The sequence below is a fragment of the Leuciscus leuciscus genome (assembly GCF_965113295.1).
Source record: "Leuciscus leuciscus genome assembly, chromosome: 20".
Classification (NCBI taxonomy): Eukaryota; Metazoa; Chordata; class Actinopteri; order Cypriniformes; family Leuciscidae; genus Leuciscus; species Leuciscus leuciscus.
The window spans coordinates 27,865,016-28,009,194 of NC_138744.1; the positions used below are offsets into that span (position 1 = coordinate 27,865,016).

Consider the following 144,179-nt stretch of genomic DNA (forward strand, 5'->3'; position numbering starts at 1 on the left):
ATTCAAGGTACATCTGCGACTGTGGTGGAGGAAAGTTCAACATTGTGGCACCCAACTGTCGATCTCAGTCATCTGAGTGAGGATCAGCAAACAGGGGTTAAGCAAATGCTATACGAGGAGTCTGCATCCTTTGCCCGGGACGGGAACAATGTCGGCTGCATCCCGAACCTCCAAATGTCTATCAACCTCAAAGATGACATACCAGTACAACGTGCCTATTCCTCCATACCTAAGCCTTTGTTCAAAGAAGTCAAGGACTATATCCAAGACCTTCTAGCAAAAGGATGGATTGTGAAATCGAAATCCCCTTACTCCGCTCCAGTAGTTTGCGTTCGTAAGAAGGATGGTTCACTGTGCTTATGTGTAGATTATCGGCTCCTCAATAAGAAGACAGTACCAGACAGACACCCTTTGCCGAGGATTCAAGACTTGATTGATACCCTGGGGGGGTATTCTTGTTTAGCATCCTCGACCAGGGAAAAGCGTACCATCAGGGTTTCATAGCCGAGGGTTCTAGACACATGACTGCCTTCATTTGAATTTATTTATTAAAGGATAGCCTCTTGAGATGCAACATCTCATTTTCAAGAGGGTCCTACTCTTCTCCTACTTTATCACTCCGTGGGGGTTATATGAGTGGGTGAGGATTCCATTCGGTCTGTCAAATGCACCGGCGGCATTCCAGCGTAGTATGGAGGAGATGCTGGATGATCTCAGTGATGAGTGCTGCGCTCCATACCTGGACGATGTGTTGTGTTATGCCCGGTCATTTGAAGAACATGTGGGAGTAATTCGAAAAGTCCTCCAGACTCTTAGGAGTAAAAATGTTGAAATCGAAATTGTGAAAAAATAAAGGCAGATAAAAATAAATTCAAATAAAGGCAGTCATGTGTCTAGAACCCTCGATTTTTACATGGAGTAAAACTTCGGCCTGAAAAGTGTGAACTCTTCCGCCAGGAAGTCCGGTGCGTAGGTCGCTTAGTATCGGCCAAAGGAGTGAGAATAGATCCTCGCGATCTCGAAGCAGTGGTGTCGCTCAAGAGTAACCGACCACAGACAGTAGGGGAGTTACGGAAACTCCTTGGATTCCTTGGATACTATCGCCCTTACATACAAGATTTTTCACGTGTGGCAAAACCAATTTATAAACTACTTCAGACTCAGCCAGGAGTAACATCATGTCAGTACAGTCAAAGGAAGAAAAAGGGTCCCCAGATGCCCTCTCGAATGCCAGTGGAATGGACCAGTGAGCACCAGAAAACACTCGACCTGCTGATTGACATGCTGGTAAATCCCCCTGTCTTGGCATACCCGGACTTCAATCTCCCATTCGTGCTACACACTGATGCATCAGAAAGGGGTCTCGGGGCTATCCTCTATCAGCACCAGGATGGAAGGTTGCGGGTCATTGCATTTGGTTCCAGGACCCTGTCTCCAGCTGAACGGAATTACCGACTTCATAGCGGGAAGCTGAAGTTTCTTGCATTAAAGTGGGCGGTATGTGAAAAGTTTAGAGACTATTTGTTTTACGCACCTCACTTTACCATTTACACCGACAATAATCCCCTAACTTATGTTATGAGCACTGCAAAATTGAATTCAGTAGGCCATCGTTGGGTGGGAGGACTGTCAGATTTTCGCTTTGATATCAAACATCGACCTGGCAAAGCGAACATCGATGCCGACACACTGTCACGCCTCCCTCTTGATATGGAGAAAATATGTCACAGAATGCACAGAAGACCTGTCGCCAGAAGTGGTACGAGCGGTTTGGGATGGAACTCATGCTGCCAGGAAGAAGGATGTGGCTTGGGTTGCAGCACTCGGAATGACTCACGAAGATCCAGATTGATTATTCCCTGCCCAGCTGCTGCCGTCTGTAAGCAAGGTCGAAATCGCTAAAGCTCAAAGGGATGATCCAGTGATCTCCGGGGTAATGGAGATGAAAGAGACAGATGAGGTGCCGGACAATGACAGGAGAAAACAGGTGATTGGTCCAGCTAGGAAACTCTTACGAGAGTGGAGCAAGCTGTCATTGGAAGATGGGTGCCTGTACAGACACGTGACTGGAAGAAAACAGCTTGTGCTGCCAACCAAATACAGACAACTTGCCCTGGAGTACTTACATGAGAGGATGGGACATGTCAGCCAAGAAAGAGTTATACACTTAACCCTCTGAGGTCTGAGCTGTTTTCTGGCCCTGGAGGTGTTCTGACATGCTCTGACATTTGTGCTTATTTCTGTTACTTGTGACATTGTCATGGCTAAAGTCTTATTACACTGTATTTAGCACAAATTCTGCTACAATAATATATCAGCAGCATGTATGTAAAAGTTTGTAGTTTTGAGATAATGACATTTATGCGTGGTTTGTGAAAATACCCAAAAAAATTGTCACTGAAATAAGGCCATGAAACCCATACTGATTATTTCTTCACAAGACTTTTGAAAATTGTATCACGTAGCCTAGAATATTTGCTCCAAAACTATGTGAAAATCACCCTGACTGCTCATTCAGATAAGACAATATATTGATTTAAAATTTCTAAGACGTGTTTTGTGTGAGAAAGCCATATGCGAAGAGGCGTGATCATCTCATGAATATGTAAGCCTTCAACACCTGAGAAAGACAAAGACACTCCCCTAACTGCCCTATTAGGAGCTATCAGGTCCTGTCATTCAGAGCAACCTTGCACAAAGAATGAGGAGATTTAAAAAAGAATGGCTTTTAGATTGTTTGGATTTATTTACAACACAACATAATCCAAAAATACACAACAAATGACAAAAGAGCACATTGAAAACAATGATCCAAAGACAGAGACCTTTGTGCCATTCCTAAAAACATTGTACATACCTTTCATTTCCAAGGTGTATATACTAGTGGTCATAGACCATTTCACACGATTCTCTGAAGCCTACCCACGAGAAGCAAGTCAGGAAGGACAGCGGCGGAGCGGTTGTTTAACCCTCTGGGGACCAAAAACGCGCCCGCGCGTTTTGCCCGTTTTTTTTTTTAGCAATGAAAAATAAACACAAAATGCTCTGTTAATTTTGATCTTTCATTTTCGTGTAATACATCAATCGATCCTGTTCAGTTTCTATTTTTTTTCTGTATACTCACAATACAAATAAAGTGTTTTGCTTTTTGACAAATAAAGAAAAACTAACATGATGCTATTTCTGCCTTCTCTCTGTCAGTAAACTCCCATTTGAAACGCGTTCGAAAATTATCTATAACTCCGCGAAAATTCAGTCAAACAGGCAAACAGACCCACGGGCATAAAGCTTGAGATCGCAGCTTTTAAATGAAGTAATTTATATAAAAAACAAATATTATCAGCTTCTGTAATCTGTATAAAAAGAGAGCGACTCCAGTCGAGCTCATTAGGAGCCATTCAAAAGTAATTTGACCACGCCCCGGAGAGCGCGTGCTATTCAAACGCAAATTCTGAGAACCATTTCAGTCTGTGAAACGCCCCCACATCAGCTGTAAACAAAGAGGCATAATATAGCCTACCTTATGGAGAAAATTTTCCGTGCTGATATGAGGAGCAGATCCCGCTGAGGAGTGAGGTAGGCTAAGTTATCCTTTCTCAAGTGTTAATGTGGAATAACGTTATGGAATAACGTTGTAGGCTTATGTAAACAAAAAGATGAATCGCGTTTCTATAATATGAATAGCGTTTCTGTGAGATGAATGAAGGGTACATATTTGTAAAGACTGTTTAGCCTAAATATGAATCGCGCGTCTGTGTGTGAAAGAATAAACTGCTTTTACAGTTACAGTTACTGCGTTACAGTCAGGCGAAGTATGAAAGACAACATTTTGTTGACTAGATTTGGGTACAGTTTTTACTGTAGAATATACTGTCACATCAAATAAGCTTTTCTGCTCATATATATAAAATACTATTTTGTCAAAAATAAAGTCATAGACTAAGATGTTCCAATGTTGGCTATATTCAAACTAATGAATACATATGATAAAATGTAGGCCTATAATCTTTTTTTTTTTTTTTTACAAAGAAAGAGTACTTTTTTTGCAGAAATATTGCTGAAATTGTAATTATTGTTGTAATTGTAACCTTTTTAATAAAATAGCAAAACATATTTACAAGATAGATGTAAGCAAAATCTTAAATGGTCAATATAAGTCTTCTTCTAAATATATAGGCTATTTTGTCCTTGCATTGTGGCTCAGTCAGTGTCACACCTGAATGAATGGCTAATTATGCAGAGTCATTATGCAGAGTGGGTGGGACTGGGTAATCTAAGGTGTAAACTACTCCTCCCCCTCGCATATTGGCTTTCCAAGCAAAACCTGTTTTACACCATTTAAATCAATGTATTTTTTTTTTGTGAACGATAAAGCAAGACTATTTTCACATAATTTTGAAGCTAGAACTCCAAGAGAAAACATCCATTAGTCAAAAGTCTTGTGGGCACATATTTTGTATGAGTTTTGTGGTCTTATTTCAGCAACTTTCATTTTTATTTTTTTAAATAACCACGCATAAACATTATTCTCTTAAAAATACAAACATCTACATACATGTTGCTCGCATATTATGGTAGGCCTGTTTGTGCTATATAGAGTGAATTTACACCTTTGCCATTAACATGTTTATAAATAACTGAAAAAAGCACAAATGTCAGAGCATGTCAGAACATCTCAAGGGCCCCAAAAACCGCTTGGTCCCCAGAGGGTTAATGATTACAGTTCGGTTACCCAGGGAAGTTACATCATGATCAGGGCAGAGAGTTCGAAAATGAGCTGTTCCGAAATCTCCGACAACTGGCTGGGGTACGTCACTCGAGAACATCTCCCTATCATCCTCAAGGGAACCCGGCTGAGAGATTCAACCGTACTCTCCTGCAAATGCTCTGAACGATGGCGGAGAAAGAAAAGGCAAAGTGGAAAGATCACCTACCCCAGATGGTACATGCCTACAACTGCACTCGTCATGAGTCAACAGGATACTCTCCATTCTACCTGCTGTATGGACGGCATTCTCGCTCTCGGCCGTAATGGAGGCACAAGTGCAAAAATGATTGCAAATAAATCACCACAGTATTTTTGGTTGCTGCTTTTTATGTAATTTTTTTTATTTAAATTAACTATTTACAGGGTTAATAGTAATAGTAATAGTATTACAAATAAATTACTAAATGTTTTAAAATGAATAAAAGTAAATGAACAAAAAAAATTTGCGTTATATATTTAAACTCGTGAACACCATTAACACCAGAACACCTTTCAAAAATCTTGTGTCCGTTGTTCTCTGAACGCCCCCGTTGAGAACCACTATATTAATATATTGACATTTAATATTATTTTAATATAGGCCTGTTTTCTGTCAAATTTTTGTGTTAAGACTGATTTATACTTCTGCGTCGGACCTACGCTGGAGCCTCTACGCTGTAGGCAACTATACTTCTGCGTCGTTGTCCGCGATGACGCGCAATTACACTTGCAGAGGGAGCATGTGAAACCCGAGGGAGCGGTCCCAGCAGACCAATCACAGCGCTTGCGTCCGCGTACAGTTGACGCGTTGTTACATTTTTGGAGAGGTGCACGTCAGGGTACGCCGAAGGGTACGCGCGCTACACACAGCCTACGACGTAGCTACGGCGTAAGTTCGACGCAGAAGTATAAATTGGGCTTTACTTGAATTAAAAGTGTGGTTATTTTATTGTATTGGCTTAATTGTTTTTAATTCAGATTCATTAAATTATTGAATTTAATTAAAAAAGTTTAATAATAATACAATTATACAAAAATAATCTTAAACGAGTAATTAATCATTTTTAACAAAAAAAAAGTAATTTCCATGCATCCAGAATTTTCGGTTTCGGCCCAGAATTTTCGGTATACCCCTAGAATCAAGTCAAAATGAAGAATTTTTATATAATTTGCTGCATGTTATATTTATTGAGTTCCTTTCTCAGATAGACACCATGTCTGGAACTAAAAACAACTTTTGCACCACTTCTGGCCACAGTACCTCTTGCGGTCTGGGCAATGTGATTCAAACCCACGACCAGAATGGTTCAGGATTCATGGCACGTGGTTTAGCAGCTTGCACCACTCAGAGGATGTTGAATTACAAAGCTGCAGAGGAGAGGCTTCAGTGTAAGAATGAGCACACAAAATTATGTTTACCAGATTAGCATGCTGAGCTAGCTTAATGCTAATGTAGCTTACAGTATGGTTAGCCTGATAGCTGAAGAGCCACATTTGAAAGAATGGCATCTGGTTCGCATGCTAACAAATGATATGCTAAGCTAACTAGCATAAGGCTACATATACAAGCTAGGTCATATTTGGAGAAGAATATCTCGGGAACGGTAGCGAATATCACAAATCCGTTCAGTCATTTCTGTGCGGATCGGTCCAAAGATCATCTGATAAAATTTTAGACACAATTGAGCAAAATGTGAGGGAGGAGTAGCGAAAAAACTGTTTTTCATTTGCTTCAATATGGCAGACAGTCACATTGTTGGAAAATGACAAATTAGATATCGTCAGAAATGGCATAAACCAAGGAACATAATGACAAAAAGCAATCAAATTTTTAACTCTGTTTTCAAAAGTTATAAGCATTTGCAAAAAACATATCTCTGGAACACTAGGTGGCACTCTGTTCAAATTGCTCATGTACCTTCAAGACATGCTGTTGATGATCCATACCAAATTTTGTGAAGATATGTCAAATAGTTTAAAAGATATGACAATTTATGACAAAATTCAAAATGGTGGACACGTGGTACATCCAATCCTGGCAAAATCGGTATCCACGGATTTGGCATGACTCAAGTTCATCCCATGGCTCTCTCCACCTCCATCACCACCTTGGACTTTTTTGTTCATCCTCCTCCTGGTTGTTCGTCCACCTCCAGAGCCTCCTCCTGCCTGTTTGTACCATCCCTTTGCCAGTCCCCTTCACCATCCCTTTGCAATCTCCGCATCCTCCAAACGAGGATGCGCCTTCCGCGTTGGTTATGGGGGTTATGTCGCAATCTCACCCTGTTTGGACTTTGTTTTCTGTTTTGCACCATTTCTAGCCACTAGTCTGTCATCATAGTCACTAATTTGATTCTTCATCACTGCACTGTGTTGTTCATCAACTGATTGTTTTGCTTACTGTTCTTCATGTGGATTTAAGCTATGGATATTATTAAATACTATTTGAACCATTCATCTTCGTCTTTGTGCCTTTGTGTGCAGCTCAACCGTGACATAAGTATACTTAATAAAATGAACTTGAAGTATACTTATTTTTTTGCAAGGGGAGGCTGAGTTGTACTTTGGAATAGACCAAAAATATGTTCAGTCTCCTGCACAATGTGGAGTGGGAAAACAAAAAGAAGTCTGTGGCAAGGAGGCTCATGTCGCGATTAATGCAAGACCAGAACATTGATTGGTTGGGTACGCTGAGAAGATGTGAACAAGGCCCCCAATGGTTTCTGAGCTACTCTGGTAAAGATGAGCACAGTCTAGTTGATGAAGCTGCAGGCTTATCACACCGAGGAAGCACCTGTTGAAAAGCTGCCATCCGGCTGCTTGACTGCTCAAAACTTATCTAACACCAACAGAATGTTACATGCAGATCTACTTTCCTACAGAGATTAGCTCCAACCCTGATCAAGCTCACATACCTGTTCTTCTCTGAACAGCTCCACCAGAGATAACAGTGCATTTAATTGAAAAGCTTTGTCTCTATCTTGAATATCGCACCTACGGAGCACTTTAGTTTCTGCTCTGAGAACTGCAAGCTCACGCTGTCACAAAGTTCAAATAAAATTAAAGAAGAAAGGGTCAGCTTTAATTGAGACTCAGGGTTTTTATTCCATAACAATAATCCAAACAAAACATAAATCGGCGCTTTGTGCGCTCCCTGTAACTAGGGACAGTGAGTTCCTTTCTCCTGAGCTTCCATTCCCAGGTGGCTTTATACGGTCTCTTCATGCCAATTACTGAAACAAGACACAGGTGTTTGTCAAGTCACCTTCATACAGTACTTTTAACAATACATATTGTTTCAAAGCAGCTTTACAGTGATAATAGGAAATTAAAGTAAAAGAGATTGTTTTGGCTTTACAGCAGCTCTAGAATAAAGAAATTGTCCACCTAAAGTTAGTTTTGATTGATTCATTTCTGTTGCAAAGATCATTAGTTATTAACTTAGGGGCTGCTAACACAACACCGTTCTAACAGAAAACCCTCAATGCGCTCCAGCCCGCTCACTCGCACAAAACAGTGCCTGGTGGCTCGAGAATGCAAACCTTGAAACAGGTTCCAAGGTGCAAGCCTTGTAAAATCTTGAATAAAGTTTATCTCTGCGCAAACCTCAAAAACGCAAACCCAGGAAAACGCAGACATGCATATTACGTGTCTAGTTTATAGGTATGTGCATTTGAATATATATATATATATATATGTGCAGGCATGTAGTCTTTCATTACAAATTGACCCCAACAAATTATTACTTGTCTGGCCTTCAAAATTTATAATACAGAAATATTTATCGATTCCGCGTAGCCATCTCAACCGGAATTATTTTGACAACGTTTTATCTGTGCGGAGGTAAAGGGAAGAGAAGGAGGCTTTCACAGGGGAGATACTAGTTGACACTTCATGACTGCGTTGTCGTCATGTCCAGGTGCAGGTCCTTCATTAGATCTGGATATGGCTTGGATCCAGCAGACTGAGGTAAACCTCGGGATAAACAGAGAGACTAATATTAGCATAGACGCCATCCTTCTTATGATGTAACGAGTACATCAGGATTTATGGGAAGTGTTCCCGGTTCCGGCTGACCTAATCTATGCTGCCTAACATTGAATTATAGACGTTTATTATGTGTTATGTGTTTGCTAGGTCAAAGAGTTGTGTTTTTAGTCTAGATTTGAACTGACAGAGTGTGTCTGCTTCCCGGACAATGTTAGTAAGACTGTTCAAAAGTTTTGTTGCTAAATAGGAAAAGGATCTACCGCCAGCAGTCGATTTTGATATTCTAGGTATTATCAACTGGCCAGAGTTTTGAGATCGCAATAGACGTGAAGGACTATAATGCGTTAAGAGCTCGCTCAAGTACTGGGGAGCTAAACCATTTAGTGCTTTGTAAGTAATCAGCAATATTTTAAAATTTATACAATGTTTAATAGGGAGCCAAAGCAGTGTTAATATGGGCTAATATGGTCATACTTCCTGGTTCTAGTAAGAACTCTAGCTGCTGCGTTTTGGACCAGCTGTAGTTTGTTTATTAGGCGTGCAGAACAACCACCGATACCCACATAGCAAGCAGTCTTGGCCTGAATGTGTCCTCAGCCAGGCACTGCTGGCCTCCTGTCAGCAATGGCATGTCTCCTGTCAGCCAGAGCTGGGCCATGTGTGGAAACGATGGCACAGCATGATCACGGCAAAACACATGAGGCCTGAATGTTGGTGGGAGGAGTGTGGCCCAGATCAGTCCATTGATTATCTGACCCAAATCAGGCTTGTGACCATGGGCCATATAAATGCACTTTCCCACATAGGAAATTTTATCTGGCCCAGCTCTGTTCCACAAAACCCCTTTTCCCTCGGCCCACATACCACAAAGAATGATGGCCCTATAGTGGCCCAGATCTGGATTTAAGACTAGGACCACACAAGGGCTATAACTGGCTGTTGTGAAGGTAAGAGAGTACCCCAAAAGTGAATTAACAAATTCTTTACAGTAAGTGGAGTCTTTAATGAAAACACAGGGAGGCAAAACATTTAGAACACAAATCTTCTTCTTGAGAGATAATGGCAAAACAGGCAACCCGCAGAGAGAGTGATAAAAATGAAACAAAAACTACTTCAGATAACTTCAATAAGAGTCTTTAGGCAGCAGATAGAGAAGGCGGTGTTTGCGGCGACAGGCTGCAGGTCTCTCAGAGTAGACGAGGCTCGAGAAAAGACTGCGGTTACCAGATCTCTCACAGCGTCAGACGAACTGGACAGAATACAAATATCAAGATGATTAGCAGAAAATTGATAGCGTTCGCCAGGCGGATGCCGACAGGACAGGACTAGAACAGAGACAAACAGGACTGTAGTTTGCTTCTTGCATGAGAAACTCAAGTGAGAATCCGACAAGGAAAGAAGCAGGAACAGAGAGAGAAATAGAGACCTAATCAGAGGGGAGAGGGAACAGGTGGGATGAGAGTAAACGAGGTAGTCAGAGAAGATGAGGAACAGCTGGAGGAAGAGAAAGGGAAATAGAAAGTAACCAATAAGGACCAGCAGACGGAGACAGAGTAGAGAGAAAGAATAGGAACAAGACATAACATGACAAGACATGACACTGGCTCGATTCTCAACCAATTAATGACCTATAACTGGCCCTGCACTGGGCCTGAATAGGTTTAAGTATTGGTACAGATTCTCCAGAAGATTTGGATTACAGCACAAGAATTTAATACTTTTATGATCATTTTATTGTGTGTATGGTGTATTTTTATCCACATGGTAATGGTAAAATGATAACAGAAATTACAGTTCTTTTCATTCTGTTAAAACTTGTAAATTCAAAGATTAATTTTAAACAATATTACACTTTAAAATTTTTAACTGATTTAATCTCTATGATAATTTCACCATTAACGTGAGGTATTTTATGTATTTTGTTCAGCATGAAGTACATCATTTTATTATATGACCAATACGAAAACAGGCCTAGTGCAGGGCCAGTTACGGGTTATTAAATGGCTAAGACTCGGGCCAGTTAAGGCCCATGTGTGGTCCTAGTCTTTAATCCAGATCTGGGCCACTACAGGGCCGTCATTCTTTGTGGTGTGTGGGCCGAGGGAAATGTGGTGTTGTGTGGACCGGAACTGGGCCAGAAAAGAAATGCCATGTGGGATTTAAAAGTGAACTGTTGAATATGAATATTAAAGACCTGTAGCGGGCAGTCTAATGCAATTCAAATTAGCTTAAAAATCAGCAAAGAAGAACCTGTTGTTTGTGCATGTCGAGTCCACCTGTGAAGCGTTTGATTGTAGGCTACTGCTTGCGGCTGAACTCAAACGATCGATCTTTAATTCTCAGGCACTGTTTCCACCTGGCATTAAGATTTGTTAAGAAGTGTTTAAGTTGATCTGATCACAAGTAGATGCATTTCCGTTTACACTTGGTCTCTTTTGTTCACTTTCAACCACTTCTGTCCTGATTTTCAGCAATGAAAACCCCAAGAAGCTTTATGGCAAGTTTTACGACAGTGATATTATATGATCATTGATGCTGTGTTTCAGGTAAGGTGCGTTTGAATGAGAAATGCCTTCAAAGAATGGATCTCACAAAACGTACTCGGTTGCTAACGTAACCTCGGTTCCCTGAGAGTAGGGAACGAGTATTGTGTAGCTAATATGCAGTGGGGAAACTCCTTTCCTCTACAAATATTGAAGCCTATATTTAAAACGCAGTGCAGCTGCACAGCGAGCACAGCAGAGCGTCTAGCTCGCCCATTGGCTGTGCTGCAGCAACTGCACATCCTATGCGAGCACGTCAGAGCACGGGGCATTTGGCTGTAAAGAGCCCATATTTCGCCATCATATCAGGTTTAAATTGACTGAAGCGACAAACTCTGACAGATTGCAATAGTGTGGCAGGCTACGCAGTACTCGTTCCCTACTCTCAGGGAACCGAGGTTAGTAACCGAGTATGTTCCCTTTCGAGAACGGTCACTTCGTATTGCGTAGCTAATACGCAGTGGGGACGCAATGTAAGACGCCGCACTATTAGTAACTGGCTGAATACACTGCAAGCCTAGGGAAGCACCCCGAGGCCCACAGAAACAAGCCATAATAAAAAAAAAAACATAAGTGACAGTAACCGGACCTGAGTCAGGTTTCATGAATAAGGGGGCTGGAGCGCCTGACCAGGCTAGCTCTATAACATAAGTCCCAGGACGATTGTGCTTATGGACAGTAATATGTTAGATAGATAAGACCAGAGACCGTCGGGTCTAGTTATCATATTGAGAGGACTCGAGCCTGCAGGCAAGGAACCTCCATGTTATAAAATCTCACAAATGTGGATGGCGAGGACCAGCCGGCAGCTGCACATTTGTCTTGAATTGATACACCAGTAGACCAGGCCCACGAAGAGGCCATGCCTCTTGTAGAGTGGGCTCTAGCGCCTATGGGGCAAACCTGGCCCACCAAGGCACATGCTAGAGAGATGTTGTCCACTATCCATCTAGATAGTCTCTGCTTCGTGACCAGAGACCCTTTGGTCCGGCCACCGAAGCAAACAAAGAGCTGTTCTGATTGCCTGAAAGGCGCAGAATGCTCCAGGTAAATTTTTAAAGCTCTGACAGGGCAGAGCAAATTAGCCTCCCATCGTTCTCCGTGGGTGGAAGAGCTGATAATGTAATAACCTGCGCTCTGAATGGAATTGAGAGCACTTTAGGTACATGCCTTGGCTTGAGCGTGACTCCAACCCCAAACTCCAAGCAGGAAGGGCTCACAGAGAGCGCCTGCAGATCTCCCACTCGCTTAACTGATGCCAGAGCCAAAAGGAGAGTAGTTTTCAGCGAAAGTGGTTTAATATCAGCCGACTGCAGCGGCCCTAAGGACCGTGGAGAGGTCCCAAGCCGGTACAGAAGGGGGCCTGGGTGGGGGGGTTCATCCCCTGAGAAAACAAACAACGAGGTCGTTTCTCCCCAGTGATTGGCCAGCCACAGGAGCATGGTAGGCTGCTATGGCTACCACGTACACTTTGAGCGTGGATGGGGAGCAACCCATATCCAACAGCTCTTGTAGGAAGGAGAGTACCACTGATACCTCGCAGTGAGCAGTGATGGGAATAACGGCGTTATAAATAAACGGTAACGAGTAACGAGTAATCAAACGAATTACCCTGTTAATTCCCTGTTACAACGCCATTACCGTTACTGATAATAAAATACGGTGTTACAATAATTGAGCTCACTGAAGTGGTTTTCATCGGCTCTCTCTCAGCCATAGGACCTGCAAAGTTTTTTTTCTCTGGTGTGTGTGTGTGTTGGGGGGCGGGGTAGGGTGGGACACATAACTGGTGATGATTGGTAGGTGGGTGTGTGTTGGGGTGGGAGACAACCACATAACTGATGATGAATGGCTTAGGTAGAATAAATTTGACCAACAAGAGCAGGCAGAATAGTGCTCTGTGCGGCGGGTTTCCACTGTTGTTCACTCACAAGCTCATGCACAGTCGCACACACCAACGACCAGGAGTCAGAGAGATGGCAAGTCCAACGAATTCAAAGGTATCTTTCGCAAACTGGAAGTATAAGCACTACTTTTCCCTCCTTGAGGTGAAAGGCAAGAATGTTTATGTAACGTGTAACTTATTCCCAAGAAGAAAGAGTCTCTCCTCGTCGGTGGCAAGTAATTCTAATCCAATGACGCACCTCACATCGTCACATGCCACCACAAAATGAGTGGCTAAGAACGCAGGTAATAACGTGAGCTCCACGACAAAATTACAGACTAAGAACACAGGTGATAACGTGAGCTCCGCTACCAAAGGAGAAGACGGAGCCACGACATCAAAGCAACTAAAACTAGATTTTTCTCCTCCGCAAACTCTTAGCACTCAGACAGAATTAAACAAAATAATATCTAGATATATAGTTGAGGACATGCTGCCGTTGTCGACAGTTGAGTCAGATTCTTTCCGGGCAATCATTGCGAATATACCCGTGAGAGAGGGGGTGGGCCCTCCATGCAAAAATACTTATTTTAAAGTAAAAAGACACAGAGTATGCCAGAATGAATGCCGAACTCAAAAAGACCATTGAACAGGAAGAATATATCTCTACAACAGCCGATATTTGGACTGCACATAATAAAAGCTATCTTGGCGTAACTGCGCATTGGATAAATCCAAACAGCATGGAGCGAGGGAAAGCAACCCTAGCATGCAGAAGATTCAAGGGTCGTCATACTCATGACATGATTGCAATTGAGCTTGACGTTCACTCATCCTATGGCATATCCCATAAAATTACATCAACTGTCACGGATAATGGCTCTAATTTTGTCAAGGCCTTCAAAAGAGACCAGCCAGTCGAAGAGGAGGATGACGAGGATGAGGTGACTTTTACGGACATTAATGATGTATTGCAAAACAGTGGTGGTGATGATAATGATGGTGAAGTTGTGATCACTTTGCCGCCACATCAGAAATGTGCTGCACACACTTTAAATCTTGTTTCATGTACTGATATTGACAAGTGGCTACTGTCAAAACCACAAACAAAAGCTATATACAGAAGCGCTACCACAAAATGACTAGACTAGCTAAGAATAACATTTTGAGAAAGCAATTACAGCTTTGGTCTTTACTCGAATGGATTATTGTAACTCCCTTTTTTATGGAATTGAGTCAAGATCTCTAGCCCGCCTTCAGAAAGTCCAAAATGCAGCGGCTAGGATGATAAGTCTGCCAAAAAGCACGACTCTGTTACACCGCTTTTGATCTCTTTGAAATGGCTGCCTGTACGCTTCCGGATTGTGTAAGATCCTTATTCTTGTTTTTCAGGCTCTCCACATTCAGGCACCTGTGTACTTATCCAATATGCTGTCACTTTATGCTCCACCTAGATCCTTGAGATCGGAGAATCGTCATCTTTTATGTGTGAGTAGGACAAAATATAAACATAGGGGTGACAGAGCATTTTCACGAGCGGGTCCAAATCTATGGAATGATCTCCCCCTCGCTATTAGATCAGCCAAATCACTACCTACTTTTAAATTGAGATTAAAATCACATCTGTTAAACGCTGTGTGTGAACTCTCCTGAAGGGGTTTCGACTGCAACTGTGTCGGTTCTATGTATTGTTTTATATATTTTTATTTTATTTTTTCGTATTGATATTGTGTGTGATTGTAAAGCACTTTGGGCAACTTGTGTTGTATTAAACTGTGCTATATAAGAATAAAAAAAGAAAAGAAAGAAAGAAAGTTGTCTCATTTACAAGCAGGCGCAGAACGCGCATTCTAGCTGACAGTCGGCTGTAGTTCTCTCGGTGTGTTCAAGTGCAGCTTTTTACCCCAGCGCAAGGCAACAGCATGGTCAGCTTTCATCAGCACTAGTTCGTCGGCGTCGGCTTGGTGTGTTCCAGGCTTTATACAGTCTTCAGGGAGAAAACAACTGTTTCCATGGTACACTCCTACCTACACTGGAGACATTGATTTTCAAGACCTTGGAACTGAAGAGTGGCCTGCAAATCCTAATTGACCTTCCAGAAGCAGTTGTCACGATAAGAACTTTAATTTACAGTTTTTTTTTTATTCGCTTTGGTACTATTATCGCAAGTATGTGGTAAAACCTCACAACTGTTAGTACAAAACTCAAAGCAGATCATCAATAAGTCTGTTTTTTCAAACATGTAATCACATGTTCAATTGACTAAGTACAACGCACAAAGAGGAGGAGGAGGAGGGCAAGAAAGGAGGAGGGACAATATTGCTTGTGATGTCTACGAAGTGCTCTGGTCTGGCCTGACCCAGCCCAAAGACAATAAGAAGCACACTGATCACATCTTTACTCCTTTGATTTTTGTCCCTTTTAGTATTGTATACTGTAGTATAGTGCATTGTAGACTGTATACTGTACAATGAACAAATTGTATGGCCTGAACATTGTGCTTTCCATTTGTTAACAGCACTGACTGCTCAATAGATTGTGACTGGTTGCAGGTTCATATCAACAAAGAACAAGAATTACAGTATCACAGAGGCAAAGGACAAGTTTGTGAGATGCAGGGTATAGTACTGTAAAAATAGGGGTACAAGGAGGAGGAAGAACAAAAAATTTAATTGCAAAGAACAAAGCAGAGTAGTAATGTCTGATCATTTTTGAGCTACTATGATAGAACATGTTTTCGTTCATCAAAAGACAATGAAATATGAAAAAAATATGAAATTTGTTTTGAGATTAAAAATGTACTTCTCCCTGAGAACTACAGTATATGTTTTTTTAATGTTTTTATTTTGTTTTGTTTTTATCAAGTGCAGTCATACAGTATGTCACAAATTAACTTTTTGATTGTACTAAGGTGTCACGGGTAAGTCTACAAACAGAATAGCAGTCCATAGATATCTTTCGAGAACTATATGTTTTGAACAATGTGTTTTCTATTTTTTGGTGTATTGTTTAATGACTGCTTGATAGTGTATATCATTTTTATCACTTTGTTTATGATTTGAGAGCAGTGTTTGATTTTGAACACAGGTAAAACTGTTTTGAGGCGAAAGTTTCATTTTGCAAGAGGAGTCAGAGGTTTTGTAAATAGTGCTTGAAGATGAGGTTTTGTGTTTAATGTTTTCCGAAAATGGAGCAAGGTTTCAGAAACGCCTCGGTTACGACTGTAACCTCGGTTCCCTGAAGAGGGAACGAGCGTTGCGTCGAAAACTGACGCTATGGGAACGCTTTGCGTGATGACGTCTTGAAGCACATGTAAAATCAGTCCAATGGTGTGGCGGAACGTCAGAGGCGGGTGACGTCACGTACCAGGAAACTATAAAAGCCGGCCCAAAACAGAAAACGAAAGCTTCGTAAAAGTCTGAAGTCGAGCTGACAGGCATGAAGGAGATATGGCAGGGCGACGCAACGCTCGTTCCCTCTTCAGGGAACCGAGGTTACAGTCGTAACCGAGGCGTTCCCTTTCAAGGGAACTCCCGTTGCGTCGAAAACTGACGCTATGGGAACGTCTATACCAACGCCTCCATAGCTACAAATGTCTGTCCTGTGTGTAATCATGTGAGCAGCACTAAGAAGACAAAACATGAGACCCTGGAGTAGAGTCTAAATCCAGAGAGTAGAACCTGACGAAGGTGTGCGGTGAGGACCAGCCTGCCGCATCACAGACGTCCTGTAACGATACTCCTGATATAAGGGCCTTAGAGGCCGCCATACTCCTAGTAGAGAGCGACCGGACAGCCAAAGGAGAAGGCTGTCCAGCCGCCTCATAAGCCAGTGAGATAGTCTCAACCACCCACTTGCTCATCCTTTGCTTAGACACTGGACCTCCCTTGTTAGGGGAGCAAAAGTCACTTTTACGCCACAGGGCAGCTCTGTGGACATACGCGTCTAACGCCCGAACAGGACAAAGCAAATTATTCGCCTCCTGGTCCGATTTCGAAAGGGAGGAGGACCTCCAAGTGCCACGAGGGAAACGAGATACCAAAGGGTCTTTCCCCACAGACATTCCACCCAAAGGACTGTGGTAAGCACCTACGGCCGCCACATAAACCTTTAAAGTGGACGGGGTCAGACCTGCAGTGAACCGGTCCTGCAGGAACTCCAGAACTGTACCAATTGGGCAGTTGACTGGATCCAACCGACGGTCACTACACAAAGAGGTGAATACTCTTCAGTTCAGGGCATAAAGTTTCCTCGTGGAGGGAGCTTGGACTGTAGAATGGTCTCAACAACCTCAGTTGAGAGACCTGACTCTATGAGCTGGGCCCCCTCAGAGGCCAAGCCCACAGGTTCCACAGTTCTGGGCGGGGGTGAAATATTGAGCCCCCTGCTTGGGACAGAAGGTCCCTCCTGACGGGTAGCTCCAGAGGATGCCCGTCGAGGAGGGACACAAGATCGGGAAACCATACTCTGCCCGGCCAGCGCGGGGCTATAAAAAGCAGGCAAACCCGGTCCCTGCGAACTCTTTCCAGAACTCCCGGGAGCAGAGCAACTGGGGGAAAGGCGTACAGACGTAGCCTCGGCCACGTCTGTACCATAGCATCCAGTCCCAGAGGAGCTGGATGCGTGAAGGAGAACCAAAGTGGACAGTGAGACGTCTCTCGAGACGCAAACAGATCCACTTATAATTTCCATATCAGCTCCACCACCTCGGGGGTGGAGCCACCATTCCCCGGGCCTCGGCCCCTGTCTCGACAGAGTGTCTGCTCCTATATTCTGGACCCCGGGGATGTAGGCTGCCTTGAGTGACAGCAACTTCCCCTGGGACCACAAGAGGATATGGCATGCCAGCGCAAACCCCCTTGATATAGGCGACTACCGACGTGTTGTCCGTATGTACTACACATGGTGTCCCCTGAGACCTGTGATAAAGCTCCTAAGAGCCCGGAAGACAGCTAACATCTCTAGGCTATAGAATGCCAGGAACGATGATGGTCTTCCCACAGACCTTGAGATGAGCGATCCTCAGGATCGCTCCCCAACCCGTGAGGGAAGCATCCGTCGTTAGCAGTTTGCGACGACAAGGAGCTCCCAGCACTGGGCCCTGGGACAGGAACCAAGGTTTCTTCCACATAACCAAGGCACGTAGGCATCACCGCGTGACCTTGATTGTGTGAAATGGGTTGCCCCTCGGGGAAAAACCCTCTGGTCCTGAGCCACCACTGCAGGGGCCTCATGTGCAGCAGTCCAAAAGGTATCCCGTTGGAAGCTGCTGCCATGAAACCCAACAGTCTCTGGAACTGTTTGACAGTGAGTAGCTGGCCTAGCTTTACACTTCTCACAGCTGCCAGGATGGAATCGAAGCGTGGCGATGACAGGCGCGCCTGCATCGACACTGAATCCCAAACCACGCCTAAAAAAGTGGTCCTCTAAAATGGAGAAAGCACACTCTTCTTGGCGTTCAGCCGTAACCCCAACTCTTTCATATGGGCGAGAACAACATCACGATGTTGAACCGCCATCTAATGCGACTGAGCTAAAATCAACCAATCGTCGATGTAGTTCGTGATGCGAATACCCCGGAGGCGCAGAGGCGCCAGAGCTGCATCCACGCATTTGGTGAAAGTGCGGGGTGATAAAGCCAGGCCGAATGGAAGAACTCGATATTGGTATGCTTTGCCCCCGAAAGCAAACCTCAGGAACTTCCAATGACACGGACGGATGGAATATGCGTCCTTGAGGTCTATCGTGACAAACCAGTCCTCGGACCTGATCTGTGGCACGATTTGTCTCAAGGTTAACATTTTGAACTTGAGCTGCATGGCTGACTCGTACAGAACTCGAAGATCTAAAATGGGACGCAATCCCCCGTCCTTTTTTGGAACTATGAAGTACCGGCTGTAAAACCCGGTTTCCCTGTTGGAGGGGGGTACATATTCTATGGCCCCTTTCTCTAACAGAGTGTTTACTTCATGTTCCACAACCAGAACCTGCTCGGGGCCCACCACTGTGGGCAGGACCCCCATAAACCGCGGTGGGCGTTAATAGAATTGTATCTAATACCCTTTTTCCACGGTCTGCAGGACCCAACGAGAAACATTTGACAGTAGCTTCCACGCTGTCAAATATTCTACTAGAGGTACCAGTCTCTCGAGACTGGTTTCTGGATTTTGTTGCTGTTGAGTAGTCGGTTCGTCGCCCTGTAACGGCGCACCGGCAGGGAACGACCAAACAGACTGCTCCAGCACCCTCCTCAGAGGGGGCGGGCATCCCGAGGCCACTACGTTTCCGGGTGGACCTTGAGATATGTGCTCGCCGGAGACCGCTGCGCCCTGTAACACCGGAGGCGGCAGGGTTGGCAGAACGGTCCCCTGAGGGCACCGAAGAGAGATGGCACCGTATTTTTCTCCTGCTGTTGAGTAGTCGGTTCGTCGCCCTGTAACGGCACACCGGCAGGGAACGACCAAACAGACTGCTCTAGCACCCTCCTCAGAGGGGGCGGGCATCCCGAGGCCACTACGTTTCCGGGTGGACCTTGAGATATGTGCTCGCCGGAGACCGCTGCACCCTGTAACACCAGAGGTGGCAGGGTTGGCAGAACGGTCCCCTGAGGGCACCGAAGAGAGACGGGCACCGTGAAAAGAGGTGTTAACCGCTCTGCTTCGGGGGGACTACCCTCATTTGTCCTGAGCCCTCAGACATCAGGACTTTTCCCCAGCAGCCTTCTTGGCGGTAATAACGGTCCGCAGATCCGTTTTACCCCTCGAAGACTGCTGGGTTTGAGAGCGCCCTCCGTGTCCCCGAGATTTTTGTGGGGGAGCACGGGAGGAAACGCTCTGTTTCTGAGTGGCGCGGTGCTCAGCGCTCTTTTTAGACTGCTCCCGCTCAGCAGCCTCATAGAAAGAACAGCGGGGGAGAAGATTCTGAAGTGCAGCTGCCTGTTTTGAAGCTTCTTGTGACTTCGCTACAGCACTATTAACTGCGTCTCCAAATAACCCTTGCGTGGATACTGGTGCATCTAAAAGAACATGTTTTTCTTTGTCCTTTATGTCACTTAAGTTGAGCCACAGATGCCTCTCAGTGGCCACCAGGGCTGCCATAGAGCGGCCGATGGATTTAGCCGTCTCCTTGGTGGCCCTGAGAGACAAATCTGTGGCTCTACGCAGTTCAGACACCGTATCAGCACTAATACCCCCGCCATCCTCAGAATCACCCAATAACTCAGCCTGGTAAGCCTGCATTATGGACATTGTATGTAAACACGCTGCAGCTTGACCGGCGGCGGCATACTTTATGAACCAGGGAAGATGTAACTTTTACTGGCTTGGATGGAAGTGCAGGAGCCTTCAGAGAAGATGCCGTTGCTGGAGAGAGATAGCTCGCGAGCGTCTCTTCCACCCTCGGCATCTCCCCATAACCATGCTCTTTATAATTGTGAATGGATGAATAGTGTGATGTTTGTGCAGTATACACTCGATATGACACTGGTTTCCCCCACGATCTCGACACCTCAGTGTGGAGATCGGGGAAAAACGGAAGGCTTCTGCACTGAGGCTGTGCACGAGATGGCAGGAAACGTTCGTCGAGCTTGCTTTTCGAACGAGCGCCCTGCCTATCTTCTGGCCACTCAATAGATAATCGCTCGACAGCTCTAGTGATAACATCAAGCAATTCTTCAAACGCATGATACTGAGGTGGCGAATCCTCAGACTCAGCGTCAATACTAACAACGTCCAACTCCTCAGAGCTGGACAATTGCAGTATTGGTGCCTCCATCGGGGGGGAAGAAACCGCAACGCGTGCTTCCACACCCTGATGAGAGGCACTGGATCTATCAGAAGGAGGCTGAGATAAGGCAGAGCCCGTCTCAACATCCACTGATAGATCCATTTGCGAACCTCAGGTCTGTGATTGCCGCCGTGCCTCGGCAGCGGCGGGACCAGAGCCCTGGGGAACGCGATCGGGATCGGATCACGATCGCGGGATCGCGATCGTGAACCGAGCCAAGCGGGATCGGAGCGAACGCAATGGAAGCGCGTTGCAATGCACACAGTCACCACCCTCGAGTGCTGACTGGGCATGCTCCTCACCCAAACAAACAACACAAAGAGTGTGAGTATCACCTCCCGTTAAATAACGCGGGCAGGGATGGACACACACTCTAAACTGCTGCTTGCTCGCCATACTGAATATATATATATATGTGATATAGACAGACAACACCAAATATACAGACAGATTTCACACAGAGCGCAACTGAAGACTCAGAAAGCTTTCGTTTTCTGTTTTGGGCCGGCTTTTATAGTTTCCTGGTACGTGACGTCACCCGCCTCTGACGTTCCGCCACACCATTGGACTGATTTTACATGTGCTTCAAGACGTCATCACGCAAAGCGTTCCCATAGCGTCAGTTTTCGACGCAACGGGAGTTCCCTTGAAAGGGAACTGTGTTTTAGCAATTGAGAAAAACTGTAATGGTTAATCACTGAACCGTTTGGTAAACCTATAGATTTTCATTTCAGCAATATACAGTATATGGATTTTGAGAACTACATACAGTAAATAAAATGTGTGTTTGTGCGAACATATAAATTACGTGTAACCACACGTGATGAATACTCGTTATTGCTAATTGATTTCACATAGTGGTAACCACAATTGGTCACCATATATAAAAGTGGGGGTGTAAACACTGGCAATTTCTTTCAACATGGAGCAGGATAGACAGCAAGGAAGAGGAAGAGCTCGTGGACAAGGGATCCGTCAGAGAGGTAGGCATGGGCACCAACAGAGAGTTCAGAGAGGTGGGCACCAACAGAGAGGTGGGCACCAACAGAGAGGTCAGAGAGGTGGGCATGGGCACCAACAGAGAGGTGGGCACCAACAGAGAGGTCAGAGAGGTGGGCACCAACAGAGAGGTCAGAGAGGTGGGCATGGGCACCAACAGAGAGGTGGCCATGGGGCCCCTCAAAGGGTTGGTCATCAGAGAGAGGGAGGCAGAACTGTTGTCTCTAATGAAGTCCGGGCCATCATTGTTGATCATGTGGTAAACCGAGGCCTTACTATGGCAGAGGCTGCCAGATTAGTTGATCCAAATCTAAAAAGATCAACTGTCAATTCTATCATCCGAACTTTTCGCCAAGAAAACCGGTAAGTGTGGAGGGTGTAAACTATTACATTTACAGTAAATTGTAATGCATGTAAATTCATCAGACATGTTACAGTATACGTACAGTATGATCTATGTACAGTATGACAGTATACTCTGTTCTATGCTTAGAATTGACAGAAAACCCCACAGTGGTGGCTGCGGCCGTGTGCTGACCGACCAGCAAGAGTGGGCAGTGGTGGAAATGGTGAGGGCCAGGAATGATATACGGCTGTCAGAAATAAAGCAGGCAATTGAGGAGAACAATGACACCTTTGCCAATGTGGCATCCATCAGCCTACCAACAGTAGGCCGTCTTTTATAGAGGCACCAGGTATCAATGAAACACATTTACCTGGTGCCTTTTGAGAGAAACAATGACCGGGTGAAACAACTAAGGGCTGAGTATGTTCAGGTACTGCACTATATTACTGTTACTATTCGATGCATCACTTACAGTATGTCATATGTATATTGGAACAACACTGTAAAAAGAACTAACCAAAATATATATTTTTAGAGGGTTTTGGTGCTTGACGCTGATGTGAACCATCACAAGTATATTTTTGTTGATGAAGCGGGCTTTAACCTGGCCAAAACTCGTCGCCGTGGACGGAACATCATCGGCCAACGGGCCACTGTCCAAGTGCCTGGACAACGTGGAGGAAACATCTCCATGTGCGCAGCTATCTCTGAAGATGGTGTCGTAGGACGTAGGCCATTACTTGGCTCCTATAATGCTGCACATCTTATTGAGTTTCTCAATGAAATTGAGCCGGCCTGTCAAGGTGAAGGGGTCACCTGTGTAATTGTGTGGGACAATGTCAGGTTCCACCACGCAGAGGTAGTTCAAGCATGGTTTCAGGCCCATCCCCGATTCATGACCCTCTACCTGCCTCCATACTCTCCTTTCCTCAACCCTATTGAGGAATTTTTTTCAGCATGGAGGTGGAAGGTCTATGATCGCCGACCCCTTGAGCGTGCCACCCTCCTTCAGGCCATGGATGATGCATGTGATGACATCAGTGTAGACCAATGTCAAGCATGGATTCGTCATGCCAAAAGGTTTTTTCCAAGGTGCATGAACAATGATAACATTCATTGTGATGTGGACGAGAATCTATGGCCAAATGCTCAAGACAGGCTTGATTGATCCAAATGAATGTAATGTGTGCACTAAATGTTATGTTTTGTTCTCATTTAGTTACATTTCATCATAGAAAGTATAGGGGAGAGTGGGGTGATTTGTGCCAGGGGGGAAGTAGTTCCACCCTTGTTTCTGGAAAACCATAGAATAAATTGGTCATGTGACCACATAATTTTGAAAAACAATCACTTTTACTCGTCCTCCAAAGAAGAGAGACACATGGCATGAGAGTTAAGCACATTTTAGTGCAAAAAACTGTTTTTTCCCTTTCAAAGTAAAATTTCTATGATTAAGGTTTTTTGATTGTAGTGTCTGAACAATTATAGACAAGTTTGAAAACATTTCACACATGTTTTAGTGCTTTAGTAGTCTACACAATGAGTCTATACAGTTAGCATGATGTTAGCTCTTAACTGCTGGATCATGCTAGTTTTTCAAACTTGTGGGTCTGGGGTGATTTGTGCCAAAGGGCCTGGGTTAAGTTGTGCCAGATGCAGACCACCTAGACCTATATACTCACAGGGGATAATCTTGAGAAGTGAGGAGATGGGCATGCCTCATCATTGTTTGACTTAGGCCTGCCTGCTATTTGTTTAATTTAGCTAACACTGATTTCAGTTTTGAGTTTGCACTATGTTATTAAAGAGAAGTTTTATTCCGTTTTTAAGTGGCCTATGTCACAATAGGATGTTTAGAAATTAGCCTAGTCACTTTATTCTTATATGTTACATAATTGACAGACAGTGCTATGTCAACAGGCATCTATTGCCAAAGCCTTTTTGCCTGAAATGATTCACAAATATCATATATTGTGTTGCTATGGTGCTCTAAATGGTTGCTAGGTCGTAGCTTGATAGCTTCACAATGATCCCGAGAGACTGATTGGTCGTCTGAGTAAAATGAGCTCGCCCCCTTGTCTCTATGACACTGTGATCCAGAGTTATGTTCAATACAAAATCCCTATGCAGTTGACCATAGTAGGAAAAACGCATGCTATGGTATTCCAGGGTGACAATATCTAAATAAACCTTAAATGAGTAATTTTGTATTGAATTTATCTTGCTTTCATATAGCATTACGGTTCATAACATTAAAATGTTCTTTTACTTCAGAAATCACTGGCACAATTTACCCCCAATGTATTCCCCCAAAGGCACAACTTCCCCCGCACCAGGGGCAAGTTGTTCCATGAGACCACTTTTTTCCCAAGAGCTATATTTCTGAAAATGTATTTCAGATCCAAAGTTTTTGTTCTCAGGGATGCACCACATCCTGAAATATATGTACATCCTTAAGTTGAAGGCATTACTGCCATGGCCTCACTTTAAAGTCACTTTGAGTAAAAACTGGCACAACTCACCCCACTTTCTCCTACCTATGTTACAATTATATCTTGAAAATAAAAACTAATTTGCCCAAATGATTGTAGAAGATGTCTTCATTGATCCTTCACTTGATTACACATAGGATGGATATTTTGGAAATTATAGATTATGTAAATGTTGGGTAATGTAAGTGTATTGCCTAATGTGAAAACTATGTAATCTGTTTTTTATAGTACCGTAGCATATTAATTTCAGCACTTCTAAGGCCGATTTGAAACACGTATCTTGCATTGTTTGCCGTTGGATGAACTGATTGTTAAAAGTACTAAAATGAAAGAAGATCATACTTGTAACGATAACCAGCTGGAGTGCCCTTGAAAGCCTCCAGAGGGCACTCCACACCAGACTATCATGTTTCACTCACAAACTACATTTCCCATAACTCACTGCCCGGACTCATCATCACTGATGACATACACCTGTACCTCATTCACTGATTGCATTCACCTGTCTCATCCTGTTAGTCTGTCTATTTATACCATGTTCATTCATTCACTCACCGCGAAGTCTTGTTTGTGTCACACTGCATTTCTGAGCGTTTTCCCTGTTTTCATGTCTCTTGGTTTTTTGGATTTCTTGCCTGTTCCCTGGATTACTCTTTTGCCTCTGACCCCTGCCTGTTTTGTTTGTTTATTTGTTTGTTTGGACTGCCTACCTGTGTTTTGACCCATTGCCTGTACTTTGGATTACGCCTTTGGATTGCGCCTTAAATAAAAGCTGCATTTGGATCTGAACCTTTGTGTCTCCGCGCAGTTCGTGACAATACTGTTGTGTTTCGGTGATTAAACCAAATGTTCTCGTTACATATTACAATAATCTTGTGTTTGAAACAATGATTAGGTGGACTGAAAACATATGCAACTGACTGAAAGCATTATATCAGGTTTTGAAAGAATGACTAGCTGCGTTTCAAGTGTGATCAGTTTGGATTTTTGTACTAAGAGTTTTGAAAATGTACACCTTACTTGTGAAAATAGTACCAAAGCGAATACAAAAAACTGTAAAAGTACTAAATTGAAAGAAGATCATACTGTTGTGTTTCTGTGATTAAACCAAATGTTCTCATTACATATTACAATAATCTTGTGTTTGAAACAATGATTATGTGGACTGAAAAGTGTATAACTGTAATGAAAGCATGAGATCAGGTTTTGAAAGAATGACTAGCTATGTTACAAGTGTGATCAGTTTGGATTTTTGTACTAAGAGTTTTGAAAATGTACACCTTACTTGTGTAAATAGTACCAAAGCAAATAAAAAAAACTGTAAATGGATGAGAGTCTGGTTAAAAGCTGGTGTTGATATGGTTTATTAATGGCTGAGAATTGACGTCACTATTAAAACTAGTTCTGGCCCAGTTCATGCCCTGTTATGGTTTTTAAATGGCTGAGACTTGGGCTAGTGTTGGCCCATGTGTAGTCCATGTCTTCAGTCTGAATCTGAGCCACTACAGGGCCGTCATTCTTTGCGGTGTGTGGGCTGAGGGAAATGGGGTCCTGTGGAACGGAGCTGGGCCAGATAAAATTTGCTATGTGGGTAACAGCATTACAATAATCTATCCTTGAAGTCATGAACGCATGAACTAATTGTTCCGAATTTGTAATTGAGAGCATATTACGTCATTTAGATATGTTTTTAAGATGGAAGAATGCAGTTTTACAGAAACTAAACGTGACTTTCAAATGAAAGATTGGTATCAAAGAGTACACCCAGGTTCCTAACTGATGAAAAAGACTTGACAGAGCAGCCATCAAGTGTTAGACAGTATTCTAGGTTATTACGTGAGGACGTTCTTGCCCAATAATTAGAATCTCTGTTTTTTTCAGAATTTAGTAGTAGAAAATTACTAGTCATCCAGTTTTTTATATCAGCCATGCATTCCGTTAATTTTGTGAATTGGTAAGTTTCGTCAGGGCGTGAAGAAAAATAGAGCTGATTATCATCTGCATAACAGAGTAAGATTACCATGGTTACGAGAAAATACATATGAGAAAATGTATTTCATTTAATCAAAATACTTTGCCATGAGAAAAGACAATAACACACAGAAGACCTTCCCCGCTGACCGAATGCCTCCATTGGGCCGACTGAGTCGGGCTTACAGCAGTGAAAACTAATGTCATACTTCCTAATGATATCCCTCAAGGGTGGCATGTACAGAGTGAACAGCAATGGTCCTAATCGATAAGACTATAAAAGATAAGAGTGAACTATAAGACATCTCTTAATTTACTGCTACAAACTGATAACTGTCAGATAAGTATGATTTAAACAACCCGTTCTCATCTCAGGGCGTCATATAAGGCCGTTTTGTCACGTCCTTCGGCGTTTTCTGCCCACGCATATAGCACCCTTTTGCGTATAGATGACACGCACATGGCTTTCAACCAACTTCAATGTAAAACCATCCGCGATGTAATTACACGCTCAGGGCTTCGCCAGTCGTCAATTCACCTCAACATTGACCGACTGCACAGACTAAAGACGTTTTCAGCAACGACTTATGTTTGCTCTATGATTAGGATTGCCTACACCTAATATAGGAGGTCATTGTTTTCCATTATTTATCTTTTGAGAGGAGATATTCGCCATTTTCAACACCCTTATCGTCTGTGAGAGACGCTCGCGGCTTAACCACCTCCAATGCAACCCACCCGCGTTTTACAGGACGCAGTTGGACTTTGCTAGACAATCCAAGTGCGTGATATCAGACGCTTTCAGCAACAGTAGCATGCGTAGGCTACAATTTCGTTAAGTTTTAAATAAGCCTGTGGTAGCCTACTCAATTTAAACGTGAATGTGTGCTAGGTATCCTAACTAAAAACACGACAATATAGGTTCCATCATCCCTTAATTGCCCGCAGGAGTATATTGGCCGAATTCAACACGCACCCTTTATCGTGTGTGAGAGACGCTCATGGCTTTCAACCATCAATGCAACCCACGGGCGTTTTACAGGACGCAGTTGGACTCGTTAAATATGGACGCTTGGCCAGGACCCCTTGGCGTCACACTTTAACGCACTGGGTATACCTTTGGCGTCATTTTTCAACGTGTAGGGTAGTCTTGTTTGACTTCTATAGAACTCTGAACCGGAGCCTGCGGCGTTGAAATTTGACGTCTTGGGTAACACCGCAACCCGTCTGCTGTGCTGTGTATGGGTCGAGGCTACAATAAATAAAAATAAAAAGGAATAAACTACAATGAATGATCTATGCCAGGGCTAGTAAAATGGCGGCCCCCAGATGATATTTATCTGGCCCTCCAACTGGTTTTTGATGTTTAAAAACCCTCGCAATCTGATATCAAAGTGCCCTCTCTGCGCAAAGGTTTAGCGCGTTCGGCAACCGCATTCAGCGGTGAGTTTAACAACGCACATGGTGTGCAACCGCATTCAACGGTGAGTTTAACAACGCTCAACTGCAGGTAAAACGGCATTCAGAGGTGAGTTTAACCAAAACAACGCTCAACTGCAGGTAAAACTGCATTCAAAGGTGAGTTTAACAACGCTCCACGGCGTGCAAGTAAGCAGTTTAAGCGTTTTCTTGTCATAGGAACTGGTACATAGGTAGGCTACACTGCTTTAACTAGAGCATGCTGGGTAACGTATTTTTATCGGAGGTTTGTTGATGTTAATAAATATATAATATGCTACGATTGTGTTCAATTAATATTTTATTTTTTATTTTATTTTTTATTGATTAAATCCTCTAAATTAATAACGCTGACGTCACTGTATGGGGCGATCCCAAGGTCCATTGCGATTTCCCACTTGGTAAGTAGAAGAGTTAATTAATAGAGATGGATACTATTCTTAAATTTACACATCTAAAAACTGTTGAATCAGGACAAGAAGTTGTGTTTAGAACCTTTAGATGTGTAAGGTGGCAATTTCGTATGACGGTAAATAATAGAAGGCATTATAAAAATATAGTTTGCTGCACCAAATGTGCAGGCTAGCAAAGTTAGCTAATTGAATTCAAGTTCATTTTTGTCGCATATAATCATGTATCATACTGGGGAATGTAATATTTTCAGTATTACATTAGCCCACAACTATTATCCAATATTAGAAATGTTCAGATGAAGAACAGTTGCCAGATTGGTTTGTTTTACAGCCTAATTGTTTAAAATCCACGCAAAATTATATAATTAACACCCAAATAAATCTATAATTAACAATACAAATTAATTTATAACTACAACATTATTGTGGCTCATCACAATATGAAATGATAAATAATTTGTGTGTTCTTTCAGAGGCTATTTAAGGCTACTACAGTGAACAGTGCAACTGTAAAATTATTTTCCATTTCTGTCCTTTGCCTTAAAATAAAAAAAAATTCCACTTTCCCAAGCCTTTTTTTATCACACATAGATCAATCCAAAACCAACCAAATGGCTGGGAAACTATCCAATCTGGCAACATGAAGAATACTGGTGTAAAATATAAGGTGTTTGATTCTGAATTGCTGAATTGCAGGTCCTTCAATTTTGCCTGCTCTTTATTCTAATCCCCCACCACACATACACACACAGAAACACACACAATAAAGGCACTTTTAAGAGCCACGTCTGTCTTGTGTTTTTCTGTCAAGTATTACTGTAAGTCATGATGGCAATGGCAGAAACTGCAGAGTACCTCTGGCCTTATCTGAAACTGGCCATTGATTGCATACAGTTGAAGAGGAATGTTTCTTGCATTGTACTCTTGCATTGCATTGATGTTTCTAATAATTCAGTGGATTTAACTAATGTCTGATAACTGCTTTTGTTCATTTCAGGTGAGTAAACTTGAAGCTGTATGATACAAGCCAATTTTATTTATTGGCAAGCCAGATAAAAGGGCTTCGAATAAATGGATTGCAGAAATAATAACCCATCTGCACCCCACTCCTGTCACTAAAATTATTTTGGAGAAGATGCGGAGGGCCTATGAATTTATCTTGACAAAATGTAAGTAATGTTTTGATTTAGAAATTATGAATGTTTAAAATGTATATTTCTTTGTTAATATGTAAAGATTTTAAATGAAAGTAAACTTGTATTATAGCAACCTCCACAGCACAGCAACCGGAGAGTCAAATGGTGCAGCAGGCAGAGAGTCAAGCGGCGGCGGAGAGTCAAACCAAGGAGTCTGAGACTGTATTTGTTCTTAACCTTGTTCCTCTGTCTTCCCCACTCTCTCCAACCTCTCTCTTCTACTTCTTCTACTTGTACAACTATTCTTCCTTCACTTTCTTCCAAACTTCCACTGCCATGCTCTAAGTCTTTGCAACAAATGAAAAGGACAAACACCTCTGCCTCTTCACACTATTCTCCCTCTGTCTCTCTTCCATCTCCGTCTGCCTCTTACATTTCCACGTCTTTGTGTCAGGAAGGGCCACGTGTGAAGAACAGAAGAAAAGGTAACCTTTTGCATGGTACATCTTACCCCACACTGGTAATAAATTTGCTCCCAGTCAGAGCTGACTTCATGTAAATTTGATTCATTGGGCTAACCGGGTCATTGGTGGCCAGTTCACAGTATTTAGTTATTTAGCTGTGGCCAATGTCCAAGGCCTGTGGTTAATGTCAGTCCCTGACTTAAGGTCCTTCCACACTGAGTCTGAAATTTTCGTATGCGTTTTTCCGTATTCGTCATTCGGTGGCTCTGAATTGTCAAAACACCATTCCAAATTCTTGCTACTGATCCGAAAAACGCAGAAAATCGAACCCGATCCTATTTTTTTATGACGGCAGTGTGTAAACGTGATTGACAAAACATATTTATTCGTCGATTTCAGAGTCAGTGTGCAAGGACCATTAAGCTAAGAGGACTTTGGGAAAGCCAATCCTGTACATTTTGCTTTCAAAAACAGGGACAAATTTACTTTGACATAAATGAAAAGTCCTGCATATTACCTCACATGTGAAATTATAAATTTGAACTGATTTAGCTACAAAGCATGGCATCATGGCTTAATAAACTTTCCGTGTCTTTTCATCATTTCAGGTTGCCGAAAATGTAGTAGGCAGAAGGTTTTCCTCTTTGATCGAATAACTGGGGAACGGATAAATGAGGTAAAATGTGTTCTGTTAGGCTGCTTTCTTGTCTAAATTACTGATTCTGACCTTTCAAAGATAATAAAACAATATGTTATGCCCTAATCAGTGATTGCTAAAACAGTTCAAATAATTATTATTCGTGTTTTTGTGTGTAGGGGAAAGCCGAGTTGAAAGTCCACTGGTTGCCATGCACTGTGTGGTAAGTCATATTTTATTTATTATTTAATTCTCAGTACTCAAGCAAATAGCGATGAGGTGGAGGCATTTGGAAGAGCTAGATCCGGCAGGTAGGCCCTTGTAACCTTTAGGACATGCATTCCGATGATGAAAAATTATGGAATAGTCTTCCGAGCATTCCAAAATCAGACACACTCTCTCAGTCCAGACTAAAGACAAATATCTGGACTGTCTTTAGTCTGGACTGAGAGAGTGTGTCTGAATTTGGAATGCTCGGAAGACTATTCCATAATTTTAAAGACAAATGGGCGAATGATCTACCTCCTTGTCTTTATTTAGAATATTCTGTTTGTAAGATCCTGGAATTTTGTGATTAACACAATGGATTGTAGGTAATGAGGAGCTGAACCATTCAGTACTTGCTGAGTAATTAATAGAACTCTAAAATTAGCTGACAGACAGCCAATGTATGGACAATAAAATGGTCCTGATGTGATCTGGTTTTACTGTTTCTAGTAAGTTCTCTAGTGGCTAGCTCTAGCTCTGAAATATCTTATTTATTGAGCCTGCAGCAGGACATCCACTTGGTAATGCATTACAAAAGTAGCAGTGTTTCATGCACACATAAATTAATCTTTCAGCATCTGAAACACTTATGTGTCATAATTTAGTTGTTTCCTGTTGTACATGTGGTGGAAATGTGATTTTCCTCTTCCCACTAATGACAACTTCATCCCTCAGTTTATCAGAAACATTTTGAAATCCGTAAATTGAGATACATGGCTTTCAATGTACAGGAACTGTGTGGAACATTGTGTAACTAGAGCTGCCAGACAATTGTAGTTTAGTAAAAAGTACAATAGTTTCCTGTGAGATGCAATGTTGTATAAAAATGTGTAAAATGAAAAAACACCGTAAATTGAGTGAATGTACTCAGTTGCATTCCACCACTGGGCTTAACCAGGGTTAATGCTACTTTAACAAACATAAATACATTTCAATGAACTCTCTAAATTTAACCCAACAGGTTTTTTTTTCTTTTTTTTTTTTTCTTTTTTCTCTGTGTTCTAATGAATTTTTTTGCACTTATGATATTTTACAGTGGCAAAACCTGGGATGACACATGGGAGCCTGCCAGTGAATTCCTGCATGTTATGCCTAATTCCCCACATCCCAACCAGCTTTCAGCATGACAGCCTAGTCACCTGGACTCAAGCACCCTTAATTTCTTTTCTTTTTTTTTGTGAGTTTTTTTCTTTTCTTTTCTTTTTCTTTTTCTCTTGCTTTTGTTCATTAAAGTTTTTTGCACAATAGCCAGTCTCTTTTTGTGTTTATTTTCTTAATGGTGTGTAAAAAAAAAAAAACTTTTGCATTTTCAATAACTGCACAACAGCCAGGAAGTGTGCCATGGAGATCATAAGGGAGAAAATGAGTGCTGTTTGGCATAATGGCATTCCCAAAGGCATTATTTGTACTTAAAAAAAAAAAAATTATATAGTTTAGGTAAGTCTACTTGAACTATTTGTTTGGTATGCCAGCCATGAATACATACCACAGAATACTCCTAAAGATATTAAAATGTTGTAATCCTACAATTTCCGATATTAATTCCTTTAACATTTATAATTGTAATTACCTATTTATATTTGCCTTTTTACAAAATAATGTAAAATTAATCATGTAAATATATATATTGTTTTTATTTTGGGGGGCAAAGTGTTCTTCAAAGGGAAGAAAATAATGTATTTTCTGGTGGCAGCCTTGCATCTCCTGGGTTTTTTTTTTTTTTTTTTAGAAAAGAAAAATTAAAGTCTTTAAATAGTTTGGCATATCAATACATTTTGGGAAATTAGTACAAAGTGTGAGCGCAATCATCTTTAAATGTTACAGACGCATTTTATTTGATTAAGAGATTAACTTACATCTGTTTAAAACAAATACTGCATGCTAGAATAACTATCAAGAGTAATTTTCTTTCTGTAAGATCCCTGTAGGGTTACATAACATAGGTTACATAGCCTATCTTCAGTCAGAACTGGGAAGAGTCTGTTTTTTTATTTTTTTATTTTTATTGCAGAACTTATACATAAATGATCATGGAAATAAAGCGTTGTTGTATATCTTTCAATGAAAAATAACAACAAAATAAATAAATATCCTGGATTTGCGTACATCAAAAGTCGGAAGAGCCTGTAAATACCATATATGGACAAGTGTGACGAGGCTTTGACGTTTCCATGGCCCCAGAAGGACAAGCTGTGGTTGGACTAACGTTTAGGTCAGAATAAAAAGCGCTCCATATCGCAAACTATGTTTTGCTTGCGTTATGTTGTCAGTAATACTGTCAGTTAACAATAAGGTATTGCTATATTGAAAGAAATTACACGTTTACCGAGATCCTAACCCTAACCCTATAGTGTAACTACACACTTCAATGAACTACAATTTACAGCGCCCGTCCCATGGACACAATGATAGAGGCTTATGGGTAATGTAGTTTAAAAACGTTTAGTAATGGAATTAAATAAATACAATCTTTAATGAACAAAGGGACATCCAAATATGTTCATTATACATACCTCTTTGACATATTTGAGAGCCAGACTGAAATTTGGTATTTTACTGTGAGCACTTTTTAAAATGCTTTTTTAACACCTTTCCATGTATGCCAGACATCTCTGTCCAACATTATGTATTAAACATAGCATAAATAATTGTCCTACCAATTTTCACTTTTATACACTTATCAGACTTTGCATTTGCAGACTTTGTAGAATGTGCAGTTTTTTGCTCTTCCAGGGGTGCTACGGGACCCCTGGGGGAGGAAGGGCAGTAAAACCTACACATATGTACTCTCTTCATCATGGACAACAAACTGTATTGAGTCACATTTATATCTGAACATTATTTTGCTTTCCCGCCTTTTCTATATTTACATCATGCTTGTGTTAGGTTTTGATTATATTGCAAGACTCTGAACTCGGAATACAAAAATACAGTAATATTTTACAAATGTTGTAAAATAGACCTTTTCTGAATTGCTAAAACACTAAACCTCCCAAATTATCAATAGCCTAATCGAATTTGTCGAGTAAATCACTCTTTCTGTAAAACATTAAACAAGTTCAGGTAGTTAAAACACTGTTTGCAAATCTCATGCACTCTTTTGGCAAAACTCTAAACACATTCTCACTCACTAAAACACATTTCGCACTGACACATTTATGTTTCAAAACACTAAACACGGGCAGGCAAAAGTTAAACAACTACAACACAGTGTCATCGTTAACACACAACTACTCAAAATTGTTCACTTATTTCTAATGATGAGACCAAACCAACTGTACATCATACAAGTCAGTTAAGAGTGCCAAAACTGACTCAAAATGTTACACTGAATGTTACCAACAATGGATGGAAACAATATAAGAGGGAGAGGAGGAAGAAGAGTATGTGAAATAGGTGGTGAACAAAGAGGAAGAGGAGGAGGATGAGAAAGAGCAAGGTGTGAAGAATGTTGTCAAGGCTGGATCTGCTTTAGGGATTTTCCCTTTTCCTGAGATGACATTGTTATGTGGAAGAAGTCATCAGGCCGGACCAACATGAAGACATGATGCTGAAGCAGAATAAAATCTCTCTCACTGACCTTGATTCCTCTAGTTGCACAACTCTCCTGAGTGACTGTAACGCTTTTCATTTAGAGTTTTTTACTGTAACCTTTTTGTCTTTTGCAGTTGGGTCACTGTATTTTCACAGTATAAAAAGTGCTGAATATACAGACCTTCAATACTATACAATATTCAGTACAATACTATACTTGCAGTGCAGTGCAGTATACAATTTATTCACCTTACTACTGTAAGTTGTCATTACTATACTTTTTTTACGCAATTGCAAAATTTGTTTACTTAGTTACGATATACTTTTATTTCGGTAACTGCGTGTTTCGGATTCTGCTCTTCGTTTTTCTCTGTAGTGTCTAACGGTTGATCTGTAGTGTTTATAATATTGACTGATGTGTGTATGATCTGAAAGCATTGTTTGATTTGAGCACAGATAAAATGGTTTTGAGGCAATTGTTTGATTTTGCCATAAGAGTCAGATGTTCTCTGAATGTGGTTTGAAAATTTGGTTTTGTGTTTAAGGTTTTGAGAATGTGAGTTTCAAGAAATGTGTTTTAGCAATCCAGAAAACTGTAACATTATACTGTTAATCAGGTCACAGCTGATAAATCTACACAATTGAGTGGTGAAATGTTCTGAGTACCACAGAATCACATCAGTTGACTATGAAACCTGTACTAGATTACACAGAAAGCACATTGAATATTATGTTGGGGAGAAAATTATTCCTCATCATTATGGTGTTCTTCCTTATAATCTGCTTCTTCCATGTCTCTTAACAGGTTTCAATTGTTATACAGCACCCTACAGTTCAACTAATGAAAGTTACTGTACCACACAGTGCATGCATGCATGCACACATTTCTATGTATGTGAAAGAAGAGGTAACACTTTGGTTATATTTATGGTGATAAAAAGCAGATTTTATTACATGCTTTATATTCATAGTTAAGGTCATTGTCCAGAAGTATGAAAGGTGTTACTGTCTTGTAGATTACAGTCCATCATCAGATATTTCGTAGTCACTGTCGTACTCATCAGCTGAAGCACTGTACAAGAAGTTGATGTCCTCTGCTCCAGACAAAACTTGCAGGTAACAGTCTCTTGCTTGCACCTTCATTTCTCTGATTTGATGCCACTTTCTGAGGATGATGCTCTGCAGACCTTTCAAACCTTCTTCACTTAGGCCACATTGCGAATCTTAAAAGAGGAACACAAGAATATAAGACCAGCATTAGAAACTTTATAAACAGTCATCATTGTTGTGTATATTTATTAGGGCTGCCCCCTAATAGTAATCTTTGGTCGGGGCAACCCTATGTTTATGTAATTTATTACAAATACATACTTTTCATTGTCTCACTGGAAAACAAGCAGGACAGCTCTCTGAGGGTATCGGAACGAGTTGAAAGAGATTTCCAATGGTGGTCCATCTCTGCAACAAGAATCTTCTGCTCCTCCTCAAGTCTCCTTACTGACATGATGATGTCAAACGCCTTTCTCTTTGTCCTTAGATCGACAGAGTCTGGAATGCATTTATGATAAATAAATAAATAATTTGTATTAAACATCAACCTTCAAAGAATCTCTGAAATAGTATGGGGTTACAGAATGACATTTGAAGCATTGTGGGTTATGTGTCATTATGTATCAGATTTGTCAGAAGCAGTCAACAAACAGTAACAATTACAATTATTTGTGACTAAATGTATTACAAGTAATCATTTCCTCACCGTCAGCCCAATCCTTTACATCATTCTTCCAATTGGCTCGCTGTCACTGTCAATTGCGCTTTCATGGACTCTAGGTTTTGTAACTGGCGTTGCAGAGCTTTTGTGGTCTACAATAACAAACAGTGGTAAGAAACAAAAAACAAATGCTCAATGCACAGCTTCATACACTGCTAACATGCAGTACTGAACATCTCAAATTAATTCTACTGATGTCATTACCTTTTGATATCGGCAGGTCAGTGAGATAGCCAAATTGTTGAACTTTTGCTGATTCCAGCGCATGGCCATGAGAGTCAGCAAGTCTGTGCATCCTGAAAAACAAAGAAAATATGATGTTACCATATTCCTCCTACGTATTATGTAAGGATGTAACTAGTGCAGTATGTGGTAATCTTACCTGCTTTTGACATATGCTTACTGGTTACTGCAATCCTAGATAGGAAGGCATTGCACTGTTCCACCTCCTCCCCTAGTGTTAAACCAGCACCGTCCTGATATGCCCCACTCCATTTTACCTGGTTAAGAATAAAAAAATAAAAATAAACAGATGTTTGCAGATGTTCAGTTTAGATAATACGATTCTATCACATAGCAACACTTCCTTACCTCATATTTAAAATCATGGGCTTTGGCATGAAATACCGAAAGGAATGGCTTCATGTTAAGAAGGTGCTGGAGCTCTGGAGCAGGACTCTGTGCCGACACACCACAAGCTCCAATCCCTCCTCGTCTACCTTGCTGGCAGATCTTTATGAGGTATCTCTGGCTGCTGACCACTCCCCTCCACAAACACTTCTTCCACTGAACTACAATATGGAAAATTGTTGATGAAAATAAGACTCTCCTAAACAAACTCTTCAGAAAGAGGTTATTATAGTGCTGTAGTCTAATTATCATCTAGAATTTTACATGTTTGGTTGTGTTGTGAATGTGGTCTACAAATCTTTTTACGTCTTCATCCTTGGCTATGAAGACGCCTTCAAAGATGGCCTGTTCCTCAGATCTAAAAAAACAAAAAAACAACAATTGATGATTGACAACAATTTATAACTTAAAATCTGAGATTTCTTAGTTCACATTAAAGAGCTATGTTTTCTTATTAATACAAACACTGTGATACACAGTTTGGAGTAGCTAGCAGCATTCTTGAAACGGTAATGCTTGCGGTTTCCATCAACTGAAACTGCAAGCATATCTAGGGTGCATGCAGGACAGTTGAAGGGCTCTTCCTTGCATATGTTGTCCACCTCAAATCTCACAGCCTCCCACTCAAAAAAACTTTTCAGAAAACTGTCTGCTGAGATCTTGCTTATCAACCAACAACTCAAAGATATCAACAACACTGCAGGATAGATCAATTCAATACTCACACGACCAAAGCGGACCGTTGGCTGATTCAGTATTCTTAAAAATGCTTGGCAGGACAGTCCTGGTGCCGCCATCTTCATTTCTTCAAATGAAAAAAAGACATCTGTGGCATAAACTGTGGCAAATTGAAGGGTTGCAGGCCAGTAGTCACTTCTGTTTAGGGCATCGACTCCAGCAGTCCAAGTGGATTGGCATGCCTCACAAATTAACTCGGGCATGGTTCGATCATGTCATCCTGGAAATATCAAAAACACATCCACTGTAATGTAAACCAGGGTTTGGGTTCTTTGTACTATTTATATATTACTTTGTATACTTCATATATTTTTAGTTTTATATCTATGTCAAACTTGTAGGGAGTCGCGTATGGATATATATTTATTTTAAAGATGCTTCTCAAACAGGACAAAATAAAGTTCTTCACATTCTTACCATTCATTGTGACCACAGCAACAATCTTTCCTGGACTAACCCTCAATAACTCTGGTGAACAACCACAGATTTTGTCAGGCATCTCCACAGGTACAAGCCGGACTGAAAAAGAGCATACAGTACACTTGAATTATGTTAAGGGGGTAAGGCTAAAAATAATTTTTGAAGCTGCCGAAGAGGGACCTAAAGAAAAAGAAAAAAAAAACAGAATTGAACATTTTACACCAGTATTCTCTTCATCTGTGTTGCCAGAATGGGCTAAATTGTATGTGATATTCCTTTTCAATAAACAAGAAGTGAATATTGTTAATTACATTTTAGATAGAAATTAGACAAAAATTGTCAATAAATGTAAGTTTTGCTCTATTTCAAAAAAAAAAAAAAAAAAAAAAATCCAAACAAAGCCACATCAGAACTTCTATATATATATATATATATATATATATATATATATATATATATATATATATATATAATCAGTCAATAAGTTATGACAGCATTACTTGTTACATTAATTATACACATTAATTGTTTTATTTCATATTGAAAAATTGTGATGAGCCACAATTTAGTAGTTATGAATTAATTTGTATTGTTAATTATAGATTTATTTGGGTGTTAATTATATAATTTTGCGTGGATTTTAAACAATTAGGCTGTAAAACAAACCAATCTGGCAACTGTTCTTCATCTGAACATTTCTAATATTGGATAATAGTTGTGGGCTAATGTAATACTGAAAATATTACATTCCCCTACGATACATGATGATTATATGCGACAAAAATGAACTTGAATTCAATTAGCTAACTTTGCTAGCCTGCACATTTGGTGCAGCAAGCTATATTTTTATAATGCCTTCTATTATTTACCGTCATACGAAATTGCCACCTTACACATCTAAAGGTTATAAACACAACTTCTTGTCCTGATTCAACAGTTTTTAGATGTGTAAATTTAAGAATAGTATCAATCTCTATTAATTAACTCTTCTACTTACCAAGTGGGAAATCACAATGGACCCTGGGATCGCCCCATACAGTGACGTCAGCGTTATTCATTTAGAGGATTTAATCAATAAAAAATAAAATAAAAAATAAAATATTAATTGAACACAATCGTAGCATATTATATATATTTATTAACATCAACAAACCTCCGATAAAAATACGTTACCCAGCATGCTCTAGTTAAAGCAGTGTACCTATGTACCAGTTCCTATGACAAGAAAACGCTTAAACTGCTTACTTGCACGCCGTGGAGCGTTGTTAAACTCACCTTTGAATGCAGTTTTACCTGCAGTTGAGCGTTGTTTTGGTTAAACTCACCTCTGAATGCCGTTTTACCTGCAGTTGAGCGTTGTTAAACTCACCGCTGAATGCGGTTGCACACCATGTGCGTTGTTAAACTCACCGCTGAATGCGGTTGCCGAACGCGCTAAACCTTTGCGCAGAGAGGGCACTTTGATATCAGATTGCGAGGGTTTTTAAACATCAAAAACCAGTTGGAGGGCCAGATAAATATCATCTGGGGGCCGCCATTTGACTAGCCCTGGCATAGATCATTTATTGTAGTCTATTCCTTTTTATTTGTATTTATTGTAGCCTCGACCCATACACAGCAGACGGGTTGCGGTGTTACCCAAGACGTCAAATTTCAACGCCGCAGGCTCCGGTTCAGAGTTCTATAGAAGTCAAACAGACTACCCTGCACGTTGAAAAATGACGCCAAAGGTATACCCAGTGCGTTAAAAAGTGACGCCAAGGGGTCCTGGCCAAGCGTCCATATTCAACGAGTCCAACTGCGTCCTGTAAAACGCCCGTGGGTTGCATTGATGGTTGAAAGCCATGAGCGTCTCTCACACACGATAAAGGGTGCGTGTTGAATTCGGCCAATATACTCCTGCGGGCAATTAAGCGATGATGGAACCTATATTGTCGTGTTTTTAGTTAGGATACCTAGCACACATTCACGTTTAAATTGAGTAGGCTACCACAGGCTTATTTAAAACTTAACGAAATTGTAGCCTACGCATGCTACTGTTGCTGAAAGCGTCTGATATCACGCACTTGGATTGGCTAGCAAAGTCCAACTGCGTCCTGTAAAACGCGGGTGGGTTGCATTGGAGGTGGTTAAGCCGCGAGCGTCTCTCACAGACGATAAGGGTGTTGAAAATGGCGAATATCTCCTCTCAAAAGATAAATAATGGAAAACAATGACCTCCTATATTAGGTGTAGGCAATCCTAATCATAGAGCAAACATAAGTCGTTGCTGAAAACGTCTTTAGTCTGTGCAGTCGGTCAATGTTGAGGTGAATTGACGACTGGCGAAGCCCTGAGCGTGTAATTACATCGCGGATGGTTTTACATTGAAGTTGGTTGAAAGCCATGTGCGTGTCATCTATACGCAAAAGGGTGCTATATGCGTGGGCAGAAAACGCCGAAGGACGTGACAAAACGGCCTTATATGACGCCCTGAGATGAGAACGGGTTGGATTTAAACCATGCTAATACAATTCCACCAATGGCAAAATAATTTTTGAGTCTTTTAAAAAAAAAATTGTGGTCAATAGTAGCCTATCAAATGCAGCACTAAGATCGAGTAACACTAATAGAGAGATACAACCACGATTGTGACTCTAATGAGAGCTTTCTCTACTATGGTACTATGGTACTAAGGTCTCTACTATGGTACGGTTTAAATCCTGACTGGAAATCCTCGCAGATACCATTTCCATTTCTAAAAAGGAACATAGTTGTGCGGATACTGCCTTTTCAAGTATCTTTGACAGAAAGGCCTGTTATTGACTAGTTCTGTTGGATCAAGTTCGGTTTTTTTTAACAAGCGGTTTAATCATAACCAGCTTAAAAGTTTTTGGTACTTATCCTAATGACAAAGAGGAATTCATAATATTAAAAAGAGGATCTATGACCTCTGGAAGCATCTCTTTCAGTAGCTTAGTTGGTATAGTGTCTAACATACATGTTGTCGATTTAGATGTTAACGAGTTGTAGATGATTTAACGAGTTTAGAAAATTCTTCCTCTCCTATAGCAATGAATGAATTGAATTTTTCCTCAAGGAGACTACAATGCACTCCCTGATGCGATACTGTAGTAGACGGTTGCATAGTTATAATTTTCTCCCTGATATTATCAATCTTGTTAGTAAAGAAGTTCATAGAGTCATTACTGCTATACTGCTTGGAAACGTCTGGGGTTGAAGCTTTATTTTTCGTTAATTAAGCCACTGTTTCAAATAAATATCTAGGGTTTTGTTTATTTTCTTCTAAGAGGGTTGAAAAATAAGCAGAGGGACTCAGGGGTGGAAAGTAATGTAATTGTCTGGTTTTAGCCAGGTTTCTGTCAAAGACAGCACATCTAGGTTATGATCTGTAATCATATCATTAAGTGCTTTTGAAGAAAGTAATAGAAAATTCTGCAACCCGAGCTTTATCATTTGTTCATCTGTATTATATCTGTTTTTTTATTTGTTGAACATCAATAGCATTTTTACCCTTAAATGGGTTTGAGACAGTCTCTATGTAACTCTTCTTCTTTTTTTTTTTTTCTTTTTTTTTTTGGTATTAGTGTTCTTTTAGTTTACAGATTTAAAGTATACAAGGAAAAACCACTGAGCAACACTAAACCAACCTACATAACTAAATGAGTATGATTAAATAAATCTACTACATAACAATCTGAACACAATTGTATTTCCTCATTCATTCAGTGGGGTATGCTCATTTCCAAACCGGTTCTGTGGGCTTTGACTTCTATTAAAGTATAAAGCTTAAGGAATTTATTACTCATTTTCCAAAGTTGTGAAGATCAACGTACCTACTGGTGAAGACATCTACAGGTAGAATAACTAAAAGAAGCATTTCTTATGCAAAGTTTGTGATTTTGATTAAGTTTTCCATCATTTATTTAATTTTTGTTTGTATTTTGATGTTTATTTAATCCATGTCATTTATTCAAGTTAATAGATTCAAAAGTCTGAGACCACTACAATGTAAAATAATAATAATAATAATAATAATAATTTCCTTTAATTTTTTTGCATGGTTTTATTTTATTTTACTTCTATAAATTGAGAACTTACAATTAACTATTTGTTATTTGAACAACTAATTGTTAAGTAAAACATACTTGTTTGCAGAATAGTATTTATTATAGACAACATTTAATTTAATTATGAAAGGTTTTATCTTAATTGTAATCCATAAATAATTAATTCCATGAATGTGTATGATATACGATGTATCATTTTAATTTCAGATTCATTTGATTAAATGCATATGTAATCTTTTCCTCAGACATGGAGAGTAAGCGGATGTTTTTAGTGGTTTGCGTGATAGGCTGTGCAGTGTCTTTCATTAAGGCTGAAAGCAAGCTATCAACACCTTTGACTGTAAGAATTTACTCCTTTCCACAATTATTCGGTTCAAAGAACCATTATTAAACAATAACAGACAAATAGGTAATTTGTTTATTATCAAGATGTGATTGTTATGAAAGCAATGTAGGCTGTTGATGTTGACAAAGGCATAACTATTTATTTTTTTCCTGATTTTTTTTTCCCTGATTTTTTCCCCCCATCTTATTCATAGACCAAAATCACCCGCAATGAGTGTGGAAAAACCAAACAGTGCTCGGACAACCCTAAAGGATGTGATCCTTCGGGTAGCTCCCAGTGTTTCTTCAGCTCAGTTATCTTAACTAACACCAGCCTCACTATTGAGCTCAGTGACAACTCTACTGGATACATCGCTTTAGCAGCTGGAGTGGTATCTAATATCTATCAGGTATACAAAGCACATTTTACAACACACACACTTCAATGCCTCGTTGGACCATACTACCTTAAAGAAAAGACAATAACTTGTTTTGACCAAAAGTCATAAAAAGCTGTAGCCTGGTTAAAACCAGACCATTCTCAGAAGTAACTGAGTTATGGTCTGGCAAAGCTTCATTAATAACTCATTTCCAAAGGGGCGTCACCAACGGACGTCGCTCAAATGCATCTGGGCACAATTGGATAGACCTAAAACCAATCAGAGCGATCGTCATCGTGTAAAGCCATATGCTGCGTCCCAATTCGCCTAAGTTACACTACGCCATAAAAGTATGTACTCTTTTTGTGAAGAAAAGGTATTTACTTTTGAATGTGTAGCAAAAAAGTAGGCAAGCTTTGGGACATACTACTTCGTCATCTTTATCGGACGGATCTGTCACGTGCATCCTGTCACATAAACTGCCCTGTCAATCATCTTGTCACAGTTAAAATCCTCTATTAAATCTAATTTCATTTCCTACCGTTTCGGAGAGAAATGTAGTAGCACGTTCATCTGCCAGTGGGTCTTTCATGGAGACTGTCCTCATGTGTTTGCAATTTTAATATAATAATGCATTTAAAAGTTGCTGCGCCTGGCCTGCGCAATTGGATAGACCTAAAACCAATCAGAGCGATCGTCATCGTGTAAAGCCCGCCCCAACGTTTCTGATTGGTGCCGCGATTTCGAGGGATTAGAAATGGGCTTGAATGAGCTCTTTGCCAGACTACTTGCAGAGCAAATCTAAATTTGCCGGAAGTTGTCTGGGTTTTCCCAGGCTAAAAAAGCTGTGGTGCTCAAGAAACATTTGTTATTATTATCATTGTTGAAAACAGTTTAATTCTAAGGAGTTAGGTACAAAGAGAGTTGAGGCAGGGTATTGATAATAATCCGCCTTCTCCGCTGTCATATACGTTTGTAAGCCCTTTTTTATTCCTCCTAGGTCTTCACATTGAGGTGTCGAGATAATGGAATTTGTATTTAGCTTGTACAATCTCTCCCATGGACTCGGACTATTCGCATGTGGAGAGGCTCTGTGAACAGCAATAAGCAAGGACGCCCCAGTTGAAGAACTGCTTGTGAGTTATCTCTCCCCTGGTGCTTCATCCTTTTTCAAGGCTCTTGCCTTGCCAATGAAGAGAGTGCATTTGGCTCTCAAGGGTGCTGAACGTGTTCACTATGATGAGCCACGGTGAGGGAGCTCCCCTCCCGCTTGACTTTTTTCTTATGAAATAGGTATGAAAGCCAGGTATTTGCACCTTGCAGTTAAGGCCGCTTTGATCGAAGGGTCGCAAGAAGACAGAGTAGAGGCAGATGTTATGATAAACTGTATGTCCGCCTCCTCTGCTTACCACCTTTCTGCTCATGGCAAGGCATTTTTAGAGGTAAGAAAGACCCGTGGGGCCCTGCACACCATGAATTCCACTCAGCAGTGCCATTTTGGTATGATGCAGGTGTACAGAGTTATGTAGAGCAGTATATATTCCTTTGTTTACCTCCCTCCCCAACAATTGGTTGGGTCTTGAAATAGGGATATCGCTCCCCTTTGGATGGGTGCTCTACTATGGTCCTGGTTCGACAATGCAAATATGTAAAGAAGGTTTGCTTGATAAGTTTGCCTGATGAGTGAATGGAGTCTTTTATGGATCCTGGAGAAGTAACTTTGCTCAAGTAGGGAATGAGCACTCTCCCCTAATTGCTCTAGGGTATTTAAATAGAGCCAAAGCTCCCCTGCGGTCTCCCTAGGGGTTGAGCTTTGATGGCAAAGGCGAGAGTCTATGACAATTATATTATGCCACTCTCGAATTTGCATCCCATCTGATGAAGTTGAGGGTTTCATTCTCCCGCTGGAAGAAGTGGTAATATCGAAGGTTGCATGTTGAAATGCTCCCTTTGGTAGGTTTGGGTTTTGTCTAGTTGCTGACATAGCTGAGACATTTTTTTCTTTGAGCTCTGCTCTTAGGGCCTTATCAGGTTGACACCTGTCCCACAGAGAAGGGAGGAAGGATGTAAAGACCATGACTTCCTCACAACAGAGTACAAATAATATATTGTCCTATTGTTGGATATTGGTTATCTTGTCATATTTTTGGAATCTTGGCATAGGGAGTGGCACCAATATTTTTTGACAGTTTATGAGTCATTTTGGATGCACCCTTGGGGTTGACGCACTCTGACTCCGGTGCATCTCATTGCAATGCCTAAGGCTTGCTTAGAAGAAAAATGCAGTCCGATTTAATTTATAGACATTGTTTGTGTATCTGTCACTGCCTGTTTAATTTGTGTTTAATCAAGCCTATAATGGACCTTATTTCAAGCAATGTGTGAGTAGTTCATTCCATATCTTGTGCAGTATATACACTATCGGTCAAAAATGTGGAATATTTATTTTTTATTTTATATATTTGAAGAAAGTCTCTTATGCTCGCCAAGGCTGTATTATTTGATAAAAAATACAGTAAATACAGTAAAAACAGTAATATTGTAAAATAGAAAACAGTTCTTTTAAATTGTAAAAAAAAAAAATTATATACTTTAAAATGTCATTTATTCCTGTGATGGCAAAACTGAATTTTCAGCAGCCATTACTTCAATCTTTAGTATCACATGATGATCCATATATTTTGTATTGATGGTCAATCATTAATAATGGTTCTTATCAAAAATGTTTTGCTGCCTTTGTGGAAACTGTGATCCATTTTTCAATTAAATTTATCAAAAGTAACAGTAAAGACATTTCTAATGTTACAAAAGATTTCTACTTCAAAAAAAAATGCTGTCTTTTTTAACTTTATACTCATCATTGAATTTGCTGTCACCGTTTTCACAGATTCACGTTTTTGTCGATAAAGGCATTTGATAAAGGTAGTTTGAAACCCGTGTTCAAAAGTTTGTGTTTTAGGCACCCAAAATGCAGTTGTCTTGTAAATAAATGGAAAACTCATAAAAAGTTTTCCGTTTTAATTTGAAAATGGATTTGTGTAAACGGCCCTTTAGTTGACCTAAGCATTTTTCAATATGCGTTCTTGTCTGTACTTGTGTTCTTGTGGACTTGTGAAATGTCATCAGTCGCTGCCCAAGTACCCAAAAGTACTAGCCAAGTACAGTTCAAAGTGTGTTCTTGAGCTGCCCCTTTTATCGAGGATGCAGGTATCCCAGAATGCATCTTGCACACACCAGCATGCGTTAATAGCGTAGGAGAAAACCCACGTCATTTAAAAATACTACTATTATTGTGCCACAAAATTTTCAGTCAGAGTTTTTCAGTCGGGAATGTAGTTGTTTAAAGATCAAATCTGTGGTTTATTTATAAAGATAGCACCTATTTGAAAATTAGACCCTGATGTTTTCGGAGTTGTGAGATCCAGGCGATCACCGGATACTTAGCGTCCATTTACCCCGCCTGGAACATCCTTTCCTCGGCTTGTCCTCCTGACATTTACCAATGGCTCTGATGTCTCTAGTCTATTTGTTAAACGAGATATAATTTGTCTTGTATATCTAACGGGCAATATTTGATCTCATGAATCTATCATTTGTTCCCTAGCAAATTGTTTTGGCTGAGGGCATAGTGAAGTTTCATAATTGTATTATATTTAGGCTATTTAACTGTACCGTTGTAGCCTACTAGAGCCGCTGACTTTGTACGTTTGACTGAACTGTTTGCTTGTCTTTATTTCTTATTGCATAGCTTCTTATATCTTACTTATACTTTTATAATGGCTATTATTGATCATTAAAACTGACATTTAACAAAAAGAGACAGTTATACGACAGTTATGTCATATTTCATTTTATTACAGTGAAGATTTTTATCAGAGTACATGTGCACATATTGCTTGAACCATATATTAATATGTTTAATATTTTTTAAATGTAAATGAGAAGAGGCAGGGTTGTGTTTTATATTTTGTTTTGTTATAAATATACATGCAGCATTGAAGATAATCAATGAACGCGTTGCCTGAACCACATTTGTGTGTCTATTAATGTTTAAGGGTGTTTTCACACATATAGATTGTTTGTTGTTTTCTGAAACAGGGTCTTAATTTGTTACATATTGGTGCATTTTCTTGTTTATGCAAGTCACATGCGAGTACAACTGTCTTCTTATTGGTCAGAGTTTTCTCTGCATCATCCATCAAGATAATTGAAAAGTTCGCTCCATGAGCTTATTGTGGCTTTATTTGTAACTGTCGAGGCACATGCAAACACTATTCGAATGTAGACGTCATTCTCGCTGTTAAATTATATACTACATTTGTATTAATACTACAGCAAATTCAAAAGCGCTCTCTCTGGATCTCCCAGCGCTGTCTAGAGGTTAACTGTGTCAAGACATACGCAAACACGAATGTTATAATGTAGCTAGAGCAGGAATCAAGGCTTCATCGGGACAGCATTCTCGCACTGAGAAGCGCAATTACACAACATTTTAAAGGTACACTGTGTAGTTTTTTAAGTATTTTATTAGCTAAAATCAATGTCTTTATTCATAAATATGTCCTCATTGGTGCTCTGCCAATGGTCTGACTTATCTTTATTATCTTTATTTACATAGGACAGGTAAGTCTATGGAGACTTCCATGTCGTTCCGCCATCTTGAAAAACTATAATAGCAGAGAGGGACAAAAAGCACTAGGCTACCTCAACGCGTTTCCACAACGCGTTTTCATTCAGAGCCAGCGTCATGTGACTGAAATCAGCTGAAACGGACAAGGAGATCAGTGAGAGGTGCTTGTCACTGCCCCGACTTTGAAAGGCTGCACTGTACTTCATAATGCAGGATCATACTTATGCCGAGCCACAGGAGAAGGAATCCTCTGCCCCAAAAAAAGCAAAAAATTGAACGTAAAAGGAAAAGTGACCGGCGGGTTAATGTCGGGATAGCTTTTTCCAGGGGGAAAGGGACGCTGAAAGGGACGCTGAAGTTGCCTGCTTTCTTCTCGACATGTAAGTCAATGTTACGGTCTAAATTACAAGCTTTTTTTCATTGCTTGGTTGTGTACTTTATTATATAGGCAGCATAACAGTAGAACATGTATAGGTAAAAGCCAAACAGGCTCTTTGATGAATAGCAGCATAGGCTATGTTTGATGTAACAAGGGTTGCATTTCATGCATGAGATTTAAACTGTAACATTCGTTTGTTCATTGTGTGTCAAGTTGCAGTTTGTTTGAAATAACGAACCTCATCACCCGAAAGAAAACTCGATTAAGTGCTATTGGAAGACAAATTGTTTTGAAGAAGAGCTTCTTGGTACAAAACGGCTACCGTAGTTGTAACATGCATTTGAAAAAGCGAGGCTCTAGAGAGCACTTTTCGTTTGAATGCAAAATACAATTTCACCGCTAGATAGGAACAATTCCTACGCAGTGTACCTTTAAGATTAAGAGGTGCTCTAGGGGAGCGTGGGGCACAACCTAACGCAGGGTTAAATAGTTAGTTACTTTTACACAGTCAGGGTCGAGCAGGTTGTTTTTCCGCTCTTTTTCTCTCGCTGCCAGAAGACGGTCTCCTGCGGATTTGTGGAAAGTTTTGATAAGATTTCGTGAAGATTCTGGACAAATAGTGTATTGACACCATGCAAGTGAAGTTGGGTGTGTACGTCACCAAATCTAACTTTATATTATCTTAATCACTGTCTTGTTGCCTAAAACATAGCACGATTTTGAAACACATCAGCAACTCCTATACTGTTAGCTAGGCATAAAATATTTTTTACACAGCGGGGTTAGTTGTGGCACAGCGTTACAACTAAACCGCCAAGTTTACAACGATAACGAAATAAAAACAGGGAGCCACACAACTTTTCAGGTTTGAGAATTTATTTATATATTTATTTTGCCACATTTAACTTTGGTGGACTTTCACAAACAACGTTGGAATTTAAATGTCAAAGTATGATTTCTTTCACATTTGTTTACTATGCATTGATCACTTGTTTATTTATTAAAAATATAGCCTGATTTTGAGCTCGTTTTTATTATTATTACTATTATTATTATTAATAATAATAATTTTGCATGCAGCTGCCACACACAAATATAATTCAATTGCAATTACAATATTTGATGATTTTATTTATTAATTTATTGCAAAACTGTGCGGCCCTTTCCTTTATTTCTATCCATGATATTGATCCATAAAAGAAGGATGATTGGATGAGGGATGGATGTATGGATATCTATCTGTACAGATGTACAAACAATATCAAACTATACAGATAAAATAGTACTGAATTATGTGTGTTACACCTAACCCCTCTGTCTGTTACAGTTAACCCCACATATGGGGTAAGTTGTAACATTTGCACTTCTGTCACTTTCAGTGCAACTGAACGAAATTGGTAGGTCCTAGAAAAAAAACTTTTACGTGTTCATTTGTAGCAGAGATGTATACGTTGCTTGTGTAAAAAAAAAAAAAGATTAATCTAACTTAACAATTTTTTAAATAATTGAGCCAAAACCAAAATGTGTTAGGTTGTGCCCCGCTCTCCCCTAGTGTGACTAATGTGCTCAGTTACAGAATCAGACACTACTGCTATTTATACAGCACATATCCCGTTATGAATTATAATACCATTTGGTTCGTTGGTCCGTTGGGTCAGGGCGCTCTCGGAGCGATTGTTTTGGTGCGGATCCGAGCGTGATTGCCGTGTTAACATATGCCTAAATGAACAGTACCAAGGGAGAAAACGCACCAGGTTCTGAAACAAACACTCAGGTGTAAAAGCACCCTAAGATTTAAACATATTTCATTTTATTGTTGCTTGAAATATACATACTGAGATAACCAGAGTAGTCAGAGCAAGCTGAATGACGCTATCAAGAACACTGCTGTTCCATTTGCGTCCACCCGTCCTCTGGAGTTTGTTCTCCTGAGTCGAACTTGGCAAATCCGAACTACCAAGGACAGAAGTCAGAATTTTGAGTACTTGGTATTGAGAAACGCCCCTAGTTTCCTAGTGTGACCTAGTTTACTAGTTGTTTGTTACCATAGCAACCCATTGTGTCCACCTGCCCTTTGTTAACTCACTCATTTAGGATGTGTCCCAATTCAAAGGCTGCATCCTTCCAAGGACTCAGACTTTAAAGGCCACACCTTCCAAGGCCGCGAAGTTCAGACCAAGCGTTGTTAAATGGGACGGTCTAGCCTACGTGTTCTTGTCGCCTAGCAACTCTGACAGCTGCCGTTGAGTGACAGTAACGCTTCACTAGACTTTTTTGAGAAATGAGAAAATAACACAAAACAATTTCTACATACAAAATACACAGTACATAAACTAGTTTACACTGAGGTGGTGGGGAAATTCTCATGTGAATTAAAACACGTTTGTCTGTTTGTTTGTTTTTCCAACCCAGTTACGAAACAACTATTATACATTTAAATAAAAAATTAATTATGCTTTTGTGTGTGTGTGTGTGTGTGTGTGTGTGTGTGTGTGTGTGTGTGTGTGTGTGTGTGTGTGTGTGTGTGTGTGTGTGTGTGTGTGTGTGTGTCATATGCAGAAATGTCATGACTAGATGGAAACCAACCACCTAATCCTGCTTTTACATTACAGAGGCAGTCTGCTTAGTGCCCTTCTCTGAGAATGTCCCTTTTCTCCTTCTCTTTTTTTTTTTTTTCTCAGAGCCCTCATGTCATCTTTGTCTGTGGCAATAATAATGGCAGTTTTTTCTTTCAAATTGCAATGCTCAACAACAATACACTGGGGAACTCAAATTTAGTAAGGATAATATTTTTGAGCATATTGTTTGTGTTCTTTTTTATCAAATAATTATCAAATAATCAGATTTTGATGTATGAATCAATATCTCCCCCCCCCCCCCCAGCATATTGTGAGCAATTCGCAGGGTTCAATACAGTCAAGCTTGATTCAGTGTGTTTTCAACATCTCCATTGATGAAAACGTCAAATCCTTCCTAAGCAGTGTCAGTGGCTCAAATTTCAACACCAGCGACATTGCTAATTCCAAAATTTTCTTGTTCCTTGACATCTTAAAGGGTTCAACAAATGGTGAGTTTTTCCATATTTCAAACAATAACAAATACAGTGGAGTCCAAATGTCTAAGACTGAAAATCTGGCATTGAAAAATAATTTTCAATAATCACAAAGATAAATAAATCTTCTTAGGTCCTTTAAAGTCCAGAAACTGTCCCGCTAGCAAGTTGGGCCATATGCAATGCCAAATGCAAAAAATATGGGTGTTATTTATTACTGGGTGCAATTATTTTCCACAGTCCTCATTAACACGCTTGTAGATAGTGCAGAATGCAGCTGCAAGACTGTTGACTGGTACTAAAAAAAAGGAATCATATTACTTCAATTCTGGACTTGTTTTATTGGGTCCCTGTCATTTTAGAATTCAGTTTAATCTTATACTAACTGTTTAAAAAGCATTTAATGGGTTTTATGTCCTTTTTGCAGAACTTTGGTCAATGTAAGCTGTGTTTAAAAAATGTAGAAATAACATTTCCTTATTTTTGAAAAACAATCCATTAAAAATTTATCAAATGGACACGAATCAAATAAACAAATGTAACATACCTTATGAACCCCATATCCAAGGTTTTTTTTTTTTTTCATGGATCATTAAGTTTTGTTTAAGGAGTCTATGTCAGCATAAGTGCTACTGTCATTAAAGCAAAAGGTGGACATACCAAATACTAATAATTATAAATGTTTCTATTCAACTTTCACTTAAATTGTTTTTATATAATATAAAATGTAGTGGGGAAAATGTATAATAAATAAGAAAAAATGCTAAATTTTTAATTGTGGCCTCAGACTTCTGATCCCAACTGTACATGCATAAACTCTCAGCTGATTATACTGCCATTTTGCCATTTGTTTTGAAGGAACTGTGCTGGGAGCACCAACAAGTGTACTTGAGTCCTCTTTTCTGGTTAATATAGCTAATGTCAGTTCTACTAATGTTGTAAGTACCACAGCTGGCACTACAGCTGGCACCACAGCTGGCACTACAGCTGGCACTACAGCTGGCACTACAGCTGGCACCACAGCCAAATCAAATGCCAGCATCTCACTCACCAGCCTAGTGAGTCATGGTAAATATATTTCTCAAAAGTTCTCCAATGATGTGTTAAATCACAATTTATTCAACAATAACATTTATGTTCTTTTCTCAATGCAAACCGTTCAAATAACTCTCTTTTCTTGTTATGACTTACAGCTGCAATTTGCCTTCTCAGTATCTTCTTCAATCTTATCTAATGAGACCCGAGAGAGACCTGAGGACTAATCATGCTTTAGAATAGTATATGGATATGTAGTAATGTTGGCATGTTTTTCAAAAATATTCTTATTTCCACTGGCTTCTTTCTATAAGATTATTCACAAACATATAAGAAACCCATGTGTGTTTGACATAAATATGGTATGTTGGACACATATAAAAAAAACTACTTTTTATTGTGGTGTTTTAATGATCTTCTAACATTATTTACTGATTTTTACTAAAATGTACACTTGTATTTTGAAAGAGATTTGAAGTTACATTAAAAATAATGTTAAAATAATGCATAAATAACTATTATAAATACAATAAAAATACAATATTATTAAACTAAAATAATTTTGATTGTAAATGTTTATTTACTATTCTTAGGGAAATAAAAATGCATATTGTAATTTCTCTAAAATATACATCATACTTTTTCATATAACGTAAGGGTGGTTTCACAACAGTTTTTCAGGCTACAGGATTGACGAATGACTAAAGAATCATTATCAGCATGATGGTGTAGAACGATGATGGTGTCACGTCTGGTTTTGGTTTTGTTTCATGTCAGTCATGTCCCTTAACAAACCCATGTGGGGCCCAAAGGGGTTGCAGTTGGGCTGATATCTGGGGCCTACCTGGGCTACCCAACTGGGACCCAGCTAATTTTGTCCTTAGTTTCCATGGAGGCCCCACATGTGTTAGCCCAGATGGGTTGATGATGGGCTCTTGATGGGCTCCATATCGGTAACCTAGGTAGCTCCCATTTAGGGCCTACAGGAGTCTGCCCACATGGGTTGATGATGGGACCCACACTGTTAGACTTTTCAAGGGTGTTTTACAGTAACTTACTGGCAACACTGTTGCCAGTAAGTTACTGTAATTAAGAGTTACAGTACCAAACCGTATTTCAGTTTTACAGAACATGGTACTGTAATTGTGTAATACAGTGCATTACTGTAAAAACGAAGCTAATCAGTACACTACTGTAATTATTTTTATTTGTACTAAATATAAATTAGATTTCATAATTTTAATATATGATTAATTTTATTTTTATCCTACATAAGTACTACTGACATACAAACCAATTAGACAAAGTTATCACAAAATACCATTTTTTTATTTAAAACATGTCATATATATCACAAAATAAACAGTCTGCCAATGCTGGAAATGATGTGTGAAATTTTTACACATTAATGGGTGAGTTTAGGGACAACATTTTTTGCGTTAATTTGAACTAATTCATTGTGTTAATGATTTAACACTGTCCTTCACTGCACACATTTTTAAAAACATACATAAAATCATAAACAAAACATTAGCATTTGACTAAATGAATGTAGAGTCATTGGTTGTTTAGCTTATACAAGTATTATAATGAAACATCAACCATTACATTCATAAAAACTGCAGAATATAAATACATTTTTAAGCAGTCAAAAAGGAAATGTCCAACACTGGACAAAACACAGTTCTTTTCACAATACATAACACATAACCCCACCTTAAAAATTATTTCACTTATTTCCAAAAATTTGTTGGATTCATGTACACTGGTGGCCAAAAGAAGTATTTAAGTGTCTATATGTTTTTGAAAGAAGTCTCTTTGATGCTCAAGAAACATTTCCTATTATTATCAATGTCTGACTGTCTACTCCTCCATCTTTTCTACAGCTTAGGAGTAAAAGTCATCATCAAAATAATCTTTAAAAAGATTACAGTAGTTAACAGTAGTAGTTCCTACAGTAGTTAACCCACCTGTGCGCTGATATTAGGACCTTCCTGGTCAGGTGGGACTGCAATGGTAGAGTCTTATGCCTAATAAAATATCAAAATAATGCAAAAATATAAACTTAAGTTGTTTAGAATGCTAGATTTGGTATGAATGAATTAGTGAGTTTTACTGCAGTGCTTACCTGGATACATTTAATCTGGTGAGACTGAACAAAGACAATGGTCCATCTTCTGATTGGTTCATTAGCTGTGAAATAAATATAAAGTTAGACATGATGCAAAGGTCACTTATTTGATATAAAGTTAGCCAATTTTATAGAGATTTTATAAGATATTGTAAGCTACCTAGTCTGCACCAGTGGCTCCAAAGCAATTTTCACACGTCACTGGCGCGAATTGGCGCTTTTGCAGTTGCCTTTAAACACATAAAAAAATGGAAGTAAATATTAAATTCCATTAAAAAAAAACTATAATATGTTATAGTTTGCAAGCTAATGCTAAAACTATAAAGGTTCTCATCAGTAGGCCAACATTATCTACAACCAAAACAGAATTTCACAGTAGTTTATTCACATTTATTGTTAATGTAAACGCGTTGCTCGTTGGCATATTTTAACTCGACAATTCAATAATCTAACAAAGTGTGTAAAATGAAACGTTAGCTCAGTTTACCGTGGTAAAGTTCGTTACCGCCATGTTGACGAGTTGGCTAAAGTTATAACATAGGTTAAACTGGGCACAATCCTGTCAACACACACAGAAGTTTTTTTTTTTTTTTTTTTCTTGCTTGCTGATCTCTCTCTCGGTGAAGTGAATTCCGTCTCTTCCCCGGGACAGACACGAACGGCGCGATCCAACAAAAGACAGACCCCACTGATATTACACTGGATGCTCTGGCGCAACACGACAAATCCCAGACAGTGTAGTGATGCTCCGCGGCCGTTATATTTCTGACGTACGGTACTCCGAGACCAAGCGCTCGCGCTATTTCTGACAAGGGACAAACAGCTAGGTTTGCATTTTGTATTAAAGGTCCGGTCGCTTCAATGTGTCCAATATTGACAGCCTCTGGCTATTATAGCGTTGTAGACACGCGGTGTAAGACAAAAATTAGGAAATAAAAAGCACGATGGAATGGTGCCAGCCAGAGAGGCCGTTACGTCAAATACAGTAAGTGTCTGTATGTGGTGTTAGACGTCACAGAAAATTCCCATGATGCAATGGGAATCACAGTTATTTACTGTAAAGAGAAAAAGCAGTACTGGGGGATTTAAAGTAAATAACTGTAGAAATTACAGAAAAGTCTAACAGTGCAGATAGGTCTTATCTAGGGCTCTTATGGGCCACAACGGGTATATATATATTAGGGCTGGGAATCGATTAAAAAAAATTTACTAATTAATTGCACAATTTCTGTAATTAATTGCAATTAATTGCGCTTCCCCCAAGCTTGTAATCATCAATATTTAAACTTAGAATCACCTAATTAAACAACACAGGAAAAAAAGGGAACAGAAATTAGCCCTATATTAAAATATTAAACATCAATATATCAATATATTATTCTTTTTCAATAATCAATCAACATAATCAATTTAACAGATTATTATTATTATTTTATTAATTATTAAAACAAAATATAGTCCTACAAAGCTATTATTACCAGAGCATGTGATCAGAGCAGGTCATTTTACCATTGTTGCCCAGCATGGCTATACCAGCTCAGCAAACAGAAGCCAACAGAGAAATTTCACGTTACTTGAGTGGACTTTACTTTTCTAGTGCTTAGTACATGATTGAAGCCTTTGGGCCGTTAACGACAGAGCCGCCGACACACACACACACACACACACACACACACACACGGAACGGAGAGCTCGCCGCTGCTGGGCCATTAACGACAGAGCGAGCCGACCGACCGACACACACACACACACACACACACACACACACACACACTCACGCGCGCGTGCGCGCGGAGCACAGAGCGCGACGCACATACCGAGCGGAAAAGACCCGCTCATGAAAGCTGCCCGAGAATGAAACCTGACCGCCGAACATGGAGGGGCGGGACGGCATATTTCGGCCTTTTTAATAGCAGACGCAACAGGAAATCATTAAAACGAGGCAAAAAAAAAAAGTGCTGCGTCAATTGCGTTATTTTTTTTCAACGCCCCCAGCCCTAATATATATATATGGGCTACCATATTTGTCTGTTTGGGTTACCTTATTTTACAGTAAACCCCTAAATACAAACATTACACAGGGTATATGCAGGAATCATAGAGATGAATTTACTACCTTTTACTACCTTTTTTACCACCTCCACAATATTTTTTACTACCATCACGACATCAAGCAGCAGCCCTTTTTTGGGGGGTTTGGTGGGGTGGGCGGGGTATGTAAAGCACCACTTACTACTTACTATAAGGTATAAGTGTGACACTGTCACACCCATCATACATATTAGGTACACTAATGTTTAATTGTTATCATTAAGTAGGCCTATTGTCATTGTCAATTATGTTTTTTTTGTAGTGTCGAGTTGAGTTTCAGTTGTCCTTATCTTAACCCTAGCCCTTGAGTTATCCTAACCATAGCCCTTAAGCCTGTTTTATGCTTCTGCGTCGAATCGACGGCGTACCCCCGCGGACCCCTCTGCGTCGACGCGAACCTCGACGCGACCCCTCCGCCGTAGCTTGACGTGCACCTCCAAAAAATTGTAACTACGCGTCGCGGTGACGCAGACCGCAGGGGCTGTGATTGGTCAGATTATACATCATTTCCGGAGTAAAATATATTAAAATAGAAAACAGTCATTTTAAATTGTCATAAAATATGTTTTGTTTTATTGTTTTTTATATACTAAACACAGCCTTGGTGAGCAGAAGAGACTTCTTTTAAAAACATAAAAAATCTTACTGATCTAAAACTTTTGACCGGTAGTGTATATGTATATATTTATATATATTCTTTTCTTTTTTTGTTGTTGCTAGAAATAAACTTCAATCAATCAAATCAATGTTTGTTTTGAAAAAAAGTTTGTTGTTTATTTACAATACAATGTTCACGGGTACATCATGGATATCAAGTAATTAACCAAGTCTGCCACGGGACACTACATTATCCTGCCATGGCACCGTGGTCGGACCCATTTTGTAGCCCAACCCGGTGATCTTTGCACCCGAAGATAAAATCTTTAAAGACACGGCCAGTCTCTGAGCGAGGTCAATAGGCATACTGTGTGTAGTCTGATGCTGTATTAACGGCTTTAAACGATGAACAAGATCGTCAAATCGACCTTTCGACATCCGAAAATACTTAAAGTGCATTTCTTCGTCCAAGTCCCTCAGCGGTCGAACAACCGTAACAAATTCGCCAATCCTTCCCCTGTCTTCGTGCACTGGTCGTACAGACCACCTTCGCTGACGTCTTTTTCTTCTACGATTAAACATTTGCAATAAAATCATTTGTTGATTAGCTCCAGCTGCAACAACACTCTCTCTCTTTCGCTCGCCATTGTCGGAAATGAAAAAGCGGAACCGGCGCATGGAACCAAAACAAACTAGGAAAGAGATTCGCGAACCACACCACCCCCCTAGCGTTCTGGCGGTGAAATGCACCGCGATGCAACGCAACCCGACGCAGAACCATAAAACGGTCACGACGCCGTTGGAGTGACGGCGTAGCTACGCTGTGGAGTTGACGCAGAAGCATAATGAGGGCTTTAGCCCTAATAAGGTGAATAATAACCTTGGCACTTTGTCATTGCTATCAACTCCGACTCACTCAGGGCTCGACATTAAGCCTTTTCATGTGCTTGTCCTCTGGACAAGTAAATCTGTCATTCACTTGTCCGAGTAAAAAAGTTGCTTGTCCGGAATTTTTTTGGTGTGTGTGTGCTACAAAATATAATTTATTCTGAAGAAATATCCTCATCTGTGTTAAATCAGCTCTGATATATTTAAATCTGCATATTGTCATATCTGCACCTTTAAAGGGCCACCCCCCAAATCTTATTCAATGTATGCTTAATCTTTAGTTTTAAATTTTATCAATAGATTAAATTGGAATAGCCTAATAAGATAATATAGGGCTGTTGTTACCCTAGGAAGGGCTGATCAAATTAAATCATTTACACTGAAAATTTACAACTGCATTAAATAATGTTATGAATTTGAGATCGTTTAAAATATTTTTGAATATACAAATAAGAAACGTTGGAAAGAATGATACTTTTAAACATGAAAGTAAACCGCCAGTAGGAGGCGTCAGACGACCGTCTTAATGAGCGAGTCATTGAGTCATTCATTCAAACGATTCGTTCAAACAACTGATTCATTCAAGAATGAGACATGTTTATGAATGGGACATTGAATCTTTGACTCAGCCAATTCGTTCAAAACGCTGAATCATTCAGTAATGAAACACGGTTAAGTGTTGCTGTGAGATGCGTTACGGTTCTGCTGTGATCTTTGTTTGGAACTATTTTTGCTGCTGAAACAAAAACAGTCAATATTGTGTCTAAAATGTAAGTAACTTAATTTGAACTGTTTATTGAACTGTTGTATCAAAAGCAATGTCACATTTTCAGTCGTGATGGTACTCAAGAAAACAGCACTCGTCGTGTGAGGTTGCTAAACTGTATCATATGTTAAAAATATTAAAACACATTTTGAATTTTGGCACTGGCAGTAACGTTATGTTGTTAACTGAGTTTAAACTGAGTTTACATTTGTTTGGATTTCTCCTCGAGAGGCTGCGCGAGCCTCAACAGCGCAACCTTGTTACCGTCAGTAGCCTAATACATCCACTATCGATCGCAACTTACAATAAATATAAATACATATAAATACAATCAGAATCATTCTCTCATTTTAGTGATTCCCTAGTTATTTATAAATTTTTTGTTATTGACGTTTAATTAGGCTACTTGTCCGGTCGGGCAAGTAAAATTCTCTTTTACTTGTCCCTTCAAAAAATCCACTTGTCCCGGACAAGCGTTAATGTCGAGCCCGTCAGGTCCTGTTAGCACCGTATATATTTTTTTTAATTATGCTAGATGAAGTTAAAATATATGGAGACACAAATATTAAGCAAAAAAATGGAAACTCATATATTGAGGTGGTGATGAAAAATTTACTACCAAGTCAAATTGCGTTTGTTACCTTTTACTACCTTTCAAGGGCCTTAATTTTGGTAGATTATTTTTACTACTTTTACTACCTTTTACTACCGCGCGGACACCCTGTTACATGTAATCCACTAAACTACACTAAAATGTTAAAGGTATTCAATGAACAGAAACCAGTAGTTCACTTTTAAAGTTACTTTATTAAGCAAGTACAAGTATCAAAAAACAAGAAAAGAAAAAAGTTAAAGCTATATATATATATATATATAAAAGTGATACATATCTGAAAAATTAACTATTTCACAAACAAAACAATAACAGTGCAGCTTCTCACTCCTCTGTTGTCGCTCCCAACGGCCCTTTGAAAAGAGAAAATAAATGAATCAACCATTATGCCACTTTTTTTAATTCCTTTTCACAGTTCAAACAGATGTGTCAGGTTAGCCTTTTGGTGCCCCACATCAAGTTTATCTAGATAAGGGGTTTGCAAACCTGTCCTGGATAGTGGTCGACCGATATATCGCCAAGGCCGATATACTGTACCGGCCGATATTTGGCACTTTTAAAATATCGGCATCGGCCTATACGGTTTTCTGATTGGCCGATGTGTTGGAAGCGGGACTTTTATTTTGACGGCGCTCCAGACTTTTATTTTGACGGGCGGCGCTGAGAACACCAGTGCCTGAGAAGAGAACGGCAGCGTCTGATCACACAGCACTCACTCACATTCTCCGTCTTCATTAGTTTACAATCGCTGTCAGTCATATCTTAATATTTTGTTAGACAGAACTGGTAAACAAAGAAAGTAAATGGTATGCGAAAAAGTAAAGTGTTGCTTAAAATATTGATTAAAATAAATATAAAGTATATAATAAAAATATCGGCTTTATATCGGCCATCCTGCTCTCTAAGATATCGCCATCGGCCATCAAAAAAACAATATCGGTTGATCCTGGAACACAAAATGTACATTTTGACCACTTTTGAAGTCATTTCTAGAACTAAGTGTTTCATTAGTGTGATCATTAACCCTCTGAGGTCTGAGGTGTTTTTGGGGCCCTGGAGGTGTTCTGACATGCTCTGACATTTGTTTTTTTTTCAGTTATTTATAAACATGTTAATGGCAAAAGTGTAAATTCACTCTATATAACACAAACAGGGCTAGCATAATATCTGATCAACATGCTTGTAAATCTTTGTATTTTTAAGAGAATAATGTTTATGCGTGGTTATTTAAAAAAAATTTCAGCAACTTTCTTTTTTTAAGAACACAAAACACATTCTAAATATGTGCCCACAAGACTCTTGACTAATATATGTTGTCGTTTCTAGTTCTGGCTTCAAAATGATGTGAAATTCATCCTGCCTGATCGTTCTCTTAAAACAATACATTGATTTAAACATTGTAAAACAGTTTTTTTTGTCAGAAGAGGTTTATGCGTGGGAGGGGTAATCGCTCATCAATATTAATGAGATTCAGACCAGGGGTGTGACATAGACACTCCCCCAATGACTAATGGGCCATCAAGAGAGGCAGCCTGAACAAAGAGGAGATTCAAAGGTTTTGTTTTTCACTGTTTTATTGTAATTCCTCTATGAGGAGGAACTAAATGTTTTAAATTTGCAATGTTTTAAACTCAGCTGTGGTCCAGGTTCCCGTGCAGGCAGGAATCTCAGAGTCTGTGGAACCATGTCAATGTCAGTCTCTGTTTTCCATGACAGAGTAGACTGCTTGTTGCTTGTCTGAATGTTTGTCTTGGCCCTCTTTGCAACAGGTGTCTGATGATCTCATTAGCATGCTGATAAGATAGCACAAAGAAAAAATATGTAACATTATCAACCAACCTCTAAAAATAAATAAACTCATACAGGCTCATATTGTAATAAGTATATAAACAAAATTGCACAAACATTGGTAAATATGTACTTACTCTTTCTGACGTTCAACTGTGTTGCTGCGCGCCCTCCGAGTTGCAGATGAAGGAGATGCAGCATTCCTGTTTTAAAAAAAGTTGAAAACTATTATAACATAAATATTTCAAAGTATATTACCATTAGTCTATATGAATAACTGATGTGAATAATTGTAGACACGTGCTGTAGGCATATATTGCGTGTAATGGGCCATTACCGGAGATAGCACAACGCAAACATTAACACATTTGCAATTCATCAGCTGGGCATATTTACACATTTCAGCACATACACACATTTGCAATAGATATTTGCAAGCACTCTTCATTTAAATATAAATTACTCTGAATGGAAAGTATGGAAATGGTCCAACCAGTAAAATCTGTAGCCTACGTTTATTTAAAATAGCTTGTCAACTAATTTCTCTGTACTGTAGGCTAATTGGCCTACGTGTTGTAGCCTAGTCATTAAAATTAAATAAAACAATTTAGTTCATATTTAGGTTTAAATAAAATCATTTTTTTTTTTTTTTTTTCATTTATGTTGATTATATGAAAAGTGAAAAGCATGAGTCAGATCATGCGCAATCGCGAGACAAATGGAGTGGGCAGAGAAGATTTTGACCATTTCATTAAGTTTATTTTTTGTATAAAGCCTTTCTTTAAAGTGAATTTCGTTTTGTATTAATTGTATCTTAATTTTAATAGTTGTTTCATCAACCAAATGCCTGTATTTAAAACATAAGAATTAAAAATAGCAGGAACTGGAGGCCTCATAAATGAACCCAAACTCATAAGCTTTGCCTAAAATACCAGAGAAATATATAGAAAGCTCGAAATGTGTTATTTTAAACAAAACTATTAAAAACGAAAGAAAACAGACTGCATGAAGCCTCTCTCCTACTTTATAAAGCATAGCCTAGACAATTTAAATATAATTACTCTGAATGACAAGTATGGAAATGGTCCAACCAGTAAAATATGTAGCCTACGTTTATACAAAATAGCTTGTCAACTAATGCAAGTAAATTTAAAAAGACTTACTCATCCGAAATATCCACGGCTGGATCAAGTCGCTCTTCAAAAATACAAACGTTCGTTGTCAGAGTCCTGTTCTTCTTCTGAGGAAAAAGTGAACTCTTCATTGCTATCCAGGACGAGCTGAAGGGCTGTGTGTCATCTTCCAACGGCGCAGGAAAGTGAGTGAATGAAACTTGCTGGTTTTAAAGCATTTCAGGGGGCTTTTTACCTTATTTTGCATAGATCACCTCAGCACATTATCTTATGAATAGCGCGCTCTGCGAGTGGGTGTGAACTCATTTCAGGGGGCGTTTACCTTATTTTGCATAGATCACCTCAGCACATTATCTTATGAATAGCGCGCTCTGCGAGAGGGCGTGAACTAATTACAGATAATTAGATGAGACGGGAGAAACTGTACTTCTCTTTAGTTTCATACAGATTACATTGCAGGAGAATATTTGTTTTGAATGTGAACTGTTTTATTTTAAAGTAGAAATTTAAAGCTTTCTTTAGACGCATGTTTCATGGTTGTGTGATAAGTATTCGCTGAGTTTTCCAGACTTGTTTCAGAAAGATTTTTGCGGAGACAGAGTGAGCTGAAAGCGCACCCTGTTTATTTTATTTATTTAAAAATAAAAACAAGGTTTTGATGTTAATGTGAGTGTACACAAAAAAAGAAGACCCTCTATAGTTTATAATCATGTATTTATTTTATTTATATGACCATAAATGACGAATTTTTTTAAGTTTATGTTGCTGCTATGTGAAAAAAATCCAGCAAAACGCGTGGGCGCGTTTCTCGACCTCAGAGGGTTAAACCATTATGCTGCCTCATAAGTCTGTCTGAAATCAGTTTTGTGAGGCACCTTAGTGTGTAAACGCTGCCTGCTAAGTCGTTGCCTGATAGGGCAGCGAGGCAACGAGTCAGCATCGTCAACTTAAATTCTGCAGCCGAAAACAGAGAAAACATTATCAATATATTATTAAAATGTTTAGACAGTCTCCTGTTTTTCACGACACTCATAATCATTATGTTTGCCGGTGTGCTGTGGCAAGCTTTATGTGTGCGTTTGAGCGCTGATTACGCTATGAATCATTTTGGTCTTTTTTAAAGTTTGTATTTCCACATAAAAACAAGCATATCTTAAAACTTTTACCAATCTTGCTCTCCACCACGTGCCCTCGCAGTACGGTTTCCTCCCCTGTCCCTGGCACTGATTAGCCACTTTGACACTGCCTTTTCAGCCTCTCTTCTGGTAATTTGGTTTGTAAGGGCATTTTTTTTCAAGCTTCCTGTAAAATACATAAAGAGCATTAGAGTGAGATTAAATTCCACATTTGAGCCTTTGCAACAAAGCAGATATCTCTACCTTGACATTTTCCAGGAAATACAATAAAGGTATCGGATATAATATTCTGTCATACACAACATTTTTGCTGCAAATGTTTATTAAACGAACATTTTTCAAATTTTCTAATTCTTTAAATTTTTCTAATTATTATTATTGTTATTAATATTTTGAGTAACACTTTAGAATACTGTTCTGTCATTAATGAATAACTACACAGGAACAAATGAGTAACACACTATTAACATAGTAACTACTATTAACTAACAAGGAACTCTGATTAATGAAATAATAAGTAATAGCACTCAGTTGAATGAGGTAGTTCACTATTAACCATAGACTGTAAAAAAAGATGGACGACGCCCCTTCGCTCTCTTCCATTGATGAGAACTGAAGCCGCCAGCGTCCCGATATGGCGCTGACATATTGGAACTTGAGTCTGCGCAGTAGCGATCTCGGGACCAGACCTGCGCAGTAGTGAGCAGGAAGTAAAGCCACCAAATCAACGCTCCGCCCTCACTCTCGCAGAAAGCACTCAGGGAGAGTGCATTCTGCAGACTTTTTAAAAAATGTATTGCAGTACGACAAGAGGCTTGTTAAAATAAAGTAAATACAATTTCCTCAGTCCTCCGAAGATCCAGAAAAAAATGTCCGTTGGTGCTTCACTGACTACTTCGCTCAGAGAACCTGTCAATCACAGCTGTCAATCATGACGTTACACCACCGTCACCGCATCACGTAACTAACTAAAAAACAACTTATTTTTGAAACAGACACTTTGAACTTACATCAGCGTGATAAAAACGACAGCAAATGAAAGAAACCACCTTTGGAAAAAAGATATTTGAAGTGTAAATTAATTGTTTATTTGGTCTCACGTCCCGTTGAATAACACGGGGAGGCGGGGCTTATGACCTATACTAGGACCAGTCACCGGGGGGCGATCGAGACGTTTTGGCTTCACTTTTCAGGGCTTGTGCGGCACGCTTGCTATTTACTAATCAATAACTGCTATTTTTTCATACCTCCCAGAGAACTACTAAGAAGGTTCATAATGTATAATTATTTCTAAAGATCATGGTAACCCAGTAATGACTCAAGCGTTACCAAATCCATCAGAAGGAATTACTAAATATTTGGAACAGTATTCTAAAGTGTAACTATATTAGGTATCTTTTGTGCATGTTATTTTAACTAAAGAAAGAAAGGAAAAAAAGCACAGTAATCCGAGGGGTGCGGAGATGGTGTTAAAGCTTCTCAGATCTCATAATTCAGTGGATAGTTGAATGTGACGAAATAGACATTTACTGTATTAAAGATTTATTTAAAATTAAACATTTGAGAATGCAAATATTTCATGTGCACACGTTTAGAATAAAAGCTAAAATGGTCGCTGTATGCTGTTCTGTGATCACAAAATAAACGGGAGCAGACACGATTAAACAGGCTTCTCTCGTAATTGCATTCGAAAAATTAACAAGTCCTGCTTTCATTTTGGGTGTTTGATGTGCACATCTTATACAAATTAAAAAATTGCTGCCATTGTGAGATTTATATCGTAAAACAGTGGTAACTTTTTAAGTTGAGTAAAGTTGGCAGTAAATTCACAGATTCGAACTTCCCGGGTCAATAACTCGTGAGCTAAACATTGTTTCTGCACAAATAACACCTCTTTTTAATCGTAGTAATGTAGACAATCAGCTACAACCTAATTTTCCTCCAAACAAGCTTTCCCTCGCAGTGGACAAAATACATTGATCTCTATGCGCAAGCGGCAGAGAGACAGATCCGAAGGGACCGTCTGCAAAGTGCAAAACCCGAAAAGCGTTACTACGAAAACAGTCAATAACTTCACTGTCACACACTATAGTGTCATCAAATTCAGTTCACACATCACTGCTGCCCTGATGGTTATACTACAACACTTATTTTGGGAAAAATATGTATTTTAATTGTATATACAATTGTAAATATATGATTTTTTTATGAAAAATATTCAATAACTTCACTGTAATTTACTGTATTGTTGCCAGATTCAGTACACACATCACTGCTGCCCTGATGGTTATACTACAACACTTATTTTGGGAAAAATCTATATTTTAAATTGTATATACAATTGTAAATGTAGAATTTTTATGATTTTTATCAAAAATATTCAATAACTTCACTGTAATTTACTGTATTGTTGCCAAATTCAGTTCACACATCACTGCTGCCCTGATGTTTATACTACAAACACTTATTTTGGGAAAAATATGTATTTTAAGTTGTATATACAATTGTAAATATGATGTTTTATGATTTTTATGAAAAATATTCAATAACTTCACTGTAATTTACTAAATTGTTGCCAGATTCAGTTCACACATCACTGCTGCCCTGATGTTTATACTATAACACTTATTTTGGGAAAAATATATATTTTAAATTGTATATACAATTGTAAATGTAGAATTTTTATGATTTTATGAAAAAAATTCAATAACTTCACTGTAATTTACTGAATTGTTGCCAAATTCAGTTAACGCATCACTGCTGCCATTATGGTTATGCTACAACACTTATTTTGGGAAAAATATATATTTTAAATTGTATATACAATTGTAAATGTAGAATTTTTATGATTTTTATCAAAAAAATTCAATAACTTCACTGTAATTTACTGTATTGTTGCCAAATTCAGTTCACGCATCACTGCTGCCCTTATGGTTATGCTACAACACTTATTTTGGGAAAAATATGTATTTTAAGTTGTATATACAATTGTAAATATATGATTTTTTATGAAAAATATTCAATAACTTCACTGTAATTTACTGTATTGTTCCCAAATTCAGTGCACACATCATTGCTGCCCTGATGGTTATACTACAACACTTATTTTGGGAAAAATATGTATTTTAAATTGTATACAATTGTAAATGTAGAATTTTTATGATTTTTATGAAAAAAAATCAATAACTTCACTGTAATTTACTGTATTGTTGCCAAATTCAGTTCACACATCACTGCTGCCCTGATGTTTATACTACAAACACTTATTTTGGGAAAAATATGTATTTTAAGTTGTATATACAATTGTAAATATGATGTTTTATGATTTTTATGAAAAATATTCAATAATTTCACTGTAATTTACTATATTGTTGCCAGATTCAGTTCACACATCACTGCTGCCCTGATGTTTATACTATAACACTTATTTTGGGAAAAATATATATTTTAAATTGTATATACAATTGTAAATGTAGAATTTTTATGATTTTATGAAAAAAATTCAATAACTTCACTGTAATTTACTGTATTGTTGCCAAATTCAATGCACACATCATTGCTGCCCTGATGGTTATACTACAACACTTATTTTGGGAAAAATATGTATTTTAAATTGTATACAATTGTAAATGTAGAATTTTTATGATTTTTATGAAAAAAATTCAATAACTTCACTGTAATTTACTGTATTGTTGCCAAATTCAGTTCACACATCACTGCTGCCCTTATGGTTATGCTACAACACTTATTTTGGGAAAAATATGTATTTTAAGTTGTATATACAATTGTAAATATATGATTTTTTATGATTTTTATGAAAGAATATATTCAATAACTTCACTGTAATTTACTGTATTGTTGCCAAATTCAGTTCAGACATCACTGCTGTCCTGATGGTTATACTACAACACTTATTTTGGGAAAAATATGTATTTTAAGTTGTATATACAATTGTAAATGTAGAATTTTTATGATTTTCATGAAAAATATTCAATAACTTCACTGTAATTTACTGTATTGTTGCCAAATTCAGTTCACACATCACTGCTGCCCTTATGGTTATGCTACAACACTTATTTTGGGAAAAATATGTATTTTAAGTTGTATATACAATTGTAAATATATGATTTTTTTATGATTTGTATGAAAAATATTCAATAACGTCACTGTAATTTACTGTATTGTTGCCAGATTCAGTTCACACATCACTGCTGCCCTGACGTTTATACTACAACACATAAAATCATAAAAATTCTACATTTACAATTGTATATACAATTTAAAATATATATTTTTCCCAAAATAAGTGTTATAGTATAAACGTCAGGGCAGCAGTGATGTATGAACTGAATCTGGCAACAATATAGTAAATGACAGTGAAATTATTGAATATTTTTCATAAAAATCATAAAACATCATATTTACAATTGTATATACAACTTAAAATACATATTGTTCCCAAAATAAGTGTTTGTAGTATAACCATAAGGGCAGCAGTGATGTGTGAACTGAATTTGGCAACAATACAGTAAATTACAGTGAAGTTATTGAATTTTTTTCATAAAAATCATAAAAATTCTACATTTACAATTGTATACAATTTAAAATACATATTTTTCCCAAAATAAGTGTTGTAGTATAACCATCAGGGCAGCAATGATGTGTGCACTGAATTTGGCAACAATACAGTAAATTACAGTGAAGTTATTGAATATTTTTCATAAAAATCATAAAAAATCATATATTTACAATTGTATATACAACTTAAAATACATATTTTTCCCAAAATAAGTGTTGTAGCATAACCATAAGGGCAGCAGTGATGCGTGAACTGAATTTGGCAACAATACAGTAAATTACAGTGAAGTTATTGAATTTTTTTGATAAAAATCATAAAAATTCTACATTTACAATTGTATATACAATTTAAAATATATATTTTTCCCAAAATAAGTGTTGTAGCATAACCATAATGGCAGCAGTGATGCGTTAACTGAATTTGGCAACAATACAGTAAATTACAGTGAAGTTATTGAATTTTTTTCATAAAATCATAAAAATTCTACATTTACAATTGTATATACAATTTAAAATATATATTTTTCCCAAAATAAGTGTTATAGTATAAACATCAGGGCAGCAGTGATGTGTGAACTGAATCTGGCAACAATATAGTAAATTACAGTGAAGTTATTGAATATTTTTCATAAAAATCATAAAACATCATATTTACAATTGTATATACAACTTAAAATACATATTTTTCCCAAAATAAGTGTTTGTAGTATAAACATCAGGGCAGCAGTGATGTGTGAACTGAATTTGGCAACAATACAGTAAATTACAGTGAAGTTATTGAATATTTTTGATAAAAATCATAAAAATTCTACATTTACAATTGTATATACAATTTAAAATATAGATTTTTCCCAAAATAAGTGTTGTAGTATAACCATCAGGGCAGCAGTGATGTGTGTACTGAATCTGGCAACAATACAGTAAATTACAGTGAAGTTATTGAATATTTTTCATAAAAAAATCATATATTTACAATTGTATATACAATTAAAATACACAAAATTAGGTTGTAGCTGATTGTCTACATTACTACGATTAAAAAGAGGTGTTATTTGTGCAGAAACAATGTTTAGCTCACGAGTTATTGACCCGGGAAGTTCGAATCTGTGAATTTACTGCCAACTTTACTCAACTAACATAGTTAAGCTGGTCTCGACTCCAATCAATTTGTTATAATACACAGTTTGTGTATTAACAATAAAAAAAAATAATAAGAAGAATGTAACTCTAGCGTACAGATCGCTTGGTCATGGCGCCAGAAATAAGGGAAAATATGGCGCGATCTGAGGGAACTCGAAATTCTAACTGAAATTCGATCGTGACGAGAAGCTTTTGGTTAACATTATGTTTTGAAAACAATTTCTTTGAATTCAATTTTGAAATTATTGTAGTTCTTACCTTGACTACACTGACAGCAAGAATCTCCCCATGGAATCTCCTTCCAGCAGAGTGAGTGTGAGTGAGAGTGAAAGTGGCGCGGGCGGCGGGCCGCGTCCATAGACAGTATATAAACGGCCGCGTCCGCGCCTCCGCGGGCGCGAATCAGGGCATGGACGATGGGATTTGCTGAATGAAATCTCGCGAGATTCATCCTGCAAAAGTTTTGTTAACCTTTTTTTTTTTTTTTTTTTTTTTTTTTTTTTGTAAACTTTTTTCCTCTGTATTTGTCACCGTTGAATTAAGTGTGTGTACATACTGCCCGTCTTCTATGTACCTGTTTGAATTATATTGTGAGTAAAAGTTTTCATTGGAACTTTTGACTCCTCCTCTTCTTCTGCACCACACTGTGACAGTGTCCGCAGGGCCTTGATTCTTTTAAATGGCAGAAAATTGGGTAAAATTGCAATTGTGTTGGCATTTGTAGATTTTTAATAGATTGAAGTCACATGTTCAAGTGTCAAAATAACAATAAAAATAGGCTGCATATTTGTGTATTATCTACCCATGTAATCAACCTTTGGGATTGACTGTTTGCACTTCTTCTAGGCAACTGAATTAGTCCCCAGTGTAGCCCATTTTCAACCCATGTACTCATTTCCCATTAGTGAACTAACTAATGTGATTAATTCTTTAATTCTTTAATCACTTAATTCATAAGTGATCAATCACTTTATTGCGTTTCACAGGTGAATTTAGCCCCTTCACATTCCAGCTGGTAAACCTCAAGCCACCACTAGAAGCCAACTTGGCATTATAATTTAACATAGAAAGGATATGTTAGAGGTGATATAATCCAACAAATCTGCACCCATGACAAATTCACAGCAGCACAAAGGAAGTAGAAGGAGGTAGCACACAAAATTGAGAAAAAAAACAAAACAAAAAAAAAACCACCACACACAGCACAAGAAACCAAACATGCACACACACACAAAAACAAACATACTAAACCCAACCCGGTTGCCGTAGAGAACAAAAACAGCAACGGACACAACTCTGATACAACGATCAGCGAGTATTACTACTTCCCTATTACAATCGCACTGCCCCCACATACAAGTGCAATTAAACCTAAAGAGTGCAAGTTAAACCTTGTCAAACATCACAAGTAAAACACATTGAAAGAAACATGGCTTGTACTTATAAGACCCGGGAGGCCCATATAATAGTCAGCAGAAAAGATAACAAAACAGCATTCACCTTACAGCAGGTGTACGGTGCGAGGATGCATGTTATAAAAATCTAAATATACAATATTTAAAAAACCGTAACATGCATTTACCGTCCGTTATAAGGCGAAAATTACGATGAAAGACAGGAAAAAGGTATGCACCGCCATAGCAGCTTCAGCCGCAGAAACTCCAATCTAGTGACATCAGAAAGTGTCAACTGGCCTGTTTACGAGTTTGTGTTTAAGTCCTGGTCCTGGACGAACTTGACAGCATCTGAAGCGGACTGAAGCCATGTTTTATCCCCGTTGGGTAGAGTGATGCGCAGTCTGGCCGGGTAAAGGAGCGCCGGCTTGTACCTGCGCTTGTATAGCTCGGCCATAGGACCTCTGTACTCGGCGCGCTGCTTCAATACGTCGGGGCTGTAGTCGTCAAACAGATGAATCGTATGGCCTTTATAAAGCAGGACACCCCATTTGCGAGCCTCGCGGATTACCACATCTTTAACTTGGAATCGATGGAAACGCAAGATAACAGGCCGCAGCCTTCCTCCCAGAGCCGGCTTAGGAGCAAGGCTCCCGTGCGCGCGATCTAACTCAGGGGGCGAAGTGAGGACCTCCGTGCCAAGAACATCAACAAGTAGTTGAGAAAAGAACGTGGATGGACGAGGACCTTCAATCGATTCGGGTAAGCCTATAATCCGAATGTTTTGGCGTCTGCTGCATCCCTCCAAATCCGCTACTTTGAGTTTGAGCAGCTCATTGTCTTTCTGCAAAGCGGAGTAGGCGCCCTCCAGATGCTGAAGTCATTGGTCAACTGAAGTGGTGTTAACTTCCAGAGAGTCAATACGTTGCCCGTGATCAGTAATGGTAGAATGAATGCTGTCCAGTGTAGATGCAAGAGACTCGAATGAGGATTTAAAATCAGCTGAAATTTAGGATTTATTTATTTATTTAGATTTAGGATTGATTTCAAAGTATTATTACTGGTATATAAATCATTCAATGGCCTAGGACCTCAATACATTGCAGATATGCTCACTGAATATAAACCCAACAGATCACTCAGATCATTAGGATCATATCAGCTAGAAATACCAAGGGTTCACTCTAAGCATGGTGAGTCTGCTTTTAGCTATTATGCCAGCCGCAGCTGGAACCAGCTTCCAGAAGAGATCAGATGTGCTCCTACAGTGGTCACATTCAAATCCAGACTCAAAACACTTCTGTTTAGCTATGCATTTACTGAATGAGCACTGTGCCACTGTTCGTCCGACTGTACTGTACTGTATTTCATTTTATTTTTCTAAACTGTTTTAATTATTCTTATTTCTTTTTATTATTTTAATTTCTTCTATGTAAAGCACTTTGAATTGCCATTGTGTATGAAATGTGCTATATAAATAAACTTGCCTTGCCTTGCCTTGCCTTGAAAGGGCCTCTCTGTGTTCATCCAGCAGGGAGCTAATGTCAGCCATGGAAATGCTAGCCGCTGAAGAGCACTCCCTATCTTTTTCTGCGTGTTTTCCTTTAGTCTTAGACATGATAAAGTGGTCCGAGCACTTACAACCAGTTTATTAAACTTTTGTTGACACTATAAATGAAAATATGAAGGTTTAACAAGAAAATTAAAAATGAAACAGCGGGAGCAGGCTGAGCGCGCGACTACTCTGCACCCCTCATAACCGGAAGTCTCACATTCCTTTTAAAAGCAGGCGAGCTTGTTCCATGGCGGTTTGCTATTATAACGGCGGATTTGCCAGGCGCACACCAGGAGCGTTTCATAGCCGAGGAGACCTACGTTCTCGCCAGGGCCGTAAAAGACAGAGAAGTGACATTGTATGGGGATGGGAGAAACCCACCCAAATAAGCTTCGGTTAAACAGGCGTATAATAATTTGGGTAAATGTATCAGCTAGATTTATGCCTATTTTTTTCACATCTTCATGGACACCACAATGATTTCCCTCGTGTGGAATATATTTCCTTGTAATTATGTATGGTTTGCAAAAATGGCAACTGCTGCATCTATATGTAGATGAGAGAAGCAAAGTGTATGTGTGTTGTGCATTATGGCCAAGCATGCGCCCTTAAAATAGCATCTGAATAACGTGCCACTGACTTTAGACTAGGTTAGACTAGGTTTTTCCTGGTCTGTGGTGGAATTGTTTTCCGGAACTGCAAAATAGCACCAGGGAGCGTTTGCGCTGAACCACCCCCGGGAGCGCAAGTTCATACTGGTTATGATCAATTACTACCTACACATTTTAAATCGCCCCAAAAGGGTATACATAGCTTGTATATTTGTATCTCTATATATAGATAATTAACCACAATGAATTATAATCAATTATGAATATACAGATAGATCAAATTTCAGAATAACCTACTGAATGAATTTCACATCGAATAATCCGTTCGTCCACCGAACCGACCATACGATCTTCTTATCAACTCTCAAGGAGGATTATTATTCTTATAAACTCTCAAGAAAGGCTATTCTTCTGGTCATGAAGAATAACTTTCCTGTTGTATAAGATTACTAACTTGTAGGCTAATCAACAATATAAAGCTTGTAGCTTAAGATCACACATTTAAGAGACTTTGTTCGGTGAGCAGCAGACAGAGACAATCAAGCGTATAATGGGTTTTTAATAAATGAAACTATAAAACATACAACTACATTTAACAATATATATATATATATATATATATATATATATATATATATAAACAGAATAACGAAAGTAAATAAAGAAAGAAAGAGCAGATCACAGAATGGCAAAATATCACAAACAGTTAACCTTTGAGAGCCAGCAAAGAATCAGACAACCTTAAATGCATTTAAAGGGATAGTTCACTTTGAAATTAAATTTTGGTATGTTTTAGCTTACCTCAAGGGCATCCAAGATGTAGGTGTCTTTTTTTCCGCAGTAGTTTCAATTTTGATATTTTTAGGTCAAACCGTTCTTGTCTGTCAGTCATATAATGCAGGTCTATGGTCATCACCTCAAAGAGCATGCACAGAGTCCAAATTAAAACAATTCCCCGTCGTCCAAATTAAACAATTCCCCATCTGATCTGACGTGTACGCAGACTGGTGCATAGATATATACACACTAGATGTCGCCTTGTCTACGGCAGTTCATTGGAACGAATGTCTTTAAGGCGACATCTAGTGTATATATCTATGCACCAGTCTGCGTACACGTCAGATCAGATCACTTGGACATGGCTGTGTATAAGAGGTAAAAACGATATAAATACTGTTCGTTTTCTCACACAAACCGCTCGTTTCGTGTCTTAGGCCATCAATGTGTACTTACGATGGGGAATTGTTTAATTTGGACGACGGGGAATTGTTTTAATTTGGACTCTGTGCATGCTCTTTGAGGTGATGACCATAGACCTGCATTATATGACTGACAGACAAGAACGGTTTGACCTAAAAATATCAAAATTGAAACTACTGCGGAAAAAAAGACACCTACACCCTTGAGGTAAGCTAAAACATACCAAAAATTTATTTCAAAGTGAACTATCCCTTTAAATCTCAATAGAAATAATACTTGCATCGTTCTTTGGTGCTGAGCAAGAATGCGTGTGTGTGAGTGTCCGTCCTCGGTGTGTCCGTTAGTTTGAAGCGTTCACTCGGTTCTTCCGGAGCGCGTGTCGTTCGCGGGAAGTTCAAACAGTTTACTTGTAAGCAGAGTTGCCGGAAATTCAGGCTAAGTCCATTTCACTCGTAGATAGAAATGAATGAGCCAGAGACTAAGACAAGGCGAGATGCCGGAGATAAGACTAAGACAAAAGGCTAAGAAAACAAAGGTAAAACACAAAACAAACTTAGAGAGGACAAACTTGGAGAGAAGAGAACTTGAAGAAGAGAAAAGTAAGTGATGATGACGGTGCATTGTCCTTTAAGGAAATCGTAGTCCACACCTTTACTGGGTGAACCGACCAATACGCTGATTTCACGCAGCCGCCATTTTGAAATCGAAAGTGAGGCTCCGGTGGGAAGAACCCCGGAAGTAACCATAAACAACAATGCCTTGGATTACCAAACTTAAGCTGCTGCCGCGATTTACACTATTGGATGTTAATATCCAATATAGGATATGTATATACTGTATCCTGCTTCTTTTTTTACATTCTGAATTCTGAACAAACGTGTCAAAGGGAGCAATTCGATCCAGACTCGTTGGCGCTAAGCTGTGATTTACATGAAATGAGTCAATAGGTTAAAAGCTTTCAGAAATCTTAGAATGAGTCAGTCATCGTGATTTCATCCATACGCTACATTACTGACGTGCGTCTGTCGAGGGAAAAGTCCGCTGTGCGTCGGGTGCAAAATAGGAATGATACATGCGTCGGTGTACAAAGTCAATTGCGCTGGGTGCACGATAGGGCCCTAAAGGTGCAGTATGTAATATTGACAGCTAGTGGTTGAAATGGGTAATGCAGTCCAAATTCTAAATATTGGAGAGAGTTGTTTCCCCCGCCCCCTCCTCCTCAGACTTCATACGGGTTGCCAGTTTGAGGACACGCAACAGCGAGCGAGCACAATTGACAATGAAAGCCGAGGAGACTTACACATTGCAAGCTGATGAGTTGATTTATCCACGTTTTAATATGCTCCAGTTCATAGAGATTTTTAGATGGATGCCGAGGTTTTTTTTAGGTCTTGTAGAATATGGGATCTCTGGCCCAGAGATGACTGCAATATGCTGTGTTTTCCGCCAACTGTCAAACTGGGATGTGTCAAAATACTATTGGGTAAACTGTCAGTGTGCAGTATCGCATAGACCAAAACAAAAACAGACATTTCGACACGGAACACACATTTCAAAGTAGAATAACTGGATATAGTATTGTTTTTCAGAGAAACGAGAACATGAACTTAGCATGTTTCCTAAATATCTGCAGACATATTACGGTATTTTTATGCTTTAGTACAGTCAAAAAGTTAAATACAGCACCTTTAATTCAATGCTTAGGCCTACTTGTTTAATAAAGGAATCGGAGTAACACTATAATACACACACTTTTAGAAAGTTGCACCATGCAGGGCACCATTAGCAGAACTTGCATGCAGCCACAACAAAACTGTTCACAAGCTTCTAGGGATTTGGTTGTTGAGTGTTGAACTAAATAAAAAAATAAAAAACAGTGTGTCGGTGTCAACATCAAATCATCATGCAGTGCAATAAACAGGGTTCCCACACCTTGGTTAACTTCAAAATCAAGGACCTTTCAAGGACTTTCCAGGTCCAATACCCTCAAATTCAAGGACTTAATGTGGGGACACATTTCGAGTGAAAGCAAGTTTACGTCGTGTTACCTTGTAAGATACATTGTTACAGTTTTCATGTGTCAAACACAACTATGCAAAAAAGCATTTGACAGAGATCTTATATTCTATTTGTCGTATTTCTGTTTTTGCAATGTTTCACCAGCCTATTTTTGCAATGTTTCACGGTGTGTCTGTGAAACACTGAGGTACTATCGCAGTAGTTTCATGTGGGGGTGAACATCATGGCAACGTACAACACAAAGTACCTCACGCAGGAAACATTTAACGTAACACGTAAATCTAAACGTAACAAACGTAAATCAAGCAAGCTAGTGTGCATAGGCCACAAAGTGTTGGCAAATAACACATTAGCGGACCGGAGAGAATAATATGGAATTTTTTCTAGAAAACTTCTTGAACAAAATAAATTCAAGCACTTGTATCTATGTATGTAACTGCTGCGTATTTCCTGAACACATAGCCTACTGGTCTGTGCTCTGTATCTGCTTATTTAGTTCATTCAGTTTATTGAGTTTATTTAACCCATTGCAACTTATTGGAACTGTGAACTAGGGTAACTCACTCACCTTATGTTGTCCTAAAGGCTCATTACCTTCTTTTTACGGAACACACACACAGAGAAAAAAAGTCCTGCTCGCACTTGCCCATTTAATGTCAGAGAATGGTGGATTTTTTTTTTTGATTTTTAAAGCCGGTGCAAATCTGTCATAAAATAACCCTATCCAATAAGGGCAGTATATTCCAAGCGTTCTGAAGTATAAGGTGGTCGCATCCTTTTGAGATATAAATTATAATAAATTTCAATAAAACACAAGGCCTTCATCATAAAACCCAGAAGAGTAGCCTATGTATTTTAATATCTCTTTTGTTCCCTGTTCTCCGGTTGTCAGATGTCATTTGTATGTTGTCCGGTTGAATGACAGTTCATGCGTGAACGTTAATAGGCCTATTATACCGAAGTCAATGCATTATTCTTTCCTTTTTGTATAAGTGTTTAAAATATTTAATTTACAACTATTTATATTGATTTATATCTTAAGGCGAGACACGGCAGGCAAAAACATCGGGGGTTTTTTACTGGTCAATTTTGAGATTTTGGGATATTTGTCTTCAATAACATGTCTTCTTTCAGACTTGTGGTGAAAAAAAGTCCGACATACACATTTAGGTCTTTATTTTACTACACTTTTCTGTTCGCGTCTGTAGATTTCTCATAAATTCAACAAAAGTTGGCGTTCTTAATCCTCCCGCTGCTCCGCGATCTCTGTCTTCTTCCTGTCATCACACGCACACGCCGGAAAGCTCTCTCTCCTTTACAATGCTGTCGGATCCAAATATGGTCATTTCCTTTTTATCAGCAACCAATCGTGAAAGTAAAAGGGCTGAATGCGCAATCTCATTGGCTGATGATAAATCTTCAAAGCCCAAAATGACCTTTCTCTCATACTCCAAGTACGAAATCTCCACTTCAGTAGCACCGATATACACCACACTTTCCAGTCTTGTACCTAGTTATATTATGAAGACATTTACAGAGGGATTTGTAAATATATTATTCCTAGCCTGATTTATATAACATTTTATTCCCAAAAACATGGCGAAAATCATTTTTTTAAGGCTATTGACAGTATATTCTGATTTACAGGATAACAAAAGTAGATATCCATAAATCCCTCTGTAATTTTTTCCCCATCTAATATGTGAACACAATGAAAAAATAATTTTTAACCTGGCTTTATCCAATACTCAGATTTCGTTTTTTAAAATATATGCAAAATAGCACATATTTAATTAGATATTGCCTAATTTGCATATTTAAACATTAAATTATAGAAAACTTGTAATACATTTTTTTCTCATCTTAATGTAGGTAATCAACTAGGAAAGTTTCATGGTGATATCTGCTAGTTAAAATTTTTACCCTATTCACCTGTGTCTCGCCTTAATTTATTAATATTAAAAATTTTAAAAACTTACTGGGCGAGGGCGACCATATAGACTATGACAGCCGTCATTTACCCTGCCATACCCAGCTGATGCAAAGCATGAATTTACTAGGGCTGTGAAACGATTAATCGCATTCAAAATAAAAGTTTGTGTTTACATAATATATATGTGTGTACTGTGCATAATTATGTTATATTAACTTTTGACTTATTATTGGTGAGGAATCTATGTATAAACAGAAATAACGCATGCTTTTTGCTATGTACACCATTATATTAGATATTCTACAGTTGTAGTATTCCTCCATTTCCTACTTTTTATTCAAACAGTTTGCTAATAGTTTCTGGTAGTGAATGTGAAGTAACATGTAATAAGTAATAAGCCTACAGTTTGATCATGATAAAACATACTAAAGTTTGTCCTTAGATCATATCAGGCTCTCAGCATATGACTGATACGTGGTGTGAAAGAGGAGGGGTTTTTTTTCTGACACAGTGAGTCAGAGGAAATTGGCCACATATGCAGTCGCTTTCTCTGAGCACAGGAGCATTTCTACTCTTGCTCTATAATCCCTGTATCCTTAACGCTATTTTTCCATCATGGACTGTGCTTTTGCCAACCTAGATGCTGCTGGTTTTCTACAGATTTGGCAACACTTTGATGCTGATGGTGAGAATGTAATATCATTTCAGTTCTGCTTTCAGATGTGATATTTACATATATTGTGAGTATTGTGTTTAGATTTAAGTATTGTCTCTATCTGTATCTGTTCATAAAATTGCATTGATAAATACTTTTCTGCAGATAATGGCTACATTGAAGGGAAAGAGTTAGATGACTTTTTCCTGCTCATGCTGAAGAAATTAGGCCCAGAGGTATGTAAAAAAAAAAAATATATATATAAAAAAAAAACTTTATATAATGGTTAACTGTAGTTTGTGCACATTTAAATAAGATAGCTATACAAATAGATGAGAAAGTTTATTGACAGTTACTTGTAAATCTAAATGTACATAAATTAATAATCTTTAGTAAACCAATGTTTGCTAATTTCATTGATGAAATTTATCATAAAGTGTGTCCAATACATTTTGGACTCAGCACCGGTATAATTGTTATTTTTGATGACACAGGTGTTATTGATTACATTGCTGACATTTATGGAAGAAGAACAACTATTTTTTTCAGTTTTCTCTGGCTGTTTACACACTAGAATCCGTCCTCTCTTTTCTGCAGGAAGCTTACAGCCATTTAGCCATTTAATAAAGTCAACAGCCATTTAACATCTGCTGATTTATTTTAAAATCGTTGTGGTACTAGAAATGGTCATTTTGTTTTATTTTGATGGTCAATGCCACAGTTTATCACAGTTATAGTAACAGTAACGGTACTATTTATGTTATATTTATAGAAACTATATGTGGCAAGCAGGACGAGGCCGAGGGCTGTGAGAACGGCCGTGGCCGGTGGCGTGACTAATGATGAGTGACACCTGCGCGATGCCCTTGGCCTCGTCCTGCTCGCCACACTATAGTAATCATAGTAGGCTATAAAAAATGTACGCACATGTACTCTTGTGACTGAAATTCAAATAACTTCTGAGGAAATCAAACAACACTTACTTTTTCAGGAAACTGTGGTTAGACACATAAGATAAAAATGCATGTTCTGTGTTCTCTGATTCTAAAAGCCACTTCTGTAGTTAGATCTACAATGATCGTGTATATGATCCACAAATGTTTCATATAACTTTTGACTAAATGTACAGTGTTACATTGTTTTTACACAATAGTAGTTCTGAAGTTGATATTGCTAAATGTGTACACTCAGTGAATAAGCGTTATATTGATGTAAGCAAGCAGGCTTTTATAAATTAATGATGAGCCAGATGTTCACTGTGTACCAGCATATCTTAAGGGCATCTCTATTGGTGCACAGGTGTACCAATCTAATGGCTTTGCAGAGTGATGTTGGTGAGCTTAATGAGAGGTAAATTATGGAAATGTGGTCATGGTAACCAGTTTGTTTTCTCTACTCTCCTTAGGAAAAGATAACAAAGGGAAGCGTGCAGCAGATAAAGAAGCGGTTTATGTCTGCCTATGATGTCACATCAGATGGACGCCTGCAGATCGAGGAAGTACATCACTTTTTTTTTTTACTTTTCCCTTCATTTAAAAAAAAATTTAGTGTTTAGTCTTATATAGAAGTAAAAACTGATATTTAAAAATGAATATTCCTGTAATATCAGATCAGATCAACATTTGATGGAACTGGTAAAAATTAAGCATGGAAGAGAATAATAAAAACCCATAGTGTTTTTAAACACATGCCTTACATTCTGGCTACTCCTCTATAATTAGTCTTTCTGTGTGAAAAGAAAAACAAACAAAGCGCTGAATTACTTTCTGCATGCATTGATGGCAGAGGTTTGCTGCAGCTGTTATCTAGCTGCGTTATGGCTTCCGGCTGTTTCCAGCACGGTTGCACTAGTCAGATCAACAGGCACGTGCACACATAGACATCAAAGGGGGCTTGAGAACCTGCCCTTTTTATTCTTTTATTCCTGGAGAGAAAGTGCCCTTTTTTCTGGGGTGCTTTAAAAAAAAAAAAAAAAAATTTAAATAATATATATTCCTGTTTGCGCACAGCTTCCCTGTCAAACAAATATATTTATTGAAGAATAGTATATCTAAATATCAGGTCAGGAGTTCTGAAGCGCTCCCCCTCTCTCTCTCTCTCTCTCTCTCTCTCTCTCTCTCTCTCTCTCAAAATATTGATTTAAAAGGGAGTTTATTGATTTAAACCTGATTGTATTGCTTCCGCTAAAGAAAATAGTACGCTCCGTCTCTACGGTTAGAATCCTGTGAGTCCATAGCAACGCTCTGTTTTTCATGGCAACGGTCTGTTATACTCCGCACAGCGGTCTGTTATCAAGAAATAACACACCGCATTCTACATTGGAATTCAACCAAGTCATGTAATAAAATAAGTTAGTAATACAATTTATTTTTGTATTTTTGTATTTTGTCAATCATTTTTGCAGTGATTTTTTCAGTAAAGTTAACAAAATAGCAGCAACAGCCCTCTTCAGTTTAGAGTGAATATTTCTGTTGATTTTAAAGTGTTATGTATTCTAATAACACCAAAATAATTAAAATGATGTAGTGCCTTGTGCAAAAATAAACAAATTATTAGTAAAACACACCCCTCAGCTTGATGCAGTTATTTAGGTTATTCTAAATAAATACTAAGGAGACCATGGTTTCTGTGTGAACTGATTATTTTGTAGACATCTTTTGAAAATGAAACAATTGCGTGAGTTTGAGGAAGATCAAATTAATTAACTTTTTTTTATTAATTTTTTAAAAAGGAAGTCAGAGTTGCGTTAATATATACTTTTTTGTAAAAAAAAAAAAAAAAAAAAAAAAAACGTAATTATGAGAAGTGCCCTTTATTTCACTTGAGCCCCTGCCCCTCAAAATGTCTGTGCACGTCCCTGCAGATCAATGACATAAAAATTATTTGCTTTGTCATGTAAATGGTTGTTTTGCTTCCTTCACATATTTGTGCAATAGATTTGTAAGTAAAGTGAGGCTGAGGATGGTTGAAACACTGGATTAGATATAACTATTTCCAGCTGTCAGAGACGAGCTAAAACTACAAGTGCTATAATGTGCTGTACAGAACCACATTGTTACTGAAATCAAATGTGTAGTTTCATAAGCACATTATAGATTTTGCAATTTAACAACTGATTCTTATGCTAGGTGATAGCCGTTTTCATTTGCCACTGTTTCACCATGTAAGTATGGGCTGTAAAGCTGTACACTACTAATGGCTAGTCCACCCCCCCCCCCCCCCCCAAAATTAATCATTCACTCCTTCTTATGTTGTTCTAACCTGTATGACTTTTTCTTCTCTGGAACACAAAAGATGTTTGGTAAGATAATAAAGTTTTTTTTATTTATTTTTTTATACTTAATTATGTCTTTCCATTCCTAATAAATAATTCAAATAAAATTATTTAAACATCAAATAATAATATAAAAATAATAAATAAATATATAAATAAATAAAATAAGTAGCTAGATCAATTAAAATGGAGGATTATATGAAAAAAGTAATTAATGTCATATATTCCTTTATTTTATAACATATTCTTTGATTTTAGTGGCGCCCATGTCTTTTTAAACTGTAAACTTTTACTCTTCATTTTAAATGTTATGGTCTCCATTGAATGTACTTTAGAACCTAGATCTAACCTAGATCTTTAGAACTTTTATCTAATCATTTAAAACTGGGTATTCTTTTTTTTAAACCTTTTTATTGCTTTAAAAGCCGTAATTCTTAGTATTCTAAATAAATATAATTCATCTTTATTAAGTAGCATAGGTCCTATACCCAAAACTATATTTTGTCTTTACTATATTTGGTTTCTTAAACATTTCTTCCATTACCTGAATTACTTATGTCCAATTTTTTATTATTATTATTTAAAAAATATAAAATATGAGTATAATGAGCTTTAAGTTCACCACAATTTCTCCATCAAGATGAATGATTATACTTAGAGGATATTTCTGGTGTTATAAAATATCTCATATTAATTTTCCAAGTGTATTCTTGCCAATATGGAGATTGCTGGGTTTTTAAAAATTTCTTTTAAACTTTGTTTCCAATCTCCTCCTGTTATTTTATTGTCTAACTCAACTTCCCATTTTATTTTAATACTATATAATCTTATCCTTTATATATTATTTATTCGTCCTATTAAATTATACTCTATACTCCGTAAATTTTTCTAACTTTAATCATAAAGCACATCAGAGGTTGAATATCGTCTAAAGTTTTTACTTTAATTTAATCTTTTAAATAACTTCTTATTTGAAAATAGTTTCCTATAGGCTAGACAATACATATTTTTCCCCTTTTTTCTCAAATGTCCCCATCGCGTTGTCTCCATAAATTTGATTTAATAAGATCAAATCTAATAAGCCCTTTGCTAGCCCAAACCTTAAATACATCATCAAAAGTATTTGGTTTAAAATCTGGATCTTTTGACATTTCTCTTAAAGAAACCATTTCATGAACCCTAATACTCACCACTTTACAAATTCTTTTCCAACATTTAAAAGGTTACAATTATTCATATTTTTCCTTCTCCCACAGAATATTAATGTACTAATTGCATCAAGCTTTTTTTTTTGCAATGCTAGACCCCATTCCTTTACTATTTTCTAAAACCTTACTCTTGGTTTCCCTTCATCCCAAATACATTTTCTAAAAATGCTTTGGTACTTTTTGAATCTATTAAGGTGTATATAAACTGGAAGATTTGAAACAGAAATAAGAATTTCGGAAGTATACTCATTTTAATTGTACTTATTTTTTCAAACAAAGATAATTGTAATATTTTCCACCTTTTTAAATCAATACTCTGTGCTAAGGGTTCTATACAAAAAGCAAATATCTGGGGTGACAAGGGATCCCCTTGTCTTGTCCCTCTCATTAATGCAAATTTCTCTGAAAGAAACCCCTCCCTCATAATTACAGTCTCACACAAACAACTAATAAAACAAACTCCTGACTCCCGACTATGCAAATTCAGGATTTACATAGGTTCACTCTTAACAATGGACATCCAACTGTGGCATCATTCACAAGTTTAATACAAGTTTAATAAGCTTAATATTGTCCAAAATGTCTTTTGATTTTGGACAAAGGGGTCTCCAAATTCTCAATGCATTTGCTCCCCTGTAAGAATTGGTGGTTTTTAACTGTAGAAATAATTTGTCTTGCCTCCCCTTAACTTTTACAAAACAAGAAAAAAGAGAGAAGGAGAGAAAAACTGGGGGAGAGAGGGAAAGAGATGTAGCAAATTAGCTCAAAAGGGAAATATGAATAATTAATAATAATGTGCTATAATTAATTGTAAATATTTAGATCAGTTAATCGAATTAACTTGATGAAGCTGAATTAATATTACAATCAGTTAATCTGTTAGTCTATTGAACACTCAGTATTGATCATCTATCAACCCTCAGAAAGGAGATTTTTCGTGGCCCAATTAAATTAATCATAATTAAAGGATTAAAGCAGTGGTTCTTAACCATTTTACTCCAAAGCCCCCCTCCTCTCTGAATCAATACTACAAGCCCCCCCCCCCCCCCCCCCCCCCCAACAAAATAATTTCAATATAGATTTAAACCCAAAATATCACTGCAGACATTCTTTACAACTTAAAAATGTACTCATGTGTGCTCAAAAATGTGCTCAGTTATACAGTAAATTAAACAAATACGCACAAGTCAACCTGCCATACCAAACAAGACCACAGAGCCAAAGGACTGCTGCATATAGTTACCATACGGATCATTAAAATTTAATAATAATAAATAATAATAAACTCACACAAAAACATTCTGAATGTTGAATCTGAATCTGAATCTAAAGGTGGGTCAATGTCATCAGTGAACAGAACAATCTCTGTCAGAACAAGTATTGTGTCTATGTTTGGAGCGTCTGATGCCCATGCGTACATAAACACCACTGATCCTCACAAACTTCTTCAAAACACGCTTCTTCTGTGAGCTTCCGTTATAAAACACTCACAGTACATTAATTTTGACAACTATGTGAATATAAACTGTGTTCATGCAGAAATATTATGGTATAGCGAGGCCGAGGTGATGCTTTGATAATATTTTTAATGTAACTTATTAATAATAAAATCAATTCATTATATTAAATATATAAATTAAGTTGTCTCACGGCCCCCAGGTTGAGAACGACTAGTTTAAACCAACGAGCATTAAGTTGTGTCTTCAGTAAATCCTTTCCCATCATGTTTTTGATCAGCGCAGTCGGGGGAGAGCAACTGTGCCTGACTGCACAATCAAAGTACTGACACTGACATCAAAGTATGAAGGTAAAAGAGTAGCAAAACTCGAGAGCACGTAGATGTGAATTTGAGAACTTGTACAATAAATATTTGTACTTGTACGCGAACATTTATACTCAGCTTCAATGTGAAAACCTGTAAAATAAAAACCTGAAGTTGAATGTTGTAATTTGCACTCGCAGACGGTAGTCACAAACCTGTATTGTGAATTTGAAGCTGCAGACAAGTAGTCACAAATTTGTAAAATGCCATTCACAGAAATACAATGACAGACACAAACTTGTAATATATATTTGCATTTAATCTTACATTCTCATTTGCAGTACAACCTCAATTAGGCACTTGCAACTTCTCAAATCTCTCACTGCAATTTCAAATGTCGCTCCTTGACTTTAGCTACTCTTTTCACGATATATTAGGTGCAAAACTAACTTGTGCACTTGAAACTCAGTGGCGGCCAGAGAGAAAGGGGGGCAGGAGCAGGGTTGTTCAAAGGAGCCGTTTTATTGGTTGGCGCCTCGCCAATGAAATGGGACTTCTATTGTACGCGATGATGTCACGAAACCCGCGTCCTCGAGGACACTCTGAAACGCTAACATGGCTTAATGTATGGTGTTTCCTGAGTTTGATCTTTTAAAACAACTGTCTTAATTAAACGCGTTGCGCTCATATTCTGTGCTCAGCTGCTTTTCTGTAGTATGCATTATTATTACTGAGTTTGATAATATCATTTATTTCTTTTAATATCAGTCTAATGCATTAAGCCATGTTAGCATTTCAGACCTTCTCCGAGGACAAGGGTTTCATGACATCATCGCGTACAATAGAAGTCCCATTTCAAATTCGAAATTTGAAATTGCAGTGACAGATTTGAGAAGTTGCAAGTGCATAATTGAGGTTGTACTGCGAATGTGTATGTAAGAATAAATGCAAATATATATATTACAAATTTGTGTCTGTCATTGTTTTACTACGAATGGCATTTTACACATTTGTGACTACATGTCTGCAGCTTCAAATTTAGAATACAGGTTTGTGACTATTGTCTGCGAGTTCAAATTTCAACATTCAACTTCAGATTTTTACAGGTTTTCACATTGGAGCTGTGAGTGTAAATGTTCACGTACAAGTACGAATATTTATTGTACAAGTTCTCAAATTTACATCTATGTGCTCTTGAGTTTTGCTACTCTTTTACCTTCATATCAAAGCCAGTCGGACTAGACTCGGACACATTTCCAATCAGCATGCATTTCGTGGTGATCACCAGTGATCATTTCTGCGCAGATTTTGCTAATCTCAAATTAGCCTAATGTGTTTGCTGCTACGACCAATGTCTACTGACTAGCCAATAAAAATGCAACATGAAATACGCGACATGGCACTAAAACTTAAAACTATACTTAACATAAGCCCCATTTACAAAATTTGCATGCCTCATAGCTATTTCTTCTCTCTTTTCTTTTTGACGGCAGCATAGATGTATCCTTCACTGCCTTTGATATCCCACAATCCTGTGCTTTCCATTCTGTGACAGTTGAGCTAGAAAAATAAAGATGACGTCTGAAAGTTGCGGTTGGTCATCAGTTTGTGTAAATGTACATTTTTGATCAACGATTGACACCTATGATGTCATTTCTAAACTGTTATGCTGCCTCAGAACTCTGAAATCAGTTTTGTGAGGTACCTTTGTGCGCAGACACTGCCTGCAAAGTCATTACCAGATAGGGCAGCGAAGCAACAAGTCAGCTGGTTAAGTTTTCGGACGTAGCTTATGTATATGTCATACCCAAGTTTATTAGATCCATGTCTAATAGATCCAGTGTGATTTGTTATGATCTTATAGGATTGCCAAAATTGCAGTCTGTAGCAAGCATAAAAGTGCATGCACACTTGAGTTTTGTTTATTAACCAATTAAGCCAATAAAATGTGGATGTTTAAAAAACGCAGAACTGGCCCCAAACCAGACCCAATTTTGTCCACCTGCCCAAACCCATTTTTATTGGCACAAATTCAAAACCACACAACCTGGCAACACCGGGGATTCTATGTATTTTATATCTATGGCTTTCCCTGCGCAATGTAATCACCCATTTGCCAGCAATCCTATGAGAATGCAGAACAATGATGACAACAGAGCATAGCGCCAAAGCTGTTGTGGATCTCCGCTTACCCGAAACCCTCCATAACTGGCACAGAATCACAGATTTAAAGAAATAGTAATTAATTAGCGAGTCCACAAACCCATTCTCTCAGTTGGCTTGGGTATGCAGAGCATTCAAAGCTTATGGACTGCACGCCGCTAATTTTGAATCTGTTTATGTTTGTGTGTAGTCTTGTTTTCCCCTTCCAGGCAACGCTACACAAAGAGGGCATTTACTCATAAAATATTAGGACAGAGGATCATTCAGGAAATCATTATATTCAGGAAAATAGTACACAAAGGCAAGGGTATTGGTAATAAATAACCTGATGATAAAACTGGTAACCCCTCCCCCCCCCCCCCCCCCCCCCCAAAAAAAAAGAGGGACCTGAGCCATATCAAGAGACCAAAATATCATAGACTTGGGCCAGTAAGATACCACCTAGCATCCACCTTGAGCACTCTAGTTACCGTATCTAACACTAGCATATGGGCAAAAACATTGGTATGACATCTGCCTTGCATTAAGGAAGTAATTCACTTTTATGAGTGGTGGCATAATTGATTTCAGTATGATTAAACCTCTTTATTAGCTGGTACTAAACCGTAAACATGTCATGTGTGTGTGTGTGTGTGTGTGTGTGTGTGTGTGTGTGTGTGTGTGTGTGTGTGTGTGCGTGCATGCATGCATGTATACTAGATGGCGAATATGATCCTGCCCGAGGATGAGAACTTCCTTCTTATCTTTCGTAGAGAGGCTCTATTAGACAACAGTGTGGAATTTATGAAGGTAACCTTTCACTTCACATAATCACACTCTCATTTCACTTTTCCATTTTAAAAAGTTTCCACATTTCCCATGATAGATCTGGAGGAAACATGATGCTGACAGCAGTGGTTACATATCAGCTGTGGAGCTCAGGGTAAATGCACACACATGATTCACAGCGAGATTTATATTCCAAGCGTAATTAGAGGGTTGGACATGTCCACCACTTTTTGCCAGGGTCGATATTGTCCCCACCATTTTTGGGGGTGAAAAATTTTGCAGCACGGATACCTAATGGAAATGAAACATATCCAGTTGACGTTTATTTGTCTTAAATAAGAGGCGATCTGGCGCTTTAATGTGTTGTTTTTGAAATCATGCTGAGTGTTCGTTGCCAATGTTATCAGTGGCAGCGGAACTTCCTCTTTTGGCTCATGAAGTCTTCACACAGATGAGCGTCAATCTATCACTTAATGCCATTGTGGAGACTCAATTCTTTCCGGAGAAATCACAAAACAAAATGTACTCAAATGTGTTCCTGCACTTGATATACAATCATTGATGAACATTTTTTATTTTAATGAGGTAAACTATATACTCAATTTTAAGACCTTTTATTAAATAATTGATTTGTATAAAACTATACGAGGGCAGATTAGAATACGGAATATCTAACACTTAACAAAAGTTCTACCACCAGACCATTAGGTTATATGAATGCTGGTTGTGGATCTATGTATTTATTCACTTACGTGAAGAATCGTACTTCCGCGAGATATTGAAGCCAAAAAATTATCCTTAATTTTGTATTATTGTAAAATGCGTTGCGGCAGCATACAGACATAGGCAAGACTCTTGTGTGCCTATTGGCTGTTCTGCGGCAACTGCAGCAGCCTATCGAGCGAGGCCTAGCATGACGTCAGACCCAATGAGGGTGCTTCGCGCCCACTGCGTCACGTCCCGCCGAAACGGGCGTGGCTTAGGCCTATAAATACAGCTCGCAGGCAGCTGATATCTGGTTTTTCATCGCCGAAGCTAACCAGAGCGTGTGCATTCACGGCAAGATACGCAGTACTCGTTCCCTCTTCTAGAGAGAACCGAGGTTACGTTAGTAACCGAGTACGTTCTCTTGCGAGAGGTCTCTCGTACTGCGTAAGTATCTTACGCTAGGGGACCCAATGTAAAACGCTGTGCGTGCTGGGATCTGACACCAAAGACCCAAGGGCGAAAGCCCGGGGTTCATATAGTGCATAATCACCAGGGGAACTCACAGGGAGTCCGGGAAGAGGGAGGGGCGGAGCCGCGCTCTTCCACATATAGCAGCGTCCCTTAGACGCAAATTACATCATACAGACAGGGCGGAGTACGGCCTGAGCTGATGGAAAATTGTGGGTCTTATTTATTTGCCCATAAGCATTTTGCGGTCGATCAGCAGGCAGTGCTCATCGAGCAGTGCTCAGCAGACACAGTATTCTGAACCGATAGCATCAGAACAGACAGTACTGGTATATTTAGACCGACAACAGCCTGGCCTGTAAGGCGGGAACCTCTAGGTTATAAAACCTTATAAATGTAGACGGGGAGGCCCAGCCTGCCGCCATACATATATCTTGCAAGGCAATCCCACTTGACCAGGCCCACGACGAAGCCATGCTTCTCGTGGAGTGCGCTCTGACACCCAACGGGCACTGCATACCCTTGGAAGTGTACGCCAGCGCAATGGCGTCAACTATCCATCTGGATAGGCTCTGTTTCGACGCGGCTAGTCCCTTGGAATGTCCGCTGAACGAAACGAAGAGCTGCTCCGTCTGTCTGAAGACAGATGAGCGAGACACATAAGCTCTTAATGCCCTGACTGGACAAAGGAAGTTTGCGTCTCCTTCCTCGTCAGAGACCAGTAGGGCTGACAGGGAAATGACCTGCGCCCTAAACGGTGTGTTGAGGGATTTTGGAACATAACCGTGCTTAGGTTTGAGTATAACTCTTGAGTCATTAGGCCCAAACTCCATGCACGTCGCGCTTACTGAGAACGCGTGTAAGTCCCCTATGCGCTTCACCGAAGCGAGAGCCAGAAGAAACACTGTCTTGAAAGACAGGTGTTTAAGATCAATCGTCTGTAAAGGCTCGAATGGGTCACCTTTCATGGCCTCCAGTACCACAGAAAGGTCCCATACAGGGACTGAGGGAGGTCTGGGAGGATTCAGTCTCTTAGCTCCTCTAAGGAAGCGGATGACTAAATCGTTCCTTCCTATTGACTGACCAAGCGTTGTTTTTGAGAACGCTGCTATGGCCGCCACATAAACTTTGAGCGTGGAAGGGGACCTGCCCTTGTCCAACAGCTCTTGTAGGAAGGAGAGAACCTCCGTCACCCCACAGTCTGGGGGCGACACGCCACGAGCTGTGCACCAGCTGGAGAACACTGACCATTTCGAGGAATAGAGACGTCGCGTAGACTGAGCTCTAGCCTGCGCGATTGTGTTTAACACTCCGCTTGGGAGGTCAGCGGGTACCCGTTGATGGCCCAAACATGAAGGGACCACAGCTCTGGGCGCGGATGCCAAATCGAGCCCTTGGCCTGAGAGAGGAGGTCCCTCCTCACTGGCACTGACCATGGGGCAGTGTTCGCTAGCTGCATCAGAACTGGGAACCAGGGTTGGTTTTTCCAGAACGGCGCTACGAGTAGCACTGAGCATCCTTCTTCCCTGATCCGCTCTATCACCTGAGGCAGGAGAGAGACGGGAGGAAAGGCATAGAGCGGGCGGCGGGGCCATACATGAGCCAGCGCGTCCCTGCTCTTGGAGAAAAATTCCAGACAGTGAGCGTTTTCTTGAGACGCGAACAGATCTACTTCTGCTCTGCCGAATTTCTTCCACAGCAGCTGGACTGTCTGTGGGTGTAGAGACCACTCGCCTGTCGGAACATTGTTCCTGGACAGTCTGTCCGGTCCTACGTTTAGGAGCCCTGGCACATGCGCTGCTCTCAGCGAGAGCAGGTTGCGCTGAGCCCACACCAGGAGGCGTTCTGTCAGCCTGTGCAGGTTTCGGGACCTGAGGCCGCCCTGGCGATTTATGTAGGACACCACTGACATGTTGTCCGAATGGACCAGGACGTGGTGTCCTCGTATTTGGGGACAAAAACGCGTCAGCGCGTTGTCTACTGCCAGCATTTCGAGGCAGTTTATGTGCAGAAGCTTCTCCCGTTCTGACCATTGGCCGAAGAACGGTCTGCCCTCGAGCAGCGCTCCCCATCCCGAGGTGGATACATCCGTTGACACCACCTTCACACTCGAGGAAGTCCCCAGGCTTACACCTGATTGGTACCAGTCGTTTGCTTTCCAAGGTTTCAGAGCTGCGATGCATTTCTGATTGACCTTGAGACGAAGCAGACCGGAAGCCCACGCTCGGCGCGGCACTCGCGCTTTCAGCCAGAACTGTAGCGGGCGCATGCGAAGCAAGCCCAGCTGAAGAACTGATGATGCTGAGGCCATGAGACCTAGCATCCTCTGAAATTTCTTGAGCGGGACAGATGCGCCGCAGCGGAAAGAGCTCGCTGCGCGCTGAATGTCTAGCACGCGCTGTGGTGACAGTCGCGCTATCATAGACAGCGAGTTCAGTTCTGTGCCCAGAAAAGATATTATCTTTCTGGGGGACAGAGAACTCTTCGCCCAATTGACTCTGAGACCCAGATTCTCGAGGTGATCGAGTAAAATGGTCCTGTGCTCTATGAGCATCGAGTGAGATTGAGCTAGAATCAGCCAATCGTCCAAGTAGTTCAATACTCGCATGCCCTGTAGCCTGAGGGGTGCGAGCGCTGCGTCCATGCACATCGTAAATGTACGGGGTGCTAGGGACAAGCCGAACGGTAGGACTGTGTACTGATATGCCTGGCCCTCGAAGGCGAATCTCAAATATCGCCTGTGACGTGACGCTATCTGTATTTGAAAATACGCGTCTTTCAGATCTATTGACACAAACCAATCTCCTCGGCGAATCTGCGCGAGGATTTTTCTGGTCGTGAGCATTCTGAACTGTCGCTTTGCAAGCACTCAGTTGTTCAGTTGCCTTAGATCTAGTATGGGTCTGAGACCCCCGTCTTTTTTCGGTACCAGGAAGTATCTGCTGTATAGCCCTCCTTCGCTCTGAGCTAGAGATAACAGCTCTATGGCCCCTTTGCTCAATAGTTTCAAAATTTCGGCTCGAAGTAGGTGTGCTACTTCTGTTTTTACCATGGTCTCGACGCGCGTCGCATAGCGACGAGGGCGCCGGCGAAACTGTAGCGAATAGCCTCTTTTTATAATGTCTTGCACCCACTTCGAAACCCCGGGTAGCCTCGCCCATGCATCTGCATGAATGGCTAGGGGTTGAATGCGAAGCGCGCTCTGGTCGCTCAGCGACAGAGGGGCTCCGGTGTGCTGTAACACAAGCGTCGAGCTTTGGACATTCGAGGCAGAGGGCGCGCTGATAACAGCGGGAAATACACTCTTTATGGGATTTATCTGGGTAGCCGTAAAAACGGCATTTGTGTGCAGGCAAGCGGTCAGTGGAACCGGCTTGTTGACTGCAAAATACACTAGAACAGTCACATTTCTTGGAACTGAACGAGCGATGAGTTTTGGAGGAAGTCCGGCCGCAGCGGGACTTGGACACCGTCTTTCCCTAGGCGTGCTAGGACGACTTCGGGGCCTCGGGCTTTACCGCAATCCTGGGCTGCGGCCCACGCGGGGCCAGATGAGCGAGAGCGCGGTCTCGCGCGTCGGGCCTGTCGGCGCTGCGAAGTGGCGGCGGTGGGCGGAGGCTGAGGCTGTGAGCTCTGAACAGACGGTTTCGCACGGCCTGCTGCAGAACTGGAGCGCTTCGGCAGGAAGTGCTTCATAGCCTGTGACGCTTTCTGTACCTCGGCGAATCTTTCTGCGAAATCTTTGACGGAAGTTCCGAAGAGGCCAGCGGGAGAAAGCGGAGCGTCGAGGAACGCGGCGTGCTCAGACTCAGACATCTCAGAGAGCGTCAGCCATAGGTGTCTCTCAGTCACAGTGAGAGAGGCCATGCTCCGTCCTATGGCCTGTGCAGCAGACTTAGTAGCGCGGAGAGCGAGGTCCGTAGCACTTCTCAAGTCCGGCACGCAAATTGCATCTGGTCCATTCTCGTCCAGCTTTCGGAGGATATCGGCCTGGAAAATTTGCAGTGTGGCCATAGTATGCAGCGCTGACGCAGCCTGCCCAGCGGCGGAGAAAGCGCGACCGAGCAGGGTTGACGTCATGCGGCAAGCTTTTGAAGGCAGAGCCAGCTTAGCGCGCCGTCCAGCGGAGGGCGGGCAAAGGTGGGCTGCTATTGCTTCTTCGACCGGCGGCAGCGAATGGTAACCTCTGTTTTTAGCATCGTCAACAGCGGAGAATGCTAGCGAAACAGAAGAGCGCATTCTAGCTGAGAAGGGGGCGTTCCAAGACTTAGCGACTTCTTCGTGTAACTCAGAAAAAAAGGGCGCTGGTCTGGACGCAGGCGAAGCGCGCTCCCCAGGAAAAAAATATCCATCCAGCCGGTTGTGAGCAGGCTGTTCAGGCGTAGACCACTCGAGGCCGAGGCTCGCCGCAGCCTGTGCGAGTATGCGCATCAGCTCTAACTCGATGCTAGCTCTTTTGCCTGACGATGCGCGGACAGAGGGCGCGAGATCCACAGAGCTCGCCCAATCCTCACTGCCCGATGCCAGGAGAGAGCAGGAATCATCCTCCCCAATGCGGCTTTTTCATCAGCGTCATCGACGGAAGCGGCGGCAGACGGCGGCCGCTGTCCGTCAGGAAGAGACACTGACGAAGCCGGTGAAGCTGGCAGGCGAACCGACGAGCTTTGACGGGTGGGGGAAGGTTCCGGGACCCGCTGAGCACGGCGCTTTTTACGGCGCGGCACTACAGCGGGCGGAGGTGCAGTCTCAGTGAAATATGCCAGGCGAGTCCTCAGAGTCGCCATAGGCAGTAGCTCGCAGTGATGGCAGCCGCCGTCAGCGAGCGCGAGAGCTGCATGATCCTCACCCAGGCAGGAAACGCAGATAACGTGGCGGTCCCCGTCGCTGAGTGTGGCTCTGCACGAGCCGCAGGAAGGCATCTTTAAAAAGACGCAAGCTCTTTTAGACAGTGTGTGTCGCGGCGGCGAACACACACACAACAGAGAGTGAAAAGGATATAGGCGCCGGATAGCGACTTCAGTGACGACTCGTCCCGCTGCAAGTGCTTCCTCAGACGGCGCGGCTTCTCTCCGGATCCAGCGATGCGTGTGCTTCGCTGAAGAGATGAAAAATCAGCTATCAGCTGCCTGCGAGCTGTATTTATAGGCCTAAGCCACGCCCGTTTCGGCGGGACATGACGCAGTGGGCGCGAAGCACCCTCATTGGGTCTGACGTCACACTAGGCCTCGCTCGATAGGCTACTGCAGTTGCCGCAGAACAGCCAATAGGCACACGAGCCGTCTTGCCTATGTCTGTATGCTGCCGCAACGCGTTTTACAATAATACAAAATTAAGGATAATTTTTTGGCTTCAATATCTCGCGGAAACGGGATTTTCCCCTAGCGTAAGATACTTACGCAGTACGAGAGACCTCTCGTAAGAGAACTCGGGACTAACAATACATTGTTTTATAGTAGATGTAAGAATGAACATATCACATTAAACATGAGTTTAAAGCGTGCTTTGAAGCATGTTTAACTTTCATGTTTAACAGCTCGTGTTTCTCCTCAATGTCCTTGTCAAGAATGGTAACAACTGACTTTTTCTCATAAGTTAACGCTCTACTGTTTCTCACAAAGCACCAAGCACCAAATTGATTACAGAAATGTGACAACATCTTAATCATAGATTATCAATAGATTTCGCAATGTAATGATCAATTATGTTATTTACGTAGAAGTTTAGAAAACGGTACACACGGAAAGTTTTTTTTTCTTCAAAAGTCACTTTAGGGGCTCTGTACTATTCTCATCACAATTTCATACAAATATTTCAATCACTTCATTCTCTTACCTTACCTTCTCTTTTCTGTTTTGTTTTAGTCTAGTCATCATAATTTTAATGATAAAATGCCTCTTTTTCATGGCAGGGTTTCTTGAAGGACCTGTTTGAGCAGCACAAAAAGAATGTTTCCTCAAACAAGTTGGAAGAATACACAGATGCCATGGTAACATTGCTATTTTCAATTATGCATCATGCATTTATTTTAGGTGTATAAACCTAAACTTTTCAACTATCCATATCTATCCATGCTTCTTAAATTGAGCTCATGTTTCATGTTAGTCTCGGTTTTAATATGTTTTTGGTTGCCAATCGAAATAATCGAATGCAAAAAATAATACACATGCATTCAAAATAGGCAGTTAAAAACAATGTTAAAACAACCGCTTTAGAGATTTCTCTTTAGTGAATTAATCAATAAACCTAATTGTAAAGGACATTTAACCTTTAAGACACATAGCTTGACAAATTCAATATACCCTCTTTATATTTAAGCACTGAATATTTAAACTGAAAATAAAATCACAATTTCATTATTTAAAAATCAGTGTATCACGACTGGCAAGCAAGGAAGAGGAGATAAGGTTCTGTTTGCAGCTTCACACTTTATTTACAAAAGAAAACAAAGAAAGGTAATTCACAAAAAAAAAAATGCAACAGCTTTACAATTAACATGTAAATACAATACAGGACACGGAACTGAGAAAAATAAGGGTCAAGACAAGTCACCTTTATTTATAGTGTGCTTAAATACGGATTGTTTCAAAGCAGCTTTAAAGTGATAACAGGAAATTAATGCAACAAAGTTTGTTTCGGCTGTACAGCAGCTCAAGAAGAAAATAGTTTAATTGTCCAGCTTAAGTAAGTTAAGTGTTGATTTATTTTGGTTGTAAAAATCAATCGTTTTTAATTTAGTTCAGTTATCTATACAGCAGCTCTGGAGAAATTGGTGATGTCATTGTCCAGCTCAGTTCAGTTCTCATCCATTAGTGTCAGTGCATTCAAGTCAATTATATATATTGCCGAATATAGTGTCCCCAACTAAGCAAGCCAGAGGCGACACTGGCAAGGAACCAAAACTCCATCAGGTGACAGAATGGAGAAAAAAAACCTTGGGGGAAACCAGGCTCTGTTGCCAGTTTTCCTCTGGCCAACAAACAAACAAACAAACAAACAAACAAACAAACAAACACACAAACAGTGTATGATTATGATGCAAGCAGCATTACAGGTCAGAAGTCAGATTGGAATCGGAACATTACAAATATTTATCCAGTTCCATCTGGTTGAAGATCGGATTCATCACCCTGGTATGGGACGGGCTTTGTTGAGGATCTGTGCCACTGGCTGTCGTGTCAATGAGGTCTTCACAGGGGATTGTCTAGTACACAATCTCTGCTGACACTTCAGGGCTGCATTGTGGTCGTGTCTAGGCACAGGTCCTCCATCTGATCTGGATCCGGCCCAGATCCGGCTGACTACAGTAATCTCAAAATAAACAGAGAGACTAATATTAGTGTAGATGCCATTCTTCTTATGATGTTACAAGTACATCTGGTGTTATAGGAAATGTTCCTGGTTCCGGCTGACCTAGTTTATGCAGCCTAACAATCTTTTAACTGATTTGAATTATAGAAATTGATAATGTGCTATGTGTATGGCAGGTAAAAGAGATGTGTTTTTAGTCTAGATTTAAACTGACAAAATGTGTCTGCGTCCCGAGGAAGACTGTTCCAGAGAATGTTCCAAAGAGGAAAAGGATATACCCCCTGCGGTTGATTTTGATATTCTAGGAATTATCAGCTGGCCATTTTGAGATCGCAATAGACGTGAAGGACTATAGTGCATTAAGAGCTTGCTCAAGTACTTGGGAGCTAAACCATTTAGTGCTTTAAGTAATTAGCAAGATTTAAAAATATATACAATGTTTAATAGGGAGCCAATGCAGTGTTGACAGAACTGGGCTAATACTAATATGGTCATACTTCTTATTTCTAGTAAGAATTCTAGTTGCTGCGTTTTGGACCAGCTGGAGTTTTTTTTTATTCCGTGTGAAGGGCAACCACCCACTAGACTAGAGCATTACAATAATCTAGCCTTGAGGTCATAAACGCATGAACTAGAAACGTGGCTTTCAAATAAAAGATTGGTATCAAAGAGCACACCCAGGTTCCTAACTGACGACAAATACTTCCAAAAATCCATCAAGTTTTAGACAGTATTCTAGGTTATTACATGCAGAGGTTTTTGGTCCAATAAGTATTATGATAAGTATGTGTATGATAAGTATGATTTGAACCACGCCAATGGAATTCCACTAATGCCAACATCATTTTCGAGTCTATTCAAAAGAATGTTGTGGTAGATGTTATCAAATGCAGCACTAAGATCCAGTAACAGTAATAGAAAGATGCAACCACGATACAAGATGGTAAGAGCAAATCATTAGTACCATAATACGGTTTAAATCCTGTCTGGAAATCCTCACAGATACCATTTCTTTCTAAATTGGAACATAGTTGTGATGATACTGCCTTTTCTAGTATCTTTGAAAGAAAAGATAGATTCAAGATCGGCCTGTAATCGACTAATTCTGTAGGATCAAGTTGTAATTTTTTAATAAGCTGTTTAATAATAGCCAGCTTAAAAGTTTTCGGCAAAAGATGAATTAACGATATTAAGAAGAGGATATGACCTCTGGAAGCATCTCTTTCAGTAGCTTAGTCGGTATAGGGTCCAACATGCATGTTGATTAAGATGATTTAACGAGTTTAGACAATTCTTCCTCTCCTATAGCAATGAATGAATGGAACGTCTGGGGTTGAAGCTTTATTTTTCGTTAATTTGGCCACTGTATCAAATAAATACCTGGGGTTGTCTTTGTTTTCTTCTAAGAGGGTTGAAAAATAAGTAGATCTGGCAGTTTTTAAGGCCTTTCTGAATGCAACAGTGCTGTCTTTTAACGAAATGCGAAAAACTTCTAGTGTTGTTTTCTTCCAGCTTCTCTCCATTTTTCTCGCTGCTCTCTTGAGGGGCCTGAGTGTGCTCATTGTAACACGGCGTTGGACTATTTTCTTTAATGTTTTTTAAGTGCAAAGGAGCAATTGTGTCTAAAGTGCTGGAGAAGAGAGAGTAGTTTCTGTTGCAACATCAAGTTCTTCTAAACTATCTGGGATGCTGAGGAGATTAAACTGATCAGGAATATTGTGTAAAAAAAAAACAATCTTTAGTGGTAGAGGGTGATATTTCTACTATATTTGTAACAGGGAGTCTCATTGTCAAATTCAGAAATGTTAATTTATGCATTCATGACCTCAAGGCTAGATTATTGTAATGCTTTACTGGGTGATTGCCCTGCAGACTTAAGCCCAGAGTATACTTAGTTTGACACGTACGTTAGCCTTTCAAAGCATACTCCATTTGATAGTGTGCACGAACGCAGGTGGTTGACACGTGCTCTAGAAAGTTTCATCTGTGTCCAGTGTCTGTGTCTTTTTTTTTTCTCCAGAAGTTATGACCGATAAAAATGTCTTTGTATTCTTTTAAACTAAAGTTGTGGCTATCTCATAAGCCCCTCACACAAAAGCTTCTAGATGACATCTAGATGATCCCTAGAGACAAACCACCTGTAAAGACCTTGCAAGTCCTCTGCACAGACCCCTATGGCCACTCCCACCAAATGCTGGCATAATGAATCCTGATCTTCAAGCAGAAGGAACTGGATGAAATTTTCTGAATATCAATCCACAATCTGACTTGTGATGCAGACTGAAATTAAACCACTCCATGTTTGTTCATCTGGCCAGAGGATAAATGGCTCCCGCCTGAGCCTAACTTCTCTCAAGGTTTTTTCTCCATTTCTATCACTGATGGAGTTTGGGTTCCTTGCCACTGTCGCCAAAAGGCTTGCTTAGTTGGGGACACTTAATATTCGGCAGTATTATTGACTTGAATGCACTGACACTAATGGATGAGAACTGAACTGAGCTGGATTAACTATTTTCCCCATAACTGCTTTATAGATGAATTGAACTCATTCCATAATTGATGAACTTTTCACAGTTATTAAACTGAACTGAATCAACACTGAACTTATTTCAACTTAATAATAACTGTTTAAAAGTACTATTGTCTTTTTAGAGCTGGTTTACAGCGGAATTGAATTGATACATGTTGAATCATGTTGTTTTCCTGTTTATCATTGTGAAGCTGTTTATCAATGTAAACAATCCGTATTGTAGAAAGCACTATATAAATAAAGGTGAATTGACTTGACCATCAGTCCTGGGTTTTGGCACTATTGTAGTATATTTTGTGAGGGAAGAAGGATTGGGGCAGTGAGCCAGTTGTTCTCAGTTATACTGTTTTTTTTTCAAAAATAACCAAACAAAATAAAACTCAACAAAAAGCCAGCTTTTCAGCAGTATTCTCCAGTTCAATTTCAAGGTCAGTCCATTTGTCTTGTGCTCTCTCTCTCCTCAATCAAACACTGGAGCAGGCTTTATTCATTCTCTTCCCACATACTGAGTGGAAACAGCTGTATTTATTAACTGACTCCCTACCGCTCTCATCCCACAGTCATGCTCGACCATGCCTCCTCCACACTCCCATAGAAAACCATCACAAAGAATACTCTTAATGTGCCTTAAAGGGATAGTTCACTTTGAAATAAAATTTTGGTATGTTTTAGCTTACCTCAAGGGCATCCAAGATGTATGTGTCTTTTTTTCCGCAGTAGTTTCAATTTTGATATTTTTAGGTCAAACCGTTCTTGTCTGTCAGTCAAATAATGCAGGTCTATGGTCACCACCTCAAAGAGCATGCACAGAGTCCAAATTAAAACAATTCCACATCGTCCAAATTAAACAATTCCCCATCGTAAGTACACATTGATGGCCTAAGACACGAAACGAGCGGTTTGTGTGAGAAAACGAACAGTATTTATATCGTTGTTACCTCTTGAACACAGCCGCGTCCAAATGATCTGAGAGCGCGGGCGGGTATAGATATATACACTAGATGTCGCCTTGGCTACTGCAGTTCATTGGAACAAAACCGTAGCCAAGGCGATATCTAGTGTATATATCTATACCCGCCCGCGCCCTCAGATCATTTGGACGCGGCTGTGTTCAAGAGGTAACAACGATATAAATACTGTTCGTTTTCTCACACAAACCGCTCGTTTCGTGTCTAATAAATAAAAGGCAGAAGAAAGTTATTTTAGTTTATCATTTTTTTTTTTTTTTACACAAACCCATCTATTCACTTCAGAAGCCCTTAATTAACCCCCCGGAGCTGTGTGGAGAACTTTTATGATGGATTGAAGCCCTTTTTTGGGCTTCAAAATCAGGACTGCTATTCACTACAACTATAAAGCTTGGAAGAGCAATGATATTTTTTTATCTAACTCTGATTGTGTTCATCTGAAAGAAGATGGTTATATACACCTAGGATTATACACCTAGGATTCATAGGGTAATTTTCCTTTTTTGGTGAACAATCCCTTTAAAAGGAACTACTAAAGATGAGCATAATCAATGTTCATCGCATATGCAGATTGATATCTGAAAGTTTTTTTCATTTTTCTTCTCACTTAAAATCGGATATTAAAATGGAATAAAGTAGGTAGGTTAGCTGATTACCTCAAAAGTCCATTAGTTCATACAGTTCAAAACCTTCTCCTACTGTCTTCATTAGTTTACTGTTTCTATTTATAAATTATTAGAAAGAGCACTTATTAGAAGATAAAGTAAACGGTATATGAAAACGTATTGTAGTGTTTGCTGTTCTATTATTAGTAATGGACAGGCAAACACTATAATGATTTCTCATCTACCATCCGCATTCAGCAAATAAGCATTTCAATTATTTAAACAAGGCATTGAATATCTAATAAACATTTAATTTCACGAACCTTGCAAATTTAGGCGAATCCTGCAATGAGATATTTTTAAGTGTGCATTTGTAGCATGCATAAAAACTTGTGTACTCTGTGTGCAACAGGCGGTTTTTGCAATGTGGACTAGAGAGTTAAGCTATCACTGGAGAAGCACGATCAACAAACTTTAAATCCTTGATTTCAAACTATGATGTGCTTTTTTCCAGTTGAACATTGTCATATTTACAATGCTCTACATAAAATTAGCGCTGCGTTGCCTTTATTTGAAAAAACATAATTTTCAGTGTACAGTGTTACCAGATTACTGAGTGCACTGTTCGTAACAGTGTTTACTTCCCTTTTTATTAATATTGACTTTTTTTTTGTTGAAAAATACTGTAAGAGAATCGAAAAGCTGCTATCTAAAGCAGTGGTTCTCAATTGGTTTGGCCATGGGACCCTCATTTTCCCATGGCCATTAAGCTACGCCCCCAATTTTTTCTGCATAGATCTCAGCCATGACGCATCCGTGCTGTGTTGACGTGAGAGCAGATATTCTCACGATACAACTGATCCTGCAAGAGAGATTGAAGACTTTTTTTGCAAAAATGGACTGTAAATTGCCTGTTGAAAATTAGGTGGTAATTTTTAAGAACTGAATATTCTAGAAATGAGGTCTGGAAAGTTGATATGGGTTATTACATTTTTAATAATGAAATTGTGTGTAAAAGTGAAATTTTTCAATTGAAATATTCACCGCTTAACCATGTTGATTTTCAGCCCCTATAAATGCAAGCTATTAGAATACTTAGAGGTCATTCCATCTGCATGATTTTTATTTGTTGTCTATGTATACATACAAATCATTGTATGTTTTTCAGCATCTTTAAATCTGAGTTGTGCTTTTTTTAAGATCCTGAGTATAGTGGTCTATTAACTGTGTTCATTTTTTTTGAACCACATTATTATTTTTATAATTACACTAAATTAACATGTTGAATTAACAGCACTAGTTTTTATCATACGGCAGTACACAATCCTTTCCTGATCACAGCAGCCAACCAAAGCAAATTAAACTTTAAAAAAAGTATATACACCATCAGTGGATATAGGTACACTGCTCTGTTAGTGGCTAAGGTCAGTTTATTGTACAAGTACACTCCAAAAATGAATGATACTCCTCACCCAAGCCTCTCCTAAAGTGAGTAGTGTTTGGCTGGTCATGTAGTTTTTATAAGCATTTCATGTTAGTTCATTTCATGTCGGTGTACTTCTTTTTTAAAAGACTGTAGCGATAAGTGCAACATTTAGGTATGAAAAATTGACAATCTGTGTAAAATGACTGCAAGTGCTCTTATTTTTTTGTTTTGTTTATTTTTTTATTAATTTTCCTTATTTGAGTCTAACTTGAGTAAATGTTTTTCTAAATATGAACACTTTTTTTGTGTGTCTTTCAGATGAACATTTTTGACAAAAACAAAGATGGCAGATTGGATCTTAATGACCTGGCTAGGTGAAGTGTTTTTAATGATGCACTTTTGTACTGTACATGTGAAGCTTTTTAGGCATTGGTATTAAGAGTGAGTATGGGTGTTTGTGTTGTTGAAAGAGAGAGACAAAGGCTCAGTGCCAATTGCATAAAGCATCGTTAGTGTAATTAGGGCCCAAGCCATATAAAAAAGCGCTATATAAATTAGGGCCCTATTGTTTTCCTATTGGTTTTTTTTTTTTTTACTGTCACTTTTGGGGCCCTTATCATGCTCAAAACCTCTTGCAACTTTGCACACACATTTGAATCGTCAGCCATCAGGGCCAGGCACAAGTTGATGTGGAGTGGGGGCGGGGGGACGTGGTGGAGCTCTGTGGCGCAGCCTTTTATATGGTTGTACCCCTTTTTAACCTACAGTAACCAAACTTCATACACTTAAAGATCTCATTGGGCCAAAAAACTTTCACACTCTTTAGTCATATGCCAGCCCAACAGGAAGTCGGCTATTATGGGTTGTTTAAAAAATGCATGCTCTGGAATTTGATATACTCCTCCTAGGGGATTCTTCCAATCGTCACCAAACTCGGTCAGCATGAGGCCAAAACGGGACTCTCCACCACCATTTTGAAGTGCGGTCAACTTCAAATAAAGGAAGGAAGTTTATGACAGACCCTCGAACCCTCGATTTTGACTGAGGGAGCGAATCTACTCAATGTGTACAATTCAGGCAGATAGACTTAATAGACAATGCAACATGACTGTGATGTCACAGCAATTTACCACCACCCCACACAACTCTGGTGTATGATATTGGAGTTATTTTGACATTTAACCACATTTAATACTTGTAGCTACCTTAAGCTGACTTTTTTTTTTTTTTTTTACACAGTTATAGTTTATTGTATCCAGGATTATTGTATATGTAATCATTTTCAGTTGTGTATTTTTTCATCTTTTATATTTAACACTAGAAGTGCCAGAATTCCATAACTACTAGAACTGCCGCAAGCGGTCATTTTGACCGCTAGATTCCAAACTCTATATCTTTAATGATACATACCCAATTGAGAGATTAATGCATTTATTGTATTAGGATATATTTTAAAAACAAAACAACACCAAACTGTACATTTAAACAAGTTTAATTATACATTTATAAATAATATCTGTAGAACAAAATAACGGAGTAGCCTATGTTTTCATGTTTCCACTGTTCGATCGCGCCCGCGCCCGCCGACACACACACACACACACACACACACACACACACACACACACACACACACACACACACACACCATATTACAGCATTGCAGTCTTGACATTGCAGCCTGTTCATTATAGCCATAATAAAATAGTCAACCTAACATATACAAATTCCACTGCTCTGTTTATATAGTCAGTATAGCCTCGTACAATTCGTACCATTTTGCACGTGTGAAGAGGATGATTTTTTTCCGTCGATATTGGAACGTGAGTGAAGTACAAAGCCTATAATAAAGTAGTTTAGTTTAAAATAGTTTACCATCCAAATACATCGCAAATGTTGAAACATTTTGATTCTAAATAGAGAATTACGTGAGCCTAACGTTCTGTTCTGAATATCATTACATTTAAATTATTTGTTGTTGAATATGTTTTGTGTATTTTTACCACATTTTATTGTTGTGTATATTGGTATAGCCTATAATAATACCGCGAAATTCAGTGCGGTCAATATGACCGTCTATGGCCGAAATAGGTAAATATGTTAATTAGTTTTTTTGCCTTATGTGCAATTAATATGAAAAACATTTTAAATGAAAATACAGACACTTTTAGGAAAAGTCAGGTACCGGCAGGATTTTATTTATTTTTTCAACAAAGTTATTGCAGATATAAAATTCAAAACGGTCAAAATGACCGCCATGGCACTTCTAGTGTTAATATAAATATGTGAATATATTAACATTTCATATTTGTTTATATAAAAAAATGTCCAAGCATCCATACAGGCCTAAAGAATGGTGTGAAACTAAATTATAATGAAAAAAACAATAAAATATATCAGCCCCATATCGGATTCCAAGTGATCAAGGGCTTAGGTTGTTGCGTTTTAACACATTGCAGGGGTTCCGCAAGCGTAATATACTAGTTGTCAACCAGTAGACATGGGCAAAGTCTTAGAAAATGGCATGTAGGAGGGGCTCAGTAGTGCCAAGGAGATAAAGTGGGGGGTTAGTTTTACCTACAGTCACCAAACTCGCTACATATATTGTTCTCAACGAGCCAGATAACTTTCTAATTTACAGTCACTAGCTCTGACCAACAGGACATCAGCTATTTTTTCTTGCTATTTGGTTGAAATAAATAAAATCAAATGTAATACATAATATAGCCACAAATGCAAGCAAGAGATCCACACATTCAGCAATCCACAAATGCACGTGAGAGATCCACACACACACACACACACGGCAACCCACAAATGCACGTGAGACGCGCACACGCACAGCAATCCACAAATGCATGAGAGAGATCCACACATGCATGAGAGAGATCCACACACACACGAAAATCCACAAATGCACGAGAGAGATCCACACACACACACACAAAGCAATCCTCAAAAGCACGTGACAGATCCACACGTGTGGCAATCCACTAATGCACGCGATAGATCCACCACACAGAATCCACATCCACAATTGCATGCGATAGATCCACACACACACAAAAGGCAATCCACACATGCACTTGAGAGATCCACACACACACGGCAATCCACAAATGCACGTGAGACGCGCACACGCACAGCAATCCACAAATGCATGAGAGAGATCCACACATGCATGAGAGAGATCCACACACACACGAAAATCCACAAATGCACGAGAGAGATCCACACACACACACAAAGCAATCCTCAAAAGCACGTGACAGATCCACACGTGTGGCAATCCACTAATGCACGCGATAGATCCACCACACAGAATCCACATCCACAATTGCATGCGATAGATCCACACACACACAAAAGGCAATCCACACATGCACTTGAGAGATCCACACACACAAGGCAATCCACATTCGATAGGATCCAGACATGGAAATCCACAAATGCACGGGAGAGATCCATTCCAATCACATGGATTGTACATTATTGTCATTTATGTTTTTGCTTACAATCTACAAAACCCTTTTCACCTGTAATTTCATGCACAACAAATCACAAGTCTTTTGCATTGGTGTTCTGCCTTAAAGGGTTAGTTCACCCAAAAATGAAAATTCTGTCAGTAATTACTCACACTTATGTTGTTCCAACCCCGTAAGACTTTCGTTCATCTTCGGTACACAAATTAAGATATTTTTGATGAAATCTGAGAGCTGTCTCACTCCTTCATAGGCTGCTATGTAATTTCATATGCTGGCCTAGAAAAGTTAGTCAAGACATCGTTAAAATAGTCCAAGTGACTACAAGGCCTGAACCTTAAGTTTATCAAGTGAAGAGAATATTTTTTGTGCGCAAAAAACAAACAAAAATAATGACTTTATTCAACTATTAATTTTCTTTTGGTTGGACCTCTGACGTGAGTTCACGAGAGCGCCACGATGCATGATGCATGATTATGATGCTATTTTCTTCTAGATCTAATGTACCACCGAATCAAGCTTCATTGCATTATTTTCCTGTTATCACTGTCAAGCTGCTTTGAAACAATCTGTATTTTAAAAAGCGCTATATAAATAAAGGTGACTTGACTTGTATTTGTGGAATCTTTTGAGATGGTCGCTCCGCAGCCTTGATTCACAAATGCGCACAAGCCTATGTTTTTTTATATATATATAATTATTTAAAAAGTGGGTCCCTCGTGGGAAAATGTAGGTCCCATGGCCAACTTAGTTGAGAACCACTGCCCTACATTACCTGCAAAGATGCGATATGGTGTCTTTCTCCAGAGGACGCTTACTTATGAGACTTGTGAGACAACTGAACTCTAAACATTTAATATTTCACTAAATATCATATACATAAATGTAAATATAGAGTAAAACCAAGAGATTAAAACATATTAAGAAAACCATTCAGATAAAAGGAAAGTGAGTCTTTAAACCCGTATGTAAAGTGTGAATGCTTCCACATAATTTCGTAACCAACAAAGTAAAAGATTTCTTTCAAAATAATCCAAAAGTTTTACCCTCAAGTCAGAGGTGCAGGAAGTATAGGGGTGCTGGATTTTCACAGGATTGTAAATGCAACCCAAATGTTTGTTCATTTACATTTATTAATTTTTAGCATTTAGTACCTTATTTGTAATAAACACTTTAAGACTATTGGGCTATTAAAAAAAGTTAATGCATCTCTACCCCCTCTACTCCTAAATGCAAGTCCACCTTTGGTGTTGTGTAAGGTAGGCTGTTTTTTTTTCCCGTTTTTTTTTTCTTTTTTTTCTGTTGCTTTGCATGATCTTTTATTGTATATGACAGTGTAAACAGCTCAATAACCTTTTATTTAAAGGCTTAATTTAGGTCTGGTAGACCAGTCCATTGCATTACGATTGCAAGCAGTATCAATAATGTGAAAATGTGATGTGCAGTCAAATGTCCTCGTTTGTGCTGTTTAAATTAGTGTTCTCACCGATATGCTTGCTGTGCTTCATGGAGTTTTGATGTGTTTTATAGACTTGATGTTGTTTCTTATTTAAATGTGGAGAACCCCAACATGAAATGAACCACAACACTAAAAATCTCTTTAAATCCAATGGTTTTGGGCACAGTTGCCAAACAACAGACTTTCCAATCTGTATAAACAATGAAACAATCTATTTTCTTAAAACAATTCATATTATCTCACATATTAATGTGCAACTTGCAAGCATGATTTTTGTAATCATACTGTAAGGATTGCATAACAAATGAACAATAATAAACAAAATATACACAACATACACAATATACACAACAAAAATGAAATTCAAAAATTCTGTCACCATTTACTCACCCTTAAGTTATTGGGACAGATAGGCTTGTGAGCATTTGTGAATCAAGGCCGTGGAACGACCGTCTCAAAAGATTCCACAAAAACAAAAGCACATATTCACGGATATTCTTAAGGCAGAACACCAATGCAAAAGATTTGTGATTTGTTCATGAAATTACAGGTACAGATAAAGCATTTGTGGACTGTGAGCTAAGACACTAATGACAATAATAAATTATTGCTGTGTGTGTGGATCTATTGCATGCATTTATGTATTGCTGTGTGTGATCTATTACGTGCATGTGTGGATTGCCTTGTGTGTGTGGATCTATCGCATGCATTTGTGGATTGCTGTGTGTTTGTGTGTGGATCTCACACGTTCATTTGTAGATTGGTGTGCGTGTGTGTGGATCTCTTGCATGCATTTGTGGGAGGTTTAGATACTGTTTTCACTCCATACCTTATGACTTAGGGAGGATCTGTTTCTATCAGTTTTAATGACAAAATAAAGGCATAGAACCAGTTTATTTGTAGTGCACTGACAACATAGTTTTATATAGTTTATAAAGTTTAATAAAAAGGTTAATACTAATATATATTACAAAAAAACCTAGAATTAATACTTATGGACTTAACTGCATATGATAACTTTACACTCATTTGAATGTAACCTACCATCCTATGACATAAAATTTATCTGAATTTAAATGATCTCATGGATGTCGCTGTTGTGGTTCATGGTTATAGTGGTACCAGTACTGGCTGCAGTAAATGTGGCATATTCAAACTATTTTGACATAGTTCTTTTACATTTACCTGCTTTAAATGCACATTGCCCGCCATGCACAGTTGTCCTAAAGCCATCGCTAAAGACATCGCCCTAAAGGGTCATCGCTGCTTGCAGCTATATTTTTCCTATAAGATCACCCTTAGGTTTCCCTTAAACTTAAGGGTGTTGCAGAAAGTACATTTACATTTACATTTACATTTAGTCATTTAGCAGACGCCTTTGTCCAAAGCGACTTACAAATTAGGACAAAATTCAGCGAGTCATCATAAAGAGGCAAAAGCAACAACAACGCAAGAAGTGGTCAAAATACGAAGTTCAGGTATTATTCAGAGTAGCATAAGCCTGATAAGTGATGTTTCAAAGGGAAAGGAATTTTTTTTATTTTTTATATAAGGTTAAGTGCTCACGGAAGAGATTGGTTTTCAGCTGTCTTTTGAATGTTGTCAGGGATTCTGCATTCCGGATGAGGGTGGGGAGAGCGTTCCACCAGCATGGAACTGTGAATGAGAATGTTCTGGAAAGTGATTTTGTGGCTTTCTGTGATGGAACCACGAGACGTCGCTCGTTGACCGATCGTAGGTGTCTGGTAGGGATGTAGACTCGTAGGAGTGAGTGAAAGTAGGAGGGAGCTGAGCCTGTGATAGTTCTGTAAGCAAGCGTCAGTGCCTTGAACTTGATGCGAGCAGCGAGAGGTAGCCAGTGCAGAGAGATGAACAGAGGAGTGACGTGGGCCCTCTTGGGCTCGTTGAAGACAAGACGAGCTGCAGCATTCTGGATCATCTGTAGGGGTTTGGTTGCACATGCTGGAAGTCCAGCCAGAAGAGCATTGCAGTAGTCAAGCCTAGAGATGACCAGGGCCTGGACGATAAGTTGTGTTGCATGCTCAGTTAGGAAAGGCCTGATTTTCCTGATGTTGTGCAGTGCAAACCTGCATGATCGAGCTGTCTTTGAAATGTGATCTGTGAAGGTCAGCTGGTCATCAAACGTTACTCCAAGATTTCTGACCGATCTTGATGGGGTGATTAATGATGACTCTAGCTGGATGGTGAAGTCGTGCTGTAGAGACGGATTGGCAGGGAGGACGAGAAGCTCAGTCTTTGCCAGGTTGAGCTGCAGGTGATGTTCCTTCATCCATGTGGAGATGTCCGCCAGACAGCTTGAGACCCGTGCAGCTACTGTGGGATCATCTGGTGGAAAGGAGAGGAAGAGCTGCGTGTCATCAGCATAGAAGTGGTAGGAAAAACCGTGTGCCTGTATGATGTGTCCCAGTGATGTGGTGTAGATGGAGAAGAGGAGGGGACCAAGAACTGAACCCTGGGGAACACCTGTGGTCAGCTGATGTGCTCTGGATACCTCACCTCTCCATGCGACCTTGAAGGACCTACCTGTGAGATAGGACTCAAACCAGTGGAGTGAAGTTCCTGTGATGCCCAGTGATGAGAGGGTGGACATAAGGATCTGATGATTCACCGTGTCGAAGGCAGCAGACAGATCTGGGAGAATGAGGACTGAAGATTTAGAAGCAGCTTTTGCGATCCGTAGGGCTTCTGTGACTGACAGTAATGCAGTCTCAGTTGAATGTCCTTTCTTGAAGCCAGATTGGTTGACATCCAGCTGGTTGTTTAGAGACAAGAAGGATGTTAGTTGGTTGAAGACAGCTCTTTCAAGTGTCTTCGCAATGAATGGTAGGAGAGAGATAGGTCTGTAATTCTCTACAAATGATGTGTTTAGCGTGGGTTTTTTGAGCAGTGGAGTAACCCGAGCCTGCTTGAATGCTGTAGGGAAGGTGCCAGTATGGAGGGATGAGTTAATGATGTGTGTGAGTGATGGTAGAAGTGTGGGAGAGATGGCTTGTAGAAGGTGTGAGGGGATGGGGTCAAGCGGGCAGGTGGTAGGGTGACTGGAGAGGAGAAGTGTAGATACTTCTTCCTCGGTTAGCGAAGAAAAGGAGGACAGAGGGGTATTGGCTGTGGAAGGGGTCGGTCTGGGTTCCTGTGTGTGTGGAGTAAAGTAACTCTTAAGAGTGGCTTGCACCAATATGGATTAATCTTATATTAAATCAAGGTTTATCTAATAATTTTGTTGCACCAAACTTTAAACCTTGTTTAAAAATAAGCAGGTTTGCATTTAAACCATCATTTTGATCCTGGATTTAATTTATATTTAATACATTAACTTTAATCCTGTTGCACCATAACTTTAAACTCAGATTTAAATCTTAAATTTAACATTTAAATTTACAGGTGAGGTTTAAATAACATAACACAAAGTGCACCTACAATTAAAATTTGTGGCTGATTGAACAAAGACAGAAATAGTGGGTGTGTCATCAAGTCTCATAAAAAGCCAGTAGATTGTGAGGGTTGTGGCAGCCTGTAATCGAGTCTGGGATGCAGGTCCGTCACTCATCTCTGTATGCCTTGGTGTCGGACAAAGAAAAGAAGAAAGGAATATATTTAGCATTTAATGTCATTGGTGATGAGGTGAGCATCAGTGATCGTGCCGCTCCACGCGTGGCTGCTGCTAGGCGATCAAACAGACAGGGAGGTAGTCACTCTGTGAATCATGCCAGTTGCTTTTTCTTATCTCGTTTTTTTGTCATATGTTATGCTGCCATATTACTCCATTGATACCATTAATCATAGATATCATATAATAAAGGCTAGATGTCTCGTCCGTGCTGCTGGCCAATGGAGGTCGACGTCCGCACACGGCGGCCATTTTGCCACTGGGAGCTCGCTCACTCGTAACATTGTGTTAATGGTGCATGTACTTTTTAAATAACCATAACTTGCTCAATTTTCTACCGATTTTCAAACGGTTTGGTTTGTTATAAACGTCAGAGATGTAGTTATGACACGGCATACTTATCAATAAATATAATATTATATATTTAAACATGTTCAAGTATCCAGAATTATACCGACGTTAATAACGTTTGTAAGAAACCAAACCGTTTGTAAATCCGTCAAGATTTCAGCGAGATAAGAGGATTTGTGTTCGTGCTGATCACTCACCTTACTTCAGATACCACAGAGCTTACCAGAAAGCTTTCCTGTGACAAGATGGCCGCCGGTGTGATGCCGTTCGAGACTCCTCCTTAAGACATCTAGCCTTATAGGGATATCTATGCCATTAATATATTTCCAGACCAAGCGTGCCGCACAAGCCCTGAAAAGTGAAGCCAAAACATCTCGATCGCCCCCCGGTGACTGGTCCTAGTATAGGTCATAATAAACCCGCCTCCCCGTGTTATTCAACGGGACTTGAGACCAACTAAACAATTTAATTACACTTCAAATATCTTTTTTCCGAAGGTGGTTTCTGTCATTAACTGTAGTTTTTATCACGCTGATGTAAATTCAAGTGTTTGTTTTTAAAATAAGTTTGTTTTTAGTTAGTTATTTGATGCTATAAAAACGGTGCTGTGACATCATGATTGACAGCTGTGATTGACAGGTTCTCTGAGCGAAATAGTCATTGAAGCACCAACAGACTTTTTTTCGGGATCTTCTGAGGACTGAGGAGATTGGAGCTTTAAATTTAATTTCTAAATTTCTATAATTAATTATTTCACACCGAGAGTGAGGGCGGGGCCTTAATTTCGCGGCTTTACTTCCTGCTCACTACTGCGCAGGTCTGGTCCCGAAATCGCTACTGCGCAGACTCAAACCCCAAGATGTCAGCGCCATATCGGGACACTGGCGGCTTCAGTTCTCACCAATGGAAGAGAGTGAAGGGGCGTCGTCCATATTTTTTTACAGTCTATGTTCCAGACGTATGAAATCCACACGTGCTACCACAATGTTTTCATTGCCTGCCTTCTAATTTAACTGTATCTCCTTCCCAGAATTCTGGCTCTACAAGAGAACTTCCTGTTGCAGTTCAAAATGGATGTTAGTACCTTTTCTCTAATTTATTTAGAGTACTTTATCTCAGATTTTTTTCCCCTGCTTGTGACACTCAAATTTAATGATAAAGTGCATGATGCTGTCATGATTTATCGCCCTCCACAGGCCAGTAGTCAAAAGGAGAGAAAGAGAGACTTTGAGAAGATCTTTGCTCACTATGATGTTGTAAGATTTTTTTTAACCTTCAATTCACTTTGCATCAATCTGAGTAGACTGATGATTTATTACTTTTTTAACAGTATGTCTTGTTTATTGTTGTGTATGAGTATCACATTAGATACATATCCTGATGTTCCATCACTTAGTGGTTGGCTCTGATTCTAGAGTAAGACTGGAGCACTTGAAGGTCCAGAAGTGGACGGGTTTGTCAAAGACATGATGGAGCTTGTCAAGGTAAGTGATCGATTGCTGTAATAAAGTAATAAGAGAGGGAAAAAAAATCTTCGTCCGGTTCCCACAACGCACTGCCATCTGGGCCTCCACCAGCTGGGTGATGAACTCCACGGTGCCTTGCGGTGGTGCTGGATAGTCCTCGGTGGACGGCTCGACACTACTTCGCCGCCTGGTGGACGGCGACAGCTCCTCTGGGCAGACTGCAGGAGTCCCCTGTTCCCTGCTCCTCCCCATCATGGTGGATGGCAGCAGGCTCTGGCCCACGGCGAACGGTGGCGACTCCTGCGCTCCCTCACGGATGGCAGCCACCTCTCCAGAACCCAGGCGGCCGGCAGCACCGCCTCGACAGGCAACAGGCTCTGCACAGCCATGCGCGATGGCTCTTTGACAGCGCGTTCCTCCTTCCTCCCGGGTTTTGGCACCAATGTAGCAAGGTTAGATGTTGTGGGAAGGAGGCGGCGGGAACCGGCAAACAATCAACAACTTTAATAATGAAATAACCAAACAACAAAACGAAAGTAAAAGACAGCAGCCCCTCACGGACGACTGCTGTTGCATATAATAAAACATAAGTCCAACTAAAACAGTCCAGGCCTGGTCCTCTCTCGATCTTCCCTGTCGTCGCTCTCCCTTTTATGCTTCCGCTCCTCCGTGAGAGATAAGAGTAAAAGACACACCTGCGCGTGTGTCGTGCATGTGTCGCTTATTATCAATCACAACACTGGCCTCGCGCCGTTCTCCCACGGCCCTCGGCCTCGTCCTGCTCGCCACAACGATGTTATTCAAAAAAATAGAAACCTTATTTAAATAAACATTTAAATAAGTTAAACAAACATCAACTAGCACACACTCGCAAGGATAAACATCGATTAACGTGAAACTTCAGGACTGAACTGCACTACACTACACTACAAAAGCCTAACAAAAAGTCCCCAGCATTCAGTAAGGCCTACACTAATATAACAGTAATTATATTTATAGGCCTATGTATGTTAAGATGAACTCTCAGAGAAGAGGCAGGATCCAAGTGCAGAGAAAATTTATTAGAAAGATGCCAAACAAACAAAATAACCAAATAAAAGAAAATCCAAAGAAGCAGGGAGCAGAACTGAGAAACAACAACGCAACACCCTACAAAGGAAAAGACCAGACAAAGAACACAGGAAACACAAGGAATTATATAGGGAAACATTAACAAGATAACAAGACAAAGCTGAACATAATCACAACACTCATGAGCACAGGCAAAGGACACTGGGAAAAAGAGCTTTAAACCGATTTGGCTTATCGCGACTTTTTGTCCAACAAAAGACAACATTTAATAACATGTTTTTACTCCAAACTCATTTCATAACACGTTTGAGCATCCTTCTGTGAGATGATGTGGCTTCTTACACAGAATAAGGCAGTCGTGTGTTTATTTGCATGTTTAATCAGTCAAATCATTTTAATCTTCTTTTTATTCAGCTACAGCAATGATGCCCGATAGGGATTTCCTGGAATGATGTGCATTATCATACTTCTGCGGCGGGGCATATTTGGCGTGTCTTCGTGAGACACCCTCTGGTGTTCAGATGAAGCAGCATTTATTATCGATCAGCCGTTCTGCACTGACAAGCTGCGCATAAAATAATCGCAGCCTTTGCCAAATCGTGTGCGGTTTCATTGCTGCATAATCGTGCAGCCCTAATTTTCAGTGAAGGTGATAATTTGGTTGTAAATTAGTTGAATATGGAGTTGTGTCAGTAATGTAGTTTGTAAGATTAAAGAACGATTTAAAGATGACAGAGACCACAGTGCGAAAAGGGCATTATCCTATTTGACTTATATGCATAGAGTTTAATTTGAGCTGTTTTTGCAATAGTTTGGCATAACCAAATGATATTATAACCGAACATTACCAAACTAAAGCTATAACTTTAAAATGCATTTTCATGAGTGTTAAACAGGTTGAAGCATTTTGATTAAAATATGTATTTTCATGCATCATATAATGTACACAAAAACTAGTTTTATAACAATACTGTAATGGGATCTTCATAAAAGAGTCTTGTACATAGGAAAAATACATGAGAGTAATATGTTACTGTATTGAGAGGACCGAATGTGTGTGTTCTTACAGAACATTGTACCTCTGACCTATTAACTCTTAGATTGTGACTTTCTGTTTTACAGCTTTGGACAAACAAGCTTATATTGTATACACTACTTTTATACTTATGTACTATAACATGTGTATATACTACACTTTTTTTCCACACAGAACATACACAAATAGTTTCTAAAAGGTGCATCTAGTACAACATTAGGCTTAAGTATTTGGTTAATTTGCATTATTAACTGGAAATTAAAAATGAATTGTTGGATTCTTAAAGTCCCCAAAAGGGGCGTGTCACTAATTCAGTCATGTTATCAAAATCTCACTCCAGCCAGGCAACCAAAGCTGGCAGCCCTGGTACAATACTACTAATAATTGTCAATAGTGGCATCTGTTTGTGACACTTTGTCTCTTTCTCTCTATTTGCCTCTTTATTCAAACCCTTTTTTTTTCTCAGCCCAGTATCAGCGGAGTAGATCTGGATAAATTCCGTGAGGTTCTTCTGCATCACTGTGACGTGAATAAAGACGGAAAGATTCAGAAGAGTGAGCTGGCCCTGTGTTTGGGAGTGAAGCTTAAGCCATAGTCATCATGCTGACTGAAGTTCTCCAATTTGCTAAAGATCACTGTATTTCAATGCTGTATTTGGAAGGTGAAAGCATTACGTATAACTTGTGTATCGCTTGTTTGCAAAATATGTTATTGTGAAATAAATTGAAAGGAAATGTATTCACTTTGCTTTTAAAACCATCCACTTTTGCAACAATAAAAGTATGAAAATGAAAGGATAAAAACAGACTTTGATTTGGTTCCATGGTTTACATGGTTTGATTCCATTGATGGTACTTTTTTTTTTTTTTTTTAATGTACTATTTGTTTTGGTTTTTTTGTTGTTGTAAAATCCGGCACATTCAGATTTTTTATAGACCTTATCTACCACATAACTGAAAGCTGTCTCAGTGGAACAGTTATAATATATTTTGAATCAACCTGAAAGAAAGCAAAGGATATTTTGATCATTCAGCTTGAATTTTGGTCAAGATCATGTATCCATTTACACCTGCTCGGGAGAGGCCAGTTTGTTGTTTCTAAGGCCACTACGTACTCCAGCAACGTCTCAGGCCTGCAACGGGGTGGTTTGTGTATAACGTCTCGGTTACTAATGTAACCTCGCTTCCCTGAGATAACGGGAATGAGTATTGCGTTGCTAGACGCTATAGGTAGAACTCCTTTTCTCCGATTATTGAAGCCTTTTATAAAATAACGCAGTGCTACTGCACAGCCACTGCACTGCACAGCTGTATCTGCGCGAGCCAATTGGGGCACATACCCCCGAACCAAGCACAGAGCCAGCCAAAGGGGGCGGGGCATCTGCCTATATAAGCAGCTTGTCTCGCCATAGGATTCAGGTTAATTCGACTGAAGCAACATATGCCAAGTCATGTAGCGCCATAGCACAGCCGTATATGCAATACTCGTTCCCGTTATCTAGCCTATGTAACGATGTTACATTAGTAACCAAGACGCTCCCTTTTGAAAAATTCACTCGTATTGCGTCGCTAGACTCAATGGGGAACCAGTCCAATCATGCCGTGCTATGTTCAAGCAGAACGACATGTTCTAGGGCCCTAACCTAAGGTGCTTGGATAAGGGCCAACCATATTTGGGCCAAGAGAGGGCAGAATTAGCCCAACCAGAATAGGGCTCGGACTGAGGTCGGAACCTCCAGAGAGGTAATAGTATAGTGGGTTAAGCTCACTCCAAGTGTAAGCCCAACGAAGTGTAAGCCAATGCAATGGCGTCCACTATCCAGCAGGACAGTCTCTGCTTCGTGACCCAGACAGGGCAGAGTAAGTGTAATTGATTCTCATCTTCCAAGGTGGGAAGAGCTGACAACGAAATAACTTGAGGACGACCTTACGGCCGTTAGGCCCAAAATCAAGGCAGGAAGCGATGACGGAGAGCGCTTGCAAATCGCCCACTCCCTTAACCGATGCTAACGCTAGCAGGAGTGTGGTCTTAAGCGAAAATGACTGCATCTCGGCCGACTGTAGAGGCTCGAAACAGGGCCCTTTGATGGCCCTAAGGACTGTTGATACTTACAAAGAGGGTATGGTAAGGTGGGTTGAGCCTCCATACCCTTTTCAAGAAGCAAACAACTAGGTTGCTTCTACCCAGCAATTGGCCAGCCATAGGATCGTGGAAAGCTTTGAGCGTGGAGGGGGTGCGACCCGCGTCCATTGGCTCCTATAGGAAGGAAAGTACTAGCGGTACTTCACCTGATATAGGATCTTGGTTCCAGACTAAACCTCTCTCTGGGAGGTCCGTAAGTTCCCATTGACGGGCCATACATGGAGGGCCCACAGCTCTGGTTGGGGATGCCAGATTGCCTGGAAAAGGAGGTATTTCCTCAGGGTTATTGGCCATGGGGCTTCTGCTACAGCTGAATCAACTCGGGGAACCAAGGTTAGGTCTGCCAGAGAGGGGCCACCAGAAGGACGGTGCGTCTGTCCTCCCTGATCCTTTTGATGTCCTGAGGGAGTAACGCAACCGGGGGAAAAGCGTAAAGGGGATGGCTGGGTATTTCGTGGGCCAGCGCATCCTTGCTCTTTGTAAAAAATATTGGGCAGTGAGAGTTGTCTTCGGAGGTGAAGGCCTCTGCCCTGCCGAAGATACTCCAATTCGTTTGAACCATCTCGGGATGGAGGGTCCATTCCCTGGGACCATATTGCCCTGGGACAGCATGTCTGCTCCTTGGTTCAGGCTGCTCGGCATGTGCACTGCTCTCAGCGAGTGCAGGTTGCGTTGTGCCCATAAGGGGAGGTATCTGGCTAGTTTGTACAGAGGTCTCGACCTTAGTCCACCTTGGTGGTTTATGTAGGACACAACCGCCATATTGTCCGACCGGACTAAGACGTAGTGCCGTTTCAGGTCTGCTAGTAAGGTTTTGAGGACCTGAAAAACCGCCATCATTTCCAGGCAGTTGATCAGGTCACCTTGCAAGAAAGGTGACCTGATCACCAGGCATGAGCTGGGACCTGGGGTTTCAGCCAGTACTGCAGGGGGTGCATGTTCAGCAAGCCCACCAGAAGTATTGACAATGCGGAGACCATTAGGCCTAGCATCCTCTGAAAAGTTCTGAGAGGGGAAGAGGCACCTACTCTAAACGATTACGCAAGCTGTGGATAGTCTGAGTGCACTCTGATGATAGCCACACCCGCATTTGTGCTAAGTCGAGAACTGCCCCCAGGAAAAAGATTCTCTGACAGGGAGACAGTGAGCTCTTGGCTAGGTTGATTCTGAGTCCTAGGCATTCCATGTGGCTGAGGATCACAGATCTGTGAGAAATTATATTCTGTCTTTGACTGGGCTAGGATGAGCCAGCCATCAAGGTAATTCAAGATGCGCATCCCCCTCTGTCTCAGGGGGTAAAGTGCTGCATCCATGCACTTCATAAAAGTGTGTGGTGCCAGGGACAGTCCGAATGATAGGACCGTATACTGGTAGGCCACCCCTTCAAACGTGAATCTCAAAAGCGGTCTGTGATGGGGGGCTATTTGGATATGAAAGTATGCTTCATATGCCCGTGGAATTGGGAAATGGAAAAGTGTTTTTGTTTTTCATTTTGTTCGCTATAACAGCGGTCAATTGCATGTGTGCGTGAACTTGAACGAGCCCATTGTCTGAAATTGCAACATTTACTCCGACAATCGGAACTGAACAAGGTGTTAGGAGGAGCACTCAAGACTTTTTTGGAGGATAGTCTAGACCAGTGTTTCCCAACCTTTTTTCAGTCATGGCACCCTTAGAAAAGTTTCTAAAAATGTTTTAGTGGGAAACCTGAGCCTGAGATGATGCACACAGACTCTCAATTCTGGCAGGAATGGATGAGAGACAGACACAAAGCTCCTGATCCACTGTTCTCAGACGTTCTCTGTACTTATTCTTGATGTATGCCAGGCTAGAAAAACTCAGTTCGCACAAATAGGTTGTGGAAAAGGGCATCAGAACTTCAACGGCACTATTCGCAACAGCTGGATATTTTTTTCTCCACAGTTATCCAAAAACTGTCCAAAGTCTTGGAATTTCCATGTCTTGAAATTTCATTCTTAAACTGCGATCTTCCCTTAGGTCTGCTAGTTGTTCTTGTACTTGCAGTGGCATGCCTTTTGAACTTTCCAGTCCTGATGAACTCCAAGGATCAAGGACCCAGTCAAACTCAGCATAAGTCTCAGCTGGAAAATAAAAGTTGAATCTCTCCTCTAGGACTTTCAGATGCTGGGTGATAAGCCCAGGGAGTTTGCTGTTTGAGTGTGCATTGCACAAGGGAAACATAATAAGTTGGCCCTTTTCAACAACAGAACGCCAGAGGGTGAGCTTAAACCTGAAGCCTCGCAATTTGCTGGTAGAAGTGAGAATATATTCATCTTTGCCTTGCATTTTTGTGTTCAGGTCATTGAGATGCTTAAAAACATTTGCGAGATATGCAAGTTTTGAACACCATTCCATGTCTGCAATTAACTCTGCATATCCTGAATTCTCCTGATTGATGAACGTTTTTAACTCTTCCCTCAGTTCATAGAGTCGTGCCAAAACCTTGCCGCGTGATAGCCATTGAACGGCTGTATGTAATAACAAGCTCTGATATTCCACTCCCATCTCGCATAAAATCGAAAATAGACGACTCTTCAGTGGGTGTGCCTTGATGAAATTAACTATATCTACTACTCTGTCCAGTACATCAGAGAGTTCCTTCGGGAGCGTCTTTGCTACAAGTGCCTCCCTATGTAAAAAGCAGTGAGTGGGTTTTGTGCTCTGACTCTGCTAATGAAGCCCTTCGTACTCCCCGTCATGGCAGTGGCCCCATCAGTATATAAACTGTGACAGTCCTTCCAATTCAACCCCCCCTGTTCAAGAGACTGTTGTCACACAATATATTTCTTCTCCCGTTGTTTTGTCAGGCATTGATTTACAAAATAAAAAAGTTTCTCTAATGCTGTGTTGCCATCTACGAATCAAACATTTACCAGGAGCTCAGCGTGCCCACTAATGTCAGTCGTCTTGCAAGGAAAATTTGCCGCTGGATCTGATTTTTTCCAAAACCACACTTTCAATGTCTGAAGACATGTCATCTATTCGCCTGCTAATTTAATTGTTTGACAGGGGAACCTCTGATATTTATTTCGCTGCTTATAGGCCTAGCATGGTGTTAACGATGGCTTTGCATGGTGGTAAGATTACAGTCTCAGCGATCGTGTGGTTTTTTTCCGACTGGGCTACTATTTCAGCCACACTTTTGCACTCTTCATCATAATTTCCTTTTGTTTTTCGCGTTGCATTCTCAGTCGAATAAAATATTCTGCATCCTTGCTCACTAGAGATGGGTGATTTTTGTTATTGTTGTCAGATGCCGTTTCAGTTTGCTAGGAACCATTGATTCATTCGACAATTTGTCCCCAAATACCAGACACAGAGGAACAGGACATGATGGATATCCGATAAAGATGAAGCCATTTGACAAGTAATTGTCGATATACTGTCTTTTCTTCTTACTGCTGCTCTCAGCAGCCCGCTCTGGACTGCTACATGGGGATGTTGACGGTCCAAATGCATCTGGAGCTTTTCTTTTAAGAAATCTGTCCATATTATTTTGCACTACTGTTACAACCCTTCTTTGGCTCAGAACCGTCTAGGTACAGTACATTAGAAGGGGAACATAAAACCAATTCAGTAACACCAGTCACCTTTGATCACTAAATGAAATGAGAACCAGAGAGACACAACAAAATCAAGTAAAGATTGATTTAATAAAAGATAAAGTAATTAATATTTTACATAGGAACAAAACAAAAACGGAAGGAGCAAAAAGGGGAAACAGGATTATACCAAACAAACAAAAATAATATAATCAAAAAGGAACTAACTAAACCATTTACCTCTAATCCTAAACTAGAAAAAAGAAAGATCAAAGAAAAAGTCTTCAACGTTATGTTATGTCTGACACCGACGCTCCGAAGCTTGCTTCAAACTCGAACGGTCCTTGCAATGAACCACTGCTTCGGAGCTTGTATCATTACGTCACGTGAAAATGACTTCTGAAGCAAACACACTGGTTCACTCCTGTAGTGAACCACCTGACTGCTTTGACAGCCCAATCCAGTGTTGACAGGTTTGAAACCTGGCGGCTGTATTTCTTTTTTTTTAATTATTAATTAGAGAACATATAAACATTGTTACATAAAAATATGCATCAAAGACAGAAACTTCAAAAACCCTCTGCTACATTATACAAGTACAACCAGTTACACAGGCACATCCTTTTCAACATACAGTCCCACCAGTTAACAAGTTATAGAGTTCTGCTTCCCACAGCTAAACAAGATAAAGCTTTCACACATGATACTGCCCTGCTAAAAAAAAAACTATAGAAACCATTACAGAAATTCTATTGGATTTAATGGGAATTTTTTTTGGTTGTAATGGGAATTATAGTGGTCTCTGTGGGTCTCTACTGATATGTGTTGGGTTCTATTGGTGGGGGCATTAAATCCTAATGGAATATGTCCCAAACACACCACAAAAAAGAATTCTGTAGTGGTTTAAATAGTAAAAGCCAATGGTTCCTATTGGTATTTTAATAGAAACCATTATAATTTCTGTGATGGTTTCCAACTTCTTTTTAAGCTGGTCTGATCTTCTGTCCTTGTCTAAAGAAATAATTACACAGACACATCATGCTTAATGTTTTATTATCAAGGTGAACACATGAAATTCATCAGTATATGTAAAATTCACCTACATAAATGAGTTTCACAGCACTAACACTGTTTCAGCTTTGATCGCCTCGGTAAACACGTAATAAACGGGGCGTTAACACATAAGCCTACTTGCATTTTATGGTTGTCAGCTTTGTTGCATTACATTTACTTCACCAGGAGATGGTGCTGCAATTTTTATCTGAATGAAGCTTCGAGTAATGAACCATTTTCGACACAATTGTATCAGAAAGCAATAATGCTTCGAAACGCTTCATTTGGCCATCACTACCTATCCCCTCTCCTCCTTTCCGCTTAATCCAGCTTTGAAAAGCTGTTTAACTCTTTCATAGGTCCCAAATAAGAAGTTTTTGGGGCAACCAAAAACAAGGCACAATTTACATGACACTACACACTTAAACTAAATCAAGCAAAAAGAAAACAAACACATCATAAGACAAACAAAAAGTCTCTCCTTCGTTGGCAGTAGCATGTTCCTTAAGTAGGGCTTCTCCAGGTGTCAAGCATCAGAATGATGAGGATCCCGCCTCACATGGCACACCCACTCAACTCATTACGAATGACTGACAGGCAAAACAGCCAGTCAGCGATGCCTGAGAAAGTGAAAGAGAGAGAGAGAGAGAGAGACAGACAAAAGACCAAAGGGAGAAACAAAAACACACCAAAACACTATAAACGTCCCTAAGGACATAACACTACACACACATCGTCACACGCTAATTGTTAAGGATAAAACACTCGCATACGTTACGCATACAGACGTTGACGTGCTGACAGGTCAGTGAGGGGGCGGATAGAATTTTTTTCATTATGTGTGTGTGTCTGTCTTATTTGTTATTTCAGACATTAGATATTCATCATATACAGTGGCCTCCACAATTATTGAACCCCCTGGTAAATATGATCAAAATGGGCTGTAAAAAATAAATCTGCATCGATTATCCTTGTGATCTTTCATTCAAAAAATGTGCAAAATTCTAACCTTTCATTGAAGTAAAAGAATTGAAAGTGGGGGGAAAATCACATTATGAAATAAATGTTTTTCTCCAAAACACGTTGGCCACAATTATTGAAACCCTTTTATTAAATACTTTTTGCAATCTCCTTTTGCCAAGATAACAGCTCTGAGTCTTCTCCTATAATGCCTGATGAGTTTGGAGAATAACTGACAAGAGATCAGAGACCATTCCTCCACACAGAATCTCTCCAGATCCTTCAGATTCCCAGATCCATGTTGGTGCTTCTTCTCTTCAGTTCAGCCCACTCATCAGGTCAGGGGACTGAGACGGTCATGGCAGAAGCTTCATTTTGTGCTCCACAACAAATTTTTGTTTTGATTTTGATGTTTGTTTTGGATCGTTGTCCTGATGGAAGATCCAACCACGGCCCATTATAAGATTTCTAGCAGAAGGCGTCAGGTTTTGATTTTTTATCTGTTGATATTTGATAGAATCCACAATGCCATGTATCTGAACAAGAAGTCCAGGACCTCCAGCAGAAAAATATGCCCACAACATTAAAGATCCAATGGTATATTAAATTGTACACATGGGGTACTTTTTATCCTTGTGTTCACCAAACCCATCTAGTGTGTTTGCTGCCAAAAAGCTCTGTTTTAGTCTCATCTGACCACAGAACCCTGTGTTGTTTGAAGATCCAGTCGTGTCTGACAATTAAATTTGCTGGAATTTGTTTTTGGATGAGCGAGGAGGTTTTTTTTTTAAACCCTCCCAAACAACATGTGGGGATGTAGGGGTTGTTTGATAAATTTTTTTTTAGGCTTTCTGACCCTAAGTGTAGCATTCCCGGCTGAACAGATGCGATTCACTCTCAAGAACTGATGTTAAAGAAGAATTTATTTTCAAAAAAAAAAATACCTTCCAAAACACCGTAAGAGCTGAATAAAGCAAACAAAGAATAAACATTAGACATGTGACTGCAAATTGTATACAAATGTCCATAAATGTATAAACTGCAAATGTATATATAAATGGCTACACCATAAATAGAATTATGCAGGCTCCTATAAATAGATGCCTTATAGTAAATATGAATTATTTATCTAACAATAACAATATTTAATGCAGTTACAAGCACCTGCCAAAAATGAGTTTTAAACAATTAACAAGCTTATTTCAAAGTGCTATAATGTTACATATGACCTGTATGAATTTATAAATTGTTTTAATTGCAACAATCTCCTTTTAAAATGCAATATGGACTAAAAGACAACTGAATTAATTTAACTATGAGATATTTTGAAAGCTGACGATCTCAATTCAGAGAGAAAAGGCTAAAACATAAAAATGACCAAATAAGGGCCTAATTTCCTGTGAATAATCGCTCTGATGTTTAAACCTAGAGAAACGGGGCAATAATACTACACTGTGTTATGAATGTGACAGTAACAATTAATCACACACTCTATATAACATATCACTGATTTACCATCTGCATATATGCTAACGACCCACCAACAGCTTAGAGGAGATCGATACAATAAACACAGTCTCTCAAAGATTAGAAAACAATGAAATAAAAACGATACCTTGTGCCCTTCATCAGCCAGGAGCTAAGAGGTAGAAATCAACTCGTTTGTAAAGCTATATATTCAGTCTGTAACCGTAAATTCGTCTCGCTTCTCTCACTGGTAGCATTTAATGGTGCGTCACATGAAAAGTGCGCCAACATATACAGCGCGCGCCCGCTGAACTTCCTTTCACGGACTTCAAAATAAAAGCATGTCAGATAAGTAACAGATGCTTTTGTAAAACAAATAAATACAATGTAAATATTGAGAATTCAGCGAGAAATATGAACAACCAAAAAATATTTTTTTAACAGTTATTTAGCAACATTTGGCTCGTTTAATAAAAGTCCTTTTTGAGAAATCCCTTTTTTTCTTTTTAGGTAGTCCATGACAACACTGCCCTCTATGGCTGGAGGTAAAGATGTCGGCCCACTTCAGAGATTGGGAGATTTAATGGTCTTTTACACTCCCACCAAATCATGAGTGATTTGTATAACGTCAAGGACTATAAATTACGAATGATTTTCAAACAAAAATGTTACCTTTAACTCAGAAACGGACAAAGTGTCCATACTATGGTGAATGTATATCAGCATTTAAGTAATATGATAAAAAGGATACACGTGGTTGTTCTCAGAAGCAGCTAGATGGTCTCTAGCAACAGGATCAGCTTCTGTACTGGGCGTTCAATGACAGACAGCTTGTGGAGTCGACGACCATCCTTCCCCAGAGTCCGGTCACCAACGCATACCTTGACTCGTCTCACAAGCCCGTCTTTATCTGTAGTAGTTTCTGTAACTCTGGCCAGCCGCCACTCATTTCTGGGCAGATCTTCAGCCTTTTCCATGACAATATCTCCCACTTGCAGGTTTCTCTTTGCTGTGTGCCAGCGCTGCCTGGTGGCAATGTTGGATAGATACTCCTTACGCCAACGACTCCAAAACTGCTCTGCAAGGTACTGAACATGACGCCACCTTTTTCTTGCATAAATGTCTTCTCTGACGAACCTGCCTGGAGGTGGTAGTGCTGGAATGGATTTCATAGTGAGCAGGTTATTTGGGGTGAGAGGTGCAAGGCTCTTGGGGTCGTTTAAGTTGTCAACTGAAAGTGGTCTACTGTTAACAATCGCCATAGCTTCATAGAAGAATGTCCGCAGTGATGCATCGTCCAGTCTGTCAGAGGACTGTGAGAGAGTTGAGCGAAGAACATTTCTCACTGTTCTGATTTGTCTCTCCCATACCCCACCTGCATGACTTGAATGGGGTGCATTTAGGACAAAGTCACACTGCTTCTCAGCTAAGAACACTGTCAGACGATTAGTGTCAATTTCCTTTAGAGCATTTCTCAGTTCATTCTTTGCTCCTACAAAGTTGGTGCCTTGGTCGCATTTGATTTGGCGCACTGCTCCCCGTAATGCAACAAAACAGCGCAGGCCATTGATGAAGGCATCTGTAGACATGTCATTTAGCATTTCTATATGAATAGCTCTGGAGCTGAAACATGTGAAGATGAGGCCGTACCTTTTATGTTCCTTCCGACCCTGTCTAGTGGCAAAGGGACCAAAGCAGTCCATACAGCAGTATGTAAATGGCGGGGATGGATTTGTACGTTCTGAAGGGAGGTCTGCCATTCTTTGTTCTTCTGTTGGTCTCCTGAGCTTACGACATGTCACACAGTGATGCACATGGGATGTTACTGCTCTGCTCATTCCTGGAATCCAGTAGCCTTGTGATCTGATCTCATTTATTGTGAGGCCTTTTCCTTGGTGCTTGACATTCTCATGACATTGAGAGATTATCATCTTTGTTATGTGGTGATCTTTAGGAATGACAACTGGGTGTTTGACTGAACTGGGTAGGAGCGCATCGCAAAGCCTTCCTCCCACCTTGAGTACTCCTTCTTGATCAAGGAAGGCATCAAGATGATACAGCTTGCTACGAGGTGACAGCTGGGCCCCCTTTCTCAATAACTTGATCTCCTCTGAATAGGTGTTTCTCTGCAAGTCCTTAATGATGATGCGTTCAGCATCTTGACGTTCAGCTACTGTACTGTGATTTCTGGACTTATCTCCTTTGGCTCGGCGGACGAGGCGAGCCACAGCTTGCACAGCTCCAGAAAATGAAGACAGCTTTGCCAAGCGGTCTGAGAGGCACTGATGCTTGAGTTCTGTTGTTTCTGCACTCAGTGTCTGAGCCTGTCTTACTTCAGGATCTCCAATTGTTAGTGCTGTGTCAATATCCGCAACAGGAGGTATATACTTGTTCCATAAGAATTTTGGCCCTGTCAACCAATTGGATGTAAGAATCTCACCAGCATTTAAACCTCTTGACGCATGGTCAGCAGGGTTTTCATTGGTGGGAACATATCTCCACTGTTGAGAAGTAGTGCTGAGGTGTATCTTCTGCACTCTGTTCGCTACGAACGTGTGAAAGCGGCGTGCTTCGTTGTTAATGTATCCCAAAACCACTTGGGAGTCGGTCCAGAAGTGCTCTTCTATGTCTAGATATTCCAGCTCCTGTTTAAGCATATTGCTCATGGCAACTGAGACGACAGCAGCTGTGAGTTCAAGTCTGGGAATAGTCTGAACCTTAATGGGAGCAACTCTAGATTTACCTGCAACAAGTGCACAATGGATGTTTCCTTCTTCGTTGGTAAGTCTCAAATAGGAACACTGGCCGTATCCGCTGTTGCTGGCATCAGAGAAGTGATGAAGTTCTCTTTTGATGACTTTTCCAAAGTTTGCAGGCACATAGCAGCGGGGTATGTTGATCCTTTCCAAGTTCTCAAGATCAGCTTTCCAATGTTCCCACCTTGGCTGCAATTCTTTAATAAGGGGGTCATCCCAGCCTGTTCCTTTTCTGCACATTTCCTGTAGAACTAATTTTCCACTGAGCAAGAAAGGAGCAATAAAGCCCAGTGGATCATACAGTGATGCAACTGTGGATAGTATGCCACGGCGTGTTGCTGGCTGGTCTTTGAGGTCAATAGAGAATCTGAATCTGTCAGAATCAATGTGCCAGTGGATCCCTAAAGCTCTTTCTACAGGTGTGTCATCAAAGTTGAGGTCAAGTGCCTTTACATCAATGGCTCGTTCAGAAACTGGAATGCTATCCAGGACAACTCTGTCATTTGAAATAAACTTGTGTAGTCTAAGACCACCTAAGGCACACAGTTGTCGAGCTTCTCTTGCTACTTGGACAGCTTCTTCTGTGCTGGCTACACTGGTGACACCGTCATCTACATAAAAGTCTGTCATGATGAATTTTGAGCCAAGAGGATACATGCACTCATTCTCCTTTGCGAGGTGTTTCAGACCATAGTTGGCGCATCCAGGTGATGAGGTTGCACCAAAAAGATGGACCTTCATGCGGTACTCTTGTGGCTGTAAAGCAAAGTTTCCGTTTTTCCACCAGAGAAAGCGGAGATAGTTTCGATCTGCTTCTTCCACATGAAATTGGTGGAACATCTTTTCAACATCGCACATAAGGGCAACGGGATGTTTTCTGAATCTTAAAAGAACACCAGTCAGCGTATTCATTAAATCTGGGCCTTGGAGCAAGTGATCATTAACCCTCTGGGGACCAAGCTGTTTTTGGGGCCCTTGAGATGTTCTGACATGCTCTGACATTTGTGCTTTTTTCAGTTATTTATAAACATGTTAATGGCAAAGGTGTAAATTCACTCTATATAGCACAAACAGGCCTACCATAATATGCGAGCAACATGTATGTAGATGTTTGTATTTTTAAGAGAATAATGTTTATGCGTGGTTATTTAAAAAAATAAAAATGAAAGTTGCTGAAATAAGACCACAAAACTCATACAAAATATGTGCCCACAAGACTTTTGACTAATGGATGTTGTCCCTTTCAGTTCTAGCTTCAAAATTATGTGAAAATAGTCTTGCTTTATCGTTCACAAAAAAAAATACATTGATTTAAATGGTGTAAAACAGGTTTTGCTTGGAAAGCCAATATGCGAGGGGGAGGAGTAGTTTACACCTTAGTCCCACCCACTCTGCATAATGACTCTGCATAATTAGCCATTCATTCAGGTGTGACACTGACTGAGCCACAATGCAAAGACAAAATATATATTTTGAAGAAGACTTATATTGACCATTTAAGATTTTGCTTACATCTATCTTGTAAATATGTTTTGCTATTTTATTAAAAAGGTTACAATTACAACAATAATTACAATTTCAGCAATATTTCTGCAAAAAAGTACTCTTTCTTTGTAAAAAAAAAAAAAAAAAAGATTATAGGCCTACATTTTATCATATGTATTCATTAGTTTGAATATAGCCAACATTGGAACATCTTAGTCTATGACTTTATTTTTGACAAAATAGTATTTTATATATATTCAGAAAAGCTTATTTGATGTGACAGTATATTCTACAGTAAAAACTGTACCCAAATCTAGTCAACAAAATGTTGTCTTTCATACTTCGCCTGACTGTAACGCAGTAACTGTAACTGTAAAAGCAGTTTATTCTTTCACACACAGACGCGCGATTCATATTTAGGCTAAACACTCTTTACAAATAGACGCGCGATTCATATTATAGAAACGCGATTCATCTTTTTGTTTACATAAGCCTACAACGTTATTCCATAACGTTATTCCACATTAACACTTGAGAAAGGATAACTTAGCCTACCTCACTCCTCAGCGGGATCTGCTCCTCATATCAGCACGGAAAATTTTCTCCATAAGGTAGGCTATATTATGCCTCTTTGTTTACAGCTGATGTGGGGGCGTTTCACAGACTGAAATGGTTCTCAGAATTTGCGTTTGAATAGCACGCGCTCTCCGGGGAGTGGTCACATTACTTTTGAATGGCTCGTAATGAGCTCGACTGGAGTCGCTCTCTTTTTATACAGATTACAGAAGCTGATAATATTTGTTTTTTATATAAATTACTTCATTTAAAAGCTGCGATCTCAAGCTTTATGCCCGTGGGTCTGTTTGCCTGTTTGACTGAATTTTCGCGGAGTTATAGATAATTTTCGAACGCGTTTCAAATGGGAGTTTACTGACAGAGAGAAGGCAGAAATAGCATCATGTTAGTTTTTCTTTATTTGTCAAAAAGCAAAACACTTTATTTGTATTGTGAGTATACAGAAAAAAAATAGAAACTGAACAGGATCGATTGATGTATTACACGAAAATGAAAGATCAAAATTAACAGAGCATTTTGTGTTTATTTTTCATTGCTAAAAAAAAAAACGAGCAAAACGCGCGGGCGCGTTTTTGGTCCCCAGAGGGTTAAGGCTGGTTCCCCGGTACTTGGCAGAGCAATCAAAGACAACACGGAGCTTGTCTGGCTTCTTAGGGTGATACACTCCATGGTGAGGGATGTACCACTTCTCTCCATCCTTTCCTTCATCATGCACTTCTTCTGCATCACCTCTCTCAATGACCTCTTCCATAAACCTTACATAATGTTGCTTGTACCGTTCATCTTTCAGTAATTTCCTTTTAAGATGATTGAGCCTTACGATGGCAAGCTGCTTATTGTTAAGGAAGTGAGGTCTCTCTTTGAAGGGGAGAGGCATCTCGTAATGCCCGTGGTCGTTCTTCCTTATGCCTTGCTGCAGTTTGGTTAAGAAGAGGATGTCATCCTGTGAGACAGTTTTACTATCTTCACCAGCGTCTTTGAAGTCAGACTCCAATACCTTAATAACATCTGCTGGAGTCACTGGGGGGAGCTCTTTAATACTGACTCTATGACAGATGGTGTTGAAGCTTTGCGATTCATGGTGTGAAGACAAGCGACCAACAATGCTCCACCCTAGGTCTGTATAGACTGCATAGGGTTCATCATCGCCACCTAATATCACCTGTTTTGGTGCCAAAGCCTTTGGACAGCTGTAGCCTATCAGGAGACCAACCTCACAATCCTGCAGAGGTGGAATTTTGTCCACTATTGGAGATAGATGCTTCCAGTGTCGTGCTGTGTCACAAGTAGGGATGTGAGTGCGGTTCACTGGAATGGAGTCCTTAGTATAAGCAGTTGGCAGGTTGAGGACAACGGGGGAGCTATAGCCTCTAACTTTGAGACCTGACACCCTTTCACTCGGCATGACAACATCCTTTGCAGTCATTGTTGTCAACTTCAATCTCACAGGACAGGAGTCAGCTTGTAGCTGGTTGCTTAGCTCTCGATCGACAAACACAGTATCACTCTGGGTGTCAAGCAGTGCATAAACAAGTTTTTCAGAGGCTGGATTTCTCTCGGTTGATACCCACACTGGCACAATCATAGAAGTATTGGTGGATGACTCATCATTATCTACTTTGTGAGACGTAGTAGTAGTTGTCTCCGTGTCATCTTGGTTTGAGGCTAGTGCAGAGTTTACTTTCCTTCTATAGTTTTCATCATGTAGACACGTTGGATGTCTACCATTGCAGGTGTCACAGGATAGACGGTGACGGCAGTCTTTTGCACTGTGGCCTAGTTTCATGCAACCAAAGCAGAGATTGTTCTCCTTCACATATTTCCGTTTCTCTTCTAATGACTTTGCCACAAATTTAGTACAATTGTGAATCATATGCTTGATGTCTTTGCAGAAGAGACACATTTTGAAGCTTCCTTTAGGTGGCCTTTGTTTGTTGTCATCATTTTGTTTGTTTTCCGTAGCTGTTTGGATGTGAAAGACGTTAGCTCTGTTCCTTTTGCTGTCCTTGAGGTTCCACTTTTCTGAAGTGGGGTCAGAGGCACGAAGAGCGCTGAAGGAGGTGACTGGATTACAAGTAATCTCTGCTTCCATGGACATGAAGTTCACAAAATCTATAAGCTTTGGAAAGTCACGAGTCTCAATCAGTGTCTGCGTGACCTGACGGTTCCACCGTGCTGCTGCCCAATCTGGTAATTTGAGTACTAGTTTCTGATTTTCATCGCAGTCATTTAGTATTTCAAGCCCCTTGACATGAGGCATAGCTTGATGACATGCATTTAAGAAATCTGAGAATTCTCTGAAACCTTCAGAATCTTTGGGCTGAATCTTAGGCCATTTGGCTAGTTTTTCTCTAAATGCCTTCTGTATGACAAATGGCTGTCCATACCGTTGGTTCAGTTTGTTCCATGCATCATTATAGGCCTCATCATCATTCCTATAGAAGATGCCATCAAGAGACTTCCGAGCTGGCCCAGCAACATACCTTTTTAAATAGTGCAGCTTGTCAGCAGAAGAAATGGCCTTTCCACCAATGAGCGACACAAATGCAGCCTTCCACTCAATGAACTGGATAGGATCACCACTGAACACAGGTGGTTCTGTTGTTGGCAGCCTGTTCAGGGCTATGCTATCTTGGACAGCTTGAGCGAGATACGATATATCAGATTTTGGAGGTGAGGATGTTGCGGTGATGTCAGTAGGGCTTGTTGCTGTGATGTTGGTAGGACATTGGATGGGAAATGGAACCACATGCTGCTGCGCTGTTATGCTTACATCCTGCTTTTCCCTTGTATTCGTGTCTGAATTGTGAATGCTGGCTTCCTGTGCCATTTCTTGATCATAGGCCTGCAGTCTCGCTCTAGCTGCTTTTAGATCCTTCTCTGCCTTTAGTTTTTCTAATTCACACTTTCGAGCTTCAATTTCTTGTATAATTGAGTACTCTGCTTCTTTGGCTGCTAATTCAGCTGCTGCGTCTGCCCGCTTGGCTGCAATTGACATAGCTGTAGACCTTGATGATGTGGTGCGTGAGACTGTGGATCCATAGACAGAGCAAGCATAATCGTGATGGAGTAACTCACGAAGGCTGTGTTTCACATTTTCTTGATCAAAGTCCTCAAGGCATGCTATTCTGTCAAAAATTATCTTTGAAATATCTTTCGTCACAGCTTCACAAGTATCGATTCTGCGTCTTGTGTCACTGGAAGGAGCGATGTAATCTCTAATTTCCAGGTAGACGTGCATGACATCATCTCTCCCCTTCTCAAGTGCATTAATAAGTGCTACCAGTTGGCTCTCACTAACGTCTGTTTTAAGCTTTTCCCTTGTGTTGCGAGCACAGTCCTTCCATTGTTCGTATAGCTGAATCAATCTTTTCTCCTTTTTCAAGGCCTCCTCCTTTTTATATGCACGCATCTTCTCCGTGGGGTTGCGTTGTCGACCAGAACGGTGAAGCTCCTCCTCTTCCATTCCGTTATGAGGCGCATCCACCTGCTGGTCTGGGTCGTTATTTTCAGAAGCGTCCATTTTCTTTACAGGGGGACAGATGAGGGGAAGCTGTTGATCTTCTGGGTGAAGCTCTTACTGTAGCATTCCCGGCTGAACAGATGCGATTCACTCTCAAGAACTGATGTTAAAGAAGAATTTATTTTCAAAAAAAAAATACCTTCCAAAACACCGTAAGAGCTGAATAAAGCAAACAAAGAATAAACATTAGACATGTGACTGCAAATTGTATACAAATGTCCATAAATGTATAAACTGCAAATGTATAAATGGCTACACCATAAATAGAATTATGCAGGCTCCTATAAATAGATGCCTTATAGTAAATATGAATTATTTATCTAACAATAACAATATTTAATGCAGTTACAAGCACCTGCCAAAAATGAGTTTTAAACAATTAACAAGCTTATTTCAAAGTGCTATAATGTTACATATGACCTGTATGAATTTATAAATTGTTTTAATTGCAACAATCTCCTTTTAAAATGCAATATGGACTAAAAGACAACTGAATTAATTTAACTATGAGATATTTTGAAAGCTGACGATCTCAATTCAGAGAGAAAAGGCTAAAACATAAAAATGACCAAATAAGGGCCTAATTTCCTGTGAATAATCGCTCTGATGTTTAAACCTAGAGAAACGGGGCAATAATACTACACTGTGTTATGAATGTGACAGTAACAATTAATCACACACTCTATATAACATATCACTGATTTACCATCTGCATATATGCTAACGACCCACCAACAGCTTAGAGGAGATCGATACAATAAACACAGTCTCTCAAAGATTAGAAAACAATGAAATAAAAACGATACCTTGTGCCCTTCATCAGCCAGGAGCTAAGAGGTAGAAATCAACTCGTTTGTAAAGCTATATATTCAGTCTGTAACCGTAAATTCGTCTCGCTTCTCTCACTGGTAGCATTTAATGGTGCGTCACATGAAAAGTGCGCCAACATATACAGCGCGCGCCCGCTGAACTTCCTTTCACGGACTTCAAAATAAAAGCATGTCAGATAAGTAACAGATGCTTTTGTAAAACAAATAAATACAATGTAAATATTGAGAATTCAGCGAGAAATATGAACAACCAAAAAATATTTTTTTTAACAGTTATTTAGCAACATTTGGCTCGTTTAATAAAAGTCCTTTTTGAGAAATCCCTTTTTTTTCTTTTTAGGTAGTCCATGACAACACTGCCCTCTATGGCTGGAGGTAAAGATGTCGGCCCACTTCAGAGATTGGGAGATTTAATGGTCTTTTACACTAAGACTCAACTAATCTCTGCAATTCTCCATCTGTGATCCTTGGAGAGTCTTTGGCCACTCAAACTTTCATACTCGCCGTGCATTAAGACAGTATAGACACACGTCCTTTTCCTGGCAGATTCATAACATCTTTAGTTGGTTATAACTTCTTAATTATTGCCCTGATGGTCAAAATGGGGATTTTCAATTCTTTAGCTATTGTCTTACAGCCACTTTCTAGTTTGTGATGCTCAACAATCTTTTGCTACGCATCAGAACTGTATTCTTTGGTTTTACTCATTGTGATGGATGATTAAGGGGATTTGGCCTTTGTGTTTCCTCATATTTAAACTCCTGTGAAACACGAAGTCATAGCTGGACAGTTTCATGTTCCTAGTCACCCTGGTGTACTAAAAAAGGTAAATATTAATGGGAATATACTTCAGAGATATTTTACTCGTAAAAAATTCTAGGGGTTTCAATAATTGTGGCCAACATGTTTTGGAGAAAAACATTTATTTCATAATGTGATTTCCCCCCACTTTCAATTCTTTTACTTCAATGAAAGGTTAGAATTTTGCACATTTTTTGAATGAAAGATCACAAGGATAATCGATGCAGATTTATTTTTTACAGCCAATTTTGATCATATTTACCAGGGGGTTCAATAATTGTGGAGGGCACTGTATATTAATTGTTTTATTCACATTTTATCATAAAAAAATAAAATAAAACTGATTTGAAGGACTTTTACACAGCTCTCGTCAGACGGCACCCCGGTTGGGAAACACTGGTCCAGGCGTAGTGAGACTGTGGCTGAGCAGTCGCTGGCTTGGCTGACTGCTGAGTCAGCACTGCTTTCTAGCGGGAGCGCTCAAGCAGGAAGTGGCGCACTGCCTGCGAAGACTTCTGTGCCGCCTTGAAGCACTCAGCAAAGCCATCTACCGTGGGGCCATAGGTCTGGTGGAGATTGGTGAGTCGAGGAAGGCAGTTCTGTCTGCATTCTTGATCTCTGTCAGATTCAGCCACAAGTGGTGACTGGAGGAGTTTGGCCTGAAACACCTGGAGGACCGCCATGGTGTGAAAGGCGGAGGCCGCTAGGCCAGAGGATGCGTAGGTCCGGACAGTGAGGGCTGAAGTGGTCCTGCAAGGCTTAGATGGATGAGCTATCTTCCATCCAATAGCAGTGGGCGGACAGAGGTCGCTCACTCCTCTGGCCCGTTGTTTCTTCCTCCAAGGTTCCTGGGAGCGTGAGGGGTGGAGACGCTCTCTAAAAAGAAAGCGATTCACGAGCGGAGAGAAGAGAGAGACATACCGTAAAACTTCAAATAATAGCCTGGGGTTTTTTTTTTCCCAAATCGCCGAACTGCACAGGCCTTTAATTTAGTGTTGAGATGAGCATGACAGTAGGAGGTTACCAAATCTGTGTTTGTGTTTAACAGATCAGTTAATGTAAGAATTAGCCTACTATATTTCCGTATGTCTAAAGGGGGTCGCACACCAGACGAGAAGCGCAGCGCCACGTCTTTAAAATTCAAACACATTATTCTCTATGAGTGTACATTGTCTCAAATCGTCATTAATGTACATACTGACTTCACCCTGTGCTGCAATATACATTCAGTTTTACATTCATTAACAGAAATCAGCTGCTTGAATGAAAATCGCTGATGTTATCGGATTTTCAGGCGATATTCTCAATTCATTCAGTTAACGGATGCTCTGAGGTAAAGTGAATTCAGACTGCAGACTAAGCAACGATTGTATGTAATTGTACAGTACAATCATAACATAGTACAGACATGATCTTAATTCCATAATATCCTTAAACATAACTATATTGCTGGCCATAAACTGACAAAGTGTGCGTCCGGTGTGCGATACCTCGAGTTGTCATAGACGCGACGCGGCGCTGCGCTGCACTTCTCGTACGGTGTGCAACCCGCTTTAGATTATTGGCAGCATAAAAAAACGAAACGATGTGACAGCCATGGGCTGAACAATACAAGTTACCGGTAATATTCATCGAGCCTATGAACTAGTTGCCAGAAACACATCAACAAGAAAGAATGAAGGCTACCCTGTAAAACAACTGCAATCATGTGATACAAAAGGACCCTATTCATCACTATCATCATCACCGCGATCCTCAACTACAAGTTCATTGGCGAATTCCTCCTCCACTTCCCTCTCCGGCCTCCGCTAACTCTGCCTGCCTTGCTTGCGCTAACAGCTCCCGCCCAGATGCGCAGGGCTCTCTTGCGTGCGCAATCTGCTCCATAGAACTGGCTTAAACAGACGATCTGACGGGTTTTAGAAGATTAAATACAACCCGAAACTAAAAAACAGACCGGGCCTCTATTTGAGACCGGCCTTTATTTATCCAAACTTGTAGTCACACCAGGCGTGTAAAAGAGACAGGCGTCTATTTGGGACTCGGCTATTATTTGAAGTTTTACGGTATGAGAGAGAGAGATCTGAGTTTTCCTCAGGTGGGTGCAGAGGGGCTCTGCACGTGCCACAATCAAGGGGCGACATTTGTATCAACGTCGCACAAATTTGTTCTTTTAATATTCGCCGGATAGCCGCAGGGGAACGGTGAATGAGCTGTGAGCAGCGCTGAGTCAGCTTGCCCGTGAGCACGCTGGTGTGTCAGGCTGCCTGCTGCTGGATCTGCTTGCTTGCAGAGTGAGGATTCAGCTTGTTCCACTGCTGGGCTGGTCGACAGCGAGAAAGCTTTCTTGAAGGAGTCAATGCGATGTGTGAAGATCGTCGCTGAAGGAGAAAAAAATGACTAGTATTTTCCTACTACTTAATTAAAAAAAACAACAACAAAAAAAACAGACATTTTAACTATTAAACCAAAAACCTCTGCATTGAATACCCTAGAATACTGTCTTAACACTTCGTGGCTGCTCTGTCAAGTCTTCGTCGTCAGTTAGTTACCTGGGTGTGCTCTTTGATACCAATCTTTCATTTGAAAGCCACATTTCTGGCATCTGTAAAGCCACATCTTTTACATATAAATTACGACATATGCTCAAAATGACAAATGCAGAAAAGTTAGTTCATGCATTCATGAATCATGACCTCAAGTTTAGATTATTGTAATGCTCCACTGGGTGGTTGTCCTGCATGCTTAATAAACAAACTACAGCTGGTCAAAAATGCAGCAGCTAGAGTTCTTAGAACCATGAAGTATGACCATATTACCCCGGTTCTGTCAACACTGCATTGGCTCCCTATTAAACATTGACTACATTTTAAAATCTTGCTAATTACTTAAAGCTGCAGTCCGTAACTTTTTTGTATTAAAAATTATCCAAAATAATAATAAATAAAAAAACATAACCAGCCAGTGTTCAAAACGATCTGCTTGCCTTAGCTCGATTCAAATCGGTTAGCTTTTAATAATGATTTTAATTCCAGTGGTACTGGTGGATTTCCGCGGGAAATTCGAGCATGTCTTTGCGTCATTACGTCACATCTGTGCACATAAAGGAGGAGTCCTGGCTAGTAGGCTATATTGCGTGTGAGGATGTTCGAGTTGTAGATTTATGGCCTTTTCTCACAGCACTTGAAATAATTAAACTTATAGCAGATCCAGAATGTTTCAAACGACAATCACCAGTGACAACTGGAGATTCACCAGTTGTAAAACCCAAAAGACTTCGTGACTAGAGAAAAAAAAAGAGACTGCAACCGGGCCCATGCGAAAACAAGGATAAACATCGGCAGGGCTTTTGAAAGATGGTGTGAACTCCGCGTTTTAAAGGGGTTCAAAACGGACGCAGAGACGGCTTTTTTTTGCTAGACAGGTAAGACATTTCAATAGTTTAATTACGTAACAGTAGTGCACTTGTTCGCTTAATTTACACAGTTACGGAGTTTCCTTTGTTGTGCCTTTCTCGTTTTGCTATTATGGTAAATATGAATTATTTTGTGCTAACTATGAGAGGGAGCAATTCACCTCTACTCCAAGAAAATCAAACCCGCCTCCTCCGTTGTCAAGTATTGGATCTGATCAAAGTGATCAAAGTGAAAATGTTCCTGGTGTAAGATGTTTATATTATGTTATATTATAACACGTTTATGCATAACAGGGATTCCGTTCATACACCGTTTATTTCATAGCACTATGATTGTTATTTGTTTGTACAAAATAACTGCTCTTCTATGATTTGCACGGTTTGACATGTGATAAGCGATCGTTAGATTTATTCAGCAATGCTTTTTTCCCCCTTAGTTGATCAGAACAAAAGTGGATGTTACTTACTTGTTCAGACGTCATTTTCCGTTGAAAATTCGAATATTGGTCATACTTCCAAAAAGTATATTCTGTGATTCTGAATGACAGTATCCACACTGGCACGGTGATTGACAGCCACACACTCTCCTCAAAACATTGGATTCATCCGCGCTGTTTCATGCCGATGTACAACCCACGTAAAGTTGATAATTCCGCAAATAACTGCAATTGCAGAATTTCGAACAGAGATGGCGACAAAGAGGAAAAGCTACGGACTGCAGCTTTAAAAATTAGCTCCACTGTACTTGAGCGAGCTCTTAATGCATTATAGTCCTTCACGTCTATTGCGATCTCAAAATTCTGTCCAGTTGATAAAACCTGCAGTATCAAAATCAACTGCAGGCTGTAGATTCTTTTCCTATTAAGCACAGAGACTTTTTCGGGAAGCAGACAAACTCTATCAGTTTAAATCTAGACTAAAAACATATCTCTTTAACCTGGCATACATAACACTATCACATTTCTATAATTCACATCCGTTAAAGGACTGTTAGGCTGCATAAATTAGGTCAACTGGAAACAGGAACACTTCCCATAACGTATCGGACGTTATGGGAAGTGTTCCTGGTTCCAGTTGACCTAATTTATGCAGCCTAACAATCCTTTAACGGATGTGAATTATAGAAATGTGATAGTCTTATGTATGCTGGTTACATCATAAGAAGAATGACATCTACGCTAATATTAGTTTCTCTGTCTGTCAAACCCAAGTGGAATAACACAACGCAGCCCTGAATGTCAGCAAAGACCGTGTCAACTAGACAATCCCCTGTGAATGCATCGGCCTTCGGCTCCATACCAGCATGATGAATCCGATCTTCAAGCAAAAGGAACTGGATGGATATTTGAATGCTCCCGATCCCAATCTGAATTATTTACTTACTTTATACTTTATTTGTCCCTTAAAGGGAAATTTGTTTTGGGCAATACAGGTGAAAGCTGCATAACAAGATACTCACATCAATACCATAACAATCACACAGTTGTGTCCTTTGCACCAGAGTTTAACAGCCTTGTAGCCAAAGGCGCAAAATAATTTTTATAGCGGTTGTATCTAAACCTTGGGGTACGAAAACGTCGACCAGATGGAAGATTATGATATGACAATTATGACTTGTCATGCAGCTTGAATCATAATGACAGCGTGTTTGTTTGTTGGCAGAGGAGAACTGGCCCCCTGACTGAGCCTGCCGCCTCTGTTTGGGTACACTTAATATTCAGCAATACTGTTGGACTGAGAACTGAACTGAGCTGAACGAAGACAATCTTTTTTTTTTCTTTTTTTTTGCAGAACTGCTTTATAGATGAAATTAAGTAATTTATTAATTGATGATCCTTCCAACGGAACTAAATCAACACTGAACTGACTTCAGCTGAACAACAGCCAAAATGCATTATTTTCCTGTTAGCTGCTTTGAAACAATCTATATGGAATAAAGCGCTATATAAATAAAGGTGATTGAATGTCATAATCTTTAAATCCTATTAAGCTTTAAATGATTGTATATTTTGAGTATATGAACCCATTCAGTAGTGAAAGACATAGCAATATGATTTTTTTTTTTAATTAAATATCAAGAATCTAAAAGGTGTGCATCATAGCCTACCTGACACCTTCATGAATACTTTACAGTTGGTTTTCTAACTGTAAGTCATCCTCGTCAAATGCTGATGAAGTTAGAAACGTGTATACCAATGTCATATGTAACTGAAGGCCCCTAAATTTGCGATAATTGAACGTCCAACGTCAAGCCAACTTTATACCAGTCTTCAACTGGACAATGCCTTGATAACAATTATTGAGCGACTTTTTGAGTCCTTGATTTGTAGAGTGTTTTGTTTAACTGCTATGTCAATTTGTTCAGCTTTTTCCCCCCGTCAAAACGCAAATGATATTCTCGTGCATTTCAGTCTGAACCCTTAAAAATAGCTAACCTAATAGTAAATTTGATTCAAACGTGACAATTATACTTTTTACTTGAATCAAACCAGTTAATTTATGTTATCACATTAAGCACATTTCTATGTTAACATTTCTTCTAGTGAATTTTTTTGTTGAGCAAATCAAATTTAATCAACTGATTTAAAGTGAAAACATGTTTTTATTTAACCAGATCAACTGTACTTTACACCAACAAACATACTTTTTATGGGGTTATCAAGACCATTGGTGAGGACAGGTTGGACATTTTGGCTGGGTCCGAGCCAAAGTAGGCTACCTCTTGAGTAGATACTTATTTTAAATAGGTATTACTTCACGACCGCTAAAAGAGTATGTTCTAAATGAATGTGTAGTATGAATGTAATCTGGACGTACTGCATTCATCATGTTGATATTATCATTTGACCTACCAGTGTTATGTTGCTTCACTGTCATTCATAAATCCTCTCCTGTGGCCTCATGGGATAGTAAAATGTCCATCGCAGGGTGCGAATTACGGGGGGATTTGAGGACCCCCCTAATGAAGGCTTGATCCTCCCTGAAGGACATCAAAATAAGATGTTGTGGGGTCAAAGAAAGTAGTCTACCCGAAATGTGAAGCGTTTAATAAACATAAATATAAATAAAATAAATGTGAATTGTGGCATTACATTTACATTAGATTTGTTTGTGATACATCATATTTATAGTTATTTTCTTTTACGCATAGTTTGCAGTGTTGAGAATTATAACCAATCACATAGGCTACACATTTCTGTTGAGTTTAGGCATGCAATGTGCAATCAGAGGCGTTATAAACAACACAATGCAGAAAAGATTCAAGTAAGAGAGGAGTTTTTGCGAATTAGGAGTAGCCTATTACTCACAGTAGAGTAGACTGAAGTCATGGACCATTAACGTAGCTTGTTTTGTCTGTAGCCGGAATATGATGTGCTTTTTCCCTCCCCAATTTTTTTTTTTTTGGACTTAATAATCATCATTACAATTTCAAGAACAATATCAACCATAATGATTTTGAAAATCATTAACCCCCCTGAAGACCATTGTGTAATCCGCACCCTGGTCCATGCACACTTCAGAATCTACAGTAGGTATTTTTTGCCTACTCTTTTCTGTGTACTGTGAATTCGGACACACTTCTTTTATCACATAGCCTACTGTTTATGCGGTTTCAGATGCACACTTTCACTCAGGTTTGCCTTTAGCCTACAAAAGAATGGGTAGCACATTAATTCATAATGTTGACAGCTGTTTGTCATGTGACAACACTTTAGTATACTAGGCTACTCTGAAACATTATTTGTTGCATATACTATTTCACACACTATTCTGTATGCGCCACAGGGCAGTAAGCAGAAAGTTAGTGTGCAGTGCGAATAACACAGCCCCTGTCAATCGGCGCGCCCCTAGTGTTTCGAAAGTGCCCATCACTAGTTTGAGGATTGTCCTTTTATACTTGCCGTATTGCGTCGAGGTTAAAGGTGAAATGTGTCAGCATGGCGCTCTGAAAGCAAAACAACGCGAAAATAACCGATCAAAGAGCAGAACAACTCTATATTTTCCCTCAAACTCCCACGGATTTCTCAGTGTTTCCCAATACGATTGATTTTGGCGTCTTTCCAGTAAGTACGCACTCTTGGACTTTCTATATAGAGTTTGTTTGAGGTAACGTAAGTTAAACACATGGGTTTTCCTCAGTGGATATCCGGGGCTTAGCATAGACACATTCATGACATGTGTCATAATACACGACTCAGATACACTTAAAGATATGTTTAAAAGTTATTGGCAAAGCGTGTTATTTTAGAGAGGTAAAGTTAAATCTTTTTTAGCGTCACATCGAGTTAAACTGAAAACGTATTCTTACAAAGAAAGATATACCAGTCAAAGGACCACACACACACACACACACACACACACACACACACACACACACACACACACACACACACACACACACACACACACACACACACACACACACACACACACACACACACACACACACACACACACACACACACACACTGGTTTAAAGCCAAGTAACGTTAGAATTACAGTTTTTCTCAGTCGCTTTGGTGCATTTCTCACATCACTATTTACATTTGCACAACAGTTAATGCAGTTCTCAAAACAATTAGTACAAACTGCAAAACCTAGTTGATAACCTGCAAAAGCGTGTCACTTGCTCAAAATGGATAGCTCATTCCTCAAAAGCAAGTATTCATGTCAATGAAAGTGTCAGTGTCATCAAGATGAAAAGTCCTGACACCATTGTTTATGAACAAGATAGTCAAATGGCTTTGTCATGTTTTCATTATGACAGTTTACTCTATAAATGTTTTCCAATGCAAAAAAGTCAGATCTTGGTGACACTACCTGAAAATGCTCAAGACAGCACTATATACTATTTGCACAGCCATTTGAAAAATACAGTAAAGTTACACATTACTGTATTTAGTGAGGTAACTGAGTACAAGACACTGAATATGTATGTTTCACATTTTTACTGCATATGCTCTTTGCAATTCTAATTTGTTCACAGCATTGTGCAAAAGAAAAAATACACCCTTATTTACAACAAACAAACTCCTTTTGGGTAGAGCTGTGCACAACTGTAAACAATATTGCAGTACATATTGGAACTGAACATGCAACATACATAGTACTGTAATCATTCATGCACATCCAGACGTTCCTCTCTGTCTGGCCACATAATTTCATCTACATCACAGCGAATATCATCTCTTGCAATGCAGCGAGGAAAGTATCTCCTCGAGTAGCGATTAAAAAAGATAAAAAAAAAAGTGTAAAATTTGCTTGACAGATTTTGACAACTAGGCCTAGTTCAACATTTTTGTAATGACTCAAGCAATGAAATGAGGACTAGGCTATTAGTTTTATATGGAATGACTATTCAGCATTCACAAGTATAGGCTAGTTAAAGCTGCCGTCGGCAACATTTTTTTGATCATATTCAGTGTAATCGACACTATAATCCGACAGAACAACATAAATAAGGTGGTTTTAGAAAAAAACCCGAGCTTCTAACTCCACCTGGAGCGTGTTATTTGTTTTGCAAAAATCCAGCGCTCCCGCTTCATCAGGTCCAATCAGCGCAGGGGGGGGGTGAGATCTGACTGTCAATCACAGGTCGTGCACACGCCACAGATCCCCCTCACTCGCGTACGTTAATATCACACGCACACGCCACGCCTGAAGTTCGCCTGGAGATTGCATGAAGCGTGATGGCGGAGAGAAAATCTACTAACAAGCTTCCAATTCCTCGGTTATTGCTATTTATGGATAGATTAGCCAGGGCAGCCTACCTCCGAGTCCATGGTGTTGATAGATGCTGAAGAGACGTACGCGTTCACAGAAAATCAGGTACACACGCACAGTGACGCACTGACGAGCACGACCTCGATGGGAGGGTGCTCGCTGGTAGTGGGGAGGGGCATGAGAGTTGTAAACATTAAAAATTTTGGCTAATCGACCCAATCTGCCAGACTTGCCGACGGCAGCTTTAATTTTGACTGACATGATAATGTTATAAAACAGCAGAGAGTTGTATGAAAGCAATTGATGCATGTCCAAAAGCATTTGCAATTTGTTGGAAGGAATGAGAAACTGCTACTATGATGTGCACAAATGACTAAATGTTGTGGAGGTTGAACTAACTGTTGTGCAAATGTAAATAGTGATGTGAGAAATGCACCAAAGTGACTGAGAAAAACTGTAAAAACGCAGGTAACGCTTATATTTGAAGGAGCTCTTGTATGCATTTAAACTGCAATTAACCTTCAGTTGCATAAAAAATGTTATGTGATTAATGTTTTCAATAATAAAATTGGAATAAAGGATATGAAGTGATAGAAAAAATAGAATGGTACTTTTACCAAAACAAAAACCGATGTGAGCCATGTGAAAATGAGTGAGCCATTGAGTCTTTTAGGGGCTGTTTTTACACGACACCATTTTTAACAAAAAATTTAATACCTTTTATGTCGTCTTTTAAAACTTTTAAAAACGGGATTCAAAGTGCACGTTTTTGAAAACGAAACCCTTATCTCCGTGCAAACTACAAAAACACGAATCTGAGAAAACGGTGACGTCCTGCCACATGCGTAGGCTATGACGAGTTTAGTCTATAGGCTTTTTTTTTCTTCTTCAAATGAAAGGATACAGATATTAACAGCATACAGACATCATCACTAGTGGTTATAAGAATTGCACAAATCAACACAATCTAACATAATTGTCATCATGAAAAATTTAAAGGTATAGCAGAGGATCTTTCCAAATTTTAGATAAGACCCGCCCTTTTTAACATTTACACAATGTTTTTAGCACATCGTTGTCGTGCAAATACTCCAATTCAATCGATTTCAGTTAAAAAAGGTGGATTCATTCAGGAACGAAGCAACTGACTGTCTTTATGAATGGGTTAGTGAATCATTAGCAGTGTTTACAAAATAATTTGTTTGACTAGTTCCACAGTCCAAAAAAAAAAAGTCACATGTAACCACGTCAGTCTGAATGAATTGGTCAAATTTAAAAATACATTTGGATCGGATTGAAAACCACGCAACATGGCTTTGTTTGGAACCATTTTCGTTGGGGAAATACAGCAAAAAAACCCACAAAAAAAAACATTGTCTCTACACTTTGTCACGTAATATTAACTTCTTGTTCATTAAATTGTTGCCCTGACATGAAGAAAAGTCTAGCACAGACCATGCTTATAAAACTACACACGGAGTGTTTAGTGTATAATCGCTCTGTGCGTGTGCAAAGCAGACTCATCATTTAAAAGTGAATTAGAAAAAAAGAAAACTGCAAATAGCCTAATTTGATGGATGTTGAGATCAGTAATTCTAGCCAAACTACAATGCAACCAATAAGTTATACGTAACGTTACAGATACCTGAAGCAGCTACTTGCTATTGAAGTAATGGCTGAGGGTGTTTACTTTTTTATTTATTTTTTGAAAATATTAAACAAATTGGTCTCAGGAAATTGAGAATTAAATCCAAAAGATCTAATCTCATTTTCTAGATCATATATAACTTGTCGGCCAGTTTATATGTTGGTCAGTACTACTACTCGCTAATACGACTTCAGATTTTTTAAAGGGGACCTATTATGTAAAATTCACTTT

At 39.6% G+C, this 144,179-nt stretch overlaps 4 protein-coding genes and 4 long non-coding RNA genes across 9 annotated transcripts in view; 4 read left to right on the plus strand and 4 right to left on the minus strand.

Annotated features, from left to right (window-relative positions):
- The first annotated feature begins 29,960 nt into the window (after positions 1-29,960).
- On the plus strand, positions 29,961-32,334 carry LOC309484225 (uncharacterized protein). The gene is made up of 4 exons (XM_082150520.1): positions 29,961-30,250; positions 30,838-30,905; positions 31,046-31,089; positions 32,170-32,334. Exons 1-4 carry the CDS (start codon positions 30,124-30,126, stop codon positions 32,258-32,260), a joined length of 330 nt encoding a protein of 109 aa, XP_082006646.1. The 5' UTR covers positions 29,961-30,123; the 3' UTR covers positions 32,261-32,334.
- A 3,242-nt stretch (positions 32,335-35,576) lies between these two features.
- LOC309484065 (uncharacterized protein) lies at positions 35,577-36,937 on the minus strand. The gene is made up of 5 exons (XM_082150210.1): positions 36,821-36,937; positions 36,643-36,734; positions 36,424-36,530; positions 36,039-36,215; positions 35,577-35,890 (listed from the first exon to the last, which is right to left on the minus strand). The coding sequence occupies exons 4-5, from the start codon at positions 36,169-36,171 to the stop codon at positions 35,685-35,687; spliced, it is 339 nt and encodes a 112-aa protein (XP_082006336.1). The 5' UTR covers positions 36,172-36,215; positions 36,424-36,530; positions 36,643-36,734; positions 36,821-36,937; the 3' UTR covers positions 35,577-35,684.
- A 104-nt stretch (positions 36,938-37,041) lies between these two features.
- Positions 37,042-38,603, minus strand: LOC309484355. Its single transcript, XR_014200855.1, has 4 exons — positions 38,224-38,603; positions 37,794-38,026; positions 37,333-37,426; positions 37,042-37,229 (listed from the first exon to the last, which is right to left on the minus strand). It is a non-coding gene; the product is annotated as an uncharacterized lncRNA (long non-coding RNA).
- Positions 38,604-42,829: 4,226 nt separating this feature from the next.
- On the plus strand, positions 42,830-52,378 carry LOC309483958. Of its 2 annotated transcripts, none has more exons than XR_014200688.1 (5): positions 42,830-43,030; positions 50,691-50,786; positions 50,893-51,076; positions 51,920-52,129; positions 52,255-52,378. It is a non-coding gene; the product is annotated as an uncharacterized lncRNA (long non-coding RNA). The 2 variants fall into 2 exon arrangements; XR_014200689.1 differs by having other exon boundaries at positions 51,920-52,123.
- Positions 52,379-53,403: 1,025 nt separating this feature from the next.
- LOC309484060 lies at positions 53,404-54,415 on the minus strand. The gene is made up of 2 exons (XR_014200720.1): positions 54,225-54,415; positions 53,404-54,126 (listed from the first exon to the last, which is right to left on the minus strand). It is a non-coding gene; the product is annotated as an uncharacterized lncRNA (long non-coding RNA).
- A 23,779-nt stretch (positions 54,416-78,194) lies between these two features.
- scgn (secretagogin, EF-hand calcium binding protein) lies at positions 78,195-114,818 on the plus strand. Its single transcript, XM_082150472.1, has 11 exons — positions 78,195-78,354; positions 78,490-78,560; positions 79,730-79,822; positions 87,431-87,520; positions 87,597-87,653; positions 94,584-94,661; positions 101,831-101,886; positions 111,463-111,508; positions 111,629-111,688; positions 111,848-111,916; positions 114,472-114,818. Exons 1-11 carry the CDS (start codon positions 78,285-78,287, stop codon positions 114,598-114,600), a joined length of 819 nt encoding a protein of 272 aa, XP_082006598.1. The 5' UTR covers positions 78,195-78,284; the 3' UTR covers positions 114,601-114,818.
- LOC309484269 lies at positions 79,870-87,421 on the minus strand. The gene is made up of 3 exons (XR_014200804.1): positions 86,608-87,421; positions 84,246-86,357; positions 79,870-83,833 (listed from the first exon to the last, which is right to left on the minus strand). It is a non-coding gene; the product is annotated as an uncharacterized lncRNA (long non-coding RNA).
- A 25,674-nt stretch (positions 114,819-140,492) lies between the features above and the next one.
- Positions 140,493-144,179, plus strand: part of cdkal1 (CDK5 regulatory subunit associated protein 1-like 1) — a 344,073-nt gene continuing 340,386 nt past the window's right edge. Inside the window, exon 1 of the mRNA XM_082150344.1 lies at positions 140,493-140,640. The gene's annotated coding sequence lies outside the window, so the exon portion shown is untranslated. The remainder of the gene's footprint in view (positions 140,641-144,179) is intronic.

Bases quoted from the DNA above. Each gene is read 5' to 3' on its own strand.
- scgn (XM_082150472.1), top strand. From the start codon at position 78,285: ATGGACTGTGCTTTTGCCAACCTAGATGCTGCTGGTTTTCTACAGATT. The intron at 101,887-111,462 runs GTGAAGTGTTTT...TCTCCTTCCCAG, and splicing joins GATCTTAATGACCTGGCTAG to AATTCTGGCTCTACAAGAGA. The intron at 111,509-111,628 runs GTTAGTACCTTT...CGCCCTCCACAG, and splicing joins TGTTGCAGTTCAAAATGGAT to GCCAGTAGTCAAAAGGAGAG.
- LOC309484065 (XM_082150210.1), bottom strand. From the start codon at position 36,171: ATGTCAGTAAGGAGACTTGAGGAGGAGCAGAAGATTCTTGTTGCAGAG. The intron at 35,891-36,038 runs GTATGTATTTGT...TCCTCTTTTAAG, and splicing joins TTCCAGTGAGACAATGAAAA to ATTCGCAATGTGGCCTAAGT.
- LOC309484225 (XM_082150520.1), top strand. From the start codon at position 30,124: ATGAAAAGGACAAACACCTCTGCCTCTTCACACTATTCTCCCTCTGTC. The intron at 30,251-30,837 runs GTAACCTTTTGC...TCATCATTTCAG, and splicing joins TGTGAAGAACAGAAGAAAAG to GTTGCCGAAAATGTAGTAGG. The intron at 30,906-31,045 runs GTAAAATGTGTT...TTTTGTGTGTAG, and splicing joins CTGGGGAACGGATAAATGAG to GGGAAAGCCGAGTTGAAAGT.